Raw genomic sequence first — 144,179 nt, 5'->3', positions numbered from 1 at the left:
ACGAAAGTAATTCAAATTCAAAATATCAGCTCAAAATGAACTGCACAACACTTTTTATTTCACTTTGAAGTCTCACTCATTTCGATAAAGTGAGGTTATATCATTTCATGTCGAAATGTCAAAGTGGAGAAAAACGACATACAGTGATATTTCAGAATAGAATAAAAAGTATTGTGCAAAATATTTTCAGCTGATATTTTGGATTTGAACTAATTTTCAAGATACGAGACTGACCAATTCTTAATATCCAAAATAAGCGTAAAAATGCAATGAACAAAATTGACGCACAAAATAATGTTACTCAAAAAGCCATTTTCGTGATTCAAAAAGCAATCTTAATTAATCAACATCAAGAAATTACTGAGTTTGACAATGATATTCGATATGTTCCTAAATACGTCAATATCTCGGCGAAAAGTAGCAATAAAGTAAAATAATAAAAAAGACAATCATCTGAAATGTATACCATTCACGTAGTGTCCAAAAACTTTGGCGAACAATGCAAAAATCTAGCTAAAATATGGCCAAACTCTGTCGTGTAAGTATCATTGGTATTTGGGCATGATTAATCCGATAAGACATAGAGTAGAATGAGAGAGTATACAAAAATATCAACTTTCAATCAGATATCAGCGATTGGTCGGTTGAAATGTATCTGATTGCGATAATTGCTTTGGAAATTAATCGCCATAAGGTTGGCGCCTGAAAATTGCTCACCAAAACTCAAAGAACAATACAAAGCAATTGTGATGGGCAATAAAACCGACAAGCATTTGGTGTGCTTGCTGTGTCTGCACTGCTTTTGTTGTACCACATCCACTGCGATAGAGATGACACACCGAAAAAGATAAGCCCAACAATTATCGGAGTAAAATTACAAAAGTTTTTCTTTTTCTCTGCTGTTGTTGTATACATAAATAAAGAATGGCCGAACTGTGTATTGTTCTTGTTTCAAGTGGTTTGTGATGGAATGCTTCGATCTAATCCACAAACAAATATATATGTATATATCAATTACAAGGCCATTGTTTTGCGGTGCAAAGCGATAATCTGCTGCCATTGAAAATCTCAAGTATGTTTTATGTTTGTTATTCTCTTTTTTTCGGGGGTTTTGTTTACTTCAGTGAGATTATCGTCAGTGTTATTTGGGTCGAGTGATATTTGTGTTTTGCACATGATGCCACTTTGTCCTTTGAGACTAGAGAAAAACGAGTGAGAGAAAAAGACAGACAGGGAGAGAGAGAAAGAAAAATAGACAAGTTTCATTTATTGAAATGAAGATGTTTCAAAGCGATTTAAGTTCTGAACGAAAAAAAAAGAAATCCTTTTGCAGAACAGCCTGTGAGAGTAATTAAGATAAATAAGTATAAGCCATCGGTAGCCTGCTGTTGAAGTGACTAAAATGAACCAATTTGTCGCAACAATCATAAAAACTTCAATTTAAAAAACGAATCCCATTCTTGCCTTATATTCCTTCTGAATGAAAAAAATGGAAAAGACGAAAAAAAAATCTCTTCTATTTCTTCATCGAAAGAATTCACAAATAAAGGAGTCTATTTTCCGGTGGATTGACGGCATTGTTGGGGCGAAGCGATCAATTTAGCAATTAATGTTACGGCTACACGAACGATATCAAATGGGATTTAAAGCATATTTGCTTTGATCTCATCTAATAGTGTCTCGATTCTTCTTTTTTTTGCACAGCAACGAACAACGAAGACGACATCGTCAGCAACAGCGACGGCAGCAACGGCAGTGGCGATGGCTCATTGTCATTTTGGACCGTTGCGCCATGTAATTGTCTGCTTTGCATCATTTTGCTCTCTGTGTGTGCTCTGGCAAGAATGTGCCAACTTCTTTTACCGTCGCCTCTGTCATTATCTTCGCTCGCAAATCACTTTGGTTTCATTTTCAATTTCGGTTTCACCGGCACAGAGCCCCAACAATGGCACACTAATAATATCAGTATCAAAGGCATGCGCATTGTCATCTAAAAAAAAATAGACACAAACGAAATACAAGAGAAGAAAAATAAAAACATACAAATAACAATCGCTTTTTTGAATAGTAATTCCGATGCTACTGTTTCGCTGGAGATAAAGACAACGCATTCAAACGAACGACAACAGCAACAACACAAATAAATACCTACTTAATTGCTGCCTGTGTTGAATATCGACCATCGTTTGAGGCCGAAAATTGTGTCGGCGGTGTTCGGTGCTGTGCTGTGCTGTGTTGTGTAGTGCGAGCAGAGTAAAAGAGACGAGATTTAAGCGATTGTCGTTCACCGAACAATGTCTCCATTTGGACCAATCCGGGTCAATCCAATTCTTTAATCGCTCGATATATTCAGTAAATTGGATTTACCGGTTAATATGCACAATGGAGAACACTCTCAAACATATAGACACAAATGTTTTATGCACAGAAGTTTTCGAGCACTCAAAAATGGACGCTTGAACAGTTTTCGGTATTAAATTTTTAGCAACTTTCAAGTGGATGATGGCCCATCCCGATCACATTTAATCTCGGCTGTGATAAGGAAACTCAAGCCAGATAACCCTTATATTGTTGGAAATGCGGCCGGAATGTGACTTTGAATTGAGGTCCAAAGGTAAGTGCGTGTGCAGGCGACTCAAGGTGACTTTTATTCATGGAACGGAATTTTTTGGTGAGGGATTCAATGCCATGTTCCTTAGAATGGAAATGGAAATTCAATATTAAGAAGGAATTTTTTGTTCGTGTTGGGCACATGCAAGGACCAAAGGAATCTTGTTCTATTTCCATCATCTTTTTCGTCCTTAGGTTTATTTAAAGAAATAAAATATCAAACTACCTTGCCTTGAATTGCTAGAAAATTGCGGATATTCAAAATAAGGCAACAGCAAAACTAGAATAAAAATATTTTTTAGGATAGAAAAAACTTAACGCACACCTTAAAACCAAAGAAAATTCAAAACTGTCCGAAAATGTGCAAGAAATATCCAAAAACCACAAGGAAATACATCTCAAAGTTCGAAGGAAATGCTGGAAATGGTCCATCATCTCTTCGTTTTGGGCTGTTAAAGAAAATTCAGCAGAAGAACAGCAATCCGGAAGAACTCCAAGACGTCAATCAGATCTGTAGTGTACATTTCCGTTGTTTTGGGGGAAAGTGCTGCATCAGAGGGTTAAGTAGCGAAAGGAATCTCAAGTAATTAGCACGAACGTGAATTGGTTGAAAAGGGTTTTCGTTGTTGGTCCGAAGAAGCACTAGTAAAAGAGCGAAAGAGAGAGAGTACGAGTGGAGACTAGAGAACCGTGCAATATATATATTCGAAGTAAGGAAATTCCAATGGCGTTGATTGGGCTTTTTAGCTGCTTGTCACCGGTTCCTTTGACACACAAAGGCGCGCACATACACACAATTTGAAGCCATTGAGCCAAGTGGTTGGTGTAAGCGTTTGTAATGCGCAACTGATAAGGAAACTGAACCATTGGTATATGGCAATGTTGTCATAGCAACACCCTCAATTAGGCGAAAATCTATTTTCTTGTGAGTTGCTGCTGCTTCTACTGCTGCATGTTGGGAAAAGTTTCGGTTCGATTGTCGTCATCATCATCGTTCAGTTCGTTTGTGTGTTGCGTCCTTATTGATGTGCTGCGAAGCGTGCGTGTGTACAAAATACACTCCACGTATCCTTTTGTGTGTTGTGCCGTTGGATTCTGTCGTTCGCATGCAAAAAGACGATATTCACCTTTGCTCAACGGTTGACTCCTTCAACCACACTCCACATGTCATTTTCTCTGTGCCTCTCCCTCTCTCTCTCTGTCTCTCTTGCCTGCTCAGTTCGACCGAACTGAAAATCATAACCAGATCAAGAAAACCGGAGGCAAAAGAAAAATTGACTCATCAAACACAAGATGAGCATGAAGAGAAAATAGATGAAAATGACCCCACTTTCGGAGATGAGGGGATATGGATACACAGTATCTCTTTCGTCCTCCGTTTCTATTGCATTGGCTTTGGTCGCTCTTATTCATTCATTCGTTCGCCTATTCGCCCGCCTGCTTGTATCTTTATCGATTTCTTATGTAATCGCACAAAAGCCTCATTCGCCCGAGTACCCAAGCCAAAATGAAATTGTGAAGTCGACCAAAGCGCCGGAAAAATAGCTAAAAGAGCACTCAAGGCGTGGGGTATTCACAAGAAGAGAAAAAAAACCAATCCAATCCAATCGACAACCACGTTTCAATCTCACCATACAAAGACCAGCTTTTAGCTGGACCGCTCGCAAAGAGAAGAACTCGACTTATTGAAAACGACAAAATGGATATTGATTCCGGACTGAATTGCTGTCATTCAGCAGCGCGCCACACTGTCATCTATGAAATTGAACGCATTTTTTTTCGTCTGTGCTCTCTAGTTCGTACTTTTGTTGCAAAGCGGCGACTGAAGCATGGTTTGCATATCATCAATTGAAAGGTCATATTTCTGCGGTTTTCTTCCTTCCGACAAACCATTTGTAATTATTACCAACTGCCTGTTCAATGGACGCATCGGTATTTCGGAGTCGAGTGAATATCGATCATCAGCCCCGTCAAATTGACCGTTTGAAAACCAAGGAAAAAACCAACGTACTACAAAAACCAATATTAAGTAAATGATATGACACAAATGAACCGGACGAAACAATGCAACGTTAATTTGATACCTGTCAATCATTCGGAATTGCTTTTATGTCATATTTGTTTCACAGTTACACAAGACATGCCGCAATGAACACTCAGTTGAAAGAAAAACACAAAACAAACTAAACGTAGGCAATTTTAACGGTATTACGCCAAGTGAAGAAGAGTCCCTGAACATTTGGCACGAATTTAACTGGTTCAAATCGAGAAGTTATTCAAATAAATAATAAATGTACCTTCTTTCGAATTTGTGCAGCAGAAATGAATTTTTTTGGGGTTCACTGAGTAAGTAACATGCGTTGATGCATAGCAACATATATTTAATAGCTACTTGCTCAAAGAGAGAGACGACTTTTTCTTGAATAGTGCGCATTTCTTCACATGTTCAATTGAAATTTGCCAAATTTTTACACGACTTCGTATAAATGATTGATGGTGGCTTCAGACTTTTGCTACCTTTTGTACATTTTCTCTTTCCAAGCTTCACCTTCCTCATTTTTTGTCACATTTTTCGTATTTCTCTTAATTTTTCTATGAAATTTTGTTCAGATACACCCGAAATTTCAATATTTCCAATGATTTATTCTGGAATTAAGGTTGTAAAATAGCTGTATTTCGCTGTTTTTAAATTATTTCTTCTCAGTTTCTTTGAAATTCTTGAGTAATGGATCAAATTTGAAGTAATTTGTTGTATTTTACTCGATTTTTCAATGAAAAATTAAGGTTGTGCCATTAAAATTATGATTTTTCCACGAAAATCAATGTCTCTCTTCAGATTTCAAGCGAATCTTTGCTTCAATTCACGAAATTTGAATTTATTGTCTGCCCGATTCTTGTCTAATTTCTGCCTCTAGGTTTGAAGAGCCAATATTTTTCATTCGGGTCGTTGACATATTCAAATGGACTTGGGTAAATATATGAGTTTCTCATCATTGAAGCGAAACAAACGGGAAATGAACGTGTGTGATTTGGTGACGCAAAAGATGTGACGTTCGTCCCAAGCACACCGACCGCAATTGCGTGTGCTCAATCGTCTTCGTGCTGTCGGTGTGGTAATAAGATAATGTTGTGCCCTGGGGCTATTTGGTTTTAATGTTCATTCAATTGTCTTAACTTGACCGAAAAACAATTTATGGTTATTAAATTATAAATAAAATGATCGATGTTTTGCATTTCGAATGTTCATTTTTGACTTGTATTTCCCTTCATATTCATTCTTCTTTCTTTTCTGAAGAGAGAAGTCACCATAATCTAAATGTTCAAGAATTCTTCAATTTTCCTTAAGACAGGTTAAAAAAAAACACTCAAGATGCTCCCCCTCATATTCCGTAGTCCGTCCCTGGACTTGCATTACCCCATTCACTTCTTCGAAAGGTGAACCAAGGCATAATTTTGCGAACACATTTCGGTCTGTATTGTTCGGTTGAGTGTGTTTCTTGCGACAGTATATATAGCGGCTGAAAAATTGAGGTAGTGCGCGCCGTCGATTCAAAATGAATGGTGTATTGTACAATTTGTGCATGCTCCGTTTCAATGGAAACTAGTTATTATTTTAATATTATATTTGAGTGTGTGTGTGTGTGTGTGTTTGTGCAGTGCATAAAAATTCAGTTTCACATACGCTGTCAATTTTAGCACTGAATGGTGCGGTGGTGGTTCTTTTCTGCCGATGAGCACACTCTTGTAACGTGTCATTCGCTTCAGGTTGCGCGAATATACTTTTTTGTGTCATATAATCATATTTTGTGTTTGTCTCTTCGTGAAATTGTTCCGTTTTCTTTCCGTCATGGCTTCGTGATTACGTGTTTTGGCTTTGGAACGTCGTTGTGAAAACGCACACTTTTTTTGTGGTTTTCCATCGAATTTCCACTCTTCGTCTTTGAAATACACTCGTCTCGTCTTCACATTTACAATTACTTTTTACTATGCTTCTTCGCTGTGGTTGTTCACTCGTCTCTCCACCAAACCAAACATCATGCATGAAAATACCGATTTGTATATTGTTCTGCTCTAAATTCATTCGGTTATAAAATGAATAACCGTTCGGTCCGTGTATTTATTTGAAAATTACATTACCAAACACGCAAATGGCCGTATAAAAAAACCCAAACACACACACGATGAACAAACGCACACACAATATCATTATGAAAAAAAACTAATGAAGCCAAGCGATCGCATGCAAGCGACAGATTGCATACGACATTTATGACGTGTGTGCATTTCAATGAATTTCAGCCACCCAAAAAGATGAATCGATTTTTCGTTTGTGAGCGCGCACGATAGCGCACCAACCCAAAGCTATCATCATTTTTGCATTCATTGAGCTTCCACCATGAAATTTTCCAATGAATTATGCGAAAACAATCTCTTCAAGAGGCAACATACTTTGCGCTTCGAGGAACGTTCATCGAATATTGTGTTTTGAACTCGATAATTGATGACTTTGATTGGAATGATGAATTTTTTTTATTTTGAGCGCAAAAAATTTGGGTGGAAAAATGAGAAATTCGTCGATATATCGTAGATGATTCATTGGAAAATGGTGTGCAAATTTTGCGAATAGGCCTATTGGAGTATTCTTTTTAAAGGCTATGTGTAGTCTTCATAGACATATATCTTGTTTTTGGAGTATTGTTCACTCAATTCGAGTGAAGTTTCAACGGCGATGGGTGAAGTGCCACCAAATGGAAGGAAATGTCCATGAAGATTGATAAAATTGAACATTTCCTTGAAAATTATCCATCGATATTGATGATTTCCACTTAAAAACGAAAAAAATTAAAAGAAACAATTATTTTTTTCTTCATTCTTCTTTATTTCCACCACCAAATCAACAACCGCATCGTTTCCTTTGTTTTTCAATTCCGTTTTCATGTTCGTGGCTTCTTCACTTCTCTTCCGAAGGAAAAAAGAAACGTCATCAAAATTCTCATCGAAATCGGTCGACATTTGTCCACCTCATGCGTTACACTTTACTCCCTTCGCTTATTTTTTTTTCGTCACGTTATTTATTTTTAGGACACGTAATAGAATCATGTGTGCTGTGGGTGCATTCACGCTATTTGAACTTTTAATACTATAATTTCATGGTTTTGTTTTCCCATTCTGAATAACAATAATGAAAAAAAAACGAAATATGAAATAATAAGGCAGCGAATGGTTGGTTTGCGGGGCGAGAGCGAGACGCAAGCGAAGCGCGGTAATGGTAATAATTATGGTGTTGTGTGACGTTGAGAAGGTTTTTATGTTTGCGCGCAATGGCCATTCATATACGGAATAGTCGACATAAATTTCGGGGTAGAACAATGGGACACGTAATGAGACTAACGGGCCAATGGAAATTGGTTATGTGGCGATTTTACGAATGAATAAAATGAATATGCGTGAAAATCGACTATGAACCGTCAACAATTATGTCGGATTTTAAGTGATTCGAATGACGGTGCCGTCGAACTATTCCATTGACCCGACCAACCAATGACCAAACGCAAAACGGCAATAAAAACCACTCGCAAATGACGAGACCATTTAAAAAGGCGATTTTTTTTCAGTGACTTACACACACACATACATACCGGTATAATGGTCGGTAAGGTGATGGCAAATGGAATACTTGATGGCGTTGGTGAAATATGAATTTTGGAATCATAAAATGGGCATTTCTATTGAAAAAGGCAGAAAAGTGTTACAAGAAATAATATTGAAGAAAGAAGAAAGTGAAGGACACTTCTTTTTCTTCTTTCTTTAATTTGAAAGGAAATGAAAAAATGAAAATAAAACAAAAACAAGTATAGGTCCCACAATGTAGGATGAAGAGGAAGTAGGATGAAATGTCAGAAGAAGGCTAAAAAGAAAAAAGAAAAGAGTGAACGTTTTTACATAGAAATTGCCGGTTTGAACAATGACGCAAATATGTTTGACTGCAAAAAGAAGGTGAATTTTGCGCCAACACGGTGATGGCAACGAAATAAATTTAGAGTTTCGTTGATTTAGTATGAAAAGGTTAAAATTTACTCATTTCATCAAATTGTTCGAAATTCTTCCTCGACGAACTGTAAACAGAACGAAGATTTTGACAAAAAAAAATACGAAGATTATACTCCGGTATCAACACATTTTCACGAAAAGAAAAATGTATCAACTTAATTCGCGAATCTCAAGCCCGGTTGGCAAAGTATGAACAGTGAACAGTAAACAGTGAACACTATGAAAAGTTCTCCTATCAAAATGCCTGAAAACCGCGATTCTTTTGAATCGACCGTTACAATTGAATGGAAAGTGTTACAAAATCATTGACAAAACGATTCGAAAAGTTCAAAAATGACATACAAAAGCGATGTAAAAAAACCAACATCCACTCACTCGCACATACACACACACACATACACCGTGAGCGAGACAATACAATGGAGTGACGGACAGTTAGTAGCTCAATGAGCACGTTAATATGCAATTACATGCAAAAGTACAAAGCGTTTGTTGTTGATATTCAGTGTGTTTACACGATGTCGCATTGTATTTCCGTGTGCATGCATGTGTGGACTCTAATTGCTATGGTTCGTCTTTTCGATTGAATAGCAATAGTGAACGCCAACTCGTTTCATGTTCTCTCGCTCTCTGCCACTCTTGCGCTTTCTCTCTGTGTATTGTCTTCTTTACGATTAGAGAGAAGAGTGTCGGTCTCTCTTGGTACGCAGAATTGTTTTAGAGTTGGAATTATCGTACTCGAGTCTATTTTTCATTTGAATGCGTTTTATAGCATTCGATCCATTCCATATCGGTTACCATAATAGCCGTTGTATCAGCGTATCATTATAATTAATATGATTAGTGAAAAAAAAAACTCGTAGCAGCAGCAGTAGCAGCAGAAACAACAACAAGAAAAAGGAAACCCGAAGCAACACATGAAAAAGACACGTAACCAAACAGCACAATAGAGGCTTCAACTCTATAATTTAATTTACGTTTGTTGTAAACCTCGTTGTTGTTTTGTCTGTGTTGTGTTTCTTTTTATCAATTTTTTTTTCGTCGTTGTTTTGTTTTGTTTGACGTGCCGTTGCTGTATTTTGTCGTTCTATTTTTAGTGTGACGCTTCGCTTCATGATCAAAGGTGTAACATTTTATCAAGTGATTCAGCTTTTAAGCGATCTTTTCATTACACGGAATATTTTAACACCACATTCTCTTATCTCGTAAAAAATATCTCGAAACATCATGTCATAGGTGTGAAAAATATGTTTTGCGAATTTGATACCAATTAGAACACGCTCATGCACTCGGCTAGATTTTTACGACACGGAATATTGATTTTTCTTTGCCTTTGGCTAGAGAGCCGCTTTGATGACTTTCATTCAATTTTTGTAGTATTGAAATTTTCTACAAAGAGACTGACTATGAGAGAGAAACTGAGATAGAGACATAGAAAGAGATGGATGATCATTCAAATTTTCGCCGACAGTTGGTTGAATAAAAGAAAAAGCCACTTAATTTCGTGTGAATCTCCGTGCTGATACGTCAATGGCGATGAATGAGTGGGCTACAGTTTCATTCGGCTGGTCAACGTGAGATCAGCGCTTCCATTCACATCCAAAAAGTCAGAGAAAAAGAGAAATCCAAAGTTCAGCGGGGGCTGACAGTTTTTTCTTTCTGGAATTAAAACAATGGAACGCATTGTGTGCACGTTCCCAGCTGATTTCTAATTTGTGTCATCCCAATAATTACCCAATCAGACTCAATGACACAAATGTGAAAACAAGAAAAGCTTCACTCAAGACGCGGTACTTTCGATTTTAAAGATTGAATTTCAGTTGCGAGATTTTTTTGAAAGGAAAACAAAGTGTAGAACACATCAGTCTTGATTGCGGTTCATCATATTGAAATTACAATTGTTTTTGCATTTTCATTGTATTTGTGCGCAATTTTCTCACTTTTGTTCGCACGAAAAGTGAATTTTGATGACGGAACATTGAAAAAGAGTTTTGATGGCGAGACATGGCGAGACATGGCGGTAACATGGAAGCCACATGTGAAGTCTTGAGTAAAGAAATATATTTACTGAAGACAAATCAGGAGTTTTTCTCCTGAAATCATCTTCATAACTCATTTTACTGTAATTTTACTCTAAACAAAGACGAGCGCCATCCAAAAAATCAGATTTATCAAAAACAATTCAAATTTTCTGTAAAAACAAGACTCATTTTACTCGAAAATTTGAATTTTCTCAAAATTGTATCAATAATTCCTTTCAAATTTTATGATATTTCAACAAATGTTGAGTAAAATAATGACGTTACATTTTTAAGAATGTCTTTTCACAATGAATGCCTTTCATTTAATCAAATTCACACTATTCTGGTCATTATACGGCTTATTTTTGCCGAAAAAGTCTTTCCATTCGCCATGATGTTGTATCTCTTTTTCAAAATTTTACTAAAAACTCGTCCAATTGGTTGGTTTCTATTCGTCTCCCCTCCTCTCTCTTATTCTTCATCTTCATTCCAAACAACTTGATGCTATTGCCACTTGAAATCCCCGAAAAGTCTGACTACATTTCGTCTCTAATTAAAATCAAAGCGGTTTTTGTTGCCGTTTTTTCTTCGGTTGTGGTTCAGTGAAAACCACAAGCAAATCTCTAGAAATCATTAGCGAAGCCGAGTGACTGAAATTGTGTTTCTTAAAGTGAATTTAAATGAGGTTCACAGTTTGTGGACTGTTTTTTTCACGGGTTTCCGAATAACAAAAGTGCGATGGTGATTTGTGTGTGAGCGCATTGTGATAATTAGGCCGCGATATGGTACACCTACACACGTTCAAACGCGTTTTGTACAAGGGGGAAACTACTACTACCGCGTAATTCATATTAATACAATCTAGTACAACACAAATTCTGAAAAATTCCAAAAAATTCTGCGCAATTCAAAACAATTCCAATCAATTCCGATGTTCCTTAGTCAAATTTGGTGATGATCAACTCAAAATATCGCAAATATAGGAACATTTACCATTCATTTGAATGCATATTGAAGATTTTTACTTCCAGAACATATTTGACTTGGTTTGATTTGCAAGACTTAATTCTAGCTCTGTTTTCTATTTTGAAAATATTTTATGTATCATAAAGCCTTTACCTATTTGAAGTGAAATATTGAATTGGAAGTGAGACCTATGTACAATTAAAAAAGCCCTATCTGAAGTTATTTCGATAAGATTGAACATCTATGCGCTTAAGCATTCCTTTGAGATGCTAAATGACCCTATATTTGCAATTTTTGAAGTTGATCATCATCAAATTTGACTTAGAAAAATCGGAATTGATTGGAATTGTTTTGAATTGCGCAGAATTTTTTTGAATTTATCAGAATTGGTGTTGTACTAGATTGTATTAATATGAATTATGCGGTAGTAGTAGTTTCCCCCTTGATTTCGTAGCTGAGATAAAAGAAATGAGAGCGCGCGCTTACTTGCCTTTGTGGCCAAAGCAAGTTTTGTTCTTCTTTATTTTGGCGAGTGAGTGTAGTTGTGTGCCCCGCCGCCTCCATGTCCATTGTTGTCGTGTCATTGTTGGATCGGCAATAAATTGCATATATTTCATAAAAATCTCGGGTGGAAGTGCTGCGGTTCGTTGTTGTTTCTGTTGTTCGAAAAGCAAATCGGTGCAACGATGCGTTACATTAAATGGGCACTCTATGCTTGTAGCCTAATAACATGGTGGACGTTTTCATTTCTCGGTTTGATGCTCTTCGCTAGACTGCTACTATGTTGCTCAATGGATGCGTGCAACAAACAACGAGCACAGCCAGAAGAGAAACAACAAAACAGTATGCCGCAGAAACGAAAGAGAGCCACTCTTTGGCCGTATTTGTTACGTTTGAAATATGATTTAGTAGGCATAAATAACGTAGCGTCCCTCACCGTCACTGCCACCGCCGCCACCGCCACCAATGTCGCTCTCGATGAACAAAAATAGCGAAAATAGTGAGGAATGAAACAGAAAGACGCGCCGTAAAACACATTACACAGTGTAATTGTGGTTAATAATTTTTCGCTGTAATGACATGCGATTCGGTTTCTTATTGTTGCCCGTATTCCGAGCACACATTTTCGCTGAAAATTACGCTGTTTATTTCCATTCGTTCATTCGTTTGGTAAATTCTTTCTGGTCGCGTTTTTGTTGTTGCGCCTTTTATTTATTTTTTTTCTTTCTTTCTTTCTTTCTTTCTCTTCCTCTTCTTCTTTTCCTTTTGCATAAATACCTTCAGTTGTGCTCTTAACTACTAGATTTGCGATCATAATCCGTGTAATAGAAGATATTTGTAGATTATGTAATTGATTATCGTTATTAGCGGCTAAATGCGTTGCTCTTTCTCTCTCTCGTTCTCTCTCTCTCTCTCTCTCTCTCTCTCTCTCTCTCTCTTTCTCGCTAGTATCTCGAGAGATGGTATTGTCTTTGCGTTTGCGTGTTTGCCAACGAGTGTTGTTCTCTGCCCAATTCTTCATACCGATGCTCTGGCTGCACCTACCTCTCTACCTGATGCCTTGGCTTCTTTCAGCTTCACTTGAAAATTTCGCTCATTATTTCTGGAGTGTGTTCTAAATAGCGAATTTCTTCGTTTTCACCGTGCCAAGTGGCAAGCAATTGACTGGCAATTATCTCGTAATTCGCATATCGCTTTGTTCATCACCAACTTTTTACGCCATTTTTACTCATCCTAACTCTCAGTTCGTTTTATCAAATCAACTAGCACTTGATCTGAGGCGCGTTTGTGTTTGTAGAATGCCTCTCGAGCAAAATTATGCATTTCAACCAAAAATTCATGGAATTCTTTTTAATTTTTTTCATTTGTTCTGCGAAAGGCGAAAATATTCACTACTTTTACTGCATTCTTCTGTCGTTGCCGGGTGTTAAATGGAGAAAAGGCAAAATTACTCCATTTAGAAAGAATTTAAGCTATAGCATTTAATTTTTTTCAACGGAAGGGGTTTTTTGGACCACAACTTTTGATTAATCGTCAAAAACAATATTTGTTCAAACTAGCGACTATAGACTAATTAATTTTACTGGCAGAAAATTGAAGTTTTGCTTGCTAAAATGATTTTTTCAATTTTTTTTCAATAAAAATCATCTGTTTACATCAAACAATATTTTCGACCCAGAATATCAAAAAAAAATGGAAGAAAGATCGTTTTTTATGGAAAAATTTCACTGAAAATAATATTTTTAATAGAATACCGTCACAACATATAACACAAAAAAAAGTCCTCCCAATCATCATTTCAATATCAAAAATCGTACTCCTTCGTCAAAGAACGGTCTCCTTTTCATAAAATATGTTCCGTTGCTTCCAAAAAAAGCCTTTTCACAGCAGCAAAAAACACCATTCCTGTACGCCCGAAAATCAGTTCAAGTGGCTTTATTCCAATCAATTTTTCTCTTCCGCATTTCTAAGTTCACACCATTTCATTGTGTTTTGTTTCGGTGACGGAGTGCAAAGCTGAACGCAATGATCAAACTAATTAAAAACAATGCCGAAAAAGGTTTGGCTCCTGTCCGGGATTAGGAAGTGGTTTTTTTCCTTCATTATGTAAGCACACCAGCTAATGAAGCTCGAATGAGAAAAAACCGCGACCGAAAAAAGAAACCAAAATTCATTTCGCAAACAATACCGACCGAAATGGAACAAAGGCAAATGGATCCGTTAGCGGCGGTTACATCTCTCACTCTGAATGCAAATAACATGCGTTTCCGTTTTTTTCTCTCTCTCGTTTGGCTCGTTCATTCGGTTGCTCGACGTTCCGTAGTTCTAGGTTTTTCGTATACCGCTCGCTCTCTCCCACAGTAAAATTCATTTAAGCGCGCGCTCATTCGCGAAATTCAAGAGCCTCGCCGAATTCAATGAATGAAAAGAATGGATATTTATCAAACGCCTGTGCCGCCCATTCATTCTATACACCGGCTTTTGTCGCACAAAACCCATTGCCATTGTTAGCCTCTTCTTTAAAAAAACAAGACGCTGCTGCTTTTTATCTCGGTGAAGAGAGATAGAGAGAGCGAGAGAGAGAAAGAGAACCGAAAATTAAATGAAATTTAATCCAGTTTTATTCATTTGTTTCGGTTTTTCATTTCATTATCATTGCCTGATCATCGTTTGATCATCGTTTGATCTTGTGTTTAGTGGCTTTTTAATTACAGCTTAAGACGATACCAATTCATTGCTACAGTCATATTACTCTCAATCCAAATTTCTTTCCTTCGACGCTCCACGAAAACCGCCATCGAAGCACTTTCGCGTAATTCCAATTTTTTTTCCCTACTCTTTAGTTATACAAGTCATAAAAGTTAATTTTTATGCCTTTGGCAAGTGCACACAACTCAATACAACGACCGGTTAGCAAAACACATTTTTATTTTACAAAACACATTATTACTTCAGTTCAACACTAATTTCTACACACATTTTCTTACGTTACAATAATATAAAGATGATTTATACGCTTGCTATTCTATAGCCATTTTTTGGAGCTCGAGCCATTTTAGTCAAGCATTTCGAATGACTCTTTTTTTTCGTATGGAGTTACAGAATGTCGATTTGCCATTTAAGATGAAGAAGAATTATCTGATAGCGTTTAGAGACAGAAAGTGCTGCTCTCATCAGCTCATTGAGGAACATTGTTTTCAAAGAGAACCATGAGGTACTAAAAATTCGAATTTCGTTCAAATGAAGAAATTTTTCGGATGAATGCTTTCCAGCTTCTATTTTTCAGATAAAACTGTTAATTTTGTTTGGGCAAAGTCGACTTTGGATTTAAAAAAAATTAAAATGGATCCATTTTAAGAAGAAACCTAGAATCTTTTTAGACTTCAAAATATTTTTAAAGAACAAATAGGAAAAAATTTTTGGCTCTTGATAGATGAAAGAGAGTACTTCGATTACTTTTGTTTCTTGTATCGATAATTTTACGTCAAATCAATGAAATCTTGGATATATTGCTAGTTTTCAAAGTACTTCGTTGCTTTTTCCCGAATTTCATTGATATATGTAGGTACCTATTTTCATAATTTTGTAAATAGTCATCGAAGATTGTGTTGAATTGTTGTTGTTACATTCAAGGAGTATTTTTGTCTTAAAAATTTGTACTCTAAAATAGCAATTGAATTCATTTTGTTCTAGACTAAAAAAAACTTTTAGCATACATAAGTTTTGTTTCACTTTTTTTCACTTTTTTTCACTTTTTTTTCAATTCAACATCATGCAACCGTCTGAATCCGCACATACTCAAGTGGGTCCCTTCTAAGGTTTGAACAAATTCATTGAATGTCATTATTAGCCTTGTCATTACCGATTCATTGCTTAAAGTGCAAAAATGAGCTGGCAGGGCCGAAGCGAGGCCGGGTTTTGGAGTGTGTGAAAAGTGGTGAAGAAAGTACCGGAAAATTAAGTAACATTTTATAAGCTAATTAGAGTTGGAATAGTCGTCGAATGTGTATTTGGTAAACTACATAGAAAATGGCCAATTACATTAGTATCGGTCGTTTGCGCACACTTGAATGTTGTGCAACATGTTTCCTTTCGGTTCCAGTCCATTAGATCGAAGCTAATTGTATTTATTTTATTTACAAATTCGACGAATGAACGGCAGTTTTTTTTTCATTCGCGTTTTCCAGTCACAATGGTTGATTTGGGAAAAAAACGCAAAAAGGTTTGCATTTGTGCAATGGTTAATTTCTCACAGAAAAAGCAACGGCCTTTAGAACGGAAAATTTGTGCAGTGAAAGAGAGAGAGAGAGAGAGAGAGAGAGAGAGAGAAATAAAAAATGGATTCCAAGCGATTTTATTTATTTCATCAAGGTGAAAAATGCACAAAATTCGAAATGGATGCAAAGAGAGAAAGAAAGACGTGTTTTGTTCTCGGATTCCATTTTCGAATGAGATGTCAATCAATGCGATTCTTTTTATTTCACCAATAATGATGGAAATCAATAGTTGCAAACGGTAGGGAGAAGAGAAATGAAACGAATGGCAAGAAAGGAGGAGGGAGCGAGATAGGGAAAATAAGCGAAAGAAACACAGAGATTTTAAACTGAATCGAGACACGATCACGATGCTATTGAATGGGCTGTCAGGGCTAGAAAGGAAAAAAATCAGCCCGATTATTTTCATCTTCACAAGACAAATATTTGCTGTGTTTTCGTATTTTTTTTCGTTTCATTTCATTCTTCGGCTCTCTGTTATCGGTCGATTCTCATTGTGTTTGATTTCTCGCTTTCACTTCGACGACTATTGCCACCCGGCTGAAATGGATGTGGGTACACACAACAAGCACTTTTCAAACGGCAACAACTCTCTTTGTGCCACTCAAACGGAGCAGGAAAGGCGGAGAGAGGGAGGGAGGGAGTGTGAGTTCGGGCAAATCGACAAACGTATATTGTTTGTGCTTATGATATTTTCAAAGTAATGAGATTTTTTCCTTTCTGTTGTTGATTCCGTTTGTCGAAACAACATTCAACGCCATTCATAAAAGACGACTCATTCAATCGCAAAACGCGTCTCACCCGAAATCGATTTCAATCACATTTCTCATATTTTTTTTTCACTCCGATCTCTTCATTTACATCGCCCATTGTAGCAAATGCGATTTCAAACCGAATCTGTTTTGAAGCGTGGGAAGGTTTTGATAACGATAAGTCGCGCGATTTTGACTTAAAACGCAGGTTTTTTTTTCCTTTCATTCTGCGTGAAGATTAAATTCGATTTATTTTTTTCGGTTTCCGAGAGAGAACTCTTCGTTTCAATCAAAATTGTTACTTCATTGCATTCATACAAAAGAGAATGGAACGATCGCTTCTAATCAAAGAACATGAAATTGAATGTGGAAAACTAGTAACGACGTCGCAATGTTTTATCCTCGATTTTCGATTTCCGCTCAACGAATCAACTGAAACTTTGTAGCGAAATAGCATTCAATTCAATTGGTTGTTCAAATTAGAAAGAATCACCGAATGGCGGCGGTGCTTCACGGAAAAATGCCATGCTACATTTCGTTTCTTTCATTGTATAGTCGCTTTCAAGAATCCGTGCGCTCGCCCAAGAATTTTTTATGACAACAATTGGGAAAAGTGACGATTCCGATTCGGAAAACAAAAAGCATTCTTATCTACTACAAAAAACAGAATCGCATTCACCGCGTCGCTGTGACGAATGGTCGCCCGGTTATTACCTAATATCTTCGGTGCCAATGCAAAAATTCATGGAATTTTATTGCAAAATTTCAAATATTCCTATGCTGCCACACACAACGACTGACACACACAGGCAATTCAATACGACTCTATCCAAGTTGAATAGAACAAAGCTGTCAGGGCCGCTTCGACAATATGCCAAACTGATTGACGCACGTAATTGGAAAAAAAGAACGAGAACATTGGATCCGTGCTGGTCACACGATGTGACTTTGTGCGGTCGAAACATTGAAAATTAAAGCCACGATAGAGACACGGTGTGCATTTGAAAATGCATAACAGACTTTTCATTTATTTAGCACAGTATGAATGATTGAATGTATGAAAACAAATATATGGACCGACATTGATCAAAATTCAATCAGTGATTTCAAATGCGCAGTGAATATTCGTTCGGAATATCAACTTTATGGTATTCGAAGTTAATTTGCTGAAACTAGCGGAGAATTTCAATAAAATTCAGCACTTCGAACTTATTTTTCAGTCAAATTCGACGTCATGGGTAGAAAAATCGAAAACTTATGCATTTGAACGAAATTTTAACCAAAACCTAGACTTTTAGCCAGAATAGCATTTTTTTCTAAGAATGCGATAGGGCTGTCTCAATTCGACTGCTTTGTCGAATTCAATCACATTTTTGAAGTTTATAAGGAAATTTCTTGAGGGAAACATCTGCTTTCTACAAAATATAGACTTTATCGAGAGAAAATGCATTTGAATGAATCCGACCTCGACTACGACTTTTAATCAAAAATCGAATTTGTTCCACCGTTTTTGTTTAGACTCATTTCGTTTTTTTCTTTCTCTTCGGAAACTTTTTGTGCGTTCTGACGTGGGAAATGTTTCGAAATTCAAAACTTCCAAATATATCACAACCGACAACAGCAGACGCGATTGACGAAATATTTCTTCTCCAGAAGCATTGGAATGCTTGTCATTGAACAAGATCGTAAGTGATGGACAATCACTTTTTCTTAATTTGACCAATTAAAATAGAAAATTTTATTTTCTTGAAGTCAAAAAAAAAGCCCAAGAGACAATTTTTCGAGGCACATAACTTCCACTTCGATCAACTGATGAGCTTCGTGAGAGGTTTTACTTCATTAAGTTGTCATTGTGGAACATTGTTCCGTGCGCATTTATTTCATCCAACTTAAAAATTCCATGTCTTTGTTGTTGTTTCCAATTTCCTGCATTCGAAAAAAAAATGTCGTGTGTCTTCATTATGTGTGTTTTAAAAATAGACAGAGAAAAAAAAATCCACTCAGATTTGTCATGAGACATTCTACCCATTTTCATCATCATCGAAAAAAAAGCTGGAAAAGTAAATGTAAAATTGCCGATAATTCAGAATTGTGAACGAAAAATGCCGTGGTGGGTCGTTATGAATATTGATATTGTGTCTATTTGAAAATTGTTGATGAATAATTAAGGCAACGATGGAGAGAGCCTATACAAAAATATTTCGTTGTTATCGATGAGCCGATGGCACGCACCGAACGAATTTGTGTTTGTACAATTGGTTTTGGAGTCGAAAACAAAACGGAATGATTTTTTGATTGTGTCAATTAATAATCGATGAAGTGAATGGGAATGGGTTGAATAAGCCGAGTCAAAGACGGGGCCAGAGTAACCAAATTGAAAATCAATGTTTACATGTTGGAAAATCGGTGGTCGATTTCACGTTCTGTCCGATGCAATGTTGTCGTTGCGCCAAGCACACCACCGAGAGAGAGAGAGAGAGAGAGATAGTGCAATCGTCATGCACATGAAAAACCAAAAAAATTGTTTCGAGTATTAAATCGTCTCTGGAAACAAGTTACGAATGTGTCACTTGATTTAATAAAAAATGTAAATTGTTGTCATTGGATCGAGTGAAATATGGAAAAATGCCGTTGAAAACGGCGCTCACTTATTGCAATCCGAAAATTGTCGTCCAATTAAATATAATTTTTCGAATGACACAAAATTATTTCTTTCGGGAGACAAAAGCTCTTGAAAAATTTATTGGACAGTGTGAATGTGGAGTGTCATGTGTTTTTTTATTCTTGTTTTACTCTCCTCTTTTTGCCTGTCTCTCTTCGGCTAGCATTTCGTCTATGTATGTCTATACCGATGGAATTAGAGCCGTAGATATTTTCACGCTTTCGGCAAATGAAAATTGGTGTAATTTTGTTGTTACTGTGCTTTAACTGGTTTTGGTTTGACGCGAACGAACGAGCCAGTGCGCGCGCGCGGAAATTATTGATATGATTATCGTTTCCAATTGCTGCGGTTCGAGACATTTATGGATAATTTTACGTTTGTCAAAACCGCAGTGTAAAGTGCGACTTTGATTGCGATTTGTTATGAAAATTACAGCTTCGACATTCGCAACAATGTATTTGTTTTGCGTTTTTTTTTTTACTTTTTCGAAAACCTGATATCTGTCTGTTGTCTGGTTCTATTTCTGCATGTGACTGTGCATTATATGTGTATGTAGAAAATGTGGTTTTTGTGGTTTGAAATCGGAATGTTACTTAAAGTAAATACCCTAATTAATTTTTCGAAAGTAGAACGGGCCCGGATTACATGGCCTGGACGACAAATGCGAAGTGATACTAATCAAAAACGGACCGAAAATATGCGTAACAACGAGAAGATAACGAGAGAAAGTGAGCAAGAGAGAGAGAAAGTAAACGAACAAGAGCTAGGATCATCGGATAATCGGATTTGATGGATGAAATGAATGCGAACATAGCATCGAATCCGTGTCGGAAGTTAGCACATGAGCTGATTTGACTGTATGCAAAATAGCGACCGAACGACCGGAGCTGGAATGGATAGAGAGGGAAAAAAATATTGCCGATTTCACAGAAAAACAGCGGCATTTTCGGTATGCTGCAGACTTTTATCCACATCGCCAAAGTCAGCATTTGCCAAATGGCCGAAATGTAAATAAGGAAGATATTTTATCGTGTACACTTTTTTTCGATCGCTCTCTCTCTCTCACTCTCTTCTGTGCTACTCATTCATAGTGGTGCTGGTGCCGTGGTTGCAAATGTTCGTGACCGTAAAAACGTTGTATTTTAACTGGGCTCTTCCGAAATGTACTTTTGGATTTTGACGCATTTCACTCTAGCGCTAACAACGTTTAACACCGAACGAATTACGAATCCCATTCACATAAAACATGTAACCGCACTGCCAAAATCAACAGCAGCACGAACAGAACCCGAAAAAAAAATAATATAAAACCAAACACACCAAGCACATATAATCATAGAGAAAAGAGAGTCAAACACATTTTCAACTGATGGCTAAAGAAAACGACATAAAAACCCCAACAACTGCCGGCGCTCACTCGCTCGCTTCTTCCACTCTCTTTCTCTCTCTTCTGTCTGCCCAGCCGCTGTGTGTATGTTTGTGTGTAGTGAGTGTGCTATGCAATGCAAACCCAGAGAAGAAGAAGAAATGGCAATAAAACTACAATGTCATCATCATCATCGACGGCATCATCAGGACGAATGTATGAAGCGACCAAAAGAAAAGAAAACAAAACTCCGCCTCTTTTATGTAGCCAGCGTAAGAGAGATGTGTCATCCAAATGTAGGGAAAGGGAACTATAGAAAGCATTGATAATGCCATATGCTTTACGTTACACTGTGATTTGTTTTTTTGTTCGGTTCGTTCGTTTTGTTCCCATTCGGTACGTGGTTGCTGTTGTTGGTGCTGCTTCTCTCGACTCTTTGATCACTCGGTCTCACTCGCACCCGATACAACCGAACCCGATACAAACGACTACAAAACGGCGACGATGATTATTGCAAACAACACGTTCCGTGTTTCAACTCACACTCGCACTCCATATCACACACTCACACACACGCACATGGAAAAAACGCGCACACACACACACACACTTCTCTGCACATTCGCCACTATCTATCGTACCGTAACGCTACTGCCTACACATTATCTCAGCTAACGAATGGATCGCTCGCATTGTCTAAACGTGTTTACGGTGTTAACATGTCTCTTACAATCATTCGAACCACTCACACTCTCCGACGAAATGTGGCAAACACGCACGCACACTGGATACGACCGCCGCAACTCGACTTCCAATTTTATTGCAGTTTTTTCGACTTCTCCTCCGTAACTGCTGCTGGAAGCGAACATCCATTCTCCAGAAAGCTTCGAATAGATTCGTCGCATATTTGAATCACATTCAGTTTGATTCGTAGCAAATTCGTAGTTTTGCTGGCCATTGACTCGTTGTGCTGGGGAATTTCAACCGAAATCAATCAATTTTGCATTGAATTGGTGGAACTTTGAACTATTACTCTTTGACGTTCTTTCGAAGGAATTTACATCGGATTCGGCGTATTTTCTGATGAGTCCAATGATTCAATCGTAGTAAATATTTGATTTCTTCTGGGTTTTTAATGATTTTTCACGCTTTTGTTTGCAACAATTATTTCCGAACATTCTTTTTTGAATTCTATGGTCATTTTAACAGATTTTTTCATCTTTATTTACATTTTTCGATTCATATTAAGTTCAGTTGAGGTTTTTGAAATGTTTTTGTGAAGTCTCATCAATTCTTAGATATTTTTTTAAATTTTTTTTGGATATTTTTCAGACATTTTGTAGAAATCGTACATAAAATTATGAGAAATTGGATTGATTTTTATCAAAAACATTTGGATTTTAAAGAATTTGTATTTTTCTCGTCATCTTTTCCTTCAATTCTAATGAGGTTCAAATGAATTTTGAGAATTTTCATCAAACTTTACTCAAATTTTATGCATTTTAATATCTTAACAAACGATTTTTTTGCATATTCATATGTTTTTTTTAGTTTATTTCGGGATGTTTTGAACTTTTTTTTTTACATTCTGCAGTTGATTTCAACAGTCTTACAGTCCTTTAAACTCATTTTTTAGCTCCGAATATCGAAAATTTGAAATTTCTTAACCAATATGCAGGCATTCTGCACAAAAAATGCAAGCCTGTTCAAAATTATCAGAAATGTGCTTCCGATCGATGGAATTCGCTCTATTTTCATCCATCGGAGCTTAAAAATAGTTCTCGATTCTCGCTCACCCATTTCGGCTTTATCTTCAGTTTTCTGGCATTCCAGTATCGTGTCTCCCAACAAAACTGTGACAATATTTCAATGAAGCAACTTCCAAAAATCGTAACTTGCTTCTGTACGCATTCCGTGAAATCTGGTCAATTGACGAGAAAGTGACAACACAAACACACCGTGTGGATTGTATCGAGGGGACGCAGGCGCGCATGTTGTACTATCACACACAGTTGAAAATGGGCGTGAATAAAATCACGGCACATTCGGATTTGGTTTTGGTATGTGGCAGCCCCTCCATTGCGTTGTTGACGCGCTCGCGCACGCTACACACGCGATGGTCGACGCGTCAGACAGCCGCATTGAATATTTAACGCGTTCGTTGTGTTGTGTTTGAATCGGGCGAACGCGATATCGCATTATCTGATCGAATGCCGAGAGATGCTTTTAGTGTGATTCAAACACAAAGCGTCCAAGGGAAAACTGCATTAAATTTTAAACACTTCGAAAGCCGTCGAGAGAGATAATGCGATGTCGTTTTGCAGTGAGTGATTTTATGGGGCTCGTCGGTTTGCGAGTTGTTTTTTTTTTCTCGCTACAATTTTTTGTTCGTCCTGTTCGGTATTGCTGCAGATGCTTTTGTCACTGACCGTGTCTGTGTTTGTTTTTACCTAGTGAATTTTCCCACTTTTGCTCGAGCTTGGCCACACTCAGCAAGCGAGCGGGTGCGCGCACTCGATTCTCTTTTTTAATTTTGCGGGCGAGAGACCGAGAGATGTTTGTCTTTGTGAGTGTCACGAGTTGGATGTTTGTCTTGTGTCCTATCGCTATTTTTCTGTCCAAAGATTTTCTCGGCAAATAACAAACAGCATATAATATGTGTGTGTGTGTGTGTGTGCAGCACTTTTGCAGGCGCCGCATGTAATCAGCTTGATGTAGCTGCCAAATTTTTCAGCATCGACTCGATTCAGCGACGGTGCATTAATTTCATTAGGTTTCCACACTGCAGCACATTTACGCCATTTTCTACGTAAAACCAAACGAAAAAAACACATTTCCACTCTCTTCATTCGCCCGAAATTGCCCTTTTGACCATTACATAGACTATGAATGAACTGATAAAAGTTAAATTCTTGGCGTGATAAATGATGCGATTTAAAAGGAGCAAAGACGAAAAAAAAACACGAAAACTAAAGGGAATACAAGTAATCCAATTTTACGCTAAGGAAAATGGACCTTTGATTATTATTCTCATTCAAAAGCATTTGAATGCGAAAAAGAGACTAGTAAAATCCACTTGAGAGTGGACAAATTTCAAGAGAAAACGGATTTTTTTCTACCATAATATGGAAAAAAGGCGAATGAGAAAGAGGAAGAATAGCTGAAGACCAAATTACTTCTTTTTTCTACTCCTTCGAGTAGCGAGAGAAGAAAATTCCTCGGAAAAAAGGCGGCAGCTTCTTTAAAATCCGAAGCAAAAATTTCGTCATCTCTTTCTTCCTGAACCCCCCCCCCCCCCTCTTCTCTCTCTCTCTCTTTCTGTGCATTATCAAACTTGAGCTTCTTCTCACACAGACAAAAAAAAACTACCCGAGTCATCTCGAGAATCACATCTTAAACTCGTGTTCGGTATTTGGCATTGGATGATGTTGTGTTGCGAAATTTGCTTTTTTCTTCCTTATTAAAAGTTGTCATTTCATTTGCGCTGTTTGCGATAAGATGATTTCGATGGTTGTTAATCGGATATTGGGAAATTCAAGTCATCCGCAGTAATACGAGCGATTGAGCTGTGGTATCATCGGATTTGCGCAAAATGCTCTCTCTCACTATTCCCATACATACGGTCGCCTTCGCTCCGACTCTCACAAGCACATCCACAATGGGTCGATATCATTGCGGATATCGAATACGTTTTTCCATTTAATTTTTTTTCTCTCTACATTGTCCGAATGCTTAAGTGCTTTTTGTTCGAATCATCTCTCGTGTATTGAACAAGCAGCATCAACATCGAAGGGAGCAAGTGTAGAATAACAACAACAACAACGAAAAACAGGCGATTGAACGATGGGATATAAAAGCGTGTGGAAAATAAATCGAAACGCACAATGAATCGATTTTTATCTTGATTCTATTTTTTGATCCCCTTGAACATGGGATCCAACTAGCGTATCGAAATAAAAAAGTGCTGGCATCGGTCATTTTGACTGTTCCGTTTTGGTTGTGCTCATTTTTTTTGTTGCTCTGTGTCTGTGTGTAAAAATATCGATCGGCCATTTCGTGCAGCGAATTCTTTTTTTTCTGCTCTCTCTCTCTCTCCCTCTCTCTCTCTCTTACCTCTCTTGTTGTTGCTCGATTTATGTGTCCGTTTTTTTTTATTTTTTCTGTGTTATTTGCAATGAGAAAGAAGAAGTGAAGAGAAAAAAGGCGCACAATGGAAGTATTTCTGAAAATGGGAGGACATTTTTTTCGCCGTCATTATGTTTGTGGATGGATATCGTTTTGCCAATGAATAGCAAGTATTCAAGCGTATTTTCCGATATCACTCTCTTTCAATCCCGTCACAAGCACATCTGTCACCCGCGCCATAAATGCGTATGTGACAGAGTCAAATCACATTTATCATTTTGGCTCTCGGTGTCTCTCTATGATATGGGCTCTGCTTTTTTCTCTCATTCTCTCGCAGTCTCTCACTCTTCAAGCCGTGTTTTTGTCATCTAGGAGAAAAAAAAAGATTGAAATTCTTTTCTTTTTCTCTCTCGGTTAAACGACGCAATGCTTCTGAAACCCCTTAATGGACATCCTTTCATATCGGAAGAAAGTTGAACACCGAACAAAAATCACTGTGTTCCGGATTCGAATCCGACGATGAAATCGTGAAAATGCAAATACCACCCACCGAAAAGCTTTTACAATTAGAGAAATATGCACGAAAAGGGAAATAGACGAACACGACCGGACCGACAACAACAAACCCAAACTGATAAACAGATAAATTGTAGAGCAACACGGTCGCCGTGATGGAATTTCAAAACACGAATCTCTCGAAAGCAGGCGCGCGCGCGCTCACCATAACACATAGTGTAAAAAGACGGTGAACAAAACAAAATGGACCTTTTTAAAACGAAAAATTGATGCCCACCTCCGCGCGCCACCAACGAACGAGAGAAAACTCCTAAAACAAAAAAAAACGAACACACAGAAGAAGAAAAAAGACATAAACGGCCGCGCTTCATCTTAAAAGTACAACCAAAAAATAACAACAAAAACCAAGCAAACAAACAAAGCACAATCACGGAATCGAAACTGTGAGCGCAAACACACAGCGAATGGGCGCACAAACGATCGAAAAATGGACAACGCAAAACATGAACCATTGACGACGACAACGACGACGACGACGACGACGATGATGATGATGATGATATTGTTGTTGTGGTTTTTGATGAAGAAATGAATACGTGTATCAAATTATGTAAATTATCTCATATCAATTTTGAGTTGAGCGAAAGATGCCTGAAATGTGTGGATGCTTGAATCAAACGCGAGCAATGTGATCAGCCGTTGGCTATTTTGATTTTTGGTTTGTGTGTGGTGAGCGTACAGATTCTTGACCGCGGCGCGTTCTCATCATAAATCACCACGTCGTTAATTTTAAAGAAAAAAAAAGAAGAGATTTCGTGAATATATACGATTTTTTCCCCCTTTGTTTTCGAGAATCGACCATTGAACGGCGTGCGAGAGACGAAGAGGAACACAAAAAAGATTATACTCATACAAATTGGGTTTTTGTTTGTGATGAGATTGACGGAAATGACTTGGAACACACACAAAGCATACGTTGGACTTAGGCACAGTTCGCACACCAATTCAATATGAAAATTTCGATGGAAAAACGATGAATACAACAAATGAAGCTGAGAATTAGCCGAGAAACAGAGATCGAAATTGGTGGAAAAACATAGCGAAAGAAGGCTATTCATTTTTTGTTCAGTTTGAAGGACAGAAAGAGACAGTAAAAGTCAAATGGAGGCAGAAAAAGATAGAAAAAGACAAAAAATGTTAGAATTTGTAGACAGAAAAATGAAAAAAAAAACGGGAAATACGAAAATAAAATGGAAAAATCGAGGGAGAAAAAAAACCCGTCGTTGGAAACCCACCGCATTGTGGAATTGTACCGCGGGAACGAGAAATCAAAAACAAAAGACAAATGTCCAAAACAGAGAGACTGTGTCGATTTAGTCGCTGACTCACTCATTCCACTTGCGCGCTGGAATGGAAGCGCCAACCAAACAGATACAATGATGCCATTGCCGCTGCTGCTGCTGCTGCAAATGGCAGTTCAATTTGATAGCACCAGCGATGATTACACACCAAAATGATGCTTCAATAACAATAATAACGCAATATTAAAACGCAACACGAACTATAATCATGTTGAACGCGGCCGCGCGCTCTCAATTCAATTCAATTTCAATCCGATTGCTAGCGTGCTAACCACACACTACAGACATATATATATATAAACAAAACACATTTTTCCATTCGTCAAATGGAAAAGTCGGGGGGTCGGAATGCTTCTGACATATTCACATGTACATCAATTTGAAGCTTGAATTTCCATATAGTCGGCCGGATTTTTGGTGAATTAATTTGTCATAAGGACACATTTCATAATGTTTATTCAAAACAATTTGTACAGATGAAGTTTTTTTTTCTGGTTCATTCTTGAAGTTTCATTGTATTGTAGTCATGTGCTGAAATACATTTTCTTCATAAGGAAAATTGTTCAATTTTTCAATCGTTAATCTTGAGTTTCGGTATTTTTCGGCTAGATTTTTCCTGATTTATTATTTCAATAAAAAAATGATTTTTGCCACTAACAACATTTTTCTCAAACACGCACACATTTTTTTCGTCATTTCCCACGGAGTTTAAATGTTGAACCATCTTCAGAAATCATGTTTAAAAATTCGTTTAAAATTCCAGCGGAAAAAAATCATTCTCCATTTCATTGAGAAAATTCCATGTCAAAAATGGTGAAAAGAAGAATCTGTCAAACAAACAGAAAAAAATTGAAAAAAGTTGCGAGAAATTCAATGCAACTTCATAAAATTGCCAAGCAAAGCATTTGAACTAGTCACCAAAATCTGGGAAAAAATTCATTTTGCTATTCAACAGTAAAAGCCACACAATGCATAGGTATATGTAGAAAAACTTTGTTTTCGACAAAGTTCAAAAATTGAGTCGTTCGCTGGCGCTGATTCGCCCTCTCTTTCATTCGGTGAAAAAGTTGTGTACGCAAAAATTTTCTTAATTAAAATCGTTTTAAAAAGTCACTTTACATAAACGGATATAAATAAAAGCGAAGTTTTGAAGCATCCGAATGCGTGTAAATGAGTTTCGTCGACGCGATTTCCTTGCTGCTGCTGCTGCTTGTTCTGTATTCGGGGTTCATCTCGGAAAGTCAGTGTGTTGGATAAACACATTCGGCAACTCGGGTAATGTTGTGTAAAAAGTTCTTAGTTTGTCGCTATTGCGTCCGGAACGGAGCAACGCTACATATGGCAAATTGGTTTTTGCCTAGAAAAACACACTGAGGAAAGCCATTAATCCCATGAAGCATTTCACGCACACACAAACACTCGCACACACGCTCGTTCGCCCGTTGCGTGTGTATTTTCGTTTGTCTCGCTCACGCAACAGCCACAGCAGCAGTGGCAGCACCAACAATGTTTCGTTTACATTCGGTCTCGTATCTGTTTCGTTCGAATTCATACGCAATATAGCTACGACCGAGTGATATACATAAATCGAGGCTCGCACTCTCAGAGACAACGGCGCTCGGGTACATTGTTGGTGCTTACGAGACGAGTACACGCGTTCTTTTTTTCCCGTTCTCTCTCTCTCTCGGTGTGTCGTGTGTATGTGCTGTGGGGACAAACACATTGGATTGGCTGTGACAAACCAATCGTAAAGCGACAATTATAGCACATATAATGTGATGATCATAGAGTTCGTCACCAATACATACACACGCACATCTATATATGCTATACGCTTGGCTCTCTTGCTCTCCGCTTACATAGCTATATATCATCGCAGCATATACACACACCGTACACAGCTCATACGCTCAAGAACGCAGAAAAAAGACAACAGAGCAAAGAAGACTTCTGCTCACTCACAACATACACATACACCGTCGAGATAATTTGAAGAAATTGTGCATATGAAATTTTTATTTGATGCACACATTCCGATCGCACTCTCTCTCTCTCGCCACCATTTCACACTACACCACCGAATTTCTAATGAAATTCACATTCCTTTTCACTTTTTAATTTTATTCACGAATTACTATGCAGTGAACAATAGGAAGTAGACACACACACAGAGAGAGAGAGAGAGAGAATATGGAAAAAATTCAACGCGATGCTTTTTTAAATGTGCGATTTTCATTTGTTTTCATCGACTGCATAATTGACCCGCAGCCATTTTTTTACCATTCACGCACACTTTTTGCGCATTGATATACATTTTTCAGAGCTTAATAATAGAGTTTGCAATGGAATTATGCATTTTTATGAACTTTTGCACCAAAGCGATTTTTTTCCGGAGGATTCGTAGAAAATTTGTTGACCTTGAGCTATGGACATTTTTATTATTTTATTCAGGATTTATTTTGGATGACAATTTTTATATTTCGTTTATTAAATTGACAGGAATGAAGAATGGATTTTTAACATACGAACAATTTTTACAAACAACACTTGAATGTGTGTAATTTCAATAACTTACTGAATTAAATATATGTTCATAAAGCGAAACTCCGCAAAACAAGTTGAATGCTGGAATTTAGTTCTAAATTTTGAAGATAATAATGCAAATTCTACATTTCAATGATTTTTTTCTAAACATGTTCAATTTTTTATCATCATTTTTGAAGTAATTTTTATTCTCTATGTTGTGAAATTCCATGGTCAATTTCGATGAACTTTTCGAATTTTCTGTATAAAAGGTTTGCTTCTACCATCAAAAATCATGTGCTTCTTATTTAAAATAAAGAAGAAAGTTCATAGGTGAAACCAATGTTGAAATATCGTTCAAACCATCGATTTCCACCATTCATTCCATGTAACAATTCATTTGAATTCGTAATTTGTATCAGAATTCTGTTTCACCTAAGCCCACTCAAAGCTAATTGCTATAAAAATGTGTGGATTTCCGAAAAAAAAAACAAACAAATCTCAGAATCATTTGAACGATGAGTGAGCTTAAAGTGGATAGATTGAGATGAAATTCCGTGTCCATTTTTGGTATGGCCTGAATTTCCGGTGGGAAATCGGCTAAAATTTATTTGGGATCCATTTTAATCTACTAGAAAAGATGCTTTCGGTTCTGTAAATCGGATGTGAATATTTTGGTAGCTATTTGATGCAAAAATGGTATTTTTTGTGAGATTCAATTTTAATTGAGAAGACGTGATTGGCGTTCGCCTCTAAAGCATTTGAAAATACCGCAATCGGTTGGCAGAGCAGGGCAGGACAAGGGAAAAATGTTCTGTATGAAAATGTATCAGCAGAGATAATCTGTCGAAGCGAGATGAGATAGACGGAGAGAGAGTGAGAGAGCAAGAACGGGGTGCGCATGATGGTGTCGAGTGTTCGACGTTGAGTGGAAATTGCGTACACCTTCACACGAGCCATTCTTTATCCTGATTAAATATTTACCATCCGTAAATGATTTTACACTCTCTTGGTGCACGAGAATGCAATTTAAAAATGTGCGAAGCAAACATAGAGCGCGTACAGACATTTTTTCGTTGGGGATCGGATATGGGTAAGCGGGGTGGTATAGAGCGGAGTATGTGTGTGCATGTGATGTGTGCGTATTGTTTCGCTTATTTCGGGTTAATTCATTTAATGGAAAACTCTCTCTGTTCACTGTTCTGTGTGTATCGTCGGGAAAATTGGAGAATCTTGAAACTGGACACATGGAGCATGTGTGAAAAGTATGATGGTGACGAGACAAGAACCCAACGATGCTCAGTTGTTGTTCAATTGGTAAATACCTACCCAAAAAGAGAGCTCATAATGATTGCCAGTGTTGTTCGTTCGTTCGTTGTTGTTTTTTTTCCTTTCTGCAGCACTTTCTTCTAATATATATACGTGCGAGAGGCCTTCCGAAAAAGTGAGAGCGAGAGCAAGAGCGAACGAACGTGCGAACGAGCGCGCAACGAGTAAATGGTGTGCAAGTTTGAGCATTAGATTTAGCCCATTGAATGGTGTAAATACATAGCACATACGGGCGGCTTTTGGTGGCGATGTGTATTTCGTTCGCCTTTATTTTGTGTGCGCTCTGTATGTGTACATAGAGAGACAAAGTGCTCACTCTTTCGCCTCGGCGAAAAGAAAATTTATTGGGTAGAAAAGGAGTGGCTTGTATTAGTATTGAAAATAGAAGGCGATACCAACACCAAATGCTTGTAACGCCAGAGGTGTGATTTTTAGACACCAACTGCACACGACACTCACACATACTCATCCATCCCATATACAAATACATGCACACATCTACACACTCAGACACATATGAATACACGCGCCCGAGCGACGAGAGTGAGTTTGCTACTTGCTCGAAACCGAAAGATTTTCGGACGACAAAAATATTGAATTCGCACTGACACTCTCACTCACTCATACACACAGCGAACGAGTAAACGAGGCGCGTTCGCGTTGAACGGCAGCTGAGCAGTCAATACACCAATACCAAGCAGAGGAAAAGTATGTGTTTGAGTAGAGAGACGACGACGATGATGATGACGACGACGACAAGAGAAAAAAGGGCAAACGACTAGCGCTAACATTGTCGCCCAAGAGGGACAGGGAGATATGCTGAACCAAACAAAGACAAACAATTTCGATGAGCTCATTCGCGTTTATTCAACAGCGATAGCAACAGCAGACGTATAGCAGCAGCAGCAGCAGCAGCAGCTCGGTGTTGCATTTGTATTGACACCCGTGTGGCTTCGGTTAAATCGCTTGGCACACGAATGAAAACACACAAAATTTTGCAGCAGCAGCTCTCACTCTGTGTGTAAACGTATGCGTATTTGATGGCGAATATGTGCGAGTGGCGACAAATCGACACCAAACGTTGCAAGTATGTGTAAACACACAAAAATCACACTCAAAGGCGTTTCGTCAGCCACACACAAGCCATTGCCCGTGTGCAAATTTTCAAGCCACCGAAAAATGTTTAAATTCCCCCCTTCAACGACAACGACGACGATGAAGACGGCGACAACAACAACCTCAGCAGCAGCCCAGAATGAAAAAAACAAGGAACGACGGCATGTAGGAAAATCATTATCACTGCCGAGCTGTTGGAGCATAATCGACTTAAAAGTTCCGTCCTGAAGTGTGCAATTCGTTCTTTTTTCGCTCTCTCGCTCTGATCTTTCTTTGTGTGCTCACAACGAGTGTGAGAGATAGTGTTGAAGAGCTGACGAAACTCACACAAAAACTTGGCTCGGAAGTGGCTATACTTTATTTCTAACGATTGGTAAACTGTAGACGCTCTCTTTCTCTCATTCCATCTCCCGCTCTGTCGCTATCTATCTTGTTCGGCCATTCTTCCATCGCTCATTCGCTTGCTCGCGCTTTTAAAATAAATGTCTGGCAGCGCGCGCGATGTATTGTGTAAAGTCTGGTATTGATAGTCAGGGTGTCATATTTCCCTCTCACTTAAAGTTCTGCACAAATGCAAACTATAAATAGAACGGCTCATAGCCAACAACCAAACCATTTGCCAAATGGCAACAACAAAATGGCCAAAACTATAAAAAAAAATCGTTCTTTTTTAGTGGCTACAAAAAAGCTCGAGCAATAAAAAAAGAGCAGCAGCAGCAGCAGCATCATCGAGTAATATCAACTAGACCAAACCCCGCGCGTTCGCCTATCAATATTGCATCAATTCAAATGGATCAAACACAAAAGGAAGCGAAACATTTTTGCACATGCACATAAAAATCAACAAAAGCGCACAGAATTCTCTCTCTCTCTCTCTCTCTCTCTCCGCCATAGCAGCAACAACAACAAATCACACAAAATGTAGCAAAAGACGATGAAGATGGCAGAGAGAAATCAAATAAAAGAAAAAAGAAGAAGAGAGACCCAACAACAGCGAGCAGCAACCAAACTGAAACGCAAATAAAAACGCGCGAGTAAAAATAAAATTGCAAAGAGAAGTTTGCTTTTGCCACTCATTCCAAATGCCTGTCACACTGTAAAATGAACATTTGATGAAGCGCAAGAGAGGAGAGGCGAGCAGCCAGGCGACAAAGCCAGTCACACAACAGCAACAACAGCAGCAGAATATAGTGTGGAAAACTATTTCGGAATTGAGAATGGCATAGCGAAAAGGAGAGCAAAGCAAAGCGAAGCGAACGAAAAGCGAGAGCCCGAACGATTTGAGTATGCGAGAGAAAAAGTGTGCGAAAAATAAAACGCAAACGATGAGCCAAAAAGGAACGACTCGGCACGATGCAAAACCGACAAAATCATCACGTTAACTCGAGTTCATATTCACTTCGCGCATCTCTCTTAGCCGAGCGAGAGTGTATGTTCCAAATGATGCATATGGTATGAGTTGCTTCACACAATCCGTTGCCACACCAAACACGTCTCTCGCACATACACAACACCAACACCAACACACCAAAATGTCCACATACATACACAGACGGAAAAGCCGTTCCTATACGCGCGCCAACGACGACAACAACAACGGCAACGACAACGACGGCGTGTTGTTTTTTTTCTCGCACTCACTGAATCTTCCCATATTCTCACGTATGTGTGTTATGTATTTATAGCGCTGATTATATAAAATCCCAAATAAAAACCGTCTGTAGCGTCACATAATGGTGTGCTGGTAGCGCGCGCGCTTACTCACTCTCACTCACTCACTCGCTTGTTCGTTCGTTCGCTTGCCGTACACGGTGTGATAGTGTGTGTATATACGTGTGTTTGATGGATCACTTAACAATTACGACGCTTGCACGCCTGGTATGTGCCTCGGCCTGCTCGTTTTTGTGAATGTGTTATATTGTATTTTGTGTATTGTGTGTGCACAACTTGTATGCGACGAGATCGAATATGTGGTGCTGCTGCCGCTGCTGTTGTTGTTTCCACTCTCTTCGTTTTTTGTCGTTGTTGTTGTTGCTGTTATTTCTCTCGTCTTCTATTCATTCTCTTCCTTTTCAGTTGTCGTTTTGCTCTTCTCTCTGCTGCGTACGTTTTTTTTTCTCTGTGTCCCTCGTCGTGTCGTGTGTGTGCACTGGGTGTACGTTGCTCTCTTCTCGTTCTTTCTCGCACCACACACTATACCGCCGTACGTGTATTCGCGCTGGTTTGTGTGCTTGTTTGTTCGCTTTCTTTGGCTGTTCTCGCCCGCTTTTGTTTGTTGTATATTGTGTGTCGTTTAACACTCACACGGCTTTTCTTCGTCATGTATTTACCACACCAAAACAGTCTGTATGCGACCGGCGTGAAGTTACTATCGTTCTTGCATTTGGTGTTATTTTGTTGGCGTCAATCGTTGAGCTCTCAACTCAGCTTTTCCTCACTCATCGAATCGAGTGAAAACCAACCGCAGTGTTGTTGTGCGTTCGCTTCTTTTTTCGTTGTGTGATACGTTTTTTTCCCTTCATCTGTCTGTTGTTTTTGCATTCGTCGGGAACTTAAAAAAACTCGCTCAACATTTTCAAGCAGTTCTCAAGTCTCGGACTCAAATTCTTATTAGACTTTTGCATCCATAATGTTTTGAACAACAACACAACAACCGAACGAAATATTAAAAAAAACACTTTTTTCGACCACAACGACCAAATTCATTTGCATACCAGTTCGTGATCCGTTTTATTGAGAATTTTTGTGATTTTTTTTTCTCATTGTGCAAAGAATTTGTTTTGACAGGCAATTTTTTGTTTTATCAGTGAAAATATGCAGTTACCAACTGACCAACCAAACTATTTTTGTGCAGTGCAAATGTTGTGCTTTTTGTGAACTTGAACGAAAAAATAGAGATTTTTTTTTATTCTTCGAAAGAAAGAAAAAGAATGTGACATAAATATAAAACACCCATTTTTGAACATAGTTTGTGCAATCCAGTTTCGTGCAAGTCAATGACTAAAATGACACATTAAAAGAAAATAAACAAATCGCTACATTGATAAACAAATTGAATAAACAAATCGAAAGAAGGAATTCTTATGAAAAATATTGACGAGAAGAGAAAAAAAGTTGAACGAGAAACCAGCTCTTCGAATCTGAAACAAATCAAGTGTGGCAACTTTAAATAAGAGTTTCAAGCGATTGAAAAAAAAAACACGAAACAAGAGAAATCGAACCGACGATTTTGTTATAAATATAGAACACTGAATTAGTTAGCTGACTGTTGATGCACGCATGTTGTAATGAGATACGATATTCAAGAATTACAAACGGACGACATTAAGTCTGCAAAAGGAATGTCAATGCATCCATTCCTGCAGCTACCCAGACCAACTGATTTCAGTGTGTCATCACTTTTGACGGCTGGCAATGGGGCCGGAGCCACCGGGCACAATTCATCTAACACATCAGGTATAAGACATGTGAAAATTGCCGAAAAATTCAATTTTGCGTTCGTCGAAGTGCGTGGCGGTCCTTTTTGGTCCGAAGAATTTTTTTACTGTGTGTAAAATGGTGACAAAAATGACAATTCGTTGGAAATGAGTGAAATTTATATGTTGAAGATAGTTTGAGCAACAAATTTTGTTTAATGATCAACGAGCAAAATTTCTTTTCAAAACTTGTAGATTCGATGACAAAAAAATTCAATTCATTTTGATGATTGATTGTTTTGTTTCAAATTTGCACTTTGAACTATTTTCAATCGGTGAATTTCTTCAATTCGAATAAAATGTCATATTTGCGCCGTGAGTGTAAGGAGTTTGAGCCTAATCAATAGTGAATCAACTTCCACAAAAACTTGGATATATTAAAAGAAAATATTCTTGTCTTTCACAAACGGAAGTTCACTTCATTCTTGACTACGGTCCATCTTTCCTACCTTCAAAAACACCCAAAAATTCTTGGACAAAAACCCCGAGCACTTCGATTAATTCAAGATTATTTTTCGTATTTTCATGTTTACGTTTTTGCTGCGGGTGGGGGCGAAACAACATTAGCTTCAAATCAGGCGTGTAGTCCACAACCGAATCCAAATCAAGCATTAAGTCATCCGCATCAACCATATTTTCAAGCGGCCGCTTTGGCCGCACTGGCCAGTTCACCAGGCGGTCATCATCCACACTTGTATCCTGGTGCTTTGTTACCGAAATTGCCTCCACATCCGCATCATCATTTACAGCTCGGCACTCCATACACAACGGCCGAAGATGTTGTCCTTGCATCCGTTGCTGCCCATCAATTGCATCCAATGCGACCGTTGCGCGCACTTCAACCAGAAGACGATGGTGTCGTTGACGATCCCAAAGTCACACTCGAAGGCAAAGAACTCTGGGAAAAATTCCACAAACTCGGCACCGAAATGGTGATCACAAAAAGTGGCAGGTGAGTTCACATTTCATAATTTAATTACTTTGATGCAGTGCAATTTTTGTTGTTGTGAAAAGTGTCAGTGATCATTTGGCCAGCGCATACATCGTGAAATAAAGTTTTTAATCGTTGAGAGATGATGAAGATGTCCAAAATCAAACAAATATCATACTAAAGCCGAAAAGTTTACGAAAAATTGAACAATTGTTGAAAACATCGAAAATACTTATGAAAGCAATGAAAAAGTCCCGAAATTGAAGTTGAAATATCTATTCAACGGTGAAATTGATGACAAATTTACGAAAATAACGAGCATTAACCGTAAAATAATGAAAAATAAGAAATGCCTTATGAACGAAAATATACCCTAGAATGTTGTAAATTGACCGGGAAAAGCATCAACGTTATTAAACAAATTCGAGAGAAAATTGCTAAAAAGTCGTAAAATCACCGAAGAAATAGAAAAAAATGTGAAATGAAAGAAGAAAGTTGTCATTACATCTCAAAAAGCAACATGAAACATCCACATCAAAGTGTTCAAAGTTCCTTTGAAAAATGAATCAAGTTCAAGTTTCGCCAAAAACGAATCGTCTAAATCGTAAAAGAAACTCAAAAACTCCACAAAACACACTGAATTCCTATGTAATTCGCATCGAATGTGACGTGCGCACGGAATAAAATTTACCGACGGCATTTTGCGAACGCAGAATAGGAACGCCCCATCTACACTTCGCAGAACTTCGTTTCGTGTATGTGACAAAGTTGTTGTGTTGGAAAAAAGCAGCTCCGAGATACAAATTGATTCTTGAAAATTGAAAAGTCGTCTCACGTGAGTGTAACCGCAATTGCACGTAAAAGAGCAACAAATCGACGAATCTTTGATAAAAATTACATTAATTCTACCAGCGCAAATAATTTGCAATCATTAGTTAATTTCGCGTTGATCAACGAATTTATTGCACGACACAGAACATATATTTCTGTTCTGTTTTTTTTTCTGTGTGAGACATGCAAAGAGACACAACACACACGAAGTCTCTAATCGCATGAACATTGTAATCTGATTGCAACAAATTAAATGGTTTGATAGAATGATTGAGCGAAATTCGTGTTCAATAAACACGTGAAATTGATTTCATGGAAAAAAATACGTCGTGCGCGCGTTTACAAAAGGGGAAAAAAAGTCGTCTCCAGTAAAGAAAGTATAACACGAAAATAAATGAGCCGAATGCCAATCAATTATCTCTTGAAACGTATGCAAAAAAGCCAAAACAAGTCGCAAGAAGTGCATGAAAATCGGGAGCGAGTAAAAAAAAGTGTCACATTTGATGTCACAAACAAATTTAAATGAGTTTATTCCAGTGGCTCATCCTCTGTCGAAAAGTAGTGAAAAAAATGTCAAAATTGCCACGCAAACGGGAAAGAAACAGTCGAGCTGAAAAAGTATGACAATCCAATTACAAATGGATTGGTGCTGCCCGTTTTTCTCTTGCTCTTCGGTCATTTTGTGGTGAAAATGTTCTTTTTTCTTTAATTCCAAATTAAATTACACGCTTCCCCGCTGCCGCCATCGTGGCGCTTGACAAAAGTTGCATACACACATTTCAAGGATAATTTCCATTTAATTGTGGAAAAAAACGTCGATTTTCGGACGAAATACCAAAATCGATTGAATGCATTTCAGTAGAAAATTATGTTATTTGCGCTCAAAAAGTGCGACTCAAAAAGTACGGCCGCCTCTTTATCCATTTTTGGTTGGCTAATCATCTAATAAATTGCCAGCTCGACGATTCTTTGCCATTTTAATGGTGTCACATTTCTAACGTGCACCACTTTGGGTAATTTGCAGTGAGAAAGAGCGCGCGCGTGAAAATTGCACCGAACTCACTCAATGTTTTTGGGGCCGATTGATAAAGCAATTCCGTATGTTGTTCACTATAATCACTTAATTTTCGATTTATGAACGATGAGAGTGCGAACAAGCAACGCGCTAGCGCTAGTTTTTTATGCCTAAACGAACGACGAGTAACGCCGTCGTCGCCGTTGCTGCCACACTCAAAACTCGATATTGCCAATTTCGTTTGCGGCGATTGATCGCGACAATAATGGCGTTGTGAGACAGCAACGCACAAAAACGGGCAAAAATGTCACCAACCCAACCGAATGATTTATGCTCAATAATAATTTTCATAATACATAAATTTTTACAATATACGGCACTCGAGTGAGAGAGAGTGCGACAATAATCACCAGCCGCTCGACTGACAACATCCAATGTTTTAATTTATTTATTGCACTCTTTTTCCCGTCTCTTCATTTCGTTTTTTTTCCTACCTCTTCTTTGCTGTGCCCAACAGCAATCGCGATGCACATATAATTACAACCGAGCGAGACTCGATCAACTCTGATTCATAGAAATGATTATCCAGCTCCATTTTTAACACTCATCATTTTTCCACACACACAATCGGAAGCAAAAAAACAACAACAAAAACGATGAGGAATTTTGCCATTTGTCATTGAGAAATTTACCACTTTAACAAACTGCCCAAGTTACAAGATTGGAAGTGAAAGAGAAAAATATTAACGATTTTTTTTTTCTTGATCTGGAAAAATGAAATTCTCAAGGCTTTGAGATCATTCGATTGAAGAAACTCGATTATTTTATTGAAAAGATTGAAAATTGAGCGATTTTTGACGAAATTGTGCAAGACATTACGTCTCTTTGGAATGATTTGAAGGTTTAGACTACGAAACCCAAAGAAAGTTCAGAAAAGTCCAAAAGCCACGAAGGCGAGAAAAATTGGTGCAAAAATCAACTCTGGAGTTTTTCCAATCGAAAATTAGTCTAAATGAATTCTGAATCTACTGAGAAAAAAATGAAAAATTTCAATTCAAATCATTTCAAATGAATTCATTTACATTCGATTCAAGTCCAATTGGCTCAAGCGTTAGTCGCCTTCGGATTCGTTCATACGGAATGGTGTTTTGGTTGACGAAGTGTGTTTTAATGTGTCCTAAAATCATAATTTCATTCTGTGTGATGTGGGTGTAAAACGACGAAAAATTGCGGTGACGCGGAATAAATCATTGAAAAATCTATCTGTGCCTTCCCATTTCCTTGCTCCGAATCGTGTGTTTGTGCGCGTTCATTAGACAGAATTGGTAGCGGTTTCAGAATATTTGACGCGGCGTACATCTTCAAATCATTCATATTCAATCTTCAATTCTCCATTGGCAAAAGTCGGTAGCTGTTTTTCGGAATTAAATTATACGAATCAATTTAATCGCGAGCGCACACACCAAGTGAGCGACAGTGGCAGAAGAGAGAGAGAGAGATATGCTCGGCTATGTGTGGGGAGAGTGAGCGCGAAAAAGTGCTAGAATTTATCTTGTTAATAAACGGGCCATGAGTGTGTATATGGCAGCCCTCGGAACATGATTACGCTGCGATTAAGTGAACATTCATCGGTTCATGATGAGAATTTTCAAGCGGCTGAAAATGAAAGCACGAAAAATAAAAATGAGAAGAACGAACGAACACACCGCAGAGCAAGAACGAGCGAATTGCACTTGAATGTGCTGGTTTGTGTGTTAATGCATTTTGCAAAACGGGTGTTTGTTTGGTCGCAAACGCGTGAAACAGCCGTTCCACTAGGCAGTCGGTTTTTTTTTATTTCGTTCCTCTTTTCGAACCGAGCATTGCCTTAATTGTTTTAACAAAGCTGAATTAATTCGACTTCATTCACTTTTGATTCGGGGATCAGTCATACGCGACTGAGGAGAGTGAACGCGATAAACAAACGCGTATTCTCTTCGAATTTGTTATTCAGAAGCAAGCCACAGTAGTGCACAATTGCTGTCGCTGTTGTCGACTGCACTGATTAATTATATAATTTCGATTAATTAGAATTAATCAAAGCTGCGTTTTGTGCATGTGTTTTAATTAGAACAAGTACAGCACCGGGTTTCCGAGATTGCGAGGGTCGACCATTACTTCTTACGTTTGTGCTGCTGCTGCCAGCTAAAGTGTTTGCATGAGAGGAATTTTAAAGCAAAATTAATTGCGGTCATAAAAATTGAAGTGAGTAAAATTCAAAACAAATGTGACCAGCCACGTCACCATTCGTTACTCTTTTGCGTGCAATCGCAATCGTTCAATCTCGAAATGCAAGTGACAAACATGTGTTTATTTAAATTTTTTCTCAATCGAGATTTATTTTCATTTCGTTTTTGGCTACCGCAAAATCCCGCACTATGCTTGATTCATGGCAACGAATCGCCTGAAAAATTCAACGTCGTGCAATTTGTTTCTCTTCCTTTTGCTCAACAAACACTGGTCGAACAAAATATGCGGTACATTTCATAAATACACACCGTCGATAATTCGTGAAACATTCCGAAGAATGCCGCTCGAAAATCATTCAATTGTTTCCAAATAAAATGATTGGTTCAATCGATCGATTTAATAATAGTTTTTTGTCGTCGTAGTTCTGAAAATCAAAATAGTATTGCACCGTTGGTGTGTGCATTTAGAAAGTCTGCATTTCGCTTCCGCCGACGTTTTGATGGTTGTTGTTTTTTTTGTCGTCAAAGCGTGTGTCGCTCGTGTTGATGCAATCAATAATTTATATAACTTCGATTTCAATCCAAACGACAAATGATCTGAAAATGTGCAATCTGATTGATGAGCCAAGACACAATGTTTTGATTTTCAAATACGGTTTTGCTAACCATTCATTTTTTTCCCTTTCTTTCTTTCATCCTTTCGAATGTAATTTTTTTATCTATTTGCGGTTTGAAAGTGGCTGCCAAAGTGGTTTTACAAAATTCATTGAAATGACTAACAACGCCCATTGTCACAAATTGTGATTGACGAATAACGCCTGATATGAAAAATTGAAAAAAAAAATGATTGAAACCGAATTCCGATATTGTATTGCAGCTCGGAAAGCGTTAAGCATGATTCGGTATGGTGTGGTTCTGGTGAAATATGCAATATAGGTCTGCAAGATTTTGTGGCACGCAAATCATTTCATCCATCAAAATGACCAAACACTACGCCGGGGCCGCTTGCCGTGAAATTTTTCCATTCAACATCAATCAATTTGCAATGAATTAAATGCGGCAATTAGCAAAGCCGGCAGCTGTTGAAATGTGCGCGCAATTCCGTGAGTGCCACCGTGGCCGCTCACTCCATTGACGACGACGAGCAAATGGAATAAAAACGGCGTATGTGTGTGTATGACGGTGATTATAGCATACAAATTGAGCGCGATATCGCGTCGCTGAAGCCAATGGTAGAAGCAATGGAAAAATCATATTCCGAGCGCCTTATCAATTCGTTTAAGTGCTATAAAATCCTTCACATTTCATTGTATTTGCATTACATCCATCATTTCATAATTATTTTATCATTAATGCTGAAAACAAGACACCTTATCGGCCACTTTACTTGCTTCGCTGCGTTTTTTTTTCTCGTGTGAATCAGCAACACCACTGCTGTCGCCGTCGCTGCTTGCAAAGCATGCTAGCTAGCTGTTTTTGTTCTTCTTTTCTTCATCTGGAGAGTGTGATGCGACAATGGCGTTGCAATGAAATGAAAACAAATGATTCCCTTTCTCTTTCTTTCTCTGTGGCCCCGGAAAAACAGGACCGTAATGCGTTGCGCTATTAAAATGATGAAATTTATGAGCAGCGTTTAGTGCGAGAGTTGAAATAAAGGCATGAAAAAAGTATATTTCCCAAATGATAAGATCGGGTGTTTCACTTCGGGCCTGCCGTCTGCCACACATCGAAACGGATACCTTTTTCGATCGAAGCTAATTCAGCTCAAGCTTAATCATTATTTGCATATGCCTGCGTATGGTGATTGTGCTCGTTTTACGCTTTTGTTCTACACCACATACATATGATATGAGCTCGGCTCTCGCGCACATGCACACACAATCAATTTGATGATGGCAAAACCATCCATATACAACTGAATCGCTGAATTCCACCGGTAATTTATTCATTACACCAAGATGAACTGACTTCATAATTTTTTTTTTCCAACCACCCAGTTCCGTTGAGCCATTCGCACTCTGCTTCCTATTGAAATATATGGCTCGAAATAATAGCGGCCGTGCACTTTTCCCCGTAGATAGATACAACGGATAAAGCCGTCGCTCACCAAATGGTGTTATAATCATACAATTTTCTTCGTTTTTTTTTTCATCCCAATGGCTATAAGTGGCCGCTCGTGACGCAACACAACGGAGTAGCAAGTCTTCGTCGACTACGCTTTCCACGAACCATTTCTCATTTCTTATGGAGGAAATACATTGCGTCTTTCACATTTTTTCATTACTTTCGCGCTAAGGGTACGGCACATTTTCACACCTTTGTTGGAAGAAGACATGTTTTTTTTTGCAAGAAATGACGCATTTTCATGGTAAAATATGCATTTTTGTAAGAAATAAGTCTGGGACGTGGAGTAGGTTTGGGGAAGTGGGAAGTGCATGGAAATACCTTTGTTATCCACTGAAAACTGTACAATGATATTTTTGTGCTCATTTTTGACTCAAATGGAATCTGAACTGGAGAATGGAATGCAATCCAAACTAAAATTGGGATTTGTTTTTAAATAGCAATCTGTGTCAGAACTAACTTTTTTTTCATCCTTCAACATTTTTCGTTCAAAACGACAATTTTTCAGAAGAAAAAGTTTTATCTGCATTCAAAATCGTTGCGAGTTTCAATGAAATTCACCCGAGATCCGAGCAAAAATCCCATTAGATTTTCTATTGGCATTAATGCTCATTCATTTCCGTGCTTCCCATTAAATGTCCTCCATCACTTGCTCCCATGCTGCTGCTTCCTCTACATACACAAAAAAAACTATCGATTCCCAGGGATAAAACTGCGCGTGTTTTTTTCTGCCTTTGCCATTCCCTAGTATCCACTGTCAACCGTTTCGCTTCGCGTGAATGAAGTAGGCACTTTAGTGCACTTCTGGTTTTGCACTGCATTTCATTACGTGTGCGCTTCTCTCTTCGCGAAATATGAATGTGTTTATTATTATGAATGCCAAACACCAGCCACCATCTCGTGCATTTGCGATGAATTGAAAGTGTTCCACAAAAGAAAAATCGCTTTCCAGTTGTGTACAAAAGCGGCTGAAAAAACAGTAAATGTGAGCATGAAAGAGAGAGAGCGAAAAAGCCGTGAATGTGTGAGAGTGAGTATGTGTGTGTGTACAATGAAACGGCGCAGGCAGCAGTAGCAGCAATAGCAGCGGATGCCGTTGATTGCACACGTATAATTCCGAAACGTGTCTATTGCATTTGGCGGTGCCGATTTATTCTTATTCTTCGAGAACCCTTTTGCTCATTACTCGCGCCCGATATTTGTGTCGCCGGCACACAAATCGCGATTGTTTGAGTTATTTTTTTGAATGGTTCGGGGGGTTGAAAGGAATTGAACAACCAGAAAGAAAAAAATATCGTCGTACATCTTGAGCCTGATCTCTTCTTCTCACTCTGGCTCAAGTGAGGAATTTTTCCTTTTTGTACACATTCACACATACAAAAACACACGCACACACACACACACACACCGAATTCATAAAAAACCTACACAAAAGACGGAAAATGCTGCTGCTGCGGCTGCTGCCGAGTAAAACGGCTGCCAACGCTCATACACAATGAATAAATTGTGTCGATTGCTTGCGCTGCCGCTGATTATAATTGTGAGGTGTCTGCAATGACTTTGAAGATGTGTTGTTTTACACTTTGGAAAAAATTGCAAGAGACAGAGGAGCAAAAAAGACAGAGAAAGAAAAAGACGAGATTTTGCACTCGAAACAACAAAATGCAAATAGTTAGGAGAAAAGATTGTGGCCAAGGCGAATGTCACGATGACGGCCGACGCTATGTTACAGAAGAAGAAGAACGTTCGGAGCGCTTTTTTCTCTCGCTATTCTTTCTCTCGTCAAGTGGAAAGAGGAAGATGTGCGCTAACGCTTCGAAACATGTTTTAATTTCGTAATTAGTCATAAAAATGCGGATTTCGTTTGAAGTCGCTGGAAGTCGCAATCAGTTCCGTTCCGACGATCCGTGTGTGGTTCGTCTATTTTACATAGAAACTGCCCATTCAATAGCACATTTTTAGTATAAAACGCATTTAAAATGGGCGCATGGAAAGTTTTTCTTTCTTTTTACGAGCAATACTCAATGAATAATTCGGTCAATTAAAGACGTGCGATGCGGCTATTCTTTGTTCTATCTGTTTGGATGGTCTATGGTTTTGGGGGCCCATCCATTTTTATTTACTGCTAGCAATTTTCATTCCATCTTTTAATTGCTTTACAGCTCCTTGTTTGTAATGAACAGGCCGGCGATTACGTCAAAATTTTATTGAATGTGCGTCGTTAAGATATGATATGCATCGCATAACTAATCACTGGCTCTAACCATTGGTGGGCCAATTGTTGTCGCGCCAGTCAATATTTCAATGGACAATCATCCGTTCGGGTTTTTTCTTCTTCTTCTTTTATTTTGGGTTTTTAATAAAATTTTGTTCAAGCGCCGAATAAATATGTTTGAACAAACAAATGTATTGCTCGAAGCAATCTGCCTTAGAAACGACGTGTTTCTTTGTTTTGATTTTTGTATGTTTTTCTTTCTCTTTGGCCAACGTTGATTTTCTTTTGTTTAAAGTGGATTTTTCCTTTGTTTTATGTGTGTTTTCTATTCAAACGGGATAGACTTTAGGCCATTTCAACACGTTTTTATAAGTTGAACTTGAGGAATACTTGTTTGTTAGACTCGAAAAGTGATTGAGGCGACTGCAAAAGTATTCAAAGAGACTCAATAAATTCATCGAGAAGACTTTTATAAAGCTGTCAAATCGACTTATGCCTTTAGAATGGACCTTTTGACTGCCGTTTTGTGCTTAGAACTCAGACAAAGGTGATTTTATGTAAGAAAGTCAATGCTTTTGGCACTGAAAAAATTCTTCTTGCGGCAAAATTTTTCTGCCGTTCGAAGGTGTCTTCGATCTGTCTAAAAATCACGCTCTACCGTAGAATGTTGTGTAGAGTCCACGTTTTTCTGCCAATGAATCCTCCATAGAACCAAAATTCGTTACCAAAGATCAGAATATAATAATTCAAAGCGAATCGGTCACTCTGTGTTTCTCAACAAAACCCACAGTCGTTCGATCGGACGCGTCGAGCATTTGGTGTTTGTGTGAGTATCGAAATTGATATGCATTGTCGGTTGTATATTGCGTGTTCGACTCTTTTGTTTCTATGATCGACTATGCATCGCTATGAGAATGGTGTAAAGAACATATTTGTTATAAATACGTACACAAATCATATGGCAAATACAAACAGAGCGACAGCAGCAGCAGCGGCGGCGGCTACATCGGCCCCGTCATATATACGAAATTTCAGTTTCAAATGCACATCGCACATGTTGTGCGCTTTGCACAAACGATGGGAATTGAATTGAAACGCAACACACAGGAGCATAGAGAGAGAGAGAGAGAGATCGAGAGAGTTCGAATGAAAACGAAATCGTAAACGTGTATTTGAAATGCGAATGTGTCGATAAGGGAGCGAATGAGCGTGCAAGCGAGTGAGACAGGCAGAGCAATGAGCGAGAGACGAGTGTAATTCAATAAAATGTAATATTTTTATGTATTCCCAGTTCGTTGAGTGTTGTACTATGTAGTTTTTTTTCTCTGCTCATTCCGTCTGTTTCTGTTCGTGCGTTGTTTCTCTCGCACGGTGTTTGGGCCCATCATCAAAATTCATAAATTCAACGTTTACATGCACACCACCGCGCCAACGTATTTTTTTTCCACTATATTCTCTCTCTTTCGCGCTCTCGCGCTCACACTCAACTCTTCGTGTTATATTGGATTACTTTGTGTGATTTTTAATCTTTAATAATAGTTCGTAATTGATGTTTCGACGGTTGGATTCCCAATTTCCGCTTTTTCTTCATCCGAAAAAAAAACACAAATCGACACCACCAACATTCTGGCGAATCACACATTTTCCGAAACGTAATCGCTCATTTCTCGCTGGTTGACCAGGGAGAGAACGTGCGACAACGAACGCTGTGTGGTGCGATGTCGTTAACGTTGTCCGCCTCTGGAATACCAATGTTTGATTTTCATGTTTTAATTCGATTAAAACCATAAACAATATTCATACATATTTAATATTTCTTTTCGCTCTGTCTCTCCCTCTCTCTCTCTGTATATATATATCACTCGTTTCATTGCTTTAATCATATTCCAATCGATGTGTTAAGTGCGCGAACCATACACATGCACGCACCCACAGGTTGAAGGTTCTTTTTCGCCTTCTCTCTATCATTCGCAGCAACACAACGACGCAAAACCGATTGCACGTATCTTTTTTTCTTTCGTTTCTTGTTCTGTTTCAATCGCATAGACTCGCTGCTTCACTCCATACGAAACACAAAGAGCTTAAAACTCAGCAAACAATCATCACGTTAAACATAGAAGGTGATACGTGCTGCGAACTAACTTCATACACCTTATTTTTTATCATTTTTGTTTCATTCATTCGTTTTGTATAATTTATTATAAAAAAATCATAAACCATTTTCATATTCAACGCATATCAATGAGATTCGAAGAGACCTGTGCCCATCACAATTCCAATTCAACACCCATCGCCTTTAGATTCAAGAATCAAATTAATGATGGGAATATATTTTTAAATAATTTTTTGGTGGTCTTCAATCTGTCTCTCTTGAAATCACATCTAGCTCAAGAAACAGTTTGAATTTTACATTTTCAATCTAATTTTTTTTTTTTGGGTTGGAATCTGTTGAACTAATAATTATTTCGGAGTCGAATGGAAATTGGATTGAAATCGACACATTTTTTTAAGTAAAAATATTCTTCAAGAAAATACACCAGATTGATGAGGCAAAACTGCGTTCATAATATGAGCTGCATATTCAATATTTATCCAATAACAGATTCAACTCAATAGATTCTATCCAAATTTGGAACTTTCTTGAACGAAACATGATTTTTCGACACAAAACATGAACATTGAATTCGCAATGACTTCATTTATATAAACCTAACAGATATCTTGGAAATCATGAACAATTTTTCTGCAGGTATATTTTGCTGTTTGTGCGACCATCGCCGTCTGAGCTGATTTTTTTCTGAAGAAAATTGAAGTGTTTACAATCTTATAAAACCTACTTGCTCTTAATCTTATCAAATTAGTAGAAAACAAAGTGTTTACTTCTTTCATAGACGAGTATTGAATCTCAGGATTACCCGCCAATACATTGAAGAGTGAATTTTGTTGATGCGAAATGTATCATAATGATTATTATGAAATCCTATGACGAATAAATAAATCAAATGATATACGATAGCAACATGCAACTGAAACTGCAATTTTCTCTCTTTCAAATCTGAATTGGTTCTACATCAAGGTTTTCAATTGAAATTCAGCAATTACAAGGAATTATTGTAATATAATAACTAAATTACTTGCATATATTGAATTATTACATATTTTTCACGTCTTCCTACTACGTACGTCACATTTATAAGAGTTTACTTGTATCGAAAACAGTTTCACCCACAATTTTTTCTCGATTGTGTCAGGTGTATTCTCGAAATTTCAGTAAACTCTTGAACATTGGCAAAAACAAAGTAGAAGAAAATCTGTAATCAATTGGCCAATATAAAAAGGAGCCAAAACCCAAACAAAAAATACTGTGAAATGGAATTTAGAAGCGGAAATTCGTTTGGATTCACATAGTGAAAATCTGATGTGTAGGCAGAAACACCTACTATCAAAACGAGTACAAGCATCAACAAGTATTTACATTGAATTAAGAAGAGATTTTGTCGGTTTACAGTGTGTTTGAGTATTTACCGACTCTAAATCGGTGTATAATAAATACTTGAGAGATCGATCTATTGAGGTCAAGGTTTTCGTCCACTTCCTTAGAGCATAGAACATTTGACAGGGCGTACTTACGTTATCAAAATTGGGTACACGATGAGCGGATGTGATTATCTGATATTATCTACAAAATGCGGGCTCGTGTCCGTGTTGGCTTTCGCTTGGTCTCCACCTCCGTCCGAAAATCAATTTTCATTTTCATCGGTCTAATTAAAATATTCCACCAAATCATAATTTAAGTGGTTTCATTACCACTCGTCCACCAAATCATCATCATCGACCATAATAGGTAACGGTAGGCAAAGCGCGCACTCGACAATTACAAGTTTACAACGAAAATGAGCGCGAAGAAGAAGTACCGAAACAAGCAGAGGCAGCGGAGAGAAATAGAGAGACACGAAATAAAGATTGATAAAAGCAAACCAAAAGACATGGTATTGTGGAGGCAATAGAGAGAAGGAGACACAAAAAGCGAATCGGAGAGCTAAGAAGCAGGCTCAAGACGAATTGACCTTACATTATCAATTTATTACAAGCATTTAGTATAAACGCACATTGGCTCTAGCCATCGATATCCCAAGAACAAGAGCAAGAACAAGACCGACAACACAAGGGGCACACGCAACCAACACACAATCACACACATACCGTACCAATTAAAACAGGTGAACATTATTCATTCAGGATGGCAATTAATTTGGTGTATGTGCTCTCTCGTCCGCTGGCTCTATATTTTGTTTTCTATCTTTCCGAAAAGTAAATAAAAAATTTATGAAGAAGGTGGACTTTAATTGAAACACTAAAAAAAACGTCGTTGTTATACCGTTCAAATCATCGTCAAAGCGAAGTAGTGAAATTATAATGCAATTTGGAAAAATGATCATGAAGATCATTAATAAGACCGTTCAGTATGTCATCTCAATTTCGGTGGCTTAGCGACGCAGACGACAACGGACGCGCTCGTTTCAAATGGCTTATTTCAAATTATACGACTAAATTGCATTTTTCGGTTGATTTGGGAACAACAACAACGAATACAAATGACCGTCGACTTTTCGGTCAATTTTCCTCATGAAAAATGAAGCAAACGAACGAACAAGTTTGAAGGTGAGGCGCACACATCGTTTACCAAACAACTCGAAACTAATGAGCACCATTTATGAAAATTAATATTTTATTACATTTTCTCTCGTTCTTCTGACAACCAACCCCCGAACAACAACATAAAAAGCAGATAATGAAGACGATGAAAATTAGAAAATGCGGCATCCGAACATATGACTTGTTGATATCTAATAATGGCTAATGTGCGCTTCTGTTGTGGCTATGCGTCTCTCTGTTTTTTTTTTCTCTCGTGCATGGCTTTGCATGTCGTTCATTTTCGGACCGATCTCTCTCTCTCTCTCTCTCGCATTTTTTTGGTGTAGTCAAACACCTGTCATGTCACACCAAAACCACAACCTCCTATAGAAAACACGGCTCATTTTGTTTCGCTTTGAACACTGGACGAGAGTTATCAAATGTTCTCGTTCGCATTTCCTTCGAGGCAGCCTTTGAAAGGCATTTGTGTGGTTTCTATTGAGCCCTTTTGTTGTAAGCCAAGCGAAAAGTGTTGCAACCAACACCTGAACCTCATTCAATTCCACTGGCGCAAAATTATAGTTGCCAACTTCTAAAACCCCAGTTCCGGTGTGCTTGTCGTTCTCTTTCTCTGTGTGTGCGCTCGCTCGCAAAACTACCTTCTTTCGCTCGTTCCTTTTTTTTTCTAATTTAAGAGACGAACTGGTTAACGCAATCGCTGAAGCGATACACCAACATCATTGTTAGAGACCCGAGAGCCGGTTCACTCTCTTTCTCTTGCTCGCTTTCAATAAAATAATAAATTTTAAATTGCATTATAAAACCGACAGCCAAGGGCTATCCAATGCATATGCGCACGACATAAGGCTGACCAATTTGATTGATGATCGTCTCTACCACTCGTTGTCCCTCTCACACTCTCGCTTCTTCACACATGGTCTTCTCTTTCTCGATCAGTTTTAGAACAGTTCGCTTTTTTTCTCGCACAACCTTTTTGTCTTGAACTGTAAAAAGACCCATGTTTTTCTGTTATTTTATTGTCATCCTGTCAACCAACCGAGTTTTTTTTTTATCCTTCTTCGACTGTCACTTCTCTCGCATGTAAAAAAAACAACCGTCAACCATAATTTCATTATTAAATGACAAATGTATTTGATATGCGCGATTAAAGATCGGCCAACTGATAAAATTAGTCGAATTTTTTTTCGTGTGGATACAACACACATACAAATTTTGTACTTGAATGCCCGCAACAAATTGATCGATTGGATTGACTTTTTGTCGTTGCATACATTTTTCCATAGCCTCGAACTTGAATTTGGGCAAAAAAAAACAAGGCGTTAACTTGGGCAAGACTAAGGACTAAAAAGGATTAAATTGGAATCGATTCCATTCAAGTTTGACTAAAAAGCTGTCTCCAGCACACGAAAAATATGAGTTTGAAGATCAGAAAAATATGCATGACACAAATGTTTGAATGAATGCAGGGAAGAATGAGAAGGTGAATGCGAGAATCGAGTCAATCGAATCTTGATCAAACACTCATCTCGCAATTTTCTAGTCAAATGACTCAATTTGATCGGGCGTAAGACAAAATTTATCTAACAATCATCATTTTTTCGATGATTTTTTTCGTCATTTTTTGATGATTTTCTCTTAATTTTTTATGACTTCTTCACGTTTTTTATGGGTGCATGTGCTTTTCCATACTTTCTTATGATTCCATATGATTTTTATCAAACATTTTTCGACCCAAGTTATAAAAACGTCCTCATTCATTCCAGTAATTTTGGAAGTGAATGTGAGAAAAATCCGAATAAATTGAAGATTTCGCTTGAGATACAAGTGTTTAAGCGTGATTCATATACCAAAAAAGAATCGAGAGATTAAAAAAAAATCCACCTTGAGCTTGAAACATCTGATAAAATGGCACCAGTGGTTCCCTCAAGAATGTTTAGCCACAAATATTCCACATGCTTATTAAGCTTCGCAGCCACATCAATTCAGCGCATATATTAAGAATCGAGCACGGCGAAAAAAACCACAAATTGTCCAAGAAGACGAGTCAAAGAGATCTCAAATTGATCTGAAAATTGGTATGGTGGCGCATCAGCGTCGAAAGATGCGTTCATTCGATTTTTTGTTCGTTTCGTTTCAGTGCGGGTTCCCGAATATGAGGTGCGAACGATTGTGAAAAATGCAAATTGCGTACACAGACAACAACACACTCACAGGAGAGAAATCGCACCACAAGCGATGCAAAAATTAAAAATCATGAAAATTGGATTTTAACGACTGCGAAACTCTTTCTCTCTCTGGCCGTGTCGATCGTTGTTCGATGCATCGATGCAGACCCACCGAAAAAAAAACAACTTATTCTGTTGATGTTGTTTTTTTTTCATTCTGTTCCCAAGTCAAGTAAAGAGAAAAACGAACCAGCACGCAGCTAAACAGAAGAGAAAACAGCAACAAAAAAACAGTCTTTGGCCATCATCACGAGCGATTCTTATTTGGTTTTCGAATGGTTCTGTTTGTATAGAAAATTATACAGCTATAAATGATGATTATATGCGAAGAGAGAAGTTGTGAGTTGACTGGAGCCCAAAAAATAATATATGTGTGTGTGTGCATATTGTGATGAACACATGTTATATGCTGCCTGCTGCTGTGATACCATATTTACGTGCTCGTTCTCTAGTGTGTTTTTTTCTTCCTCTTCGTCTTCTTTCTCTCTCGGTCTGCGTTGCACCTTCGGCCTCGGCCGTCAGCCACAGATCCAGCAATTGATTTAGTCGTTTGGCTCGCCACTATCCGTTATATGTTGTCTTGCAAAATGATTATTATATGAATGCATCGAACGAACACTTGATTCCGTGCGACCCCCATAATTATTTTCAAAATGACCTACCACTTTGAATCATTTCATTGCATCGCATTGTTGCAATTTCCACCGACGTCCACGTCGTCGTCGTTGTTCATTCCGTCGATTGTTGATTTTTTGCACAGACGCCAACAAGATTATTTTCTTCACTTTTCAGATATTATTATTTAATGCATGACGATCTTTTTTTTAATGCTCGGGCAAAAATAAACACATTTGTTGTTGCTGTTGCGTGTGTGTGTGTGTCTGTGCATGGAGCGAAACAAAAACGCCCAAAAAAGATCATTTACAGTTGCTTTTGCGCTGCGACTTCGATTTAATTTGTTTAATAAATTTACACATAACCATCTGCTCCAGTGTAGGTTTGACTTTGCGTGAGATTGATTGATTTTCAGAGTTATTCTATCAAATTTTTCGATACGTGTGCGATTTTTTTGTGTCGATAATTTCGTGTTTTTGCTAATCCGTTTGATGTTCGACCGAATTAATTTCGGATGTTTTTCTCGCTTTGCGAATACCAAGAATATCCGAGTGAGTAGAATGAGTTTTGGGAAAGTAAAGCACGCTGGAGAGAAGTGAAAGTCTAATTCTCTCAAAAAGAGAAGCCAAAATTTGTTGGAAGAGCCAGAAAAAGTCACAAATTTGAGAAAAAAGACACAAAGAGGTAAAAACTGGGCAAAAATGACAAATTATACTTGGTTTCATATATGAACACGAACAGAGACAAAACACATATCATAAAGATACTGAATAAAGCGAAAAAAAGCAACAAAATCAAAAAAAGTTACGATTGATTGCTAAAATTTCGCTAATAACAAAAAAAGACACACGTGAAAAAATTAACGCAAAACATGCGGAAATGTGAAGAGGGCAAGGCGTTTGGATAAAAAGCTGCAAATGTTGAGTTATGATATGATTGTCTCGTTGATATAAATCAATTTTGTAAAGTGGGCTCCGGAAAGGGGTCTTAAACAAATATATCAATTAATATGATCGGAGAGCCTCACTGCTCGCTCGCTCGCTCGCTCGATCTCTCGTTCGTTCTCGCTAACAACCGTAAGACAAACGAGTTAATTTAAAGCAAAACGAAGGAAAAGAACACGATGCACTCACACAATGAAACGCGGGCGCGCACACACGGATTGAAGCTTGGTGCACGTTGTGAGATGTAAGCCGTACAATAAATCTGCAAACAGGCTATAATTATGATGAGCCACGGTTCGACTTCGAGAAACAAATATTATGATCATTTGATGACAGGATATAAACAGCCAAAATGGGTAATGCGCTGGGTACTTTCCACACATATATATAAAGTCTCTGTCTCTCTCTCTCTCTCTCTCACCTCATGCAATCGACGAACAAGAAGAGATGATGAAAAAAAAAACAAAAAATATTGCGCAGAACGATACTTGCAAACGAGATAATTTATGTTTTAATCTGTTTCTTTGCAAATCCCCGGGCAACACAACGTCCAAGAAGATGAGATGCATGCAGCGATGACGTTGAAGAGAAAATTGGCCACAACTACACTCGAAAAGAAAACAAAATCGCGAGGAAGCGAGCATGAGTGCGGACTGTGTGTATGTGTGTGTTGTGACACGGAGTATTTACATGGCGCCAAATCATAAAAAAACGAGAAAATCAGATTAAGTCCATCATTAAATCAGTTCTGGGCCTCATTCTCCTTATGTGCCTTCAAACCCTATTAGTTGCGATTGCTCATTTGCCTCTTTATTCCCACACGATGGCACCGCACATCGCCAGTCAAGATTTTCATTCATTTCGCTATGGACGACGGTGTGCGCGATGCTGTCGCGCACGTCAAACAATTGAAGAATCTATTGTTTTCAATACACGGCCGTACTTTTTTTTCGCTGCGTATATCACGTGTTGATTTGGTGTCTCGCTTGCTCGTTCCTTGGATTCGATTTCTCGTCATTCCATCTCTTCTCCGCTCAATTTTTCGTTGTTTCTTCTCTTTTTCTCTCGCATCACCAGAGTGGTGTTTGGTCTTGTTCTCTTTCACTCCCTTGTCATCGCCATCATTCCAAACGAGCGAAAGAGATACTAACTATTTGGTCGCCGTTCGTCGTCCGGCGCTCTTGATGCTGATGCTGTCGCTGTTGCAAATAAATCGTCCGAATTCAAGTCATAAATTCAGATGGTTTGTTATTCTGTGCTGGTGCAACAGTCGATCGATTGCGAATGCAGGCAGAAGAGCCGAAAGCAATACGTTCTGTGCTTTTTTTTCACTCATTCGTTCGTTTTTTCGTTCATTCGTTTGTTGGAACATTCGGTCGGTTCGTTCGCATTGCAATGCAAGTGCATCACGTTTTATGCACACAAGCGTGTCGTTAGCAAGATTCCCGCTATTGACTAGACATTTGACGTAGCAAAAGGGCGAACGAACGGCTGTTTGTGAGGTCTGTCTTGTTAAAAGCACTGAACAAACGAATTGCATGCATCACGATGAAGAGCAAGAGAGATTTTTTTTTATTCAGTTCTCCTGAACTGAAAACCAAAGCTGTATTGAGTCGATGCATAGCGACTATGAGCTAAAGCATATTTAAAGTGAATACGGTCTAAAATGCAATAAAGCGCCAGCTCAATGCAAAACAATTGAATGCAATCGTGCGCTTTCAGTCTCGAAAATATAGATCAATAAATGGTAATAATATATTTGTAGTGCTAGAATAAGGAAAAGAAGAAGAAGAAGTAGACGATGATGGAGAAATAAAGGGAAGCGAACGAATGGCGACTATTGTTTTAAATTGCACGGTGGCGACAGTGATGATGTATTCGGTTGGGTCTCTTCGGTTGCATAGAAGAGAAAGAGTGACACGACTGAACGATAATTTATATTGAAAACTATTTGCATTGGTCTCGATCGTAAAAATGCGCTCGTCGTCGTCGTCTTTGTCTTTAACTTCGGTTGTCGTGGTTCCTCCGAAAAATTGTCGAAATGTTTCGTCTGAAAAATGCCCAGCCGAATCGCAAAAGTCGAATATGTGGCGTTTCTGAGAAGCGTTTCGACTTGGTTTTTAACAGCGAAATTAATTGCGAGATGGTGTTTCTCTCTCTCTCTCTCTCTCTCTCTCTCTCTCTCTCTCTCTCTCTCTCTCTCTCTCTCTCTCTCTCTCTCTCTCTCTCTCTCTCTCTCTCTCTCTCTCTTTAACTCTATCTCTCTGTCTTGCGTTTTGCCAAGCCACCAGCATGGAAAAAGGTCAAACGATAAAATGATATCGCTTGCCTGCGCGTTTGTTCTCGTCGTTTTGTAAAATATGAAAACGACCCGAAAACCAAACAGAGAGAGAGAGACAGAGCGAAAAAAATCTAATGCAAAAATCAACAATGTTGCGCCTTGCCATTGTATCTGGCTAGAATCGTGGCAAAACGATGCCCAAACGATTTTTATGGTCAATTTTTCGCTGTGCTCTCTTTCTCTCTCGCTCACTCGTGTGTGTGTGTGCGCGTGAGCGCAGAAAATGATGAATACAACATAAAATATGTTGTCGATGTGTATCCTTAACAAGATATGAGACACTCAATTCAAGCCTCTCAACAATGCGAACCGAAGAGCAGAAGAAAAAAAGACATGCATCGAATGCTGCAGCAGCAGCATCAAGAGAAAAAATGCAGCAGCAACGATGATGACGGCAGCAGCGGCGGTGGCAGCGAACGACGAACGGCCAACTGAAGAAGAGAGCACGATAAAGACACGGGCAATGAAATCGTTATGTAAACAAGCGCAAAACGAGTGTAGAGTAGTTATTGCTGGCGCCTTGTTGATCTTGCCAAAAGATTTAGTGTTGATTGTTCGTTTTGCAGGCCTCTTTCTTTCCCTCAAACCATCGCTACGTTCGGTCGCTTGCTCTCGCTCTGTCTCTTCCTTTGCCATTCTTCTGCAGAATCAGCAATCCTTTTCGCTTGTTCTCTCGCTCTCTCGGTGTCGCGGGGCTCAGGCATCGAGGCACACACAAATGTTCATGTTCGGCTTTTAACCCGCGGACGCTCTTAAGTTCGTGTCTCTATCTCGTTTGATCGGATGGTCGACGCACGTTGTGTGCAAATTGTTTGGCTCAAGTTGAGAATTTCTTCGTTTCCTCTTTCGATACAAATGTTTGTCGAGATCAAGAAATTCAGCATCGATTGTTCGAGACACTGTGTCCTTTTTTTACCACTTCGCTTTTCTGCTTCGCTCTCGCTGCGTCTAAACTGTGGAAAGCAGCCATGAACAATCGCCGAAAAATACCAGCAAAACAGAACAATAACCCAATTTATTACGGGCAGATTTTCACCAGAGAGACAGACTCTTGTTCTAATGAATTCAATGTGTGGCTGTGGCGTGAGCAATTCAATTTTATGATGTGCCATCGCATTGTTTTAGCCGCACTTTTCCAATTCACATTTCCACAAAAGAATAAAAAATAAACAACGAAAGAAAACAAATGAATGACGCTAATGGATTCACAAAATACAAATTCTGATGCCATTTCCACTCCACCGCAGCGCTCAAGTGCTGCCCAATTACACAAGTCAATTATATTCGCCTGGAAAAAATTCAGCACGAAAGAAATAAAAAAAAATTGAGATAATTTATGTGTTTGTGCCTTAAAAAACACCCATTCACTCGCTCGTTTGCTCATACAGACACACCAGAGATGTTCATTACGAGTTGACAATGAGCATAGTGGCAGACAAAAGCACTTTTGGTTTTTATTCGAAAATTCAGTGTGCCAATTTTGGCATTCAACAGCCAGCCGCATGCATTGCTGTCGTGCATATGAATTTTTCATATACATATACATCATATGTGTTCCAGTTGCTATTGTTTGCGCCTCTTGCCACAGAATATTTGTGACGTGTAAATCTCACATCACACACAAAAATGATACGAATTAAAGTGCGAACGCGTCGCTCACTGCTCACATTATTAACGTTTTTATATCGTGTTTAGTTGAAAATCTTACACGACATCCATCAAAGAGAGACGAATTTTCGAAGACTGATGGAGAAAGACAGAGAGAGCAGGACTGATTGCATTTTTGCGCGTTTCATGGTCACTGTTTCTCGTGAATTTGGACAATCTTCGGCTTTGAATTCTTCATGCAGTGCTCGAGTTTTTGGTAGCGGCGACCCGAAATGACCTCATGCAAGACTCACCACAAGAGATTTAACAGAGTAATTCAATCCAAAAACTCTGGCGTTTGGCCAATCGATCAAATTTCATATATTATTATCAATAACGATGCGCCACCGGTTATGAAGTGAGAGCGCCGCATTGTTTGTAATGCCAAAGCGATAAATCAACTGAAATGATCACAACAAAAGACAACAAATCGTTGGAAGCCTTGAGGCTCCGATTGAGATTTAATTTTTTTCCGTTTGAGGCTTGACCTTTTTTTATTAGACTCTAGATTCGATATGAAACTTTGATTTAGATCAGCTTCAAATTTGGCTTTCAAACAATTCGTTCACAAATTGGCGCATACATTCGATTTCAAACGAACAGTTTTGACCATTGTATCGATTTTAAACTCAATTTTAGCATCGAATCAAACTCAACTTTGACTCAAACTTCTAGTCTGACTTCTTGCCTCAACTACCGAATCGTCTTTATCCGTTTTGGCTTTGGAATTGAGTCGAAAATGTCCATCGACTTCACTTTTAACTTGAAACTCGACACTCAAATTTATCTCTTTTCCATTCGCTTTCCAAAAAGCTAGGTCTTCAGTTTCGGGGCCGGCGGTGCAATTGAAATGACTGTCTGTCGCGTCAGTGGCTGTATTTTAATTTGGTCCAAACGAATTCATTTCGATTTGAATGATGGAAACGCAGCTTCTATGAGCATGTCTTAACAAAAAGGAAGGCATCAATCCATCTCATTGTTGGTTGGCTGTGTTATCTCTCTCTCTCTCTATCTTGTTGTATTTTCGACATTAATTTTCATTCTCTCATTGACTGGTTCTGAATGGCATGTGAACCGAATCGTTGAGTTCCGAATAAAAAGACAACATACCAAATAAATTGGCCTGTGTGTGCATCGACGCACTTTGAATGAGGCACGAAAAAACCACCGAAAAAAAAACTAACAGCAGCAGTGTTTGACCAACAAAAGAGAGACGAAGAGAGGTAGAAGAATCGACAATGAGCAGCAAACCTTCGATTATGGTCATATAACAATATTTACACAACTAAACGGGCTCTAACAAGCAGACACCGAACAACAACGAAAAAACACACAACACAAAATCGGAACAAGTTTCGTCGTTTTTCTCTTATTCTTTATTCGGCTGTTGCACACACGAAATGTGCTTATAAAATATCTAACCAATTATCGAAACACACACAGGGCAGCGAGAGAGCGAAAAAAACCCTATCATCAAGTTAATATGATTCCTCGTCACACACCAAAAAGAAGACGTTTATCGTTTGCTTTTTTTTCGGGCGATAACACATTCGACAGTGCACACCGCGCGTATGTTCGGCTGCACTTCGGTGGAAGTATTTGTGTGTGCGCAATGCACAATCACAAGGAAACTTTAAAACAAAAACAAAAAAACATCAACCGAAAAAAAACGATTAGAAATCCCCGCAATCGATTTACTTTCTTCGGAATCCAAACAGACACGAATAAAGATGCACAGAACGAGAGAAAGAAGGAGAGAAAAAAACACATAAAAATAAAGTGAATCGGGCGTGTAAGCATGATAATTTTCGTTTTGTATCTTTTGAACTGATTACGTTTTTATTTTAGCCCGAATTAGCCATGACCACACGCGCAGCCAACTGCCCAAGACACGACGAAGATAATTTGCTAGTTTTCATGCAGTAACGAGATCGCTTTTACTCGTTTCAATTTAAGAGAATATGACGTTGCACTCCTGATGCCGTTTTCTTGGCTGCGAAAGAGAGAGAGAGAGAAGCAGAGATGGAGAGACAGAAAAGGAGAGGCTGAGAAAGAGTGAGATGATTCTTCCTCTGTGTTTGATATTGCATTCCTCTTCGGCTGTGTCTTTTTCACTCATATTTTATCTTTTCACTCGTTTCTCCATAAGAGAGGGAATTTCTGCTTCCTTCTCAGCCTTTCAAGAACAGAATTCTTTTCCGTACCGATGCAATCCTTCTCACTTTCATATCGGCCATACCAATATTCCAATATGAGCCATTTCAAATCTTCTCTCTCTGTTCCTCTATCAAAATGAAGTAATAAATGGGATTTGTGCGCAAAAGCGAAGTGCAAGCGCCACCATGCCAAGATGAATTAATATACAAATTCGAGTAATATTGAAGAAGAAGGAACCTCGTGCTTCAACCGTATAACATGGCTTACTGAACAGACTGTTGAGAGAGAGAGTATATGTGTGTATGTTTCGACTGAACACGTCTCGATTTACATATAAAACGAAATATGGAAATAGACACATTCTTGCAAATGCAAATTGGTGAGGCGAAGGCAAAATCGGTCGACTTATCAACACGTTTAGTGTGGTTGATGTTGCTGCTACTACGACGGCGACCGCTGTTGCTAGAAGCACGCAAGTATCAAAATAAACAAAACCATGATGAAATACGTGCACTTCATTATGCGAATCAAATGGCTCAGGCAACACAACGTGTCTGCAACGGGCACCAACAATGCCGATGATTACATAAATATAGGCTTCGCATTTGATATAGACTCCCATTTATTATCGTCATCAATTTTCACGTCTTTCTTTCGCGCTAAACTCGCGAAGACAGCAGAAAAAACACATACATAATGGCCAATTGTCTTTCAAATCCTTTTACAGTGGCTCAAAACACTTCGATAAATACACCAACTGTTGGAATTTTTTTTGGAATTTCGCCATTCGGGGCGAAGCGATTTTGAATATGATTCATCTTTTTTTGACTAAAGAACTAGTGTTTTCGTTACGAGTGCCTTATCGATCATTTTCATCTTCAAAAGTTGTACGATCTTCAATGATTCGTCGTCTTATCACTACAACAAGACTCTAACGTTAAGATTCTTTCATACACGTTTATTCTTTTATTTTACTCTCGTATTTTGTTCTGATTACGTTGTCAATTGCATTAGACGCAATAATCACTATTTACGTTCATGGGTCGTGGCGGAAAAAAAAGAGCGTCGATATTTCAAAGGCAATAATAATTCGTTTGGCTGACACGTTAACACTTGATTGTTGGGTTTGTTTTGGTTTTCTTGTAGTCCGGCATTCCGAAACTATCAAACGAAACGCGAGTCGCAGATAACCCCTGAGCGCATGGGAAGTGCTTCAAATGACCCCGATTACGATCCTCTCGCTTAGTCGGTTTTATTGCATTTGAATTTTTTTTTCTTCAAAAACTCACTCTCTCGCGAGCCCAAGTCATAGTTCTCGCTGTTTTCTCAAATAGTTGTTTTTTTTCTGCCAGTCCATCCGCTCACAACACACGCTACGATTACATAAAGTTTAGTATTTGTTTCAAATGGCGCGGCATTTCAAATTAGCATATTTATTTATTGGTAATAATAATCGGTTTTGGAAAATGAAAGGAAGCCGCCAATTCTTTGTGGCAATTAAAAGAGTCTTTTTGAGCAGCTAACAGCTGCTTGTTGTTCGGAATAAATATGCTCATAAGCGATAACATTATCGCATTTGAGTGATTTGGGTGTTTGTTTGAGAAAAAGTAGTTTTGCTTTTATTTTATTTCATTATTTTTATGATGAACTATTCGAACGAGTCAGTCGATCACACAAATCATTCGGGAAGTGACTATTTGTCGTCCGACCGATTTGAGAGCGGTCACAAAATCAAGTTTCACTTTTTTTTTTCTTCTGTTTTAATATGCATATAGTACCGATAACGCGAGTATTTTCATGTCGACAAATAATTACTCTGTGTGTCGGTCGGTCGGTCGCAATCGATTGAATCGTAATAAATGTTCATTCATAAATTGCTCGCGCGCACTAAAATAATACTAATCCATGATTTTTGAGAGTGCTTTCAAGTCGTTTATGAGCTGTAGAATTGTCTTCAATAAAACAAAATGAATAACATAACGAGGAGGAACGAAAAAAAAAACAACACACAACTAATCAGGCCGTGGGTAATATTTGTGATTAGTTCGATTAGTGTTTTGACGATGGGTGTTTGTACCCAGTCATATATACATAAACACATTCGCTGTGTTTGTTTTGCCTCTAATTATGTACAGGAGGGTTTGCGTGATCGCATATTGATTTATGGAGAGCCGATTGATGAACATGCTAATGTCCGTGCTAAATGCTGATTTTCAATCGCTTACCGCCGCCGCCGCCGCCATCGTCGCCATTCTCACATGCGGTGGTCTTTTGCTCGCGTTGTCCAGCCGTTGCATTTTTCTTTCTGTCATTTATTAAATTGTGAAAAATGTTTTCACCAAACTCGATTTTGTCTTGCTACACTCGGCAGACTTAACGAAACCGAAAACAAACAAAAAATTGAAGGAGAAAAAAACAATCAATTGCAATGCAGCCACCGAGGTGCAATTATGCAATTTTCCCTCCTGAAGTAGATAATTTCCGAATCGACGTTGGTGTTCAACGCTTTTTGAAAGAAAAAAAAATACAATCGACACCTCTTCGCCTCGACGCAGTACATGTGGAAGCGTGTGCGATTATCAACCATGCAAAACAACCATATTTCTTTTTTTTTCTGTCGCTGTTGTATGGCCGTTCATTTGGGTTCGGGCCCGGGATTCGCTAGTATATGTGACACAATCATATCAAACCGCATAGATTTCGATTCGTATGTAAATGCAGCAAAACGATGCACTTATCTTTAATAACACAGATTTTGAATGCTCGGTGTGGATGTTAAGTACTTAATGATTATATATCGTTCAGCCGAGTGAGAGCACTAGCCCGAACGAATCGAGATGCTATGAACCGTTTTCTGCATATGAATGTGTGTTTGTTTGCGATGCTGAGCACAACTTGAAAATTGTCACGTTGGCAATTATTATACATGGAATACGAACAAATGACGAGAAAAAAACACTAAACTAGCGATTTTGCCATTTGCAAACTGGCAAAAGGAAGCAATCAATTTTGCTCATTAGATTACCATTTGCTGTGTGTGCTCTCCATCAGCTCCCATTCAATGGAAATTAATTTAATTTTCTAAATTGCACGCTTGCAAATGACTTGATTAGATACTCTCCTTGGATGACTGGCTTATTTTCAACGAAAAAAAAGAGGCCCCACCATCTCGCACTAATTGGCAGCCACTGCCGTTTTCGGATCTATGTATTACATTGTTTAAACAAAACACACATCGTTTTGCGTGCTTAATTGCTCAATTTCACCAAATTATCCAAGTTATAATCGAGTTTTGCGAGACGAGATAAATACATATACGGCAGTATGGGACTGGGAACAAAAACACACAAACAAAATTCGCATAATTTTCGTGTTCTTACCTGTCAACTTCCGAAAAACAGCATTTTTCGTATGCAGTGTGGATGATAAAAAAAAAACGCAAAAACAAACACCAAATTTATTTACTGCGGTCTAATGTGGCGTTTCGGGTGAAAAGACAGGTGGTTCTAATTAACTGCATGCCCGATTTTAACCAATCGATATCGAAAATTATGACAGGTTTTGGCAACGGAAAGGGTTTCATTAATTTATTTTTTTCGAAGCAATTTAAACGCAATGAATTAGAACCAGCCAACGAAGTTACAGCCTTTCATATGAAGATGATCAGGAAAGGGGTTTTGTATCAAACAAATCCATTTTTCTTCATGAAAATTGCTCTCTTTATTTGAAGAAAATATGTTAAATGGTTGAATAATTTTCATTCATGGAAAATCATCAATTTCAATCTTAAATTCATCTTAATCTTCAGATTTCAATACAAAAAAAAAATGTCTTCATCAAATTCTAATCTAGCGAAGAGCGAAAAAAATGCTCATGCTTCGATTAAAAGTGCATTGTACAAATCGCTTTTGTTAGAAATTCGACAGCCGGCGCGAAATGTACGTCGCACAAAGTGAGAGTGTTGTGCATGAAAAGGTGTTTTGCTATGTATAGCTAAGAAGAAAAATAGCCATTGTATTTGGGTGCGATTATTTGTTAATGCCTTGTTGCACTTTTGTGTGTCTATTGCAATGGCTCTGTGCAGCGATGCATCTATTGTGTTATGCTACTCGGTGTGTGCTTGCTTTGCTCAGCACGGCTAATGTGTTAGTGTGTGTTATTTTTCCGCTTCACCACGTTTCTCTCGCTCGTTTCGTTTTTCGGGTGATTTTCTCGCTCTGATCTCATCTGTCGGTATGTCGGCACTTTTCGCGCGCATCTTGACGCACCACTTACAATTCATATATATAGCCGGTTGTGTCTATCACTCGCACATTGTGTTGATATGTGTTAAGTGAACGAGCGCGTTCGTGTTTTGTCTAACGCCTTGCCAATCTCTCTCTCTCTCTTCTGACTGTGTTACTGCCGCGCTGCACCACTAAAAATAGTGATGAATAATTTTCAGCTTGATAGAGAAACAAACAGCTCTCAATGAACACGTACAAAGCGCACGAATCATCCGTTTGCCAGCCATTGTTCGATGTTAATCTCGTAGCTTTTGGCTGTTCCGTCGACTTATCTAATACCAGTTTTGTGATGTCCCGCCAATTGTTCTCGAGACAAAATGCAATTTTCGAGCGAAATAACGAGAAAAAAAAATAGCAGCAGCAGTAACAAATCTCGGCTTGTTTCTCTTTTTGTTTTCATCGTTGACACTTTTTTGTGCTGCGCCGCATGTGCAACTGTGTGTTAAATGCGGGCATTCTGTGGCGGCGGCGGCGGTGACGCTGGTGTGAAAGGGAAGGAAGATGTCGGATTGCATCGCTTTATAGCATTTTTATGTCGTGTTCATGTCAGTTTTTTTTTTCCTCTCTCTCGCTTCATATTTATATATTTGGCATTGTGGCGACAACACAATTATGAGCAATATGATTTATGGCGGTGGCCCGTTTGAAAAATCACCGTCGCTCGCACATCGAAACCATGTTCGCGCAAAAGGCAAAAGTGTTTTTTTTTACAGAAGGGCACATATATTATAAAGAGACACACTTTGAATGCAGCAAAAAAACACAAAGCCAAATGAAAACATGCAGTGGCAAATTATTTTATTGAGAGCGAAATGAATGATCTCATCACTCACGACTCTCTTTTTTTTACTGTCGTGCCGAAGCAATGATAATTCTCCACCACTAAATCAAATTAGAATGCGTGCGATGCATATGCATGATAACAAATGAATCATTTGAAATGATAATCCTTTTCTTCAATGTGATTCTATTACCTTTTGATTTATGAATATCACTTCTTTTTTTTTGTTTCAACGTACACAAGTATGCGCACTCGAAATCGTTTTACCCGATTGGACCGTAATTGCAGATAATTCGTGCCAATGAAACCATTACGAAAACAATGCTGTCAAATGATTACTTGCACTTTGGAATATTCCACCCAATTTACAAATATTTACATTGTGTACATTGTAGAAATAAACTAGCTCATTGTTTTTTTTTTCTTCGCTTTGCTTTTTCTTCCATTTTATTCTTTCGTCGTACTCAAAACTAATCATGATATGTTCTGCTCTCTTTCCACAGGCAAATGTTCCCACAAATGAAGTTCCGCGTGTCCGGTCTCGATGCTAAAGCTAAATACATTTTATTACTAGACATTGTTGCAGCCGACGATTACCGCTATAAATTTCACAATAGGTAAACATCTATCAAACGTCATTAAACTATATTCACTTTCAAAAAACAAATGCCAGTATTTTTTTTTATTAACGTGCTATTTTTTCGAGGAAAATTAGTTGACGTTTTATTGAATTTTATGGAAACGTTTATGACTTTGAGTGAAGTTTAGAAAATGGCTAATGAAATTGTGTCTCGTTTTGAAGGAATTCGGCAAAATTCGAATGAAACGCGTTAAATTTTGTCAGTTTTTTTTAGTAAATTTCTTCAGTTTTTGATCGAATTTCGTGTTTGATTAAAATTTGTCAGTTTTCGAGCGAATTTCATTCAATTCATACGAAATCTGGCCAATTTGAATGAATTTCAATAACATTTGTGGGGAAAACCATCAAATTTGTATGAAATTTCATCACTTTCTGCTCATTTTGTGAGACTATTCAAGTAATTCAATCAAAATTTACTATATTCTTACCAAATTTTAGTTCCATTTAAAATTTGTCCAATCGAAAATAAGATTTTTGTGACATTTTCAATTTTTTCCATTGCAAAATTGTAAAATTCATCTGAAATTCGACTGAAAATTGATTCAAATCCACAAAAATTGACTAAACTTGAAACTTTTGAAATAAATTCTGAACGAAATGAAAACAAAAAATATATAAAATGACAATTTGCTTTGCGTTGCAGTCGGTGGATGGTGGCGGGTAAGGCTGATCCGGAGATGCCAAAACGAATGTACATTCATCCGGACAGTCCATCGACGGGTGAACAATGGATGCAAAAAGTCGTATCATTTCACAAACTCAAGCTAACTAACAATATAAGCGACAAACATGGATTTGTAAGTACTGTACGTTGTATCTTGTATGGCCCAAGATTTTTTTTCATTTATACTTTTTATAACAACAACTTTTTCAAATTGAACCTAATTTTATAAAACACTATATTTTACTATCAATCACTTAACCTAAAAAAAATCAGTGTAGACATACAATAAGAAAAACTAAGGTAAAGCAAGAAAATTTTTTGTAGTCTAAATGCAAGTTTGTAAGCAAATGATAAGTAAAGCACATGATTTGAATCTAACATTTAATGTTCTCAAATGGATATGAAAAGAGAGAAGAAAGAAAAAAACGCCGATTTCAAATGGTGTGTTGATATAAAAACAGCGACATTTAAAAGCGATCCCACGATCGAGAAGTGAGTGTTTTGATTGAATCGAATAGTTTGTATGGAGAGAGAGAAAGACGCATTTCGCGAAACAGGTTTCTTTTTATATCGGCCGCGCGGATCAAATTTTAAGCAGCATGCGTTCGGTCTGGGGTTTTCTAGCTTAGTCTTTTTTTCTGGTATAAATTGAACGAGATTTTAAGCATTGATGTAATGAAATGCATGCTGTCAAAATCCATTTGTCGGTCGATGTGTTAATCACTATCGGCATCGTCGATTTTCTTCTTTTGTGCAGATTTTCGGGATTTAATAAAGATACGCACCGAAAAAAAGAAGAGACGAGCAAAGAGATTTTGTCGTTTTATTTTTATCGATGGGTCTTTGGTCGCGCTCTGCGAAATAAATCGACAGAAAAACATAATTTTACTTTTAACGCTCGGCCTATATAGAATGCAATATTGTTGGACGTGTCACGTTCATTGTAGAAATTAGTCGATTTTCGCCTGTTTCTCGCTTCCTCCTCTCGGGCCACAAATGTGCAAATGAAAGGAGAAACCACTTGAGAGCCGCAACGGCTCAACCCGGTTTCGTTTGAAGGCAGCGGGCGCGAGCGATAGATATAGAAAGAAAGAGAGAGTTCAGATGTCGATGTCGGCGTGAAAAAAATATAATCCGCGCGATGCCGTTCAACGTTGTTGTTGCTGCTGCTGCGGCTGCTGTTGCTGCATTCGGTGAATTTTGCTTTGTTCTTCCAGTTCGGTGACAAAAGCATGAATTTGCATTAAATTAGGTGTCACTCAAAAAAGCGACGTTGCGTTCACAACATACACACTGTGTGCTCTTGGCCTCCATTTATCTCTCTACATGCATCTGCATGCGTGCATTACATATCCATCTTTAATTTTTTTTTTCATCGACGATTCGCTGCGGTGCGACTACATTTTGTGTCTGTCGACAGTCGCTAATTCCAATGGACATTCAACCGAGGTTTTCAATTTCAGACGAAAATTTTCGAGACCCAGCCAACGACAATCTCAAGAATAAAACGGACAAAGACCAAGAGAGAGAGAGAGAGAGAGAGAGAGCGCCGATTCAAATTTCGAACCGCTGCGATGAATTTTGTCAAAGTTTGAAATTTCATTTCGAATCAAATGCGCATCGGCGCGCATAAAATAAACCGTGCATTTCAGTGGCGTCTCGCGTATTGAAAACCAGCATGTTTACTGCTGAGAGATGAAGAAAATACCGGCCCTTATCTTCGTTCGGCATCGATACCGAACACAAAAAAAAATTTATATATATCGATCAAAATCTTGATGCAGACACATTCGCCTGGGAATGCGCCAGTGAAAGCAATCATATTCGGCTGAGTCTCTCTTTTTATAGGCAACATTAAAACAATCCAACAGTTGACATCAATGATATATTACCAATAAAACGATTTTGGATACACAACAGGCTAAACACCAATTTCAAATGCACGGTGCGAACAAAACGATTTTCAGTTTTTGAAGAATGAAAAGAAGAAAAAAACAACCGAACGCGACGTGTCTGTGAGACACCCGAACTAACGAAACAGAAAAATTAATAAATTAGACGGGTAAATGAGCGCATGAGAGATGGTTAGTGTGTGTTTTGGGCGTGAGACAGAACACACTGATCGTGATGATTTTTTGTTTATAGCCTGTTTTTGTCTTCATTTGTTGGTTTTTTTTTCTTCTCGGACTGTCGAAGCGGGCTTTGGAGACTCCTTTCTTCATTTCGTTTGTAGTTTTTCTGTTGCTGTTCTTTATTCTGTCGCAGCTTCGGAGTGAAGTTCTCACCATGGCGAATATAGATTCATTATAATGATTTCTTCAAATCGTTTAAAAAAAATCATTATGAACGAAGAAAAATTGGCGATTTGATTATATCAGCAAATGGCACTTTTTCCAGCCAAAACCACCGAAAATGGTCAAAAGAAACATTAGAACTAATATTTGGCTTTATCTATTCCAACTCAATATCTTGATTCTTTTTTTCCGACTCTAACCCAATATACTCTTATCTACTCAAAAAGATCCTATCATTTTTGCAGTTACAAATTTTAACGTGGGCACACAATGAAATTGATCGTTTTGTGTGTAGATAGTGATCGAAATGAGTCTCTGATTACCCCTTGAATGACAAAAACCAGAGCAAATGCTTGAGAAAAGAGAAAACGGCGAAAAGAAGAAAAGAAAATGTAGAGTGGTTTTAATAGTGAACCTCAAAAACATCTTCATAAATCTCGGTGTTCGGTTCGGGTATATGGACAAAGGAAAAAAAAATTGGTTTGTGATAAAAATCTATTGCTATTTTTGGTGCATATCTTGTTGTTGTTGCTGTTGTGCGTTTAACAAATATTTTCGGTGCGTTAGCTTTTGTGTTTGTTCGCCTCTTCGGTGTCTATTTAATAACTTGGCTTCTGCTGACTAGCCCAAAATTGGTATTAGATTCCTTTTTTTTCTTCTCTGGCCGAACAAAAGAGAGCGCAGCCGTTTGCTTTGATCCGAAGGATTAATACGAGCGATACTTTTCTTCATTGTCTTTCGCTCCGTTCAGTTTCATATGTTTTTCGACCTATATTAAGACATTGTGAAAGAGCACTCGACTTTAAAATCCCATCATGTAACTGCTTTGTGCAGGCAACACAGTGGCTTTAATTTCAATACAATACCAACAGATATGAAATCTTTTCGACAAGAGGCCTACCGTTTAACAGACAATGGCCTAGAATCTACTCAAAGAGACGAAAACGAAAAGCAAAGAAGAAACGACAAAGAAGAGCGCCGGTATTAATGTGTATGTGTATGTGTATTTTGAAAAATGAGTGCCAATTTGAAACACAGACAAGGATTAGACTCATTTGAGGATAAATTTTTTTTCCTTTCTTTTGGTGGAATTAAGATGTTTTGAGCCAAAACGAATGAACCAAATTACATGTATCATTTTAATTGAGTCTATGTTTTTGAGGTCGTTAATCGATAGCACGCACCTTTCAAGAGGGATGAAAATTGTTTTGGAGAGAAATTACATATTTGGACTTTAGTTTTAGTTTCAGTTTTTAGTGCACTGAATTTCGTTGATGAATTTCATTGAAATTCTTCAAGAAATACGTAGACTACTCTTATTACCAATCGTTAGATTCTCTTAATGTCTCGAAATTTGTTGTCTTAACTCACGTTTCAAAATTCTTTTTTCCCGATTTCATTCAATCTGAATGAATTATTTCTCCCATTCTCAAGAGCCGAGCACTCCAGTCCGATGACGTGGTCTTTCGATTACGTGTTCGAAATAAAACCATTCACAGTGCGATAACAAACGTTGAAAACGAGCGCGGTAATGAGTGTGATTGCCGTGCGCTAAGCCGAAAATTATACACATTGTTTAATGAAATGCGTGTATAATAGCCCGATTCTATTTATCATTTTAAATCCTTTGATTTCGTTGTCAAATGAATATTTAAAATTGATTAGTTCGGCTCGAGCGAGAAGTGGAAACAGAGAGAGAGAGAGAGCAAAAGAATGAGAGAGGCCCGTGTCCAGAAAACACATCATCGCATTCGTTTCGTGGCGTCGACAATTTTCCCATGATTTTGAATTGAACAAAAAAAAATTTCCGCTCTCTTTGTTTTCATTCACCATTCATAATTTTTTCTCGTTTCTTTTCTCCGTCCTCTATCGGCCACGCACTCTACCATTAAACCCTTGCCGATGCCAGCACTTAATTACTATTGTCATGTCGCGGAACAGACAAAAGACGAAAAAAAATGAAACCAGAAATGAAAACATTTAAATAAACGCGCCATGCAACGGGACCTTACAAATGTCCGGTAAATTACGTGGCCATTCATACGTCGAGTGGGCTTTAAATTCAATTTAATTTTTTCCTGTCTTCCTCTCTTTCTCTCTCGCAGTCTTTTTCTATTTGAATTTCTATCTGTTGATATTTTTTCTGGCTAGTTGACTATTCAAATGGGAACAAGTCGAGCGCCACTCAATAGATTTGTTGACTATTTTCAGTCAATCGTTCATTATTTTTAACTTTCCGATGAATTATTCTTGTGATTGCGTCCCATAACTTATGAGATGAAGCATTTCCCCCCACGTTTCGGCCAAAGGACACGTTTACCAATTATTTTTTTTACTCTCGATAAATTAAACGACGAATATGATCCGATCCTGGAACGAAAATTATACGCGTTTCGAAAGAGTGGAGTGAGGCGCCGATAAAATGCACAAACACAACATAAACCCGAACAAATATTTGGAAAATAATGGGGTGACTTTTTATTGAAACAACGAATTAAATCAGTTGATGACGTGGATTTTTTTTTTGTTTGGTTGAATAACTCTAGTGCAATTTTATAAATTGTGGAAGCAAGAGCACCTGGTGGAAACATTTAAACAGGTTCTGGACACGGCGCCTATAATTTTTGTGGCAAAAATTTGACTGCCAGTCGGCTACATGATCATTTTTGGAGAAAATTACACGGTTTTCGATGAAATTACTCGAAATTTGAATACTACCAGTAATTAAAAGTACCGTATTTTCAACTTATAACCTTCAATTTATTGTCGAAAATACCGAATTAAAACAGATATTAAAATTTTAAGTAAAAAATTATCGATAATTTGGAGATTACATGAGAAAATCGTAATTTTTAACAAGAAAAACTTTTTTCTTCCAAAAAGACTCATTTTTTTCTTAAAAACTCATTTTAATCTCGAAACATAGTCATTTGCTCCAATTTCAGAGGTTTTTTCTTTACAAAAATCACTGGTACCGAACAAAATGTATAAAAATCACAACAAACATAAAAATTACACGAAACTCATCGAAAAAGGTCATTTCTCGTAAATCGCGCTTACAATTGGTGGAATGCGTATGGTTAAGCTGTGAGCTCTCAATCAATCAATTGATAATCGGATCAATTTGTGTTGAACGAGTCCCATTAACATGGTTTTTCAACGGTTGACATTCAGTTGTTACTCGATTATATTTGTGTGTGTTTCGGGGGTGGCCTATAAAATGCCGACGGTAATTATGAAATTGGATTTCCGTTACCCAGTAGCCCATGCGGCTCACGAATCAGTCCATCATTCAAACATCGATTTGTTGACTGTGTGTTTTGCCCCGAAAAATGCCCGACCGGGGCCCATTTGTTGACTCTGTCAATCCGGTGTCAATTTTCAATTTTCATTGTTGATTCGATAAACAAAACACTCGATCCGTACGAAATACGAGGGAGCCGCTTCGCCGATAGAAAATATGCATCACAAATAAATATAAATAAAATCACGATTTAAATAAATGAACGAACGAAGAGAGAGAAAAATCGTATTTCAAAATTGGGTTCAAGACATTCAGAGTAAAACCCCTCAAGCAAATGCGTCGAAATTGATTTCATTTGTGAGTGACGCACATCTGACGAAAATCACACATTTAATGCGTTCGCACATTCAAATATTTATTGAAATCGAGACGATGCATAGCAAGGGAGGCGAGTGAGTGGGCGCGCGCGTAAGCGCACGCTCCTGCAAACACACATTCATTTCAATTGCTTGACATTCCATCCATTTGAAATCATCGACATGTTCCCGAGGAATTCGGGAAATTCACCATTTTACATGGAATGCGTTTCATTTATATAAATTTTTGTCCAAAAATGGAAAATGCCAGCGCGCCGAAGAAAAGTCACGGAATTTACGCTGTTTTGACGCGAATTCTTTGCATAAATTATTATTATCTGTTTTAATGAAAATAAAACAAAAAAAACGAATGATTTTTTTATGATTTCAATTTTATTGTCATACTTAGGTTTTTATGAAGATGGTATTTATCGTTCTTTATTTTTCGTTCATAAAAATAAAAGCGGTGAGAAGTTCGTTGAAAATTGATTTCAAGTGTAAAAAAAAAATTGGTTTGAGTGAAAGTAACAAGGCAAAAAAAGAAGGAATTGTCATTTCGCGACATTAATTAGGCAAAGTGCATGTATTTTATGGTTTGAAATGGGCCATTTGGTAGCGAAACGAGCGCGTTTTTCTTGTTGATCGTGTGAAATTGGAGCCGACAAAATTCCACACTTTTAAGAAAATCAGCGACGATAAGATTACGTGCCGTGGCCATTTTAACACACGGTACACAAAACAAACGAACAAATACAGAAAATTGAAACGGGGCAAAACGGACGCAGCAGCGGCAACGGCACAGCAAAACGAAAACAAAAAAAAGAATAGAAAAACCATCGGCGAAGAGCGATGCGAATTGAAGTCGACCGAAGCGTGATATGCGTGTTTAATGTGTATAAAAGGTCGAAAACATCGCGTTTTATTTACGGAAAATACAAGCGCTGGTCACAAGCGGTCATGAATGGCATGCACAAACACAAATGGAATTGCGGTGTGGAAAAATCGCACGCTCAAAAACATCCACCAAAAATCCATCAGAAAGAAGAAAAAAAATGTGTATTTGTGTTGTATGTAGCGATAAAGAAAAGCGTCGGTCGTAGATTTTAACACACAAACCCGTTTTAATGGCCACTTTATAGTTCATTCACGAGACGTCGCCGTCGTTGTCGTTGTGCTTGTTGTTTTCGTTCGGTTATTTTCGTCCGTGTTGTTTTTTTGAATTGTAAAAGTGTCCATTTTCACTTCCGATTAGCGTATATTTTATCGCTGTGGCTTGATATCAAAATGGGCCGTTAGCTGGCACACCATTTTTCGGCCCAAAACCAGCCATTGGCCATGGCGCGCATATTTTTTAATTAGTATAAATAACAGGCATTGGGAAAAGTGTTTGCTTCTAATCCGATCGAAACTGGCTTTAAAGCTCCCCAATCCCAATCGCTCACCGGCTGTGAGGACTGTGCTGTGTGTAATGAATTGAATGAGTGTGCGTTTTATGTGTGGTGTAAAGATTGTACACGCGTCGCGATAAGCAAGTGAGAGTTCGAGTGCGAGTTAGGCTAAAGGGTGTGCAAAACGCAAATGTATGACCAGAAGGAATGAAAAATCCCGTTTGGCACTCCGCCTTTCCGTCCCTCGCCACCTCGCGCATTCATTTACACGTACAGTTTCAACGTCACTTTTCACCGTCATCGATCAATAATAATAATCATTCGCATTAGAACACGCGTTTTATTCCATGTTCCATTTGCTCATTTCATGTTCATTTTCACTGAGGGCTCACATATGTGCCTCTCGAACTAATGCCTTGCTGATGCAACCCGCACCATTAATTTTCACATTTGAACGCAACAATTTACGACGGTTTTTCGTCATTTTCGACCTTAGAAAATCGGCCGGTGTAATAAATTTTGAGGAGCGCTAAAACACCAACCACCACCACATCGATGCGTGCGTGTGGCGGTGTTGAAAATGGGCGAATGCGCGGCCCAGAACAGAATAATTAAAATTGACGACGACAACACAACCACATAATTAATGGCCCGTTGACTTTGTTACTTTCGTGAAACCACACGGCTTGTTTTCGCACAAGATTTATGGGCTCGTACAGTGGAAATTGTGTTGGCGGATGGTGTGTGTGTGTGGTTTTTCTTAGTCGATGTTAAATTTGGGCTAGAAAATCGAATTTTTCACATGAACTAAACGATAATTCGAAGCTAGTAGCTTCAAGCTACCCCCAAACTCCAAAAATAGCAGCCAAATGTACAATTGAAGCCAATAAATAGCCGTAATTCAATTTACTGTAGTTGGTCTATTCTCAATGGATCCGTTCATGCCCTTTACAACTTAATCGTCTTTTGTTGCTAAGACATCAAAAGGCTCTATCTGCCTCTTTCTCGCCATTCAATGGAATCAAATTCGTGCGACACAACGAAAATGGCAAACAATTTCTACTCTCTTGCACATAACGACAGTAAAAGAAGAGAGAAAAAAATTGCTCCGCCTAAATCCGATGCTTGTGTGTATTTGCTTGCATCGTGTCGTTTCTTGTGGTTTTATTTCCTTCAAACTGCGAACGAAATAAAGCGGAAAAAAAGAGAAAAACCTGAAATGCAAATGCAATGAAATAGAATATGGTTTTCGGTTCGTGAAGTACAATGCAAATCATTTGTTGGGATTTTGTTCTGTAGCCAGCGAGGTACATACAGATTGTGCGACGTTGAAAAAAACAGACACACACAAATTTGTGCATGTTCGTTGTTTTGATTTGTTATCGGATTTTCTTGGTCTCGGCGCGGTCGCGCGCTCTCACTCACGCTCTTTGTCTCTCCTGTCTTTCGGCTGTACCCATGGTACATATCGGAAATGGTCATCAATTTTTCCTAATTTACATCGAAATAAATAAATGAGAGTTGTAAAACGAGTTGTTCGAGCTCTATCTCGGTGGCGTCGTTGCGACCGCAACCTCAACACATGAGAGAATGTGTAGAGTGAACGTGAAGAGGAAAAAAAAAACTAAAACAAATGTGTGCCGACGAATCAAAGGCGATAAAATGAAACACGATTTCGATGCAAGCAGATTTTCGCCGACAGCATGCAGCGCCACACACACACATGAATACATGCGACGACGATGACAAAGAATCGTGAAATTCTATGAAAATGGCATCGTGAACAAAAGGCAGCAGCGAGTTGTTGCTGCTGCTGCTGTGGTTTTCGTACGCATTTGCAATGCAAAGGGTGTGGCGGCACTTCACGCGAATGCAATTAACTTGTGCACTTGTTCGTCTCTAACAAAAAGAAGACGAACGGAGTACAGAGAGGGAGAGAGAGAGAAAAACACACAACCGTATGTGTGTGTGTGAGTGAGTGTGTGCGAAAAATACCCGAAAAGCGAGCAATTTCATTGGATTTTACCGTGGAATGGCCGCAGTAATTAAAAACCGACAACTGAACGCGCCGACATAAAATGTAATTCAGGTCTGTCTGAACACAATGGCGATCGCGCGGCATGGAGTACGCGCGGAACCCTTAAAGGGCTTCCGAAATTTATTTTCAAACATTAGGCATTTTTGCAAATGGCTTTTCTACGTATAAAATGCACTTTTCGAATCGGTTCATCGTCACTTTGGCGGCCAAGCCAATGTGTTCGAAGAAAGAGAGAGAGAGAGAGAGAAGAGTGTTGGGTTCGCGTGCATGTGCAGTTTTCCATTTTGTAGCCATCACTCATGGTTCGAACAACACACAAAAAGGAAGAATAGAGTACACAAAACGCATTTTAAAATTGCCTATAACACATATTGTGTCTTGAGCGCGTCCCCTTTCGCCCATGAATATTTTAGCGAACGAGAAAAGGGTTCCATTTCCTTTTTCTGCCGAAGAAAGAGGTGCACGAAGTCGAATGGCTCATAAAATATGTACTCGAAATGGTGAATAGAAAAGAGAGAAGAAAAACCGAGCTCTCACTCAGAGAGTAAAGGGGGAAAGAGAAGAAAGTTTCATTGAAATGCATGTAGTCTCAGATCAGAGAGAAACGCTCTATGGACGTTATGGTAGTACAGGGTTTTTTCTGTGTTAATTTTGAAGCTATACTTCCATTTCGGATCTTATTGAGTGAGCACGCACTCGGCCGCTTTCAAACGGCCCAAGATCACGAACATCCCGTCACTCGCGGTTCAAATCGTTCGAACCAATCGCATTGCACGCAGGGTGTGTTTAATCATGTGCTATTATGACGATTTTGCCATATTTTTTCTTCTTCTTCTTCACCCACACTATCGTAGTACACACGTTGCGTGATAGCAACTCTTGAAAGCAAAAACAACAGTAACAGCAACGATAGCCTGCCATATCACTTTTACGGTGTTATTTTAACACTCAAAGACAAAGTAGCTAATAATTATTATTATTCTATGTGCTATTCAACCCGTCGCTCACAAAACCAACCCAAGCGTTCATGGATTTTGACATCGACATTTAAACCGTTTTGCCGTCTCTTTTCGTTTTTTCCAGTGTATTCGTTCTCGTTTCGATTCACCAATTTCCACTTCTCTTTTTCGAGCATTTAGCGCTTCATTTTGCCGTACATTCGGTGTTCCGATTCGGTTTCATTCTTCGTTTTGGCAGATTTCCTTTTCATTTTCGAGACCATTTTGACATGGACTTCTCTTTTCCTCCTTTTCCGGCCTAAGCCCATCTCATCCGAACTATTTATTCCAAACCACAACTGACTTAGATAAGAACTGAAATGGAGTGTTGAAAGAGATCAAAGACACTGATTATCGAATTTGAATGCAAAGTATGGAAATAATTGATGTGTTTATACGAAAAAGAGTAGCTCTGCTTTTCTGACAATGCAAAACACTGTTCGAGACTTGGCATCAGTCTCACTCTCTATCTTTTTCGTCCCTTTCCAAAAAGCGAAGCGAAGAGAAAATTCGGTTAATCCGTTGAGTGTTTTAAGCTCTTTAGATGAATTCAAAGCGGCTGTGTTCATTGTTGATGAAAGTGATATACGAAAATACCCTCGATTTAAACAATCATTTTGAATCCTCTGACTGGAGAAGAATACATATACAGATAAACCGCAAACGAAACGATCCACTTGAGAAAATCCATAAATAATTTATTAATTCCGGCTAATTGGCCCACTTCACCGCATTCGATACAGTTTCATTGTCGTATTTGCGAGAAATAACAGGACCCGTTCCCTCGTTTCCGTAATTCATCACAAAAAGAGAGGAGTTGTCACACATTTTTACCACGCGGCCGGTGACAAATTGAAGACCAAAACCACACAGAAAACAATAAATTGTCAGCTAAGTAATTGAAACACTTTTCAAAATCCGGTTGTGAATGCGAACCAACGTTTCGCACACAGTTCACAAGGTGGCCGAATTTATGCGCTCATTACCGAAAAAAGTCTTTGTGCTCAAAAGAAAGACAAAGGCGGTTAGTAAATCCTCGACTAAGTGCCTTTTAATTGGCTGCTATTCAAAAATGGCATTTGCATCTATTAATTTCAAGTGTTCTCAATTCTCTATTCGGTGTGCGCGCTCGTTACTTTTGTCTTCAATCATTCGCCTTTTAACACGAGGATTCCTTTTTTGTTGGTTGCTTCCCTTTGAAGGTGAATATTTTCTGTGGAAGAAAAAATAGTTTTTTTTATGCTTCAATTGCTTGACATGTTTTTTTTTCGGTCATAAAAATGATGTTTTTAAAAATTTAAAGCAGTCCATGGCTTGACTAAGTCTCGTTCATCTATTGATTTAATTGATTTGTTCCCTTCGATGTTAATTGGCTCATCAATTTAGTTCAATTTACTTTTCCATGACAAAAAAAAAACAGAGAAACAAAACGTTACTACAGCGGCGCTACAAAATTAAGACCATGTTCTTCTGTTTCGCTTTATCAATCACCCGTTTTGCTGCTGCTGCTTTTTGTCTTCGTTCAAGCTGACACTCATTGTTACTCTCCACTTCGATGCTTCGATCACTTGATTCGATTCCAAATACGTCGACTCGAATTAAAGCAATTAAAATCTATTTTTAATATCGGTTCAATCGGATTTTTTTTTTGTTTGCTTCGGTTCGGTTCGAATTCGTATCGTGTCATTGCTGATTAATTGTGTGTTCAATGTGGTGATGGACATTGGACGATTTGGATCAAGTGGCGCATATTCAAACTATTAACTAATCAAAGTTTAACCCAATTCATTCGAATCGACCGATTCGTGCCAACGAATAGAAAAATTAGCAGCTAGTGTTTCAATCGAATGGACTTTCGAACCCGAACGGAACCGAGAACATGACATGAAAAAAAAAATTTAACGCAGATATAAAAATTTCAAAATTCATTTCGTCGACGGTGCGACGAAGCGTAAATGAGAGTTCGGGGCACGAACAACTCAACACTCAAACTATTCGCTTCACTTATTTAGATGAATAAAGGATGGCACCGCTACAAATTGCTCGGGGACCGAAGGGATTTTATATATATCAAATGGATCGGGTTTCACAATTTTTATTCCTTCTTTCTCACTCTCCTGCTCGCTCTATTTATCTGTGTTTTGTTGTTTATTAAAATTACAAATGTTTTTCGAGTCCCCAGATTTCCGAGCCAATTTCCAAAGCAACTTTCAATTCGATGAGAAGAAGTTTTATTTGCAAAATGCTTATTTCTTTCGAGAATGAAAATAGACAAACGGACGACGATAGTTAGAAAACATACCGTTCCGTTCTCATCTTCGAAGACCCTTTGCGCGCGCCGGTGCGTGTGTATGTGTTTATGTGAGCAGGCATAAGTTATGCAGACCAATGAATCATATCAAAGCAAACTTATTCTTTGGGATCATTTTAATGAGATAGGTGTAACTACACACATCCCCTTGAAGATGCACGGGTTGCACGACCATTTATGGATCGAATTGATTGGCCGACGTCAAACAAGATTGAAAATTCTCAACAGTTTCGAGTCGAATGGAGAGTTTCAGTGGTTAAGGTTCCTTAATAAGGAAGAATTTTATATGATTCACCCCAAGATAATTGGCCAATTTCAACGGAATTCGTTCAATTTCAAGCATCTATTTTTAGAAATAGAAGACGTTTTCGGTCATTTTCACACATATTGACTCAATTTGACTCATTTCTGATCCTTTTTGTTCATTGAAAATCATTTTAAATTGAAATTTCAAAAATTTCCAACATTTTTGGAAGATTTCTAGCCACTTTTGAATACTTTTAGCTGTTATATGGATTTAAAACATCAAAATTTTCTCGAAAATAGCACAAAAATTCAAAAACAATGCAAGTTCAAATCTCCTCGGGGTTTGAAATATTATTCACTACCAAAATTAAAGTTGAAGCTTCAAAAGACGCTCAAATAAACTAAAACTGTCCAACAAAAAAAAACTAATTAATTTTCAGCTTGGCAATCACAAACTGTGAAAATGAGCGATTGTGAAACAATTTTTTGATTTGTGGAATGTTCCGTTTGGCCATTTTGAATCTGCGGCACGTCGAAAATTGTGATCTGGGTATCAAAATTCGTGATGTCGCACGATAAAAATCTAACAAGAGTTGCATTTCCACCGGCTGCTTTTTCTCTGTATTGAAAAATATGTTCGCTCATTCGTTGGTCGATGGTAATTTTTGGTTGATGGGTCATATAATTTGGTTGTCGCCATCGCGAACAGCATTTTCTATGGACATGTGTGTGTGTGTGTGTGTGTGTTGGTTGAGAGCGACAAATGCAAAGTATGTGGCATCCAAGCGATCACGAAGCCAAAGCCAAATACCAAAAATTGTTGCATTTATTCTTATTAATATAATATTTTTGTTGAAATATTCAACAGCGGCGCAAGTGAACAAGAGCAAGGTAGAGTGCGCGAGAGCAAGAGAGACAGAAACAAATGATGATAAGACTAAGAAAGGTCTTCTTCGTCGGCAAACGACGTCAAATTGAAAATGCAAGAAATATATTCATATACGTTCGTTCGTTGCCTGCTTCTTCTTCGGCTGCATATTTCGTTGTTGGTCGTGTATAAAAATTGTAATAAGTGGCGCCAAGGAATACGCGCGCGCTTATTTCAGAATCATCGTTCTATCTTCTTTCGTCATGATCAACGTTGGCATTGCCGCCACCGTCGTCACTGTGGCCGCGTGTTCTTCCACTTTGCCTGCTTTTTTTCATCTTTCTTTTTCGCTCTCTCTCTCTCTCTCTCTCTCTCTCTCTCTCTCTCTCTCTCTCTTGTTCCATCGTTTCGTGCGCGTTTTTTCGGTTCTCATTGTTTCAGTATTTCGTTGTTGTTAGTTGAGTTTTTTTTCTCGTTCTTTTGCTTATTTCGTTATAAAAATATTTTTGCTTCGTTTTCTTTCGGTCCGACAACAAAATGTTCTGCTGCTTTTGTTTGTTTTTCCCTCGTTTCATCTCTCGAACGAGCGCGCGCCTTCACTTGTGCGCTCTCCGGCCCTTTTTTGGATTTCACCATACAATTTTTAATGTTCCGTTTTAATGTTATCCATCGATCATCTCATCGTTTTCTCTCTCTCTGCTTTCGGAACGGCGCACTGTGGTCCGTTTTTGCTGTTGGTATGTTGCGCTGTCTGTTCGAACGACTTTTGGCAACAATTTGGTTTTTGTTCCTGATCTTGTTTACAATGAAAGTGATCGGAAAATCGTTCGACAAAATATAAATGGCCATTTTTATTTGGCGCAACAGTGAAAAATCCATTTCAACCAGCCACAATGTGATACAATGTTTTTGTCTTCGTTGTGGTTGTTGTTTTTATACGAGTGGCGCATTTAATTGAACCATATTTTTTATTTCGCCATTGGAACAAAAACGTTAACGCCTCGCTTTCGTCGCTTTTAATCAGACCACAATTTTTTTTCTGTTGGTGCTCATGGAAAATGGAAATTGCACAGAGCTCCACTACTAAATCAACACACCGAGAGGTAATGACACTGGTTTGGTTTTGTGTTGTGTTGTTTTTACACCATTCGACTACATTCTCATCGCACAATCGATCAAATTTTCTCTTGTTCTCACTCGCCCAATAGATGTGTTATTATTTTGGCTTCGGGCCACTTTCTTTATTAGCATTTCGTAATTGAGTTTTATTGTACGCACACACATACAATGCGTTCCCACTTCGCTTCATGGTTCAGTAATTATTGCTTCGAACCAAAAAAAAAATGTTTCGCTTCTTTCGAACTTGTTTCGAGACGCATTTGCATAGGAATTTTCGGTCAAACATGACATTCAACCAGAAATCTAGCTAAATCACACGAAACACACGCGAAAATGACACATTTCGACGAGTTAATCACACTTAACAACCATTTAATGCAACTTTTAAGCCGAATGTTTTCGGTTGAAGGTTTATTTTATGTCAAAAATGGATGAGAAATGGGAAAAGATCAGAAAACAGATGGAAAATAAGCAAAATGATTGAATCTTGAAGAGAATTATGGAGATTTCGAATAAAAAACGTTAAATGGCTGAGATTTTGGGGGCAAGAAATTGAAATTTCAACAAAACTTGATGAATTTATGGGGGAAAACATAAAAAACATAAACAAAACAACGATTGGTTTGGGGGGAAAAACTGCTGATATCGGAAAAAACATGGGCTATCCCAGAACTTCCGCGTTTGCTATCGAAGTTTCCTCTGTAATTCGATCTAATTTCCCTCCAACCAAAAATGGTTAATTTCCATCATTTCTAACGAGCCAATTTGTGAATCAATGTGAGAATCAAGAATACTTCATCAGTAGTCCTCAATTCTAATGCGGAAATTGAGCCATTTCCACAACAATCGTGTTAATTTCACAATGGAAGAACCACTCATCGTTGCTCATCAATTCTAATAATGTTATCTATGCAACGAATATGTAAATGAGGTTTGATTCGAATAAATGAATGAAGTAAAGTGAATCAACAGCAGTAGCAGCAGTGTTGCAAATGACATGACTTTTCGAAAGTAATTTCCATCATCGAAATCAATGTTCATCACAAATGGTGCACTTAGTGTGTGTGCGCGCTCTGTGGTCGACGAACAACCGAGCGAGAACACGAATACTAAGTGAGTAATGTAATTGGATTGGATCGAATCGTTAATCGTGGGTCCCGGTGCGCGTGAAACGAACGAAAAACAGAAACACCATCGGTCGAATGAGAGAGGACGCGGTGCAAAGCAAAGCAAAGCACAAGAGCAGAGACCACCCCTTACATCTTACTTCTTTTAATTTATTGGCAATAGTGTTTTTTGTGCGGCGCGGCAAAACTAGATGCGAAAATTGTTCGGCCGTGTTGTTATACATATTCTTGTTCTTTGGTGTTTTCGGAGGGGGCATTTGATGACCGATCAATTCGAAGCACTTGGTGTTTTGTGTATGTGTTTTTTTTTCGTTCGTTTTTGCCTAGCTCCCAAAACCTGTATCTTATTCATATTAATAAAGTAATTTATGTGATGTCGTTATTTTGATAATGACTTTTTGAAAACACACATTCACTCGCTGAGCGGAGCATCGGCGCAATCAACGTGAATCCAATCAATGCGCGCCTGACACGCCACGAATCGTGTTCGCTTTAAATGCTAGAGGCACACTCAAACGATGATTCTCATCTTTGTTGCTGTTGCTTCCTTCTTCGTCGCGTCGTTTTGGTTTGCATTGTGGGTGAGCCATCATCTCTCTCTTGATCATCATCATCGTTCGAACCTTTTCGCTGTTCTTTTTTTTCTTCCACCACTGAACTTCGTGCGCGAATTTATACTCACAAGAACAGAACATATTACACGTACAACAACAGAATATCAGCCATTTTTGATCCAAACCAAATGTCAACACTTTATTAAATTGATGCATAAATTATGGATTCCAATGACATTCGGCCATTTTCTGATCACTCACAAGAACGACTAATGCAGCTGCTTGTTGTTTGGCACAATTCCCCTTCTTATTCGAATACCCTCGGAAATCAAAGGGTTCCCTCTTTGGTTTATGTCGCAGATTCCTCTCTCTCTCTCTCTCTCTCTCTCTCTCTCTCTCTCTCTCGCTCTCTTTAAATGCATCACTTTAATGGAATGAATACAAAAAAAAAAATACATACATACAGCTCGACATATTGTTTCGATCGAAAACACCGATAAACATACATTATCTAGGGACACACACGAATATGCCCGCAAGGAATTTCCATCCGATTGAAATATTACACACACAGAGTGAGAGAGGGAACGAGTTCAATGGAAATCAAAACCAAAATAATGACAAAAATCCACACCGAATACCATTTCTTGCCGAACCGAATCAACCAATGCGAATAGTTTTAGCAAAATGCATCCGACTCACAGGCGCCAGTGTCTATTCAAAAACTAATACAAAAAAAACACGAACCAATACACATACACAACTCACATTTTTGTCGCCGCGTTTTTTCCTTCTCTGTCGGGAGCGGAGTGAATTGAAGTCGGAAACGGGGAAAAATGCGAAATGGAACATTGTTTCATACAAATAATGCAGCGCATCAAGTTTGATGGATGCAGCAACAGAAGTCGTATATTATTTTGTACATTTTTTGTACCGACAAAAAATATTTTTGTCGTAATTTAATTCTAGTCCAAAGTCAATAAATTTCGACTAAAATCAACAAGACGGGAATTGAAATCTTAAAAGATTTGCCGAAATGACCTACAAATAATCAAAGAAAAATGACTAAAAATCGGTGCAATTTGACAAAATAGTTTAATATCAACACAAAGTATGGCGAAATTCGTCATTTTCCACCATTACTGGTATATGGTCAAAGTGAGCTCATATTGCATTCCAGCGAAACAATGTTGATTTGTGGAGAATCTATTTCAAACACCGTTCGATTTCGGTCAAGTTCTGAAAATTCCTCGAAATGGCAACGAATGTTTTCGGATGAGTCAAACTCAAACCATTACGTTTTCGATGCAATCGGAATGTGTTTGAGTCGAGACGAATGGCGCGCAAAAATACCTACATCGATGCATAATCAAGTTGCATTGCGGTGCGAGAGATATTTGGTAAGGTCGCATGAATCTTATCACAAAATGAACAAATTTATTTACGGCTGGCCGTTAATGTGATAGGTGAACAACGTAACCCGCGCCATTCGGCGACGCAATTAACCGAATCAAACACAAACGAAAAGGCTAACAACGGCGAGAGACAGAGAGAGAAAACAAACAAACGAGCAGAACATTTCGATCGTTCTGAAAAATGCATACAGAAGAATCTTAATTGATTCGAAAAAAGCATCCAGAGCAACAGCAACCGCAGCAGCAGCAGCAGTTGAATTGATTTCGTTTGGATTTTTGAGCGAAAAGAATTTTGGAATGTAGTGTGTGTTGTGACGACAGTAGAGCGCTTATTAATGTTACCTAGTCCGGGCCGGGCCGTGTGAACGATGGAAGTCGCGCGGGAGCGCGTCTAGTTACAGTGGCATTTTGTCCATTTAATCAATTTTAGGCCTTGGGTCAATTAAAGCTCTAGTTCTATAAAGAATCAATCTTATCGAAAAGTCATTTGGAACATTTTTATTTTGTTTTTACGTGCTATTCGTTCCTTCCGTTCGTGATGCAGTTGTCGCTGCACACACAGACACAGACACAGACACACGAGAAACAGAAACATCACTAAAAACAAACAAACGCACACACGCATCACCATAAATACTTGGGTATGGAATAGCCGGTGTCACCCATTTATTATTTTATACAGTAGCTGACAGTTGTTATCTCTGGCAATTACCATTTTCGAATTTTATATTTATTTATTTTGTTTCTTGTTGTCGTTTTCTTCTATCTTCGTTTCGGTTGATCGCATTTATCGCTCGATGGCCATTCATTTTAAAAGTATCATCTTTCGGAATGGGTGCGCATCACGAAATGTGCAATTTCATGTGTTTCCCGCACAAACCGCAGCATTTTGTTTCGAATATGCCGAAAAAGAAAAATAAAGTCATGAATGCAGACCAAAATCGCAGATTAAACTCATAAAATAGAATTTATCTCCCGAAAATCCATGCATTTATTTGGTCACAACGAAATTTCGAATTGAATAAAATTAAACGTTGATTTGATTTTTATTCATTTTATTCGAATTTGATGCATTTAGCGGAGGAAAAATTGATTTCAATGCATTCAATCGAAATTGGATGCGATTTAACGCGGACGCGTACGCTTGCAATCCAATGAAATGGTTTGAAAAATGCATTGTTTTTAGTGTGTGATAACAAGAAAATCCATTTTAATCGTGTCTTAGAGAAATATTTTGTTGGTTTTTAAACTTTCTTAATTTTCTCAATGAATACCTTCTTAAAACATCGCCAGTCATAGAGACATGTGAATGAAATAAAGTCTAAGATGCATGTCGAAATTGTTGTTGTTTCGGTACGACAGTGCCACCATCGAAGCCAGATTCTTTGTAGCATAATCGGTTCAATAGGCCGAGCAAATGGGTCTTCTTCGACCGTAAAAACCCGTTTATCAATTACGATTGGTGATAAGAATAAAGCGGAAATTACGATCCAACAACAGCAACAACGCTCGCACACTCAATTTTGAGCCGAAAGACATCGATTGAAAATCTATGCAAGGTCGCGCTCGGACCGATGGGAAACCACATTTTAAGTTTTATGACTTTTAATTAAATGAGAAACGCTGTTAATTCTATGGTTCACTTTGTCCCTCGCCACACGGAACACATCAACTCGGACCGAAACAACCGAAAGGAAAAAGCCTCTCTTCTGTCACCAGCATCAACTGAATCAAATAAAAACAATAAATTTATCTGCAGCTCATTTGGAATGTGTTGTTGTTGTCGTCGTCGTCGTCTTCGTTGTTTTTTCCTCCATTCTTCTTCTTCATTCCACACTGTTGTTTCACTTGTGCGTCTTCAGGCCATCATTTTTTCGTGTCGTTTCTCTCGTTCGTTCTCGGGCTTTGCGGTGTTTATGGCCAACAATTAATACTTACTTTATTTACATCTGCCTTGCATTCGAACAGGTACACGATTTCGACGAATCGCCTCTGTGTTCTTGTTCCTTTCACTCTGTGTTGGTTCGGACGAGAGAGAGAGAGCAAGACAACAGAGGGACTCGATAATTTATTGGAAATTTCAATCCGAAACATGTTTTGGTGACAAAATTTACCAAAAATAACGTATCACATTTCAATGTGAACGCCAAATGTGAGAACGAAAATTCAGTGGCTAAATACGATCAACTCAAATTGACCCATTCGACACAACACAAATGTGGTGCTGTGGTGTCGGCTACTCAATTTTTTCTCTCTCGATTTTCTAGCCTACCATGTTCAATAACGACTCGTTACCGAGTGTGAATATATTGTCTTTAAAGAAAAAAAGAGACGTTCATTTCCATTGAAATGGCATTTAACCGAACAAAACTTCTGTCGGATACGAGAAAAAAAAACACAATCGCCAATTCAAAGTGCGGGCACATTACAGAAACGGCCAAACGATTCGGTGCAATCATTAAAATTCAATTAAACCGGTATGCGAGATCGAAGTCGAAACTTGATTCGGTCTCTTGCTCTCACTCACTCTCGTTCGCAGTTGTGCAGCGATATGCGTTCACGATTTGTTTACGGCTGGATGTTCAATTAGCTGTTCGCTTTGCCAAGGTATAAATTTTCAGTTGTTTTTACTCGAGACCCTTGACTTTTGGCGCTTTCTGGCAGAAAGGCTATTTTCGTGGGCGGATTACAATAATTGATGATCACAAAGGTTAGGCCTCATCTCATGCCCAATTGAAATGTTAATCCACTAGAGAAACCACTAACAATTGCACATAGTCGAACAAACAATTGCATTTCTTGGTTCGTCTAGCGAAGATGTGCGTATTCACACCAAATCGGACATCATAACGAGAGTCTCTGTTTTGCATTGAAACAAGTTTTTTTTTCTCTATCGTTGCCACTTTCGATGTGCGCTTAGAATAGGCAATCGAGCTGTTCAAAGTGACATTTTCATTAATTTTTCTGCACCAACATTATTTTCGCATTTTTCTTTCTTCATCAATTGTAAGATGGAGAGAGAGAGAGAGAGAGCACGATGCAATTGCATGCGAAGAAAAAAAGCGCAATTTCTAATTAAAATGTTAACATTTGAACAAATTCATCGGTGATGCTCAATGAGCATCAATATGAGCATTGCTCATTTCAGTCGCGAATGATGTGTGTTTTCAAATGAGCTATCAAATCAATCAATAAAATAGAATATCGAAAACCCCACGCCTAATTAAGCGATACATACCGCTCGCTGAGTGAGGCGAGAGAAGAAAAAAAAACAACGGCCAGTCATAAAATGCCAAATCCGTCCGAGAAAGAGCCGATTTCAAACGCCAATTTTGACGTGATGCGACCAACACTTCAATGTCGTTACTCAGCGCAACACCAATGGCCATTGTTGTTGTTGCTGTGGCGTTTTTTATTTCCAATTTCTAACTCAAACACCACAAGCGTGTGTTTATTTATTTTAATGTGACAGTTGTCGGCCGCTTTTTAGGTGCGATGCATTTTTATGATTATGATTTTTCCACTCAATTTTTCCATCACTCTCATCGTCGCCGTCGTCGTCTAAAACTACGATTAACCATTTATGGCCACCGAGCTATGGTGTGTGCGGGGCAATAAATGACAACATCGCACTGCAAAATATGTCGCATCAGTGTGCAGAGTGAGTGAGAGCGCGAACTAACGATCGCGTCACGACTCACGATCAACACTCATCACAAACACGGAATGTTGGTATTAATGAGCAAACACATAAAGATGTAATTACATTTCCAACCGCTTGACCATTTATCGACTTAGATTTTCGCTTCCGAATCGGCTGAACAAGCGATAGAAATGACTTGACGCACATGCACGATGATTTGTCAATTGATGTGCTTGTCTGAATTGAAAGTTGTGGAATTCATTGAGCAAATGGCAAAATTTTCGAATGAAATAGGAGAAATGGAGGACATGTTCGAGGAGCAAACGGTATGAATTGGCGAAATGAATGATTCAAATCACCTTAAGTCAAAATTGGTACACGTTTTCAAGACGAAATAAACAATAATTTAACTCTTCAATGAACTTTTCTTAAATCTTGTGGTTTTTTTTAAACAACACCAAAACCACCGAAAAACACAATATTGTATCACTTGAAAGTGTTACTTTGTTGCACACGCGCAAAGAATGGCTTCGTCCTTTGGGCTTGCGTCCATTTTGACATTCAATCCATTGGCTGTGTGTGTTTGTTTTTCGCTTTTGTACAAAAAGAAACGTAAAGCAATGATTTATTCATTAAGCCGCAGACACAACTTAAACTTGCAGTGAACTACAGCGTGGAGCGAAGCCTGTGAAAAACACAATGCACATCAAAATGGATACGTACACACACACAACACACACATGCTAACGACATTGAGAATTATGCCATTCGAATCCGTTGACTCACTCGCTCTCTCTCTCTCTCTCTCTCTCTCTCTCTCTCTCTCTGACGGTTGTTTGTTTCAATCGGCTCGGGATTGATGGGTTGTTCTGTGCAAAAGAGAGTGCCGTAGCACATATATTCATGAGTCGTTCGTCATGTCATCAGCGTGATCAACGAATAAAACAAACGGCCACGAACGGGCACGAACCGTGGGAAGCTCATTCTCCACACTATCACCCGTGCATATCTCTCGCTCACTCTATCTCTGTTGTCGAGTTATGTGTGTTCGCGTTATTTAATTGAAATTGATTTTTATTAAATGTTTATTATTCGTCATTTTGTTTGGTTCGGTCTGTCCATCGCCCGGCATTCAAACAATCTATTTTCATGTCGAGAAGCGCGTTTTACTCGCAAATTTGTGCACTTAAAACCCTTCAAAATCTCACTTCACATTTTGTCTCTTCTCACAACTGCACAAAAAAGGAAGTGATTTATTCGGCACTTGAACACAAGTTTTTTTCTCTCTGCCTTTCTGCGTCCCGTTTTCTTCAAGACGAATAATCTCCAAAGCTGAACTTTTGTTCTGTATTGCTGGTATTGGGACTGGATATGAAATATACACAAACACCAATTAGACAGATTTCACACTCGGTGCCATATAATTTCCAAAATTTTAATTATGGCCATAGTAAATCCATTTGTTTCGCATGAACCGTTTCTCTAGCATATTTTTTTTATTGCTTAATCCCGCTGCTCAAGCGTTTGCTTGGGTGATAAATTCTTCGTATATGCACGCGCGCACACGATAGACCAGTCCGGTTATGGTCATTTTTGTTGGTCTTCTCAACACGCTCACTGATTTACATATTTCTAGCGATTTGCCGCGCGCGCTCGCATATTCTTTTCAAAATATTCAAATCATAAGCGGCAATTATTGCCAAATTAATGAAATATTATTTGGTCGATGGCGGAAACTAGCGGGATGGTTGATGAGTTGTTTTTTTTTCTCTAAATTTAATTTGCACTTACTGCGTCCAAATGGCATTGGACGATCAAACCCACAATTAAATCGCTTTGAACATAAACGATGTTCATAAATTCATCATTGGCCAGTTCTTGGGAAAAGAACAAATTGACCGTTCGAATCATTTATATCGGCCAATAAAAAACACATTTTTTATTGAAATTATGTTCAAACTCATAAACTTTTCGTATAAAACTCTAAAAATTGAGTGTAGACTCATAAAAATCACACTGATCGGAGCAATGAAACTACGAAATCTATGCATGAATGACTAAATGTATCGATAAAATAATGGAAATCGTGCGTAGTTTAATGAAAACGGAACTAGACTTGCAAAAATTAGGTCCATCAACACAAAATCAAGCCAAAAATTTATGGAAATCAAGCATGAAACAACAGAAAGCATGTAAAGTGCCAAAAATTAACATTAAAATGAAAAAAAAAGATGATTATAAAGTTGCTTCAATGGTACAAAGTGGTTGAAAGACGAAAAAACGAGTCTACAGCACATACATTAAGCAGGAAAACACACAAAATTATGGAAATTGTGATAAGAATCACCCAAAAACGATGCATTTAATCAAAGAAATTTGCTTTAATTTCCACAAATTATGCATTCATTGAAAAAAAATTAATTTCCGAAAAAAAACGCAATTAAAACTATGGAAATGACTGCCATCAGGTGAAACAGTTATGTAAAATCATGAATTTGAATAAAAAAAAACTTCCAAAAAACTATCTTATGACTTACCGACCATAAAATCATCAAAATCATAAAAAGTTTGATATATTTTCGACAAAACCCCGACGTTAAATGACTAAATTGACAAAAAAATGAGTAAGTTTGAATTTTCCAGTATCAAAATTTCAAACGAAAACCACAAATTTCCATTAGAATCATTATCATACCTCTTGAAAGACCACTTAGTGACGAAAATGTTCATCAAACTCGCATTGTGAGATTCATTCATCGTAAAAAAGAGCAAGAGTGTTTGAATGAGGTTTTGGTTCGTTTTAGCTCTCCATTCATTAATTAGCTTAACTTGGTTCACCTTGCTTTCGTGTTTGGTGTAGAACATTGTCCGACACCTTGGTCACCAATGTGCGATATAATCGTGTGTGGCTTTTTTCGGTGTGTCGCGCTCACGTAAAACGTAATCATAATAATTCACTCGATCCAATGGTTATGGACTCATTTAAAAAAAAGCACAAAACGACACAGAGAGAAAAAAGTGCCTTTTCTTTAGCTCTAATTTGCTGTATACGTCCCTTTTTAAAATGGAATAATATTAAGATTAAGTAAAATGCACAGACATTTAAGTTTAATATTGGTGAAGTGCGCGATGATAAAGCAAAAGCTAAAACAAATTCGCACGACGGGCGCGCGCGACACCGCCAGATAAGATGCGACTAAGCAAATGAATACTAAAATGTGCGTGTGAGAGTGGTTTTGCAAGTGGATTTGCCGCCGTTTCGATTATAAATGTTGTTCTCACCATCGAGTCGCACTTAGTCGTAACGCGTCACAGGGCGACAATTAACGGCCAATTCCTCTCTATAGCGAACAAAAAAATACTATCAATAAAAATTAATTTGTTGAGCGCGCCTTTTGCCCACCACTGTCCATTTATCAAGCAGCACAAAAAAGAAGCATCGAGCGACTCGTTTTCAAGTACGCACATTTACTGCACCGGAGAGAGAAGGAAGGAGAAAAAAAACACGATGCCGCGTTTGCTGCATGCGTAATCTCGCATTGAAAAAGTATTAAAGTAAAATATGGTTTGATTATTTTAGAACTTAAAAGCAACGACGCGAGAGAGAGAGAGGGAGAGAGAGAGTAAGGCTGTGAGACCAGGTAGTTGTTTGTGCATTTGTCGTTGTGAGATTAACGAACAGTTCAGTTGCTACTGCAGAAAAAGATCAAAGACCCAATGCCGCCGCAATGGGTTTCATGCGACAAAAATCACCGACATTATCGGCGAATGGAATTGATTTTCGCCTCTGGCTTGCTGCTGTTTTATTTTTTTGTTGTTCCAAGCGACCGATGTGTGTGTCACGTAAATCGCTCACCGAATTCTTTCGGGGCCGGGGCAAACACAAACCAGAGAGGAGAAAAAAAATGCCGATTGTTCATTAAACAAAAAAATATTTGTTTAGATTAGGTGACAAAGACATAATGTCACACCGATGCAGCAGCCCGAATGTGTTTATTAATGCTCGCCGATGAAATCAATTGTATATGCAAACACTTGAAAAACCCCTTGAAAATCGCTCCTTAAATACCGAAAGTGCCGAAATGCATCATTCTTTCTCACTCTGCCGCTGCGCCGTTCGCGTCGATCTTACACTCATTTGTTTATCGACCATTCGATTTCCGAGAATCAACACGATTTGCTTCTCTTTTTCCCCATTCCATACACTCACTCACACTCTTTTGAAGAAATCCCATGTTGATCATCGCCTCATTCTCATCGCATAACGCAAGCGGCTTCTTTTCATGAAACTCTCAATTAAAAGAACGAATATCGAATATGATGAGAAATCAAAATGTGTCAACCCGACGGCACATCGATTTCGGCCAACACAGATTCCAGATCCAAGCCATCAAAAGGTCAAATTCATTGATAAAAACACACGCCGTATTGAATGCAATGCATTTCATTATCAGCGCGCGCGTAGGCTTTTGATGTTTAAGTAGCATGGAATTGATGCATTTTCTTATCTCAATCCGTTTTGGTGGTCGTTGTACTCATCGCTTTTTTTTCTACCCAACTCATATACACAGGGCTTTGAATCGGATTTTTTTATGGGTGACTGTCTCTCTCTCTCTCTCTCTGGTAGCTATGTTCGGGCGATTTAATGTCCCTGCCATTACAGCCCACACCAATCTCTTAACACATAATGAGACACAGAGACATAGCCTCTGTTCTACCAACCGGAAATCATAAATTATGGGACATTTTCAAGACACAATTTTTGTTTTTCTTTTAATTCGGAAAGAGCTGGCTCTCAGAGTCTGCTCAGCAGAGAGAAAAATATTTGGAAGAGCACTCATTGTATTCAGTGTTGGAAACGCATTTTAGACTAAAAAAAATTTTCGATTGTCTTTGAATGAAAAAATCAATACAGAATGCGTCACATGCATTTTCGTTGTGCATAATTTTCAATTCGAACGATTTATTATTGGGTTTTGATACTCTGACGGAATTTTTTTACGTTGATTTGGATAATCTCTTTCAATTAGTTCAATAAATTTCTTGGAACATTTTAAATTTCCTTGGTGCATTTACTGTGAATTTTTCGCACAATCATGTGTTTTTCTTCGAATTTTCGATGAATTTATCCTAAAATAGCCAATTCGGCTCAATTTTCTTCGATAATGCCAAGTCTCAGCCGAAATATTAAAAACAATCTTTCGGAAAAATACCATTTTTTCATATGCTTATGGCTATGACGTCCAAAAAATTACTTATTCAACCAGATTTGTGCATCAATAGTAAGGTGCTTGCAGCAACCATTTTTTTCTTCAATTTTGGTTTAACTCATGGTTGTTGAATGTCATTCAATGCCACTTAGCTGTAGACATCTCTTTGCGGCTATACGGTAAACAACAGAACCAACGCTGAACATGAAAATGACATGTTCAATTGTGTTTGTTTCGTTAGTTTCAACTGTGCCGCTACAAGAGGTCACTCTTGTTGTTATTTTACATGTAAAATCAATGGTATTAGACGAGGATGGTTTAACTTGCATCGTATGATAGCTAGGTGTTAGCACCTTTATTGCCTTGCAAAAATGCAAACAAATGGATATTTTTATAATTGATGCGATTTGATGTAATCTTATTTACCTCCGAAATGCCAAATTGGTCAAAAACAAACAAATATTTTCATTATTCAATCATTCGAGAAATGTCCAAACGCGCAATAAATATCAACGCGAAAAAAGTCATCATCGACAGTGTAAAATATGCGTTAAACTGAGAGTGTTTTAAATATATGTTGTTAGTGCATACATTCAAATGTCGCGCAAAAAAAAGCACTGTGTATCGTAAAAGGTGATTTTGACATTCAAAATTGGTTTTGATCGTTTCCGTCGTATGTTTAGCTCATAAATCGAAAATTGGATATTGTGAGTGATTCCGATTTTGATTTGGTTGTTTTTTTTTCGTTCGATTAGAAAAATCGTTCATTATAAATTCATTCCCACGGCCCGATTCGACCACATTTCTCACTATTCGAAGTCAAAATAAAAAAAAGGCAGCCAAGCTATTTTGAATGTGTACGTTTTGTGTGCGCTTTGTTTGGTTTGGACACCCGATTTCGTTATAAAAATGTGATGAGTGCGCGACGGTGACGCGCCGTTCCGTGCCCTAATGAGATTGAGTGAGAGGTAGAAAAAACCGCTAATTAAAAGTCGAGAGAGTAAAAAAAAGGTGTTGATATTTCCATTTTTATGTGTTCTTGTTTCTTTTCTTTTTTTACATTCTGGTGTGTGTGGTTTGATGCTTGCGCATTGTCTCTTTTTTCGGACTAGAGAGACGGCAATTTTTTGGTGGCAAAACGACGATAAAATGAAGAAATATCAAGGTGATCGCAAATATTGATGATCGACGACAGTCTCATAACAGTCGGTTTAGTTGTCGTTGGTTTTCTGTCAAAACTTCTCCGTCGCGATTACAAACCGATATCAATCTAATTAAATAAACGATATTTGACCGGTACGTTTCATCAGCGCTTGATTTTATACGTTCGAAGAAATCGAAATACTTTGAAGCGGACGTGACGAACGTAATAAAAATCCAATGAAATAATTAATTGGAGAGAATCGTTTAAGATTTTTGGCGTGATCAGTTCCAAAAAAAAAAATGTGGATTTGGCTCGAAATACAACGATTTCGATGCCGGCAATCAAAAATCGGCTATTTTGTTCAGAGCTTTGCTCAGATTTCCGACCTCTTCGGTGATAATTTGTGAAAAGTTATTGTCGCGTTCTCACGAAATCGAAAAAAAAACAACAAAATCACCAAAAATGAATGCATTTCCAAAAGCAGACGAGCAAAAAAAATCCCAAATCAATGCAGAAAATCGAGTGAAACTGGGACGATATCAATTCGAAAGTGCCACTCTTCCGCAATTTAAAGCGATAAAATCATCGCATAAATGACCATATCACGTTGTTTGATCTTTGCCGACGCTTTTTTTTCAACTTTGAACTTGATACAATCATTTCAGTTGGAAATGCAAACAGAAGAAAAAAAACGCAATCCGTTTTATGAGCTTAACCAATTAATTCCATATCTAAATCAATGAGAAAGAAGAAATGCAAATCCGATATTTTTTTGATTTAAACGGTTGCATGGATGACACAACGAGCGCGCTCGCCGCGTACAAAACTCGCTTCAATGGAAATCAAACGGATCAAAAACTCAATGAATGAAACATTTAAAATAGCATTCATAATTAATTATTATGTGCATTAATAAGATTGGCCGTGGTGCTTTTTTGTTCATGTGATCGAAATAAGGTTCGGTCAGCGCGCTGAATGAACTCTCTCAATGGTGTGTATGTGCGTTTTTTTTTTATATCTGTTGAAAGCCCGGAGCATGAGCAAATGTGGACAAAGACAAAAGCAGAAAGCAAATAATGGTATTGATTATCACCGTTTCATCGGATCCAATTTGAGAGTGAGCAAGGCGACGACGATGCGATCACTCGTTTGCATTCACACACGGGGCTCACGCAGGCTCTCTCGCGCATAATGTTGTGTTAAACAAATGCTTTCCCAACACCGTTGACTCCTCATCATTACTCTCTCCCTCACTCGTTCGCGTCCCGTATGTTTATTTTTGTTGATTTTATTTTATGATTTCATTTATGCATAAATTTATATATATTCCATGAGTGTGTTTGTGCAAGAGCATCCCAAATGAACAACAAAAAAAAAACACCAAAGAAGAAGAGAAAAAATAGTGTGTGTGTGTCTGTCGCTCACACCACACGGTTCTCAAGTGGAAGAGCTTGTAATCTTTTTAATTACTCGCGCTGTCTTAAGCTGAGAATCTTCGCTTTTTTATATTCTTAATTTGGTGGCATTAACACGATGTGTGTCTTTTCGACTCGCCTCAACTCATTATGTAAAATTGTTTTTAATTTCTTCTTTTATTTTTTACGTTTTGTTTCGAATGATTTCTTCACCTTCCACAAATTCGGCCGAATATATTGATCTTATTAATAAGAGCTAAGCGTTTCGTTTTTATTCGACAGAAGAACGAATGAAAAATAAAAAAAAACATTCGAAAATAATCATCTGAAACCTGAATCAAACGACACGAAACACAAATATACAGTACTTTTTATGAAATTCATGACGACTTTGGTGGTCTTAGACTGTGAATAAACAATTTTGTTTTTGTAGTTGTTGTTGTCGGAAAAATATTCAAATCACGATGATTCACGACCATTATTAACTCTTTTAGCCAGCATTTTTTCTGTGCTGTTCCCCAAAATCGTAACACAAAATTCACGTCTCTCATATCATGAGAATGTCTATGAAACAGAAGAAACAAACCAATTCGACGACTCAATTTAAAGACACGAGTCTTTTTTTGCACATCACAAACTTTCCACTCGACGTCATTAAATTTTCGACCAGCTATCTTAATTTTTCTTATTTCGCCTTTCCTTTACCTTTTTGATTTTGTTGTTGAACTCCCAACATTTGAGCAATTTTTTTAAATGATCTTTCTATCTTCCACAGACGATACTGAACTCAATGCATAAATATCAACCACGATTTCATTTGGTACGAGCCAACGATATTCTCAAACTACCCTACTCCACATTTCGCACCTACGTTTTCAAGGAAACCGAATTTATCGCAGTCACTGCATATCAAAATGAAAAGGTAAGCGTAGGCTGTATGTAATCACTTGTTGATGTTATCCACTTCAGTCGACGAAAATAAGGCAATAGAAAAATGTGTAGGAAATTAAGAAAAAAAATTTGAAGATTAAACGATTTTTGCCGCATGTAGGATGTTTTCTTGAAGAAAAAAAACACAATTGAATTTCCTTCATTTATGAATAAAATATCTTCACAATTGCTTATTAAAGACTTGAATTTAAAGCCATGGCCTCAAAATCTTACCCTAGAAATTAATTCTCAATCTTCATTCCCTCTAGATAACTCAATTGAAAATCGACAACAATCCATTTGCAAAGGGTTTTCGTGATTCGGGCGCCGGTAAACGGGAAAAAAAGTAAGTATTCCCAAATAAATGGGCAATTTATTATTTTCATTCGAGAGCATAAATAGATTTATTCGAAGAAAGAAACGAATTTCACCTATCACAAAAAAATGTGATTTCAACTGAATGAAATGATTCGGAGTGAGAAGAATGTTTGGTGCCGTTGGATTTTGTGGTCATAAGACTTTTGTTGACTGTGGAAAAATGTGTGTGTGTGAATGAACATTTTTCGTTAGATTGTTTCGTGCGTATTCAAATGGTTCTCTCTGTTCGTATTTCTTTCCCTGGGCATAATTTGGCGCGCATTCGCACGGGATTGTGGGCCGACAAACCGATTTTGTGGTGTCATTGTTCTGTGGAGTGAACGTTATTTGAACTAATTTTTTTAGACGTTTTCAGTCGTCGCCAATCGTATTGTTCGATGCGATTGTAAATATTGTGATATGTTTCTCTCGCTCGCTCGCTCGTTGGCCGGTTATTTATTCGGTTCACACACAATAGAATACAACAGCATCAATTCAAATGGTGTGATTTCAATGGAGAGAAAAGAAGAAATGCCCAACGGCATTCCGATTTCGGTCCAGAGAGAGAGAGAGAGAGAGTGGAAAATTTCGACTGTTTGAAAGGGTTACCGGGGTGGCTAAAGTGATGCACAAACACTGAAATTAATACCCTATGCATGCTGTGGCGTGCGATTAAGCAGCCATGGAATGCCAAGGAATTTGCTAGTGTCAATTGTTGCTGGCAAAAAGGGTGACAATTTTTATTGCTGTCGATTTCACCAGAAGAATTCTAATTAACGGCATCCGGAGTGGTTGCGAGCAATGGCGCGCGCGCGCTCACGTACGATGTGTGCGACTCAATCATCTCGCCGCTTTGACTATTTTTTTTATTATTTTTTTTTTCTCTCATTGTTTGCATTCTATAGCTAATTTGCGTGCAAAAGTTATTTTCATCGAACCACTTTCGCATCTATACGTACTCCATTCCGATGCGAAGCAATTGTTACAATTTATATCGAAATATCCGCTTGATGCCGCAGGCAATGCAATTCCAATATCAACAAAACAAGTATAAAAGAGAGCGAATAAAAAAAAAACACATATCGAGTTGAATGAAAAAAAAATATATCGTTCAATTGTTCGCTTACCGCAAAAAGAAATGGCAATTGTTTGGTATTCATACATGGGATCGCATTGCCGGCAGTCAAACGGGTGCGACAAAGACACGAATTGAATTAATTTCCTGTGCTACGAAACGTCGTCAACGTCGTCTGCTGTACACATTTATGCCTGAACCAATTGACTTTGTCAAACTGAGTTATATTTTCAAATTGCCTTTGTCTTGGTCAAACACTCAATTCTTTTGCTTGATTTTCTCCCATCACAAAAGACGAGTGACAAAGACAAAAGAAGTGTATTTCATATTCACAAAGAATCGACAATTCGATATTAATTTGAATTTCTTCAAATGATTTCTTCGATGAATTATTGAATCGCGCACTAACTCCGCCCTATCGATGACCGAAATACATCGCTGTAAATTCATAATTAAATCAAACTTGGTGCCTGACGGAATGAAACACTTTTTTGCTTCTATTTTAACACGGTGAGACGGGGCACGATTACGGATTTCAAAAGCGGTTTTTTCCACAAGTTTCTAACACCAAACGTTTCAAAAATATACGATGAACATCGAAGCACGGTCAAAAGAACAAAAAGTTCGAAGAAAAACAACATTTCGAAAGTAAATACACGAACTTAGTCGTTGAATTATTTTCAAATCGATTAATTTTGCATTATTGACTCACAAAGTGGTTCATGTTTCGTCTTCGTCTATTTCTTTTCTTTTTGCTTTAGCATTCTTTTGAAAAGCCTCGCGTTGAAAAGAATGTTGACAGTCGATCCGAAAGCCAATTTCAATAAAGAGCCCAACATTATGTTGTAAGCTGATGCATTACACGTTTGAAAATCATCATTGATTTCATCGTTGAAAGCCGGGGCCAAAATGACAGCCCTCTTGTACCGTTCAATCCGTTTCATTGCCCGTGTATTACGTGTGTAATGCGCTTTTGTTTGTTGTGAGGCGAGTGAGCAAAAATATATGCAATACTTGCATAGGAAAATGTCTTTCACGTCCGTTAATCCTGTTTGGTCGGTTTATTTTGTTTGGCACGTTATGTGATATGGTTGATTCTATGCCGCCTTATGCAATTTTTGTTCTTGCTTTCTATTTCGACGGAAAATCGATGCATTTCGATATAATGCGATGTGTAAAACTCTCTATGAGCCAATTTATTGTCACTTACTCAATCTCTCTCTCTCTCACTCTCTCTCTTTTCCGCATGTAGTGTGCCACAAATTGCAATGTGTTCCACATTTTAATGCTCATTTGCTGTGGGCTGCCAAAGGTGACGAATGTTCACTCAGTTAACACGACTATATTAAGTTAGAAAATACAACTAAGAAAAAATATGTAGAAAAAAAGAGACATAAACCGAAGAAAAGTCTAGTGAATCGAGTAGAGAGTAGACAAAGTGCCACACAGTGCAGCTAATTGAATTTGCGATGCGGGCGACGAACGGTAAAATGTCAAAAGACCCATTGCCAATACACGATTGCATTGTAATCAGATGTGAATTTTACAGACGTTTTCCTGTCGGACGGCACGTTTGATCCGAAACGGATTTATATTACGCAATTTTTCCGCATTCGAAGTGATTTGTTCTGTATTTAGATGATAATCCATGATGTATGCTGGCACATGTGGCCAACTACCCCAAGTTCAATATTCTCGTTTCAAGGAGACAACGAGGAATTTCAACTTTTCAACTGATGCACACAGATTTTAAACGGGGAAACTTGATACGGGCAACGTATGCAAACATTACACAGCACATTTTATCGCTCTTGATTGGATTATTGTTGGTCAATTTTTCGGTGAATCACTATCAATCCCGCTTCGTAATCTTCAATCAATCAACGTCGACCGATAACATCGAAACCATTTAATTTTGGTATTTTCGAGTCCGTGTCATTGATGAACCAAATTGACTAACATCAACGTTGAAAAGACATGTATGTCTCTACTGTGAGACGGAGAGCATTGAAATGGATAAGTTGGGAGAAAATCAACAACGATTCGCATTAGGAGAGAGAAGAAATCAATCAATTTTGCTCCAAATCAGATCAAGATTTAATCAAGTGAATGTCATTGTTTTTTAAAGGCATTTTTGATGTGTCAATTTTGAACAGCTTGTGTTTTTTCTACTTTTGCATACATTTTTTTGCCAGAGCTGGCAGTTTTTTGTGATATTCTGCTGAGAAAAATGGTTTTGCTGATGAAATCACCGATTTGGTCACACGGTCAAACTTCATTTCAATTTGATTGAAAACAACGAAATTCATTCAAATTCCATCGAAAACAACGAAAATCTGATTTACTATTCGAATTTCGGCCATACATCGGGCTCAAACATGTCATGAACTTTGGTCAAGATTTTCGTAAATGAAAAATTGCGTCAATTTTCTTCCTTTTTCTCCCCTGTTTCCGAATTAGAAATTCAAATGACGGTAAAAAGCAAACCATCATTCCATCAAACAGTCGTTCTCTAACCATTTTTTTTCCATTCGCCCATTTTACGTCCATTAAAGATTAAGGAATAATCCGTTTCGGGCTGAACGATACACCAAGAGAAAGAGAGCGAGAAAAAAGCGAGCTGTGATGTGTGGTGCATGTGTTAAATTTGACGCTTTGTCTCACACAGCGTACATAACAATTTGCAACATAGTCATTAGACGACGTGCAAAAAATCCGTAAGCGAAAACCATTGTGTACACATGAAAATTTTGCGTCATTGTTGTGGTTGTTTTTTGTGTGTATGTACGCCGTAATCCTCTGAAGTTTCTAATTTTCGATCTACTTTTTTTTCTGCTCTTTCGTTATGGGGCACGTTTTACCGTTTATTTTTTCTTCTCTTTTTTTAACCACATGCACGGAACATGTAATTTTCTTAACTGAATCACGCACTGTCACCCATCGGGGTGAAAAAATAGCGGGATGAAATTCTAAACGAGCGGCAAAACAGCCGAGAAAAAAATAAACTTCAAGACACGGAAAAACCGTCGGGTCGACAGAGAGAAAGAGGAAAGAAGAACGAGCGCGCGAGCGAGCGAGAGAAAAGAAAGAAAGTTGTAAGGAAGAATAACGGGAAAAAAGAGAAGAAATAAGCGCGCATTTGATGAACGGTTTCAATGTACATACTCGACGAAACACATCATAATTTTCCATTGAACGGAAAGGAACGGTGCATATTAAGCGATTACATATTAAAATGCGGAACCCTCCTCGAGTTCCTTTTTCTTCCCTGAACACGAAAAGAAATACGCGTATTGATTTCGACGGCGCGAACCATAACAAAGAAAAAACTACACATGTTTCGATTAGGAGAAAATAAAAATGCATTCACACTGCTGGCCGAAGAATGGTCTATAATTTTCGGATTACAATTTTTTCTAGCAATCGATGGGTGGCGAGTGTTATCGCTCGAAATAGCGCAATTTTAAATGATAGAGGTTTCTTATGACGGGTGTCAACGAAACAATTTTCAGCAAAAGGGGTGGCAAACACCATCACACTTCTACTTCGTAAGAACTTCTGTTGCAATGTTGTGCCAATTTTCTAGCGAATTTTTATAATTTATTAAAATGTTTTATTGATTTTCATGCCAACAAATTGGATTCTGTCGATAAAGTTTCAGTGCGATTAAATCTTATCACAGGCAAAAAGCGATGAGAACGTTGATATTCTCGCGCTTCATTCCATTCAAGAGCGCGACCATCGCGTTTCTCGACGTCATCGAAGCAACGCCAATTGATACACACATTTCAAGTAACGATGATTGCTATTAGCCCGACTGGCAATTTGTACTTCGCTTGTTGTGTTCGATAATCCTTTTGCAACTGCTGCTGCCGCTGCCGTTGGTGTTGCTTTTTGTGCAAATGTGCGTGTGCATATTGACAGGCGGATTTGTTTGTATTTGATCAAAAGTGGTTGAGGCGTGGTTCAATTTATCACATTAAATTTGCATATTACACTCGACTCAATTCACGCGCCATCGTCGCGCAATATTCACAAACGCCCGACTCTATGTTGCGTATGCAAATTCAACTAGATTAGATGACTGTTCCGTTGAATCTTCCATCGTTTTCATGAAAATTGAAAATTCACTATTTATTGATTTTTCAGTCGTTCAAACTGTCTACGTTTGCTTTTATGTCCGCATCCAATTTCAAATGCACACATTTCGAGAGTTAGTTGACAACAGCACCTTCGATACTTTTCAGTTGATTGAATTTGTACGCATTATTTCTATCTTGCTATAGAGAGGAAGATAGTTAATGAAATCGATACATTTTTCACTGAAATCGTTGATTTGAACACATTTTAATCGAAATGCTTGTGTTTTTTCTACCAGTTGTAGGCAAGCGTTGCTGGCACAACGCGGCGTTGGCAGCGATTCAGACAAATTGAATCCAACACATGTAACTAGCTCTCGAGCTCTACATCACTTTGATCAACGTACACGGGCTGATCTGTGCGGCGACGATGACGATAAACTTCTTGATGTAGTTGGACCACCTCAAAGCCCTCTTTTGCCTATGAGTGAGTATTTGTTTTTTTTTTTATTGAATAATCCAAACCATTTTTCTGCTCTTCATAGAGTAAAAAGTCTTTGCGGTTGCTTTTGGGTTGATTTCAAATGAAAATCCATCTTTTTCCATTAACAGGCCATTTGTCGCAGTTCAACAGCAATTCACATGCAGGTATATTGACAATTTTCGATTCTTTTCTATCCAAATTGACTATATGTGATCCCAGAAACCACTTTTTGCCTTCCAAATCATTCAATTTCAAAAAAAAATCGATTGGTTGAAAGATTTTGATTCATTAAGAAAAAAATATTTATTTTTTTCCTTGAAAAAGTTAATCTCAAGAAATCTTGTTCCATCCTTCAAATCAATTTCCATCACAATCGTCCATTTTGTTTTACTTCCTACACATAACTGTAGGTGTAGCAGCAACAAAAAAACCAATCGAAAGAAATCCATTTCAACCAATAGCTTATCATGTTATTTCTATTTTTTTCTATTTTCTTCATCAAATCAGCGGCTTGGTTCAATCATTTTGCTGGCGTGGGTGATGCGCACTTATCAAATGAGGATGTGCTACGTAAACGTTTGCAAATGCACAATGCGACGGGTGATGAATCAGAGCGTGATGGCAGCGATTCAAGTTGTTCGGAAAGTATTGGCGGTAGCACTGGAGCATTTCGTCCAACGGCCAATAGTCCAAAAGAGGCGAACAATACATCGTCATCGGGTTCGGTTTCATATCCAGCACCAAATATATCCGTTGGTCCGCCGATTCATCCGCCTCCACATCTATTGCCTTATCTCTATCCGCACGGTATTTATCCGCCACATCATTTGTCATTGTTACACAATCCGGCTGCGGCTGCTGCAATGAATCATCAAAATTTGAATTTTAACCTATTCAATGCTCAACTGGCTCTAGCCGCTCAGCATCCAGCATTTTTCGGTCATTATTCAGGTCATTCGCAAGTATCACCGTTACACGCCCTCAAAGGCAATAACAATAACAATCCAGTCACATCGGGCAGTAGTAGTTTATTGTCGTCAAGTTCAAATAATCGTTTTGCACCATATAATCTTCCGTCATCCGGTTCGGGATCGGCTTTTGATGCGGTGACACCGTCAAAAACGGGTCCACGCAGTTTAAGCAGTAGTCCACGGCCAATGCGAAATCACCATCAATCGATACATTCACCACCATTAAATTCACAACAACGGCCCATTTCCGTTTCACCGACCATTGTTGTTTCGAATGATACCACAAAATCGATGCGAAATTCACCGTCTGAATTGAAAAGTATCGAAAAAATGGTGAACGGTTTGGATGCAGATAAACCGAACAATGGTTCGATTCATGATGATCGAGAGTCACCGCGTATCGACTTGGTCGATCAGTGACACGACGACAAGTCATTTACAACGCAATCATTTTTACGCGAGGCCGATACGGTATTGAACGCCAATCATTCTTCACCTGACATCAATGTCAACATCACCACGGAGCCATTCGACGTGCCGCACTCAAATGGCATAACGGCTCCACTATTGGCATAGCCATCAATGGAATTGAAGCACCGAAGAGTCGATTGAATGCGTTACGCAATCCAAAATGACCCATTAGCACGGGTCACAAATTTAATCACACTCACACACACACTAACACACACACACCTACAACAACTAAAACTGAAGAAAAAAATGAAAATCATAAAAAGTCTCATTGAAATTTAAAAATAAATACAAACAATGGCATATATTTAAGTAAGTGCAAGCTAAACAATTTACATGAATAAGACATTTAAAAGAAAAATTGCATTAAACAAATTCCTCTCCCTTATAAACCCCTCACAACATAAACGTATATATGTGAAGAAGTATATATATTAAAGAAAACAAATGAATATTCTATGAAAAGTATAATCCTCGTTTATTTGTAATTAAAGACACACTACAAAAAAAATCCTGAAGAATAAAAACAGAACAAAAAATAACAAGTGAATATTTAGATAAAATGACGTGTTGAATGGACGTCACTTAGATTGTGTAAACTAAACGTATTAAGATTAAGTTTAACTGAAAGAAATCTCACTCAGAAACTTACACAAACACAAACACACTACACAAACACACTACACAACACAACACAAAAACACTCTCTCTTTCTCATTATGCATATTTATTAGATTAAATTTAATTGCGTATAAAGAATTGTATATTGCTCCCCCTATTAGCCCCCTTCATTCACGTCCTTTGTTTTTGACCCAGTCCCAAATGATGATGATGATGATGATGATGATAATGATCCTACGATTTATTGTATTCATAACAAAACAAATGATATATTGAGAAAATCCTAAAGATGTAATGGCCCGAGGCCAGCGCCTCGCACCAACACAAATCTACGTGTTTCGTTAGCTTCTAAGAATCTATTTAAAAAATAGATTTAAAATAAAGTGAAGAAAAAACAAATTTTTGACATTTTCAATACACTGCAATATTTAACACAGCGCACGGAATTTAGATTCGATTTAAAATGAGAGAAAAAAAAACAACAAACCGTTTTCAAACGACATTTTATTTATTCCCAAAAAACACACACACGTTTTATCTCGTTTTCGTAGCTAACATTTCATTCAACAACAAAATGTGTAATCTGTATTTAATCAAAAAAAAACAAACAAATATTGAATTATGATTGAAACAAATTGAAGAAAGCATCGTGTAAATAAATTCTAAATATTATTGAACTGAAATCAAAGACATTGTTTCATTTGATGATTCTTTTTGGAGGGTAGATTTGTGTGCTCTTCTTATGCTCTTCTTGCGGATTTTATGGTCTGTTGATGGTTGTCCGCTTAATGACGTTCCAATGAGGGGAAAAGCGCGGAAAATTATGGATGTAGGCGTATGCAAAAGCCAGCAAACAACTGTTGGTAGTTGTCGGCGTTGGAGGTATTGAAGGTAAACTATTTTAAACGCCAGAGCATATCATACACAATTTCAATGGTGAAATCATCGTGGGTAGGTATCGAATTCATTCGCTCATCTTGATTTGAACTTTTTATCGTAGAACGCAAATTTTTGGCAAAAATTAGCTAAAAACAGAAAATTCAACAGCTTATAAGCTGTAAATAATTATTTCTAAACATAAATTACATTTATATCTTTTTAATACGATTGTTCTCATAGAGAAGATCTCACTGTGTCTAAGGATTAAATAATCTGGAATAACACGGTTTCTATGGATTCGTTTTTTTGCACAGATCTCACACTTATCGATGAAAAATAAAACGAAAAAATGGCCAAAATAACTTAATAACGATGATTTCAGCTTTGATTTGCCAATTCAAAGCATTCAAAGAATAATCGTTTTTTTAAAGATTAGTCTCCTCATTGGAAATCGCTTTATCGCGAATTTATTCTACACTATTCGCAGTGCTAAAACTAATTTTGACCTTGAAGATAGGCTCAATTATTAAACTCATAGTCTTTTCATCCAATTTCATTAGACTTTTCAACACGAATCGTCTTTCAGAAAATTCTTTTTCTCTCTGTTTAGACATGTTTAATCCATGTACAATTAGTGATGATTATGCATTATTATCAAAGGCTCGAAATCGAAGATTAATTCGGATTTCCGAACAAGAATTTTAGTTTTATGATTTATTGCAAAACTCATATTGATAACCAACTACCCGGGTGAACGGGATACGCTTTGATGAAAGCCTACAGTCGTTCGATGTGGGTTCATAATTTTTATATACATTTTAAATACTGAACGCCTAGGCTTTCATTGCTATCCCCACTTCTTTCGTGCATTCGTAGCATTGAAAGTCTAGGCGTTCAGTATTTAATATGTATATTAAAATTATGAAAGCTTCATCGAACGACTGTAGGCTTTCATCAAAGCGTATCGCGTTCACCCGTGAAAAAATCTCCAATTGGATACACAACATCTTGCTCCAAAACTCAAACTAAATCTTCCTCCAACCTGAAGGTAAGAAATTTCTTTAAATATTTTGTATTTTGTTTACGTGACTTGATAACATAAACAAAAAATGATAGAAACACTTTTCTTCAAGTGATTTCTTTCGAATGTACATATTTTAATCTCCACGTCCAGATTTTCTTTCGAAAGCCACGCTAATCTCACGTTAAATTTTAAGCGGATCCATTGGGATTCATTTAATTCAAACGTATATTTGGAATTCAATTACAAATAAAATAAACATGTTGTTTTGATTACCAATGAACAATGGAATTGATCGATATTCGAATTATTTGAGCTAAAAGAAATCCAATAAAAAATTGCTCGAAAACTGTTGGCAAACAAAATTCGTGTGAATCTGTTGAACTGTTAGACATCGATAGATCTAATGAATTATTGTAAAATGACGTGGATTGTTGATGATGAGACTTGAGTAGTTAAAAGGTCAGTTTTCACCTGAAACCATTTTCCTCCCAATTGACGCACATTCATGTCAATGGAAGTCAACAATTTTCATGGAAATGGTTCGGTATTTCGAATCAAAACTTCTCGACGAAAAACACGTTGAAATGTTTCGTTTAAAAAGGATATCATTAAAAAGAAAACCCAAGGCATTTTGTCGAAATGAGTATAATCAAAGTGATAGTGTAATTGATGGTAAAGTGACAGGCCGTGGTTCTAATTGAGAAAGTCCAATTCAATCGAATGGAAAGGGAAAAAAAGGAGTTTAAATCAAAGGAAAATGCGTAGCGAGAAGAAACTTTGTGTGTCAATTTGAAAAATGTGGTGTTAAGAAAAATGGAATTTGCGTCAAAGTGACAAAGGCAACACACGTATGGAAACATTATCAAGTTTCGAACAAAGCCGTTGATTAAAATAAATTGCGTTGAATATAATTTCACCTGGAAAAGTAAATGTTGATTTATTGATAGAGTTCGGTGTTTCCGAAGTTTCTAATTTGTAGCTTGAGAAAAAGTTTTTCTTATTGCTTTTTAGACCATCGCTATAATTAACTAATTGCCAGGTGATATGTTAGAGTGGTAATTGACGGAAAACGCAAAACACTTCGTGGAAACGACTGAAGAAAAAAAAAAGTTCAAATGAAAATTGCGTAGGACTTTTTTATCGGTCTTGTCAAAGGTAGCAATTAAAATTGAAAAGTTTGACTTTTTCTTGTTTGTCGGGGTGAAATATGTGACACGCTCCGAATGAAAACTTATATCGGAAATCAAGGGAAATTGAACACATTTCAACGCAATTGAGACGTGTTTTACCAGAAAAAATGCGATAAGAACTTCACTCCGACTAAGAAAACACACACTTTTCGAAGAAATCGAATAAGAAAATAACACATTTGATAGGGAAAAAAATACATGAAAATATCCTCTGGTCACACAACGCAGAGAGTGAAAAGACATGAAATAATAAAAAAGGACATTGGGAGAGTACGAGAAATCGATTTTTTTTTTCTTCGTTTGACATGTCTTACGCCCAATTTCTTTCATGACAATGCAACCGTAATACCGATTGTCGTCGGCGGCAACCACAAAATTGTATATAAATCATCGTATTCAAAGCATATGGTAAGTTGAGTTGGCGTTTTTTTCCTTCGCTCTGTGAAATTGTTTTGTTATTCATAACTTTTTTTCTCTCTTCGGCAACGTCTTTGGGCCGAAAAAATCAATTGTTTTCTTCTGCTCGTATGCGTTGAAAAACCACAGATCCAAGTGCGTCACATGTGTTGTTTTTTTTGCTTGGAGTTTTTTCTCCGTCTTATTTCTCTTTCACTCATTTCTTCTTGCCCTCTCTCTCTCTCTCCCTCGAGTGGTGTCTTTGGGCCTCTCGTTCTCTCTCTCTCTCTCTGACTCTAGCCAACGATCGAATTCATTCATGCAACGGCCGTTTGCAGTGCAGTCACAATTTTGTTCATACATTTGAAAAAAAACTGCATTGCAGCGTAATTTTCTTTTCTCTGCTTGTGCCTGGCGCATAAATTCTGTTTTTATTTGTCAATTTCAAAACCATAAAAAGTGGCATTCGTATCATATTTGGTTGAGTAGTTTTTTCAATCATAAATTGCAATCAAATGAACATTTTCATTTAAAAAAATGCCGCTCAACGTCGGTTTTTATTACTGAGTGCGCACAACGCAGCGCTGCCCTGTCTGTTCAAAATGATTAACCATGAAATGCGAATGAAGGAAATTCATAACGATTTGTCATTGCTATTCATAAAATACATAATTTTAAGAGTATATTCAAATGTCGTTTCCTGCACGTATGTTTTTGGGTCCGGAGAAGGTTCGCAAAACGAAATCGATTGTTGTCGAAGAGTACAAACGAAAATGATAAACCGAATCGATTCAAAGGGTTTTTTTTTATTACAGATGTCAGCTGGTGACCTGTGTCTGCCTTAAATTTGGGAAGAAAAAAAATTAGAATTTAATCGAAACAATTGGTTTCAATTTCAATAGACATGGTTATTATTATCAGTGTCTGGGTGATAATTTTCGTGTAATAAATGCTTTCTTTACTTAATTATAGACCAAACAACTCAGCAGCTTATTTCGGTTTTCCACATTCGTGGCGCACACACTGACACTTGTTTCAGCCGTCGACACACACCGTCGACCAAGAGTGACCTTTCTCCGACCTTACAGACAAACGAAAACATAAAAAAAATTAATTTAATTATCTTTTATTTTCTTCGGTTTATTCTGTCCATTTCACGTGGCTTTCTCGGTTCGCGAAGGTGCACATTGTGAGCACCCCGATACACACGTTTTGGTGGCCAATTTACAAAAATGTCTACACATAATAAATACATAAATGCAAAGACTTAATTACGAGAAAGAAAGTGAGGGAGTGAGAGATAGAAAGAAAGGAAAGGCCTCGGTGTGGCCCGATTTAAGTGGAAAAAATTAATCGTTAGAATAGATCATCGGCCAACGCACTTAACGCTTACAGCTAGTTACATTCGGGAGGAAGTCATTTAAAAATGAAAACAAAAACACACTGAAATAACTCCAATAAATTCTAGAAAAGAATGCGCACGCATCGTTAATTGACGAATGGGAATCACAAACCAACGACGACGACGACGGCTACGACAACAACAAACTAACTCTCATCTCATCAAGACTATAAATTCACATCAAACGAGACAATGGGTTCGGCTCTCAGTTTGTATAAATTGATTTCCAGCAACAACCATTGACGATTCGAACCCATGATTGTTTTTCCGTTTCGCTCATTGCACGAAACAAAACCCGAAACCGGCGCATAGGCAAAAAAATTTATTATTATTCACTCAATGCACATATATATTTATAGCCGATCATCACATCTCTCTCAGCGAGTGTGAGTATATAAATTCTGCACGGCAAACACACAATCATTCCTCGTTGGACGACTTACGAGCTTGAGCGCGAGCGCGTTCTATGTTATGCGTGTGCACAACCAAAGGTGCGTTTATTACACATTCTCGTTATCTCAATCAAGTGACTTACTAATTGTTTAGCTACAATGAATTTCAGCGGATCAAAAAGCAAAATTAATGTTTCACGCCGTCGTAGATAACGAAAACTAAAAAAAAAAACAACCCGAATGGCAGCACATGAATTTCATTGAAGCCAGTTTTTTTTGTTTCGTTTAACCGACTAGTTACATTTGGAATGATTCTAAACAGTTGTCGGTTTAACATTTAGTCTTGAGAGGTTGATTCTATTTTGAGCTCACAGCACAGCCCGCTGAAGTGAAGCCAAAGAATGAAAAATGACACGCCTTTGGTTGGAATGAAGCGAATAAGTTTAGATTTCATGGTTTTGACTCAGATGACATTGAGTTAAATGTAAATATTTCACTTTGTTTGGGCCATTCCATGCCTCTTCTTTGCTATTTATACCATTTTATACTAATTTTCAACTTATTCTGTTTTTTTTTGCGATGGCTTGCTTTTTTCTTCCATTTTTGGAGTCTATGAACGAGTGCGGCATCTTAGTCGAAATCCAAAGTTTGGATTCCCAACAACGGACTATTTCGTTCCGATGAACGACCTAACTCTTTCGTTCAAATTTTAGCACTTGTTACATCTGATCCCTTTTTAAAACATTTTCAGCCTCCTTTTATTGTCTTGACTCTTCAAAATGTACCGTGAAAATGACAAAGACAAGAGAACAAAATCACCGCCACTTGCATCAAAATCACTATAACCTGCTGCTGTGCTGAAAAAATCCAAGGAAACGTTCTTAAAATGAAAATAAAATATTCAAAAATCTAAACTAAAGCTCACAACTCTTAATCAAGTAAGGTCAAAAAACTTCAAATTGAATCATTAGTTCTATCCAGCGTCAAGACCTGACTTGTTTTAATTGTATTTTGAAAGGTTTCTTCAAAATCTGCCTAAATTTGATGGTATCCCATGACGGAATTTAGCGATTTTCTGGGTTAAAGACATCAATTTAGTCAATTTATTGGGCGAATTCTTGGGTGTTACCATCGTCGTAAACCTTTTATTAGATCAGATTAACACACTAGACACTCTGTTTCAGTTTATGATTTAATACTTTATTTTTAATAGCGTTAGTTTAGGGCTCTCTCAGCAAATACTTAAAAAAATATTTCCAGTTAATGAATTTAGTGTTCAAAGCTCTGAGTTTCTATGGCCCAAAAACATAGTTCCCATAGTAAAATCAAATATAAGTCCGAAAGTCGTGCAAGTCATATCAACACACAATCGTTGCTTAGTAGAACAATGCTTACAATCGAAACTAGAGTCAATGTAGTTCCACCATTCTTTTGGAAAGGCTTACTTTGCCGAATTCACAGGTAATAAAATTGAAGATTCGCTAATAAAAGTGATGAATATTCTTGATACCACAATGAATTTCGAATTATCAGCTAGAATGTTAACGCTGGTAAACAAGCTGGGAAGATTTCAAGTTGAAGCGATAACATAAACGTCATTTGAATATTTCGCTCGCAAATAAAACGGACGGCTGATGACAACCGTTGACTTTCATCTTGGTTAGACGAAAGTTCAATGAATAGAATAAAATGCCTAAACTATATTAAATTGATAAAAACACATGTTTGCACATTGATGAGAATGAGCGGCTCTTTAGATGTTTTTCGATGTCGGTGAGAATTGCCTATGGGAGTTCGATAACACGTTTATTTCTTTGTCTCTTTTTTCCAGTTCAAGAGGTGTTTTTTGCTTTTTTTTCATTTCTTTCGCTCTTTTATTTTTACTTATCTTTCTAAAATAAGCGTTTTATCGATAAAAATAAAAATCTCAATTCAAATTTCGCTACCACACACAGAGCTGTGATTGAATAATCAAAATTGTGCCTTTCTGCGAAATAGTTTGAAGATATCATAATCACACCGATTTGAAGCTGAGTCCATTTCACCTCAAGTTTGAATTTGATTAACGAATTTAAATATTGAATTTCATAGGCAATTTCTTTGCATCGCAGTACGAGCCTCGCACTTTATTCCGACTTTTCCTCGGATTTGTACTTTTTCGCGTGCATAAAAATATTCTTGTAGATGTTTTCGGATTAATAGCGGCTTTAGCCCGAAATTCACTCTGATCAAAACAAAATAACGATCAAAACAAATTCTCTATCTTTTGAAAGAAATCCAAACGCAAACAAGTTTTGATTCAACTGGATGTAACCAATGGTCATGGACCATTGAACACGATTGCAATAAAATGGGCCGATTGAATGTTTAGTATTTCGCACCAATTTTAAAGCAATTATGAGGTTATTAACATTCAATTGTTCTGCATTTGGATATTGGTATCGGACCGTTTGAAGTGTTGTTAAGCGTGGAATTCTTTGGCTGAGAGTAAAAAAGGGAACAAGCTCATTGTTCTCATGGGTTGAGATTGAGCATGCGAGAGAGCAAAACAAAATTTGCATGTTCAAATCAATCCAATAAATAACCATTAAATGGGCATATTGTCACTTAATCCGTAATGCGTACTTTTCGGCATTTGTCCAAATGCGTACGAACTCTTTTCTCGTTGGCTTCGATTTGGTTTCGTTTGTGTTGACTTTCGCTGATTCAGGTGTCTGTTGGTCCATTGTTGGCAGAAAAAGAACACAACCGTGTCGCGCAGAAGCGAATTCTTGTGTGTCAAATGGTTTGGGTTCGGTGTGTGTGTGTGTGTGCATGTAACAAGAAACAAGGGAAGGCAAACCGACTACCGTTTTGCATTCTGTAAGATGCATTCGGTTGAGTCGATATGCAAACCGCGAATAAAGAGATTCACCGGGCGAAACTATTCGAATGTTGTGTAACATTGTTCTCTTTTGACTTGACACCGAGCATTTTTCGCTCGTCTCTGAACATTCTCCAGTGTTTTATTTTTCTCTCTTCTCTCGTGTCTTGTTCGAATTGGTGCTGCAGCAGCATCAGAAGATTCAGTGTGTGCGAAAGAAATTTTAATTTTCCATTGTGTAAATTGTAATAAATGAGAGGAGTGGATTTGCACGGCGGTTGGATTATGTGTATGTGTCGACCGCTAGCGAAGAGTCGGCGGATACTTCAGATAAATTTGAATATTTATTTTACATTTTCAAAGCAACGACAGCACCGAACGAGAGAGAGAGAGAGAGATAAAAACGCAAATGCAGTGGCAAAACATGTCACGAAGTTACGTTACGGTTTGACGTTGGCGCGACTTAAATCTGTAATCGCGCTTTGGCTCGCTAACAATAACAGCGGAGCGGAGCAAGAGACAGCCAAGCCAAAGTGTTCGACCCGATGTCGGAAACCGAAATAGTTGAACCGCGACACAAAAAAAAAACACAGAAGCAAACCGAACATAAAATCGGTCGCGCCAGACAATAGCCCATCGATGCCACTGTCGACGCTGTTATTGTTGGTTTTTTACTGCCATTCTGTTCTCAAGTAATTCACTGTCTCACGTCGCTTTTTTTCTGTGCTGGTGTGAAACGACACACATTTTTTTTCGCAATTCGCGGCGATAATTTTTCGTGAGTCACAATTTTTAAAGCCGATTGTCACATCGATTGTGCCATCGATTTCAATGGGTCAAGTCAGCTCTCAACGGAAATTTATTTAAACGATTCGTAATTTACTTATTTCCGCCGCGGCCAAACACAACACACACGTACAAAGAAAAAAAAACAAACCGAGCAAGATAAAGGAAATTAATTTACATGGTTCCATCGCGACATGTGAACGCCGCCGCGCGTAACAGACAACAGAGAAAGAGATCGCATCGAATATGCATCAAGCGAAAAACCGTGTGCACGCTAAATAACAATAACAAGATCATTCTGTTGCATGACAGCAGCCGAATGGAGCCAATGTCATTCATTTGACAAGCAAAAACATTTCATCCTCTCTTCTCGTTTCTTTTGTTCCAGCAAACAACTCACAAGTCCAAAGGACCGCCGAATATTCGGTACTCGTAATTCAACACACAAAGCGCACACACACAGCACAAAGACGCTTTATGACATATTCATTGGCCCAGTTCAGTCGCGCGCTTTTTTTTCATGCTCTACAAGCATATTTACTCACGTAAAATTTGAACAAAAAAAACATCATCAACAACAACGTCTGAAGATGGAACTAAGAAAAAAAGGAAAAAATCACATTTGGATCATTTTCAACGCGGTCTTCAGTTTTGATTTCGATTCACTCAATTATCAAGTCGGTTTTTGTGCTTGGGATTCAAAACAAGAGAGGCTATGGACAGTATTGCGGTGAGCATTCGGAAGAAGACAACTTCAAGGAAATATGAACATTTCCGACGATTTCGCTGAAATATGACGTTTTTTCGGATGAACAGTGTATTTTCGGTTCCCCATTGATTTTTTCCAGCCTTGATTTAAGAAACAGTTCAAGTGTTTTCATTCAGTTTGCATGATATTGTTTCAAGAAATACGTTGAAAATAGATTTTTTCCGAAAAATTAAACTTTATTGATTTGAAAATCAAGCAACTCTTTTACCGAAAATAAATGAATGAACACTTTTCGCATTTCTTTAATTTTAATATTCTTTCAGTTAATTTATGTTTCGAGGGATATTTCTAAAGAAAATTGATTCTTCTTCGACAAAATTCTTCAAACGTTCACGAGACATTTCAATTTTTTTCCCATGAATTTTGTATTTTCAAGAATTTTTTTATTTCCGAGAAAATTGTATATTCAATGAAATATATCAAGCGTCATCCATTCAAAATATAATTCTTCTCAAGAACTCAATCATTTCTATCGAAATATCCATTACAAACTATCAAAATTGACATTAAAAGCCTTTTAATAAAAGGGCAATGACTTCTTCTTCAAGATCACTCCCAAAAATCAGCCATATCCGTTATTAATATACCTTGTAGTAAACGCGTTCATAGTGTTTCACTGTAGTAGCAAAGTATCCTATTAAATTCCACTGTGGTATTACTACAAGAAAATTTAATAGGATACACCGCTACTACAGTGAAACACTATGAACGCGTTTACTACAAGGTATATTAATAACAGATATGGCTGATTTTCGAGAGTGATAGAAAAACTTCTGTGGAAGCCAAATATTTCATCAGAATTAATATGATTTTTGGTCAATCATATCGAATTTATTGAAAAAATTATCTATTTCTTGAGAAAATCGAACAAGTTGTTCTTGTGAATGATTGATAAAGGTTTGGAAAGCACAAATTTATGGAAAAACTTTATGTTTTTGTTAAACGATTGTAGAAAACTCAAAAAATTCACTTATTTCTTATGATAAATAGAGTAAATCTTAAACGAATCTTTGCTTAGTTGCAAAAAATCGTCAACTTTCGTTTAATTCCAACAATTTCAGAGTTTTCTTGTATTGAAACTATGCCTAAAATTCCTCCACTGTTCGAAACAAAACCAAAAAAAAAATCTAAAACCAAATCCTCAAGCACTTGTTTTCCATTTCAAAAACCTTATGTTCATTCTCTGTACGTTCATATGCCCTCTGCAATCCGAAGAACTGTGCACAGTTACAAGCGTCGAGTAATAAATCGTCGTCGAAATTATCGATTTTTTGCGTTGCGTATTTTCCAGTCGATTGAATTGGGTATTTATTGCATGTCAAATGAAATTATCCAAATTAATAATGCAGTCGTGAGTGTTGTGTTTGCTGTATATGTTTGTGACATGGTTTGACTGTGAGCTGTGCTAGTGCGTAGCTATCTCTCGTGCATCACTGTAAGCAGTTGTGTGCCTATTGCCACAATAAACAGATAATTCGTTGAGTTTATGTGATGCACCAAAAGTTATCTCTTGAACTCGGCACTTCGCTACGATACAACGACTATCTCGGGGTGATGAATCAGCCGAAAACTTTGCAAAATACATCTCGGCACGCAGGGAGATAGAGGAAATAAATTAAGATGTGTGTGTTTGCGGCATTGCGATTAGCACGACTGCAAAGGGTGAGATGCGAGAGTGTGTGTGTTTACGCGGAAAGAAAGAATCGAAAAAAATAACATCGAATTGAAGCAGCGAGTGGTCGTTGTTCGAATGACACACGCAATTAAAGTCGAGGGTGAGCGAGCAATTTTATTGTTACGTCTTCGATTTCCTTCCGTCTCACATGTCGGCACACGCACATTAAAACATCAACAAATCCGTTTAGATGCGATCGAAACCATAAAACCGCCGGCCGATAACGAACAAAATCGCAAAAGCAACTCTTCGATTCGCGTTTTTATTGCATTTTGACATTTAATGGAACAAATTATGAGTTGTTGTCGCAAAATATCAACTTTTATTGCTATTCACAGATTCACAATAGACAGTTTATAACTGATGAGAAAACACAATAAGTGTGTGTTGCATCACCAGAAGAGGGGCGACCGTTTGATAGATATATTTCAACGGAAAGTTTCTTTTTTCTCTCTCAAAGACTTTCTCTCCACTTTGTCGTATAACAACCGTTTGTCAGGTCATAAAAGCATATTTTCATGGCAAATAGTCGATTTTAAAACCCTTTATTTGAATTTAATGGTTATTTATTGGTTTGCTAGATGTTTAAACACGAACATTTGGCACAAGTGATTAGTAAATAAAATTGAATTGGGTCATTAAACACAACGAACAAATGGTTGGTTCACATTTTCATTGTCGTTTTTCTTTTTCTCTTTCTTGTTCGGGCGAGCGATGCATCGAAATGTGCACGTCGTGAGTTTGTGTGTTAAAGTTGCGTTTGAAACGCCATCAAAATTGGTGACCGAGTTGAAATTTTCGGGTATCAAAAAAAGACAGACGTTGAAATTCGAACACAAATTGTAGCGAAAGAGAACGAAAATGATTGAAATGGATGCGAAAGGGGGCGAAAACTATGTGAAATAGAGCTCTTTTTTCATAATTCTTTAGAATAAAGGTCACTAATTGTGTAATAGAGAGAACGAAAGTCAGTGGGTTGAGCGAGAAAGAGCAAAAGAGAGCGAAAGAGAGTAAGAACTGAGTGAAAATGAACAGAAATTTGTTTTAATAAGGAGAAATTTGAACGAATCCGACGGAATAAAATGAGCTAATGAGGAATATAAAAAAGAAATGACATGACTTTCGAAGGAATCAAACCAAAAATAGCGAAAGAACCACCAACTGCGATCGAAAGTCACCAGAAAGAGAAACAAAGTGCCATTTGTTAGTAACAATTTGTGACTAAAGTCAATTTAGAACCCGAAAATGATGAGAAAAAAAACAGTGGAAAAAAGAATGAAAGTTAGAAAAGGACAAAACACACTTGCGCTAGTTCAGTTTTCAATGCCATCTGTTTGGCGTTGGGATACGGTTGTTGTTGTTTTGTCATTTGGAAGGGTGTCAATAAAAAATTTATCGCTATAAACGGTCCAAAAACAACTAATGAATAGCACATAAAAATTATCACACAAATGCGCACATTCATGCGCAACGTATCGATTCGCCTAAACTCACTAAATAACCATATAAACGCAATAAATTAACAACATCCGTTACACTCACAAACACACACACATTCAACAAAATAAAGTTAAACGAAAAAGAAGAAAAAAAATGACAATTGAATAAAATTGGTCATCTGAATTTGAGAATCGAATCAAAGATGCCATTTTCAGCTTGGGCATTTTATTGGCTGTTGTTTTCATTGTGACAAGACGCTCACGCACTTTCTTCATCGACTAAGCGGCGGCATAAATTAGTGGCATGAAATTAAAATGTGAGCACGATTGAAGTGCATCTCATTTTGAGGCTGACGATGACGACATTTTAATGAACTGCCGAACTGTGGGGAATAGGCCAATTAAGCGTCGCACAAACTCAATAAATGTCGTTTAATTTGATTGTCAGCCAAGAAGAATCAACACAAACCTTGAGCCACCCAACGTCGCTACAGCGTCACTCACATATCTTTTTAATTTATAGAAGTGTACGCTTTAATGAGATATCGTTTAGGCCCGCATCCAAGTTTTTCAACAAAAAACTTTAAGTCTTTTCTGAATAAAAAACCGATTCGCATGTCAATTTAAATTTGGATGTCATTTAAAACAAAACGAAAACTGTCAATGGCCCGAAGTCATCGTTGTGGAACCGATCAATTAAATGATACATATACCAATCGGAAGAACGGAACAAATGCAACGGAAAAATTCGATAAAATTTCGAGAAAAAAAAGCGAAAACAAATCACCAAAATGAGAGAGAAAAAACGAGAGAGAGAGAAGCGGTGATCAGTAGCAACAGAAAAAGCAACACGAATTTTGTTTGCGTGAAAATAGTCAGCGAACGCGCGGAAAAAAATGTTCACAGTTTATTGACCACAATAATCATTCCGCGTGGTTTATTTCGCTTGTTTTACAATAACGCGATCACAAACAAGGCGCATAAATAAAAACAAAATTCAAGCGCACAATCAATTGTCATTTTATATTTAAATTTGATCTTGTTCGCGTTTCGACAAATTTGTTTTTGTTTTTGTTCCTCTAATTTTGGAAGTTTGGGTTTGAACAATGGCCAATTTTTTCGGGTGAAATCGATTAGGATCCGGTGTGACTCTGTTTGTGTAAGTGACGGTGGCAAGTTGACGTAATTTATGGCATTTTGTTTTCTGATTCAATGGGCCACACACTCCCAAGTGAGATCAGCATTCGACACAATCGATCCATTAGCACTGACCAAATGACAGAAAAAAAAACCATATGTGTTTCCATCGTCAGCATCGAAATTATGACTATCGGCTAATTGAAATGAATTAAATTGACACACAACACATATGGGCGCTTCTCGCAATGCGCAAAAAAAACGAACGACGCACACCGAACCCCAATCAAATAAACAACAAAAAATACAACAATGCAATTTATGTTTCGAACAGCATTAAACAAATGGCACATGAAAATGAACAATTTATTTCCGATGGCCATGTTTCTACGCGCGAGCGAGCGCTCACTGTCGCCTAATAGAGTAATTTATATTGCGCCTGTTTTCAATTGACAAATTCATTTTCACATGCGAGATTCATTCTGGTTTCGGACAGTTTCCGTATTTTCGGTCGCAATTGATATGGACCCAAGTCATTCACTTTACGCACGTACAACTCCAGAGATCATCCTCAAACGACACACACACACACACACAAACTCATGCAAACAATCGAAATTCGGTTTCTTGTGATTTGATACATCAATGCACGCAGCGACGACGGCAATGAACATCGAATATATCGAATTATAGGGGTGACGGTCAATCATGCGAATGTAACTGATTATAGCGCAAATTGCGTGTGATTGTTGATGTTGACTCGGATGCCCATCACAAACACATCGGCCCAACGTACAACTGCTCACGACAGTTCATTTCGTGATTGCTTTTGACAATGAGACACACATCACACAATCACTTTGCATTTTGCCAACGCTGAATATACAAGTGTTTACGTCTTTCTGACTTGATTCAAGTTTACGATTTCCATCGATTTTTTTTTGCAGTTTTTCGAAGTTTTTATGTGAGGAAATTCGTGATATTCCTTATGTTCGTGACGTTCTTTATGTATAGTCTTCCCTAATATTCGACTTTCAATTGAATACAGTTGGCTGTCGGTTTTTCAGCCTTCTGGAAGATTTTCGTCTCTTTCAATATTTTTGAGAAATGTTTAGTTTCCAATGAATTTGAAATGTTTTACAAGCTTTTCATTATTGCTAACAAAACAAACCGTCGTCTCGAATATTTTTGCAGTCAAAAATCTTTTTGTCGCTCATTCATTTTATTATATTGAATCAATTTGAATTTTGGAAACTGCAAGCAGTTTAGAGTTCGCCTGCTCATATTTCAAAGAAAACAATCAAATACAATCGTGGTTTTATTTGAATTTTTCGGCTATGGATCTTTTTGTTTATAATCATTTCATTTGCTTCCCTGGACGCTCTGAATTTTGAACGCTTTGATCGCATTCCATCTCAGGAAACTATAGTACAATCTAAATGGTGACAGTATGCGAATTTTTTCTAATTTACATTTACTTTAATATAGATTTCAATTTTTGTTTATGTTTCTTCGCTGCGTTTTTAATTGAAATCAGTATTATTGTCATTTTAAGTGATCGGTATGTAGGTTTTTTCTCACTCAGAGTGTATGTTATAAATATGAATTGGAAGAAATCCTCATACTGTTGCCATTTACATTGTATCAAAGTTTCCTTAGAATGAAACGCGATCAAAGCGTTCGAAATGTGGGAAAGCAAATGAAATAATAACAAATAAAAGGGTCCATAGCCAACAAATTCAAATAAAACCATGATTTTATTTCATTGAGTTTGTAATTCTTTGTGTCTATGCTTACCCGTGTCCAAATAAAATGATTAACAGTCACTCAGATGTATGTAGCTGTACAAAACTGAAACTGGCTAAGTTGATTGAAATAAACTATTTTGTATGGAGATGATTATATATAGTCAGTTTCATGTTGTACTCATTTCCATTCGAAGATTTGAAAAAATACAATAAAAATATAACTGGGATTGATGCGATAAAGATGTAATTTTCTATTTTGTTTACATATTGTCTAAACAAGCGCCCTTGCAGCATCATAATCATTATCACCGAATTGTTGATCAAAGATTCTCATCTGAATTGTTTTTTATGGTTTTCACCAAAATCGAATCAATCATTATTATTTCCATGGTAATTTTTTCTCGGTAAGGTCATGAAATGAATGAAATCATCACCATTTTCAGGAGACTTACGCATCAAAAATCGAAAATTGAGGAAAAAACCTTTCAACATCACCTGCAATAACACTCGAAATTCATATTATGGCTGTGATAGCCAAGCTATCGGTCTGAACGCCGTCGCTATGGACAACGATGTAATCCATATTGATTTTTAGTCCGATCATTATTGAAAACTGCGATGTGATTCAAGTGTTAAAGTGTACCTGTGCTCACAAGTGAATTCATTTCCTAATAATTCTTGATTTCGTTGAAAGTCCTTGCTATGTTCAACGACCTATTCAAATTTCGTAGTGCGTATCAGCGTTCAATTAAATGCTGCCCGTCATGAACAGATGTAAACTGTATTCATGGACATATTACGTTTCATTGTGTCGATGCTCAGAAATTCGCTGTTGGTAGTAAAAAAAAAAATGCCAAAACATTTTCTTCGGCCGAAGCGAGCAACTCAAATCCAGGCTATGGCCTTGTAATACATAAAATTCACCTCATATTTCCGATTGGCCTAATAACATTGATTAAAGTCAATCAAGACTACGAATCGTAGTCTACGATAAAAAAGCATTTTTGTAGTGGCGATATGATTCCCTAGGGCAAGGTTATGGAAGAGGCTGTCTGAATGAAGGAACGATATTATGAGATCAATTTTTGTGGTTGAAGAAGCATCCCCATGGATTCAGTGTTAAGTTATTTTGACTAGAGATGAGCCGAAATGAACAAGGTATCAAATGGGCAAAATCTTCTCATATTTCTTGCGGTGTTGTTATCTACGCCTTTGTATCGTTGCATTGGATGGTATTAACGAGAATAGACAATTAAGCCGATCCGGGATCCCAACAATTTAATTTTGGCGATCTCAATAATTTAATTTGATTACATTCCACGCAAATACGAGAATTACGTTGCATTAATATGGATTGAATCGAATTTTCAATTGGAAAAAATATACGCAGCTTACAAATGTATATCCGACCAATTTTTCAACACTCCAGCACTGTGATTATGCACACAATAATATAAATTATAGAACACAATATATGAGAATGGCTTTAAGATGATGCAAATTGCGAAATTCAATCGATTTTTAAGATAACGTTTGATTTATTGCTACTATTCAGGCAAAAATACTAATGATTTCGGAGTTAATTTATATAAAATTATCTTTTACTAGGGTAGAGTTAATTTATCGCTCATCTTTGCTCGAATTTCAGACAGTTGAAATGGGCAATGTGCTTATGATATGAAAAGAAGACATATAAGGAGAGGACATATTCGACGAGCCGTGCATTGTACGACACCCATACTAAATGATTTTCATCTTTGGGAATATGCCTTGGCCTTCGTCTTGATTGAAGAGATTTTCTAGTAGAAAACAATTTTGTTTATCGAAGAAGAACCAAATCATCAATAAATGAATCTACAAAACTCAACAGTTTCAAGTGGTATTCTAGTAAGCGATTCTATTCTGTTCTAGAATTCCCGTAATTTCATTTAACAGTTTGAACACTGAAATGGCCATTCAATACAAACATCAAAAATCTTCGGTTACCATTTGGTGGTGGCTGAAAATCGAAAATGATGTTTGAATTGTGGAATTCGTGTGTAATGAAAAAAATTATGCAAAAATGTTGGTGAAAATGTAGCCGAAAATATTTATATTCTTTGAATGTGATTTAAATCGCGTTCGAAATTATTAAAAAACGATGTTTCGGAATGGAATTTTGACTGTGTGAATGCCATTGAAATAGCTGAATGTTCAATTTTGAATCGCGTTGTGCCACGGTGGTTGCAAAAAAATGGTTTGTATTTTAATTTCTTGTTATAATATAATTTGAATGTGGATGCGAAGTTTTAATGAGTGTTAATTTGTTGAAAAAAGAATAAAAAATGTTGGTAAAAAAAAACCCGAGTGGTGTGTGCCGTGCTTACTCATTAGCCAGAAAATCGGGTTGAATTTTTCCAGTCCAAACTGAATGGTGAAAAAAAAATTGTGTCGAAGTAGGAAAAAAAATCGGTTGTGCTGCTGAAGAATATAAAATAAACAATCCTTTCGTTGTTGTTTTTTTTTTTTTTCAACGCAATCATTTTCGTAGAATTTATGCATTCATTTTGTGGGAGTAATAGATTATCATTATTTGTCGGCTTGTGTGTGAGTCGGGAGTGAAAACAACTGACTTTGGTTCTCACTCTCTTACCCTCGCCTGCAAGCCAGACTTCACCGAAATTATTATGGCACGGCATTTCAACAATTTTCACATGCTTAATTTATGATTTTCATATTATTCCATCACTCGCCGCCGAACGAGTTTTCACTACGTGAGTTTGTTTGCATTCTCTCTCTCTATTTAGTCGATGATGAAGAGCAACCGAACCAACCGCACCCGTTCGCTCGCAACCAAAAGGATATATATATAGTAAAAATAAAGTTTCAGTTAATAAATATTCAACGACATAACAAAACTCCAACGAAAAAGTTCGTTGAATAATTTTGTAAATTGTTTAATGACATGTAACCGAAGAAAAAAATGCGCTCACATTTCGAGAGCGAAAAAAGGCGCAGTGAGTGAGATAGCGCTAGCGAAAGAGTTAAGAACAACAAAACACCCGTTTACACGAACACCGTACGGCACAAGGAAATCCTGCGACCGACACACAGTCGCACCGGTATTATCGCATCATGGCCAAATCGAACCACTAGCTCAAAAGGATTCTGGCCCAATATGTATTCGATACCATACTATAATAGTCCATTCGATTGTCGTAAAGCTTTTAGGATCCGATGTGGTGGCGTTTGACTGTAGCTGCTCTAGCCGCAAAAAACCTCAATCAAAACCGAATCGAAACTAATATACCGAAAATTTAAACGCTTCGATTGTGTGTGTGTGTGTGTGTGTGTGTGTGTTTTCGGTTGATTTTCTCTGAAGTAATAATATTTTTTTTCTATCCTCTACCTCATTCACCGTATCATTTGCTCTGGCACACGGTTTTGATTACTGTTTGTTGTCTCCGAAAGAGTGAGCACGGGTTATGTGTTTGTGTGTGGCAATTGGGTCGTCAGCGAGCGTGTCACAACGATTCGATAACTCATAACCCGAGCAGAAGTAAGGGAAAAAAACTTTTCGAATTGAATAAATTCATATTCGATTTGGATTTCTACAACAAAAACACACACACACACACACATGCGAGAAACGAAAACAATCATTTAAAATTATAATATTTCGTAACTAATGCCGCAGAATATCATAAACTGTTTATTTTTACAGCGCGGCAACGTTCATTTTTGAATCCACTTTGATTCCGTTTGCACGAGCCAATCGAAGCCAATTGCTATCTCTTTCTCTCTCTCTCTCTCTCTCGCTCACTCACTCACCACCACACGCTCGCGCTGACAATGTGAACACACAATTGTCGTTTGTTTGTTGCTTTCGATAATTCATTGTTGTCGGTTTCGGGTGAGCCGTCTCTTGATTGCTTACATATTTATTTGGATCGTGTTATTTCGTGGTTTAACTCGTTCGCTCACTCTGTTTGGTATGCGGCTTTGGCGCCGCGACAATTTTTTTTCTGATTTTGATGTCGTGATTTTGTCAGTGAACAAGCGAGCGAGCGAGAGCGAGAGAGAGCGAACAAAACAACACAAAAATTTCCAAATAAAACACGAAACGCGGAGCAAAGGATATCAATTTTCCCAATTGTTTTCGATGACGAGCACAATATTCGTGAGCTTCAGCATAACACACACAATTTTCAGGTTAAAGATAGCGCCCCGCAGCATTAACAAAACCGTCAACCAGTGAATGCAATGTGTTTGAACAAACAGCTATTTTGGCTTTAATGGCACTTTTCACTTTTGACAATAAATCATAAACGAGAAAACGACATATAAAAATATAACAACCGAAAAAATGATATTTCGAGCGAAAATATCACTCACTCTAGCACACGCACAGCGAGCACACACACACACACCCATAAAATTCAAGCCAAATTAATAGTTCGAATGCAACGGGTTACACAATTACGTAACTAACAGGCACCGATTTCAACCAACCAGATTATTTTTAATACTCCATAAATAAGAACATTTGAATAAATAGCTACTTGGTTGATCCAGTTTGACTCTTTTTTCGGGGAATGTTTTTGAAAATGGAATGAATGCTTCTGTGTATTTCGCTTTTGGATTCCAAAGTTTGGAAGGTATATTATACGAATTGGATTCAAATGAGTCGATTTTATACAAAAACTCAATTTTTGTTAATTTTCTAATTTAGGAAAGTCTCTTAAATTTTTCAAAGAGAAATTTAGATTTGGAATACCAAGCTTGGCTTGGGAAAAGTTCAGATTCAAATCGATTAATGACATCGAATGGATTGATATAAAATAAAAACTTTGATATAATCTAATCCAGTTATCTAGTCGGCTAGAAATTGGCTAAAATGATTCGATTAGCTTAGATTTAACGTTCTTAGTTTCTTTTTTTTGTGGTTCTCTCAGATCCAGAGCTGGAAAAAACACTCTGAGAGAATTCGTATTCTGGAAATGTCTTCTTTTTCATTTTATGCATAAAAATGGCCATGTTTGGTTTGAAGTTTGATCCACTTTGAGAAAAGTCGACCCACAACATTGTCATCTCTGAAGAAATAGTAAGTGTGATGCAATTAACCCCTTTGAATCCAATTCCACTGCAGAAATGTGAAAAACGGCGTAATATTGAAAACTCGTTCACTGAAAGGGCATTATTTTTCTCTATTGTTTATCATTTATTTAGTTTGTCAAGCATGAAATACGGTTTATCCTTTGTTGATCGATTGCAGTGGCAACAAAATAAATGTGTTGTGAGCGCTTTTGCCGTGGAACCATTGATTTAACTCCAACACGATGTGACATTTACTGCAAACCATATTCCATTACTTCAATTCTTTTTCCATCTTTTTTTATGGTATGAATTTTTTTCGAGCTTTGTTTCTTTGATCGTTTTTTGTCACATCGAATTTTGCACATGAAAACGACTTGAAATATGAGAATCACTCAATGCTATGAGTTATCATGATTTAATTCGTTAAAAGTGGAACTGTATAACATCTTTAAATTGTGAAAAACCAACAATTAACAACATAAATGTTTAAACTGACAAAATATTATTGTTAGTTGATTAAAAACGAATTTTTCCCGCTTGAAATTAAAAAACCAGTCTTCGCAGTACCATGAAGTACGAGAAGATGGTATTCAAAATCTACAACCAATTAAAAGAATTAGAATTCATGCTTCCGTTTATCAACACGGTGAGAATTTGCATTGATCCATGCATTGTGTAGGTATCTATTTGAAAACCTCACAAGAGCATCCACCATGAAGATAAATGCCATCGGAAAATCTTTTTTAGGGTAAGGTGGGGCTAAACCGGACGGATTTAGTTTTTTAGTCAAATTGGTCACAAAAATGTGATAATATGAAAAGTGTTATATACCTACCATTTTGAAGCTAATGTCCTTAGCTACAAAACATTGGGTTCGAATTTTGACCTGTTTGAATGAATCGGATAAATTCTTGATGAATTGTATTTCCAAACCGACATCACAACAGCTATGATAATGAAAAAAGGCATTGTTATTTGCACCACGCCCAAAAATACTTTTTTTGTCACATTTTCAATTTTCATACATTGTCACATATCGTTTCTCGATAAATGTTTGCCATTTTTGGATTTTAAATTCCTGTTCCACAAAAATTGATTATATTTAATATGAGAAAAAACCAATTATTGTGTTTACAATGTACGGCCAAACTCAGAACCGCTTACAGTTTGAAAACAACCATTGGAGAAAAAACCAGATGTTGAAGGGACAAAAATGTCACCGAAAAAATGTTTCATTCGGCCAAAAGTCGAGTTTTTTTTTCTATGTTCGACTCACTTCGTTCAATGATCTCGTTCAATTCGTTCAAAAGTGTTGCGTTCTTTTACCCTTGACATACATACGTTGCGTATCATGAGCAGCAAATCAGAGAAGCCGAAATTTAGAAGAATCTTTTGGAATATTCGCTCAATGTTTTGGCCGTGAATAAGAAAAACCAAAATGTTGAGAGGAAGTAATTTAAGGCCAGGGCAGAGAAGAACAAGTACAAGGGGATGCTCACGATGTTTGAATTGAACTTCCATGTAAAAATACCCAAAAACGCAATTGGTTTTACAGTGAATTGAAAGACTTCATTTTTAAACGTGCTTGTTTGTCTGAATTCGCACTAATCAGTCAAACGTTCAACGTATATAACTGAAATGTGAATTTGTGGAAATTATTTCAATTTATTTGTTGAAAAGGGTAGTTTAGTCCCGAAAAATATTCTATGCAAGATTTCATATTAAATTTCCAATTTGAATTGTGAATTAGTAAAATTTATCCAATTAACATAATTTTCAATGGGAGGAAATACTTAAACTCAACGCCTTAACATTTAACTGGTTGATTTCTTGAATTCACAAAAATGTTGATGAAAACAAAACAAAATTCTTAGAAATTATTTAAATGAGTTTGTTTCATATACATTCAACGTCTTTACGCATTTGATTTTTTGAAAAAAGAAAAAAAAATTTTACCCTTGATTTCATTTTGAAATTCACCTACAAAATCGAGATATGAAACCTTAAAATGGATCAAATTTTGATTTTAATGTAAAATTCAAACAGAGCTGTCTTCAAATTATTCTGAATTTCGAACTCAAAATGGTTGATTGTTACAATTTGGATAGTCTACGGTATTTGCTGTATAAATCAATGATACGTTGGGCTTCTCGCCACCCAGTCTCCACCGCGCCATGGACCGTTGAATAATAATGATCGTGTGTTGCTTCACCGGCAAATTGAATGACTGGTTTGGAATTTCGATCGACCACCGGTTCGGCTAAGATGCTTGTTTTTGCTTTCTTTGCATCAGATTTCAGCGAACAAAATCCAACAATCGCTAAATTCTTCGAGCACCTCGTCAACGTAAATTTGCTTGAAACTGTTCGTGATCGCATCTCGCCTAACCAACATGGCTTTATGAAAGGACGATCTACAGCATCAAACCTAACCGAGTTTGTGTACTACGCCCAGAGTGGCTTAAACACTGGAGCTCAAGTTGATGTCCTGTACACGGACTTTACGAAAGCCTTTGATCGAGTTGATCACAGCATATTGATCCAGAAGTTGGAAACATTCAATCTACCTCAAAACATGCTGGCATGGCTTAAGTCGTACCTGGAAAATCGTACCCAATTTGTCAAACATGGAGCAAGTGAGTCGGTCGACTTTACAGCGTCGTCGGGTGTCCCACAGGGGAGCCACCTCTGACCAACACTGTTCCTGCTGTTCATCAACGACATCGTGGATCAAATGCCCCCAGACATCATGATATTATTGTTTGCTGACGATATCAAAATTGCCAAAATCATCGAATCTCAGCAAGATTCGGAGATATTGCAACAAGCCATCGACAAACTTAAACATTGGTGTGACGTGAATCGGCTGCACCTTAACCTCAAAAAATGTGCAGTACTATCTATCTACAAGAAACGTCAGCATTTGGATACAAACTACACCTATGGCGACTATACCTTCGACAAAGTGACTGAACACAAGGACTTGGGTGTTCTAATTGACAGAAAGCTATCTTTTGCCAAACACATCGACATGGTCACTTCGAAGGCAACGGCTGCACTTGGCTTTGTCAAACGCTTCTGCCATGATATCACCGACGTTACCACACTAAAGTCGCTGTATTTTGCATTGGTTCAATCCCACCTCGACTACTGCGCCATGGTATAGCTTCCATTCCACAAGATCCACAGCGACAAAATTGAATCCGTGCAACGCCAATTCACTATGTACGCTCGTCGTGAATACCCATCCGTGCATAACCAATATTCAATCACACCGTATGAGCAGCGATTGTCAGACTTGAACATGATTAGTCTTCGCCGTCGACGTGTCAACGCGTCATTGACATTTTTCTACGACATCATCAACGGTAACGCTAACTGTCCAACAGTTAGTGACCAAGTCTCATTCCATAATGGCCGTTCGTTGAGACACAGTGAGCAATTCAAGGTCAATGACAAGCACATGAAGTTGGTGCGCGAGGTTCCAATTTCTCAAATGTGCAAAATGGCGAACATGGTGCCACAATTGTTCACAACAGCTACCCCGAAGACGAATTTTGCATCATCGGTTCGCAAAATGGCGGACACCACTTTTGGATCGCTTTGCAAACTCAAATGACTACCTGGCCGACTCGTCAATTTTTCATCCAGGTAACCTCATTTATTTGTATATGTTCTCTACGAGAACACGTAGATACTACCCACACTAATTATGGAATTACGATTTTCATGTTGCCGTTAAACCCGACCCATGATCTCAAACGGACGAACCCGTCAAGGACAACACAGATTGCCCGTGTGCCATTTTCTTTGGGATGCCGCTGATTGCAACAAACATGAGCCCACACAAATCACGCAGCAAAAATCAATACTAAAATTCTGACGAATTATTTTCCGTACATTCCTTCCATATGTATTGAAATGATGATACCTTTCTGTGATGTTTACACTTATTTATTGTAAATTCATTTTGTTCTTTGTTAAAGCCATCCACGAGTTGGCGACTTAATATTCTTATCATTGAAATCAAATTTGAATTATTTATCAAATGGCATCAAATGATCTAGTTACGTTTCAAATCATAGTCCATGTCAACTCAATGCACTCTGCAATCGACATGGATCTGCCTTTACAGACGTAAAACTTCTCGTCAATTTATCTACCGGTATAAATTGAGCGACGACTTTTGCTGTCCTAGAGTCTCAAATTAACGCGTAATTAAACGCTTCACATAGCCTTTGTCCCTTGGAAACGTTTACCAAAGGTTATCTTGGACCGTTTGCATAGACTAATATCAGGCATTTCCATCTTGGTTGCATGACTGTTTTCGTTTTCATGTTCCTACTATTGTGATTACCGCATAATTTACGAGGCGAGAACTGATAGTTATCGAAACCTATTGCTACAAATTGTCTATTATTTTAAATATGTAACAGTCTTGCACTCTTTTCCTGCCAAACCTCAATCAAAACCCACATTATATTCAGCCAGAGCTTGGCGGTGTTTAATAAAATAACAAAAAAAAAATGTATATGATCCAAGGAAGTGTGGGTTTGAGCTCCACTTTGTGCTGTAGAAAGAGAAAAATATTCAAATTTGGAACCATTTCTACGGAAGGGAAGAATCGCAAAATAACTCACCAAAAGATATTTTTGATCTGAGCTCCGTTAAAGTTCTTCACGAACATCCTCAGAACTCGTTCGACGCCGGCTTTGAAATCTTGTTGGCTGACCAATTCCATTTTTCTCGCCGCTTTTCCCTAGATCCATCCACACAGAATATTCGGCTGATGGCTTACGGTATAAAAGCCCAGAGTATCTTTCAACCATTCGCCATTAACTGGATCCGCATGGAGTTCCTTTAACTGCTCGGCTTCCAAAGGAACGAGACACCTTCAAAGTCTTTGTCCCAAAACGGTATGGTGAATTCCACATAGATTTTGTCAACGGTGCCAAAGCCAATGCTTTCAATACTATTGATTCTGTGTCGAGGCAATAACGGTTCGAATAAACTCCAGTGACGATTCTGAAGGACGCCCAATGAAACAGTGCAGATTAGGTGATCGCAGTAATATTTACTTCCATCGGAACTTTGGATTTTTCCATCGGATCCATTCAACTTTGGTACGATTGGAAGAGGAATTCAATGGGTCATACGTGATTTTTTTTCACTTCTTTATTCAGCAAAACTCGTGACTCGTTGTCAATTGATTTGGGATTTCCTTTGGGGAGTTTGTTCTGCAAAATGGGAAGCAAAAGTGTTGAGACCAAATCCAAACGGATTTCAAATTCAAATGACTGACTCTAAACATACCTGAAGCAAATCAAAAACCCTGACATAGCCCTTGTCTTTCCAATTTAGAAATAAATCACAGGGACAGTCCCAGTACTTAATATAGTCTTGTTGTGCTTCGTACATGCATGTTACGATACAGGTGAACCCACTCGAGTGCCTCGCGTTGAAGATTTGAATCGATATCGCTATATTCAACACTACGAAGATCTGTAATAGAAATATGTTTCGATTATGTAATCCCATTGTAAATATTCTCATTAAATAAAAACTGATACGAGAGTTGAAAGCGACTCTCACACTTTTTTGTTTTCAATCTTTATCGATTTCACCGATAATGTTTAAGTCATTTGAGTGTTGTGTGTGAAGAATCGTAAGGTGGAGTAATTGCAATTTCTAAGTCAACCATTTAAAATTTATTGGTTTTCTGTAAATCGCTTGACTTTTAGCAAAATAATTTCCAAGTGATCCATCGTAGGCGTTTTTCTCCACTCGATCGTCGTTCGGATCAAAAATGTTTTCGGCAAGATTTACTAATTTATTGGTTTTTTCCTGTGGAATTCGTTCTCCATCCGATCGTACAGATTCAAATTTTTCGTATCTTAGATGATAGCACCTTTTTGTCCTTTGACATTTCGTAACATTCGACAACATTCCCCTCTTCACCATGACACCTGATCGGAAAACATCGAAAAAATTAAAGGGTTAATTTCAAATCCAGTGAGCGCATCAAATCGTCGAAATTGAGGGGGTAAATTCTTGAGGATAAAATTGAGGCTCCAGGATAAAATGTGGCCTCCATACCCTGGTCAGATCCAACGAAAAAAGCTCCAAAATACTAATTTTCAATAAATCAAACATCAAATAGCAATTTCACCACTGTGTGCCCATGTCCAAAACGTTCTTTCCATACGGAATTGTATAAACACAAGGGGAGAGACACCAACGCTAGTTTCACTAATTTATTCTATTGTTTCCTAATATATGCTATTTGTGCTAGTTTCCCTCAATAAAAGTGCTATTTTTTGCTAATATTTTCTATGTGCATTGTGCAACGTGACAGTTTGACAGTTCACGTACACTCATCAAGTTATTGTTGTATGCTTGGAAAGAAAGCAAAAAAAAATATATTTTGGCAATTTTTCTAATGTTATTTAATAGAAAAGAACAAATTGTTCCATTTAATTTCATAAAATTACTCGAAAACTTGGTTTTAAACGGTTAAAAGCCTCCAAAATGATCATATTTTCAAATCCGTTTGAAATTAATTTGGAAGCGGCTGCATATTTTGCTTCACACCCGAAATACTTCGAACCATTTCGTTTGAACGTTCGTTCTCAACTGAAACTATGCTATCGGCAGAACACTAACAACTGAATGGCAGTTTTATCTCACACATTGTTTGCAGCCACCTATTTTGAAATTTATTGTGGATTCGATAAGTATACAAGAAAACACTTCGTGTAAGAGGAACACACATGAATTTGAAACACATGTTTGCGATAACTGACGTCACAATTTGTTAAGCACAGCGAATTTGGACCATTTTTCATTCGTTCCTCTTTTAGCACTATTTTGCTACCATTGATCACATTGACTAGAAATTTGGTTCAGATTCTTAAATATGTATGAATTTTATCACTATGCCAGTGGATATGACAAAAGTCGATCCAAAGTACGTGAGTCCAGGTAAGTAAAAGAAAGCCGTCGTAACTGTACAAAGATTTGAACCCAACTACCTGAAGTGTGAAAAAAAAAGAATTTCACTTGAATTGTTCTGACTTAGAATCTGCTATGCGACGTCTCATTTGCATGCCTTTACCTCTTTTTTCGGTGAAATCTGTACTTTTGTTTTCCTAAATTGTTGATTGCCAACTTGATTTACCCCGTGACTACATTTTTGATTATTTCAATTAGACTTGATAATAAACTAGTTTCCTAAGCGACAAATTATTATACGCTTCATACTATATTGAACACGACAAATTAATACATTTGTAGCGTATACAGCTGATAAACAAAACGTGATCACATTTCAAGCACTCGTTGGAATTTATCAGTCAAATGCGTGCATTCGATTACGCTTGTTTTTATCTTAATACTGATAAAGTGAATTGGAAGCAACGTGAAATCCGACAATGAAAATTGCGTTTTCGGGAACAAACTATTCACAAGATTGAACTTTGAGCCAACGACATGATTCCAATCCAAAATCTCAATGAGTTGACATATTAAAACCCAACAACTTACCTTTTCCGTGATGGATTTCCTAAGATCGCAGACTTTTTTTTTCAAAAAAAAAAAACGGGAATTTTATTTTTTGGAATGAATTATCAATCGTGGAATGTGTTAAGTTTATTAAGTGAATTATAAAATATGTGTTACGTTATATTTTTCATTTACTTTCAACGTCTTCACGCATGTAATTTTAACAAAATAGTCTCAAATACATCTTGAAACTCGCCTACAAAATCCAAATATGAATCCTTGAAACGTCCGGTATTTCTAAAGTCTTTAAAGGCAAACAACCATCAAAAGGAGAGTGACATTTTAACGATGGTTCAATCTAAAACTACAATTTAATTCCTTTGAAATTGTTCTATCTTATTTATGTTCATACTTTTGGTCTAGGCCAACCGGTGAACTATTGTGAGTATGAATGTGTGTGAAAAAAAGAATTGGATATATTTAGTTGAAATAGCAAATTTTAGACACTTTGGACACTGGATTTGATTGTTCTATGATTTGACCCGAATAGTCTAATATATTTTCTGAGTTAACCATAAGGAATCCAGTATTTCGAATATTTTTTTCGCTATCTATGGCCAAAATCAACCATGAACCAGTTACTCCTAGTTCTGAGAAAAATTAATGCACTAGAGGGTAAAATAAAACTGTTGCCAATCCGAGATGGTTGATTGTTACAATTTGGATAGTCTACGATATTTGCTGTATAAATCGATGATACGTTGAGCTTCTCGCCACCCAGTCTCCACCGCGCCATGGACCGTTGAATAATAATGATCGTGTGTTGCTTCACCGGCAAATTGAATGATTGGTTTGGAATTTCGATCGACCACCGGCTCGGCTAAGATGCTTGTTGTTGCTTTCTTTGCATCAGATTTCAGCGAATAAAATGTATATGATCCAAGGAAGTGTGGATTTGAGCTCCACTTTGTGCTGTAGAAAGAGAAAAATATTCAAATTTGGAACCATTTCTACAGAAAGGAAGAATCGCAAAATAACTCACCAAAAGATATTTTTGATCTGAGCTCCGTTGAAGTTCTTCACGAACATCCTCAGAACTCGTTCGACGCCGGCTTTGAAATCTTGTTGGCTGACCGATTCCATTTTTCTCGCCGCTTTTCCCGAGATCCATCCACACAGAATATTCGGCTGATGGCTTACGGTATAAAAGCCCAGAGTATCTTTCAACCATTCGCCATTAACTGGATCCGCATGGAGTTCCTTTAACTGCTCGGGCTTCCAAAGGAACGAGACACCTTCAAAGTCTTTGTCCCAAAACGGTTTGGTGAATTCCACATAGATTTTGTCAACGGTGCCAAAGCCAATGCTTTCAATACTGTTGATTTTGTGTCGAGGCAATGACGGTTCGAATAAACTCCAGTGACGATTCTGAAGGACGCCCAATGAAACAGTGCAGATTAGATGATAGCAGTAATATTTACTTCCATCGGAACATTCAACTTTGGTACGATTGGAAGAGGAATTCAATAGGTCATACGTGATTTTTTTCACTTCTTTATTCAGCAAAACTCGTGACTCGATGTCGATGGAATTGGGATTTCCTTTGGGGAGTTTGTTCTGCAAAATGGGAAGCGAAAGTGTTGAGGTTTAATTGGAGCCAATTCGATTATTTGGAATGTGCTGAACAGTCGTGTTGTAAAAATTTTAAAAACCTTTCAAATCCAAACGACTCTAAACATACCTGAAGCAAATCAAAAACCCTGGCATAGCCCTTGTCTTTCCAATTTTGTAACAAATCGCCGGGACAGTCCCAATACTCAATATAATCTCGTCCAGAAGCTTCGTACCATGAATCACAAGCCACATACATGTTACGATACAGATGAATGAACTCAAGTAACTCGTGTTGAAGATTTGAATCGATATCACTGTATTCAACACCACGAAGCGCTTCAAACCATCTGTAATAAAAATGTGTGTTGATTATATGTAATCTCATTGTAAATATTTTCATTAAATAAAAACTGATACGAGAGTTGAAAACAATTCTCAAACTTTCCAATCTATAGAAATATATATCGATTTGGCCGATAATGTGTGAGTGATTTGAATGTTGTGTGAGTATTTATAAGGTAAAGTAATTTAATTCATTGTGGTGTTTACGTTCAATTCAAACGAATACTTCTGTAGAAAAAATATTGATTGCTGTTGATCAGTTCTGAATTAGCACTATATAACACAACTTAGATCGTTGAGTTATAAGTTAAAACAGATTGAGTTCCAAATTATTACTGCTCGTTCACGACATTCATCGCAAGATGTTTTACTAATACCTTTTTTTAAAGGTTTTTCAATTTCCACTTGCGAATTTCTCGCCATATGAAAAGAAATAATTTAAAATTTATTGGTTTCCGGTGAATCGCTTACTTATTAGCAAAATAGTTTCCAAATGATCCATCGTAGGCGTTTTTCTCCACTCGTTTGTCGTCTCGATCGAGAATTTCATCGGCAAGATTCACTAATTTATCAGTTTTTTCTCGTGGGATTCGTTCTCCATCCGATCGCACAAATTCAAATGTTTCGTATCTTGGCTTATCTGATGATAACACGTTTTTGTCCTTTGCCATTTCGTATACAACATTACCCTCTTGACCATGACACCTGATCGGAGAATATCAAAAACTTTGTTGAAAATATGTATTGATTTTCGAATCGAAAATTCCAATTTCTTTAACAAAATATTGAATATTTCAAACGCCTAGGATTCCAGTTGTTAATGGATAAAAGTTTCAATCAATTTAAAATTCAAAATAGTTCGAAAATAATTCAAATTATTTCAAGTTTCAAACTATTTCAACAATGAATACATTCATGCTTCTGTTTATGGTGTTGTGGTGAATGGAATTCTTTTGTTTATAATTTTAGTAAATGTTTACTTAAGCAGATGGGTTGACTAAAGCAAAAATTATTTATGTACTTCGTCGATAAGTTATTTGGAGACAATTCATAAAACAACGAATAAAATATCAAGAAACGAAATTAAGCATGTGAAACAATACATATTAGATTGATTTCAAAACAAAGGTTCTTATTGTTTGGAATAACCTTCAACGTTTTATGTATTATATTCAAATAAATAAGTCTCAAAAATACTAATTTTCAATAAATAAATCATCAACTCATAAACTCACCACTGTGCTCCCATGTCTAAAACGTTCTCTCCATACGGAATTGTATAAACACGTCCACCAATACGATTTTCAGCCTCCAAAATGATCACATTTTTAAATCCATTTGAAATTAATTTGGAAGCGGCTGCGAAACCGGCCGCACCACTGCCGATTATTATGATTTTTTTGTCCATATTTTGCTTCACACCCGAAATACGTCGAACCAATTCGTTTGAACGTTTGTTCTCAACTGAAACTATGTTATCGGCAAAACGATAACAACCGAATGGCAGTTTTATCTCACACATTGTTTGCAGCCACTTATTTTTAAATATGTGGTTGATTCGATGTGTATACAAACAAACACTTCGGCCAAGGGGACTTGTGAGCTGCATTCTGTTGTTCGTTCAGACACCGAAACTGAACGAAAAAGAAACGAGAAAAAATGAGGCTGAAAATAGAATACAGCGTAAACAGAATACGAAACACGTGTTTGCGATGACTGACTATACAATTAGTTTGGCACAGCGAAATTAGACCTTTTTGCATTCGTTCCTTTTTTCACACTGTTTTGTCTGTCGTCAAAATTTATTTAAATATTAGCAAAAGAGAATGAGAAGATAGTTGCTAATTACTCGCACCAAAATAAAGCACTTGAATTTGAGCACTAAAACTGAAAAACATACAATGAATTGTCACAACGAATTTTACAGTAAAGCCCATTTGTGTTGGAAATAATTCAAGGTCATAAAATATTTTTGAAATAACTGTACAAAGATCTGAACGCAACTACCTGAAGTGTGAAAAAGGACGAATTTAATTTGTTCTGACCTAAAATCTGCTAGTCGACGTCACATTTCTTTACCTCTTTCATCAGTAAAATCTGCAATTCTGTTTTCCTCAATTGGCATTTAAAAGGAAAAAAGAAATCTCAATTCGTTGATTGCTAACTTGATTTACCCCGTGACTACAATTTTAATTGTGTCAATTGGCCATGACAAACAACTAGTTGACTCGAACGACAGAATCATGTACGCTTTACACTGTATTCAACGCGACGAAATTATACACTCGTAATGTATTCAGCTGACTGGTTGCTGATAAAAAACCTGATTACGCTTCAAACACTCAATCGAATTTATCAGTCAAATGCGTGCATTCGATTACGTTTTTATAATCCCAATGCTGATAAAGTGTAAGTAAACATTTGTAATCGACTGAAAGCGACGTAAAATCACAACGAAAATTGCGTTCTTGTGAACAAAATATTCACGTTTACTGTTTGAATTGTGTCTAAAGTCATTATCAGTGTTGAAGCGTGGAGTGATAAAAGTGTTTCTAGACCTTTCTATTTCTGATTAATTGAAGTTTATGCAAGTTTTCTAGTAAAATTGAAGACAAAGCTGCTTTGAAGAAACTTTAAAAAGTTTAAATGAAAATCGAAGAAAGAAAACGTGTGCATCAAATGTGAATTGCAAAATAGAGTGGCGGTCATAACGCCCCATACGGACAGCACACTCTAATGTAATAGAAACATAGAAGCATGCTGTCCGTCCGAGGCATTATGTCCTCCACCAGAAAATCTTTGAAAGAAATCAGCTCACAATCATTTAAAAATCATACAAATTTCGACCAAAATCATCTTTCTAAATCAAAAGTGTTCTCTTTACGGTGCTTCAATTTAAATTACACCTCAAGTCTAATCGAGTATTCTCATGACCAATTTCGTTAATTGTTCAGATGTGTTCATTAGAATGAACCAATCATGAATAAAAAAAAACTCCATTGAAAACAGAGGCGTTTTTGAATCCTTTTTTATGAATTTTTAATGAGGATTTCGGAATTGAACAAATTTCAATAAAAAAAAAATCAATGAATATTTCAAAAAATTGGTTATTTGCTGTATGAATCGATGAGTCGTTGTGCTTCCCGCCATCCGGTGCCTATTGCACCATGTACCGTTGAGTAGAAATGTGTGGCGGTGGCTTCTCCAGCGAATTGGATGAGTGGTTTTGCGGTTTTGTCAAGAATTGGAGTGGCCAACGTGGCTGTTGATGCATCGTCTGCATCACTTCTCAGCGAATAATACGCAAATGAACCGCTAAAATGAGGGTTTGAACTCCATTTCGACCTAAAACGGAACAATTTTTTTTTAAAAAGGTCAATTATGAAAGGTCATAAGGTGATATGATGGAGGAAACAAAATCGTTAATAAAAAAGAATGCCAAAGAAGAAGAAAAATCAAAGAGAGAAATAATTACAAGAAAAAGAATGTGGACAAGTAGGATTAGAAAAAGATTAGAAAAGACAAGAAAGAAGCAAGAAAAAGCCGAATATCAGCAACGAATTCAATATAAAAATATGACTTACCAAATGACATTTTTCACCTCAGCGTCCTTCCAATCACTCACAAACAGTTTCAAAACGTGTTGACAACCGATTTTCACGTCTTCTTCACTCACTTTCTCTAGCTTTCGAGCACCACTACCCGTAACCCAAGCGCATAATATGTTTGGTTGAAAACTCACGGTGTAAAAACCAATGATTCTTGACATCCAATCGCCGTTGATCGGATCCTCGCGAATTTCTCTCAATTGTTCTTGTTTCCAGAGAAATGAAACTCCCTCCCAGTCCGAGCTCCAAAACGGTTTTGTGAATTCCAAGTAGATTTTGTCAACGGTTCCAAAGCCCATGGCTGAAATGCTGTCGATTTTATATTCTGGCAACGTTGGTTCAAATAATTTGAAGTGTTGCTTTTTCAACACGCCCAATGAAACGGTGCAAATTAAATGGTCACCGGAATATTCACTGCCGTCCGCACATTCAATCTTTATACGATCTGGACCAGTGTTTGATGGATCGTAATTGATTTTTTTCACTTCCTTGTTTAAATGCACTTTTGACACAACGTCAATTAGATCGGGATTTCCTTCGGGGATTTTGTTCTGGAATGGAATTAAAAGTTGTTTTGACATTTTGTTGAATGGAACTTTGATCAAAGCTCAATAAACGGAAATGCTTTAGCGAACAAAGACGTACTGTGAGGTCATCTGTTCACTAACGCAATGACAATGACATACAATAGTAATGGATTCAAACTCACCTGCAACAAATCGAAAACGGTGCGATAGCCTTTGTCTTTCCAATTTAACATCATATTGCCGGGACATTCCCAATACTCCAGATAATTACCACATGATACATCGTACCATAAATCACACGCAATCCATGATGTTCGCATCCGATGGAACCAATCAAATGCTTCGTGCTGCAGATTTGAATCAATGTCACTGTATTCATCTGTACGGAATGCTTGATAAAACCTATAAATAGAAATTAACAGTGGAATTTTGGACATTTTGCGATTGTTATCAATTTTAAGCTAAAATTGGCATTTTTATCACTTTTCTTGAAGGTAATTTGCTTCGTTTTTCTTTCTTTGTTTTTGTTCAATTTTCTATTTTTGTCATATCGTTTTGAAGATAACCATAATTGTTTCTTTAAAAGATTTTTGCCATTATTTTTCATCAAGTTCTTTGTTTTTGTATTGTTGATATTTCAAAGAATTTACGATTTAGTTCAACATGCCGAAAAGATGAAGATGAACCCTGACTAGTTTTGAAAAAAAGATGGGAACATTGGAAAATAGCAAAAATCAATCGATTGACTAATGAAACTTACTTTTGTGCAAAATAATTGCCCAATGATCCATGGTATGCTCGCTTTTCTGCCGTATGATCACCTCGATCGAGTATTCCCAAGGCCAATTTGGTTAATCGTTCAGATGTTTTCGCTGGAATCACCTCTCCATTCGATCGCACAAAATTGTAGGTTTTATACGTTGGAATATTTGATGATAGTAAATCTTTGCCTTTTGCCATTTCATAGACGACATTTCCTTTTTCTCCATGACACCTGTTAAGCGAGTAAAGAAAAAGGCAGAAAATATTGAATAAAAAAAACTTTCAAACAAAATGACCCAAAACAAAAATGCTGTTGACTTTTGGAACAACAACAAAATCGGGTGCTTTTTTATTTCCCATCGAAATCGTCTCTTCACAAAGAAATATTTTCTTCTATATTTTAAATTCCTTTTTCCATAATTCATCTACCATTTTCCATGTAAAAATGCATTTTACAACTTTCAATAACCGACTTTCATTTTTATTTCGAGAGTCACAATGAAAAATATGCTTATTTTTGAATACAAATTTATATTCAATCCTCAAAATCGTCAATAAAACCCGCAAATTCACTTAAAAACTCACCATTGTGCGCCCATATCCAAAACATTAGCCCCGAATGGAATTGTATTAACCCGTCCGCCGATGCGATTTTCTGCTTCCAAAATGGTCACATTTTCAAATCCGTTGGAAATCAATTTGGCGGCTGCTGCAAATCCTGATGCGCCCGCACCAATAATAATGATTTTCTTGTCCATTTGTGTTTCACAACGTGTGTGTGTGGAGAACCGGTTCGTCTGAATGACACTATTCAACTGAGTCTAAATACAATCGCGTGATAATGAAATGTTTATTTAGTACATTGAAGTGAAATATGATATTTTTAAAATCAAGTGCAAATTAAATTGTGATTTTGACGAAAAAAAAACGCGTGTTTATCACGGGATTGATTAGACTTTGGGTATAAATGAAACGATATCACACGTTTGAATCACGACGATCGACCCTGTGACTCTCGTTACATAAATATCAAGTTGGTGACATACTTGATAGTGCCCACGTAACCCATCGCTAAATCATGGCCCTAACATGTTATATTCGACGCGAATGCGATAATACATATATTCAGACGGAGCAGCTGACTCTCTCGCAGCCTAGCACTGATAACAGAACTGATTGCATTTGAGCATTTATCAATGACTTAGCTTCAATAAAAATTGATCTGAAAGAAAAGACACCATTCAACTGATAAAAAAACGCAAAGAGCAGTAATTTTGCAGTAAAATTCTCAATTCTCGTGCAAATTCAAAAAGTAAAATCAAACAAACGAGACAGAAAAAAGTTCAGTTCATTCTATTCCCGGGTTTTTGTTCAAAGTTTGATTGTCGCATATTTAAAATGATGACAACTGTTTTTGTTCCGTATGCAAGCGATTGGAGTGTGGCATTTGGCGCAAAATTGTACCAAACAAAATGAGAAAAAAAAACACACACGACACACAACTCATTCGAAATACGTCACCAAGGCATATAAAATAAACTAATTTTTATTATTCGTTTCGTTAAATGCGGGCCTTTTTGTCACGGTGGAATGAGAATCGAGAAAAAAATGGAATAATTCTCAGGGGGAAAGGGAAAAAAGAGTTAAAATGTGAAAATACCTTGCACCGCCACACAAACTTTATTTCATTTGCATGAATATATACGTACCGAAAAATAAATGAACCGATTCGAAAATTCGAACGTCGCACAAACCCAACACACCAAACACACAATTTGACAAACTAATAACTGGCAATAAAAAAAGAGCGATTTGTTTTTGTTCGTCGACTTGGAGCGCAATGAAGGCGTTTTCATCTTTTTTTTACTCTTTTTTGATTGCTGATCACTATCGAAGCAATTTGATTGTGACGTTTTTTCTTTCTTATGATAAAACACCGCAATTCTTTCTATCGTCCCGATGGATTTTTCATTTTCATGCAAATTAAAAATGACATTCAATGAAAAATGAACAGTTTCGAACGCAGTCGAGACGAAGAAATGATGAAATTAGGAACATTAGGCGCAAAATTGATACTCGTTTATTTTTCGCTTGTGAATCGAAATGAAAATGCGCAATTTTCGGCATTTCTTTTTATCACACAATCGGATTCTTGCATGCAACGGACGAAATAGACGTTCTTAATTTGACAATTTGACTAATGGGCCGTGTTATCGAAACAATTCCATCAAAAAGGTATCGTGTCAACGGTGCTATTCAGGATGAAAATCTGAGAACTATTGATTGTTGTATTGATCATTTAGATTTTGATTAGATTTCAATGGAAATGTTTGAAAAAAAATCATCAATTTAATATTTTGGGACGACTCTAAAGGTAGAAATTCTAACATAGAATTATCATCATATATCCATTAGCTTGAACTATGAACCTTGATTTCATTCAACTTCAATGCGAAAAATTCACTTCTTTTCTCAATAAAACAAAGATTTTGATCGTACGATGGTTATCTCATAGCTTAACACCAAACAAATTTAAAGTCATATAGTCCTACTCTATTGGATCAACGTGATTTAGAACGTGAGCAATTTGCTAATTATCCGGTTAATTACGCTGATAAAAACCAAAGTAGCTCAACCAAGTATTTTCTACTCAATTCCCATTTGAAACCGCTGCAAACAACTGTAACGGAAGGCGAATTAGAGTCGGCGGTTAAATTGTTGAATTGAGTTGTCTGTTTTGATGCATTCGGTCACGAACGTTTAATTTTCTTATTAAAACTTCAAATTTTTGTTGTTAAAACTGTTTGAAAACATGAAATCAACGACAGGCTAAAACAAAACGAATAAAATGAGAAATGGCGAGAAATCAAATATAAGGAAGAAAACAAAGGGTTGATTATGTTGATTCAATTTGTTAAAAGCATACGAATATTGAAAAGAAGAAGACTGTGAGTAATTTGCAAGATTGCAAACTTGCAAATTTTGTCCCGCTTGGTGTGGAATGGTCATCAACTGGATGTAGTTAGTGTACTAGATCTATTCTGTTTCTTATATCACAGAACATTTACTATATACGGATGAGAAAGAATCAGTTGCATTTGAGTGTTCAAGTTGATAACATCCTACATAAAATATCCAACGTTTTTTTCTCTTAGATCGAAAAGTTGTGGAAGTTAGTTGACTCTGTTCGTTCTATCAGTTGAAATGGATCGCAACCGTAGTGAAGATGAAGGCCAATTTGGTGAAGGAGAAGATCCGCAGGAATTAGCGGTTGTCGCTGCAGAAGCGAATGTATCCGATGCAAATGACGACCCATCACCAAGCATTTTTAAACTTGACATCGATTACTGCGAAGAACTATTCAAATATTTACCACTGGAGGATCTACACTCGCTTAATCAAACGTGCAAGAGAATGTCTCAATTCACTTGATATTTCCTTCGTGAAAATTACAAGACGACGGACCATTGAGCGGATCAAAATGATATTTTGGAATTTCAAACAAATTTTATTTTGTGTGCGAAAATTAATGAATTTAAAGGAAATTGTCACCGATTGTGTTTATTCTGGTATGAACTCACTTGATTTGGCAACATTGAACGCGACACAAGAAAAATTAGTGGAAGCGAGCTGTGTGACGATTTATTTAAACTGTCCAGACTATATGTGTCGCTGAGCATAAAAATGGGAATACAGATCTGTTACAGCAACAACCGAATATAAAATATTGTTCCTCAAAAACGTTCATGTAACGTTTCGGTTGTTGCTGTAACAGAACTGTATTCCCATTTTTATGCCCAGCGACACATATGTTCTATTATAAAACAATGAAAATGACAGATTTTCGATTTGTCAACATGAAACAGAAAAAATAGATAACTTAAAAAAATGGACAGTTTCTTTCCCTCTCTATATTAATTACGAATAAAAACATTAATCCAATAAGGATTTATTCAAATGATTTTTTAATTGTTTTTAATTTGCATCTTTTTTTCTTCGTTTTGAAGTCACATTTCCTTTTCGATTGATGATACATATGTACATAAATTTGGATACAATAGAATATCGTGATTTTGAATTCGCTTCAAAGTTGATGCATATGTTTGATATATGAAATCCATACTGACGAAAACATTCGACCTGCCTCAAGTGGTCATACACACAACATACGTTGAGCGGTCAATATATACACACAATCAGCGTTTTACATAGATACGATATTGGTATCTAGATTTAGATATAGATTTTTGATCTGTATAGAATCTGAATCTAGATATAGATATAGATATAAATTTGAATATCTATATAGATATCAAAATATCTAGATATCTATCTAAATTAGTCTCTATAGATACAAGATTTGGAAAAAGATTTGAAACAAAAAATAGCTCATATTATTCTGCAAAATAAAAGCAAAAGAAATACATTTTGTTCGAAATTAAATTTTTAAAAACAAAGTTGGTGTTCAATATATTCAATTTATTGATTTTATCATAGCACTGAACATTATTATTTCGAAATTAAATATTTCCGGTTGTGTTTGAGCAAAACTAGACTTTCGAAATTGTCGCACAATAGTCGATTACGCCGAGGTGTAAAAATCATGTTCGACTGACTGAACACTCGTTCTACTGCGGCCGAGGCTGATAATGTTGTATTATGTCGGTAAAATACATTTCTAATATTCGGATATTCGTTCAAAATTGATATTTCTTTCTTTGAAATTAATCTCATTTTTGAATTC

At 37.4% G+C, this 144,179-nt stretch overlaps 2 protein-coding genes across 3 annotated transcripts; one reads left to right on the top strand and one right to left on the bottom strand.

Moving 5' to 3' along the window:
* The first annotated feature begins 34,433 nt into the window (after nucleotides 1-34,433).
* On the top strand, nucleotides 34,434-104,197 carry LOC129569859 (optomotor-blind protein). Of its 2 annotated transcripts, none has more exons than XM_055449047.1 (9): nucleotides 34,434-35,629; nucleotides 36,217-36,601; nucleotides 65,149-65,262; nucleotides 65,929-66,082; nucleotides 96,095-96,241; nucleotides 96,519-96,595; nucleotides 102,060-102,247; nucleotides 102,373-102,408; nucleotides 102,752-104,197. In XM_055449047.1, exons 1-9 carry the CDS (start codon nucleotides 35,461-35,463, stop codon nucleotides 103,633-103,635), a joined length of 2,154 nt encoding a protein of 717 aa, XP_055305022.1. In that variant the 5' UTR covers nucleotides 34,434-35,460; the 3' UTR covers nucleotides 103,636-104,197. The 2 variants fall into 2 exon arrangements, with proteins under 2 accessions (XP_055305022.1, XP_055305021.1); XM_055449046.1 differs by having other exon boundaries at nucleotides 34,439-35,629; nucleotides 65,929-66,091.
* A 28,497-nt stretch (nucleotides 104,198-132,694) lies between these two features.
* LOC129569850 (uncharacterized) lies at nucleotides 132,695-140,250 on the bottom strand. The gene is made up of 10 exons (XM_055449036.1): nucleotides 140,021-140,250; nucleotides 139,434-139,667; nucleotides 138,856-139,075; nucleotides 138,123-138,697; nucleotides 137,652-137,883; nucleotides 135,774-136,156; nucleotides 135,010-135,243; nucleotides 134,324-134,543; nucleotides 133,625-134,199; nucleotides 132,695-133,554 (listed from the first exon to the last, which is right to left on the bottom strand). The coding sequence occupies exons 1-10, from the start codon at nucleotides 140,191-140,193 to the stop codon at nucleotides 133,296-133,298; spliced, it is 3,105 nt and encodes a 1,034-aa protein (XP_055305011.1). The 5' UTR covers nucleotides 140,194-140,250; the 3' UTR covers nucleotides 132,695-133,295.
* Between the last annotated feature and the right edge of the window lie 3,929 nt (nucleotides 140,251-144,179).

The sequence above is a fragment of the Sitodiplosis mosellana genome, unplaced genomic scaffold (genome assembly GCF_009176505.1).
Source record: "Sitodiplosis mosellana isolate CC-2019 unplaced genomic scaffold, AAFC_SMos_1.0 Smas_scaffold_46, whole genome shotgun sequence".
NCBI classification, from domain to species: Eukaryota; Metazoa; Arthropoda; class Insecta; order Diptera; family Cecidomyiidae; genus Sitodiplosis; species Sitodiplosis mosellana.
The sequence above is the reverse complement of the archived record's forward strand: the minus strand, read 5'-3'. Positions and strand labels throughout refer to the sequence as shown.

What these genes read in the sequence shown, in the direction of transcription:
- LOC129569859 (XM_055449046.1), top strand. Translation starts at nt 35,461, where the DNA reads ATGAGATACGATATTCAAGAATTACAAACGGACGACATTAAGTCTGCA. An exon ending in AACATGGATTTGTAAGTACT is followed by an intron (nt 66,092 to 96,094) that starts GTACGTTGTATC and finishes TATCTTCCACAG; the next exon opens with ACGATACTGAACTCAATGCA. An exon ending in GCCGGTAAACGGGAAAAAAA is followed by an intron (nt 96,596 to 102,059) that starts GTAAGTATTCCC and finishes TTTTTCTACCAG; the next exon opens with TTGTAGGCAAGCGTTGCTGG.
- LOC129569850 (XM_055449036.1), bottom strand. Translation starts at nt 140,193, where the DNA reads ATGGACAAGAAAATCATTATTATTGGTGCGGGCGCATCAGGATTTGCA. An exon ending in TTAGACATGGGAGCACAGTG is followed by an intron (nt 135,244 to 135,773) that starts GTGAGTTTATGA and finishes TTCTCCGATCAG; the next exon opens with GTGTCATGGTCAAGAGGGTA. An exon ending in GGGTTTTTGATTTGCTTCAG is followed by an intron (nt 134,200 to 134,323) that starts GTATGTTTAGAG and finishes CCCATTTTGCAG; the next exon opens with AACAAACTCCCCAAAGGAAA.